The sequence below is a fragment of the Drosophila mauritiana genome, chromosome 2L (genome assembly GCF_004382145.1).
Source record: "Drosophila mauritiana strain mau12 chromosome 2L, ASM438214v1, whole genome shotgun sequence".
Taxonomy (NCBI): Eukaryota; Metazoa; Arthropoda; class Insecta; order Diptera; family Drosophilidae; genus Drosophila; species Drosophila mauritiana.
Genome location: NC_046667.1, coordinates 21850491 through 21994669, shown reverse-complemented (window position 1 = coordinate 21994669; position 144179 = coordinate 21850491). Strand labels below are relative to the sequence as shown.

Sequence of the window (144179 nt, the reverse complement as noted above, 5' to 3'; positions counted from 1 at the left end):
CTGTTAAAAAATCTTGCATTTAACAAGTTTATAAGTGTTAGTGTGGGCAAAATATCGTGAGTATGCTTTCTGAATTAAATTAAATATTCTGCCTGTTATATATACTGCGCAGATTTTGATGGGTTTTAGAAGAACTTTTAATATTTTATCTATGCTTTCTAAGTTAAACTCTGGGTTTATGATTGTTCGTCGTACTTTATTTTTAAAGGGACTCGGAGTTCGGCCCTTCTCCAAGGATCAATTGAAGTCTGAAGTCATTAAGTGGTTTTTCTGAGATATGAATATTGTCGTTTGGTTGTTCTGAAAGAAAGGTAAAATCCGCTGTGCCTTCCAATGTTTCAATGTCATTACAGTTTGTTCACGCCAGAAGGGCGCAAACAGTTGAGCGGCAGTGTAAGCGGCCAATGCTTGTACTCAAAGCTCCTCCACGGCTCGCAAGCACCGCTGCTCGCGCTCTCCTTCTCTCCTCTCGCTCTCCTCCCTTCCCGCAAGGTATTCACCACTCCGCGGTCCCGCGGTATTTCCAATGTTAGTTTTAAATGAGTCTTAATTTACAAGTGCGAGAATAAAGTGCAAAATTTGAAGTCGATCCCGGGCGTTTAATTTCTGGGGGAATCAACCGCAGCAGCCGCAACAACAATCATTTCCGCCCACTTCAGTTCATGGTCCTTCGAGCCGGATTCTTCCTGATCCTGCCAGCGCTCCTTGCGGAAAAATCAAGATAAATACGGCTTTAAATCCTATTCCGTCCGTGGTCGCCATTTTCGTTTTTCCAACGGCGTTCATTCTTTCCGTCCATCCGTATCAAGTGAAAAGTGAAAATATATAAGTACATGCGCCCAGCCACCGTGATTACTTCTTTTTTTTTAAGTGCATAAACAAGCACTTTGCCAATACCGGCCCCCTAATTCGTCTGACGGTGATCCGCTGGTATCCAAGCGCATATACGTATATATATATACATTTTGTTTTTTATAAACACTGTCCAAAATTCACTATTATCGTCCGCTGCTAAACTGCTGTTTCTTTCCTCAATAAAATATACAAACCACAAATTCAACTAAATTAAATCAAATATACATATACATATATTCAGCAAAATTGTACATACACATAAATATACATATCCATACATATACATATATTCCAATAAAATTCACATCTACATACATATGTAAGAATCACTCCATAGATTTAACCAATTTAATACACAAATAAAATATATTACCAAAAATAATAAATCGAACCCGAACTGAGAACAAATTTTATCTCTTGGCTCAAAATAAAACACAAATCTCGACATACAGAATAAAATAAAACCTGACTTTTTTCTTCCGAGATTACATTACATAGATATGTTTCTCCATACATAAATACATATTGCAAGTCCCCTATTAAACTCCAAATAATACATACATACATACACACAGTCGCGACTTACATAGACTTGCCAAGTGCAAGTTCTTTCGTCTCCTCTTTGTTCTTTATTGCCCTGACAAAAAACCGGCGCATAGCGACGAGAGAATACCCTAGAATCGAAACATAAAATAAAAATAAATAAGTCCGACGACAAAATTTAAGAAAAAAAAAACTGACCCGATTATTTAATAATTATTTAAGCCAAATAATAATTTTTTACAAGCTATTTCTGGCTCCTATTTCTGGTTCCTAAATTAAAATAATAAAATTGTCGCGATTTTTTCGTTGTGGTCCTAAATCCGGTAGCTATTTTTTTAGCTATTTTTCCAGAAATTGCAATTCATAGTTTTTTTTTATAAATTTGAGCTATTGTTTTCTAGACTCCAATATAGCTATATCTTCTTGTGGACTTCACTCTAGCTGTTGTTTTTTTTTGTGAATCCTCCTAGCTATTTTTTCACACTGAATATTAGCTATATTGTGCTTCATTTAAGCTTTTTTCCAGTTGATTGAAGATCTATTGGGGCCTTATTTCACAAAAATTGGGATTTTTTTTTCTTTCGGGCTCCAATCTCCAGATCCCAATTGCAACTTTCTCCCGAATTCCGACGGGATCCTTTGTCCATCCAGATTTGGGTGCCCTCTGTGTCTGGTTCTTTTTCAATTCCACACTTTTTGCGGCGTGCAGGCCTTCTTGACTTCCTTCTCCTAGGGCATAGCTGAGCATGCCCCTAGAGGGAGACAAGAAAAAGACACCCGCACCTGGAAAAGAACAAAAGTTCAACCCGCAATCTCCGCTATCCACTCGCGGTAAGCCAGCACCCAAGTCCGTTAGTCCCAGGGTCAAAACCGCGACTCCCACTCCGAAAGCAAAGGTTTTGCCATCGACCAGTTCGAAGACAACTCCTAGGTTGGTCATTTCCCGACCAGTGACGCGAGCGTCTAGTGAGTCTTCTCTATCGAGAAAATCCGAGAGACTGATTTCCTCCGCATCACACCCTCTACCACAAAGAAAATGGCATCCTCTGAGCAGCGCCCGCAAACGCAGCGTTGCATAAATTCATCGCCGTCAGCGATCGCGTAAGCCTTTTCGAAGCGAAGATCAACACTCCTGATCAAGCCTCTCCGTCCCTACACACGTTACAAGTCCGTCTGCAACAGGTGCGAGCCTTATGGGACAAAGTGGAAAGAGAGTACGAAACATGCTCTGACCTAATGGCCCAAGAAGGATCCCTCGACACAGTGCCTATTCTCCAGGCCAAATATGACTACTGCTACTCAGTATACGAGTCAGGTGCAGCACAAATTGACGAAACAATCGACAGAGCAACGCCTCAAGTCGCGCAAGCACCCTCACAGCCGTTAATTTCGTCCGGCTGCCGCTTACCTCCATGCGACACGGAAGTCTTCGATGGCGACTACCTCCGATGGCCCACTTTCCGGGACCTATTCACGGCAATTTGCGTAAACAACCCCAGGCTGACTCCGGTCGAGAAGCTATTCCATCTCCTTACGAAAACAAGTGGCGAAGCAAAAGCCATCGTGGCGAAATCTCCTCTCACGAATGATGGTTTTGCTTCGACGTGGGAGGCGCTGCGAGATCGGTTCCAAAACAAGCGACTTTTAGTCAACAGCCAGCTCAAGCTCCTTTTTAACTTGAGTTCAATTTCGCAAAAATGCTCTAAAAGAGCTACAATCCACGATTCAGGGGTGCTTAACAGCACTAGCGCATTCCCAGGTATCCACAGAAAACTGGGATTGTCTCTTGGTTTTCCTTTGCGCGAGCAAACTGCCCAAGCAGACCCTGTCCTTATGGGAACAGTCGCTAACTGCTAAATCCGAGATCCCAGCTTGGGAAGAAATGAATGCCTTCCTGAGCGAAAGGTATCGGACATTGGAAGCCATCGAAGATAAGAAACCGACTCAGGAAGTTCCAAAAAGGCTTCAATCCTTCGGGACAAAGGTCAGCACCAAACAGAAAGGGTGTGACTTATGTTATAAGGAGAACCATCCGGTAAGATTGTGCCCGCGTTTTCTTCAAATGTCTGTTGACTCGCGCTCCGGCTATATAAAAAAGAAGCAGCTATGTCTGAATTGTTTTGCCAGAGGTCACCAGCTACGTGACTGCACAAGCACACACAGCTGCTTTACATGTAAGGGCAGGCACCATACGCTGCTGCATCGCAGCCCCCCAAATTCCGAAAATGCGAGTTCCTCAACCTCGCCCCCTACACAGCAACCTCCGAGACCCTCTAGCAGAAATGCATCGGCAAGCACCTCAGCGGTGCAAACTTTTTTCGCGTCCGGCACTTCAGCCGTCCTACTGAGCACAGCGATGATTGACGTGTGCCATTTGGGGACGAACTACCGAGCCCGAGCCTTAATCGACTCGGGATCCGAGGCGACGTTCATTTCAGAACGCCTGTTCAACCTTGCCATTCCGCAACACCCAGACCCAAGTCTCCGGGTTAAATCATTCGGTCTCCGCGAAATCCTCGAAGCTGTGTCACTTCGGGATTCGCTCTCCTACTAAGCCAGGTCTACAGTTAGACACTGAAGCGTACGTCCTTCCGGAGCTCTCAGGCAAACTGCCCTCCTATCCGATCCCTCGGAATTCTTTGAAGGACCTGCCCGCACTCCGCTGGGCAGATCCTACCTTTTTTGAGAGCTCTCAAATTGATGTACTGATCGGGGCTGACATTCTACCATCCATAATGATGGATGGCACCCGACAAAATATTTGCGGCTCGCTCCTGGGCCTAGAAACTATTTTCGGGTGGGTGCTAACGGGGCCGATTTCCAAGGGTAAGCCGAAACGGGTCGCATCCTTCACGTGCAGGTGCACCAAATAGGCGACCCTGATTCGCTCGACACGCTTCTCAGCAAGTTCTGGGAGGTGGAGGATCTACCAGTAGGAGTTCACCGCCACGACGCCCGGAATCGACGACGCCAGGCCCATCGCTCTCGTCGCTGCTGCAACGCCACAGCGTGAACATCTTTCCCACAGCGCTGGTCAAGTTGGAGACCGGGACGAAGACCTTCGAGACCGCAGCACTCATCGATCCGTGCAGCCCCATGAGCTGCATCGACGCTTCGTTGGCGTCAGCCTTCAAGCTTCCGATGACCGATTTTGGCGACGAGTAGGTCTGTACGACGACGATTCGCTCCAGGATCGACGCGAAAACGAAGCTGGAGGTCGTGCTCAAGATCGAGCCCAGGGTGCGGATGCGCACACCTGTCCGGGCATTGAGCGACACCGTAGTGTCCAAGTACCGGGACATCATGCTGGCTGATGACGAGTTCCATCGGCCTGCTACCGTCTCCATGGTCTTAGGAGCGGATATTTATCCTAAGGTTATCCAATCCGGATTCCTGACCTTCGACGAGGGAATGCCGGTCGCTCAAAAGACCGTGTTTGGGTGGATCGTGTCCGGTGCCTGCAGCCTGCCGTAGGATGGCTATGTTGCAACCCCAGTGATTGCAAGGGGGGCGGAATGTTCAAGTTACGGGGTTTCGACTGTCACCCGCTCTCCGCTCCCTCTTATGCTCTCCACTCCCTCTTACGTTCTCCCGCCTTCACCACAGAGTCTCCGAGGAGTCTCCGCTGCGCTTGGGAGAACCCAACTCATTAGAATAAGCTTTAGTGTAAAACTAACCACGAGCAATAAAACATACGCCCGGTCGCGCCCGCGCATTTACAAAAGTCAAGTGTTCGTTTTTTCCGAGTGTTCTATTTTCAGCAAACTAGGAATTTTCCAGGACCAGCAAACCCCATCATCCCTACAGTCTATCCGGGGTTTCTGTTTTTTGATAGGCTTGCTTAGGTGGGTTTCTGTCATATTTCAAGGTTTTGCATACATTACAGTTTTGAATTATCTGTTTTATTTTTTCATTCATGTTTGGGAAATGGAACTCTCTTTTGAGTTTTAGTGTCACTTCATCCGCCCCTCTATGATTTTTCTGCTTGTTTGTCGATGCCTATCAGGTCTGTTAAAAAATCTTGCATTTAACAAGTTTATAAGTGTTAGTGTGGGCAAAATATCGTGAGTATGCTTTCTGAATTAAATTAAATATTCTGCCTGTTATATATACTGCGCAGATTTTGATGGGTTTTAGAAGAACTTTTAATATTTTATCTATGCTTTCTAAGTTAAACTCTGGGTTTATGATTGTTCGTCGTACTTTATTTTTAAAGGGACTCGGAGTTCGGCCCTTCTCCAAGGATCAATTGAAGTCTAAAGTCATTAAGTGGTTTTTCTGAGATATGAATATTGTCGTTTGGTTGTTCTGAAAGAAAGGTAAAATCCGCTGTGCCTTCCAATGTTTTAATGTCATTACAGTTTGTTCACGCCAGAAGGGCGCAAACAGTTGAGCGGCAGTGTAAGCGGCCAATGCTTGTACTCAAAGCTCCTCCACGGCTCGCAAGCACCGCTGCTCGCGCTCTCCTTCTCTCCTCTCGCTCTCCTCCCTTCCCGCAAGGTATTCACCACTCCGCGGTCCCGCGGTATTTCCAATGTTAGTTTTAAATGAGTCTTAATTTACAAGTGCGAGAATAAAGTGCAAAATTTGAAGTCGATCCCGGGCGTTTAATTTCTGGGGGAATCAACCGCAGCAGCCGCAACAACAATCATTTCCGCCCACTTCAGTTCATGGTCCTTCGAGCCGGATTCTTCCTGATCCTGCCAGCGCTCCTTGCGGAAAAATCAAGATAAATACGGCTTTAAATCCTATTCCGTCCGTGGTCGCCATTTTCGTTTTTCCAACGGCGTTCATTCTTTCCGTCCATCCGTATCAAGTGAAAAGTGAAAATATATAAGTACATGCGCCCAGCCACCGTGATTACTTCTTTTTTTTTAAGTGCATAAACAAGCACTTTGCCAATACCGGCCCCCTAATTCGTCTGACGGTGATCCGCTGGTATCCAAGCGCATATACGTATATATATATACATTTTGTTTTTTATAAACACTGTCCAAAATTCACTATTATCGTCCGCTGCTAAACTGCTGTTTCTTGCCTCAATAAAATATACAAACCACAAATTCAACTAAATTAAATCAAATATACATATACATATATTCAGCAAAATTTTATCTCTTGGCTCAAAATAAAACACAAATCTCGACATACAGAATAAAATAAAACCTGACTTTTTTCTTCCGAGATTACATTACATAGATATGTTTCTCCATACATAAATACATATTGCAAGTCCCCTATTAAACTCCAAATAATACATACATACATACACACAGTCGCGACTTACATAGACTTGCCAAGTGCAAGTTCTTTCGTCTCCTCTTTGTTCTTTATTGCCCTGACAAAAAACCGGCGCATAGCGACGAGAGAATACCCTAGAATCGAAACATAAAATAAAAATAAATAAGTCCGACGACAAAATTTAAGAAAAAAAAAACTGACCCGATTATTTAATAATTATTTAAGCCAAATAATAATTTTTTACAAGCTATTTCTGGCTCCTATTTCTGGTTCCTAAATTAAAATAATAAAATTGTCGCGATTTTTTCGTTGTGGTCCTAAATCCGGTAGCTATTTTTTTAGCTATTTTTCCAGAAATTGCCATTCATAGTTTTTTTTTATAAATTTGAGCTATTGTTTTTCTAGACTCCAATATAGCTATATCTTCTTGTGGACTTCACTCTAGCTGTTGTTTTTTTTTTTGTGAATCCTCCTAGCTATTTTTTCACACTGAATATTAGCTATATTGTGCTTCATTTAAGCTTTTTTCCAGTTGATTGAAGATCTATTGGGGCCTTATTTCACAAAAATTGGGATTTTTTTCTTTCGGGCTCCAATCTTCAGATCCCAATTGCAACTTTCTCCCGAATTCCGACGGGATCCTTTGTCCATCCAGATTTGGGTGCCCTCTGTGTCTGGTTCTTTTTCAATTCCACACTTTTTGCGGCGTGCAGGCCTTCTTGACTTCCTTCTCCTAGGGCATAGCTGAGCATGCCCCTAGAGGGAGACAAGAAAAAGACACCCGCACCTGGAAAAGAACAAAAGTTCAACCCGCAATCTCCGCTATCCACTCGCGGTAAGCCAGCACCCAAGTCCGTTAGTCCCAGGGTCAAAACCGCGACTCCCACTCCGAAAGCAAAGGTTTTGCCATCGACCAGTTCGAAGACAACTCCTATGTTGGTCATTTCCCGACCAGTGACGCGAGCGTCTAGTGAGTCTTCTCTATCGAGAAAATCCGAGAGACTGATTTCCTCCGCGTCACACCCTCTACCACAAAGAAAATGGCATCCTCTGAGCAGCCAACGCCCGCAAACGCAGCGTTGCATAAATTCATCGCCGTCAGCGATCGCGTAAGCCTTTTCGAAGCGAAGATCAACACTCCTGATCAAGCCTCTCCGTCCCTACACACGTTACAAGTCCGTCTGCAACAGGTGCGAGCCTTATGGGACAAAGTCGAAAGAGAGTACGAAACATGCTCTGACCTAATGGCCCAAGAAGGATCCCTCGACACAGTGCCTATTCTCGAGGCCAAATATGACTACTGCTACTCAGTATACGAGTCAGGTGCAGCACAAATTGGCGAAACAATCGACAGAGCAACGCCTCAAGTCGCGCAAGCACCCTCACAGCCGTTAATTTCGTCCGGCTGCCGCTTACCTCCATGCGACACGGAAGTCTTCGATGGCGACTACCTCCGATGGCCCACTTTCCGGGACCTATTCACGGCAATTTGCGTAAACAACCCCAGGCTGACTCCGGTCGAGAAGCTATTCCATCTCCTTACGAAAACAAGTGGCGAAGCAAAAGCCATCGTGGCGAAATCTCCTCTCACGAATGATGGTTTTGCTTCGACGTGGGAGGCGCTGCGAGATCGGTTCCAAAACAAGCGACTTTTAGTCAACAGCCAGCTCAAGCTCCTTTTTAACTTGAGTTCAATTTCGCAAAAATGCTCTAAACAGCACTAGCGCATTCCCAGGTATCCACAGAAAACTGGGATTGTCTCTTGGTTTTCCTTTGCGCGAGCAAACTGCCCAAGCAGACCCTGTCCTTATGGGAACAGTCGCTAACTGCCAAATCCGAGATCCCAGCTTGGGAAGAAATGAATGCCTTCCTGAGCGAAAGGTATCGGACATTGGAAGCCATCGAAGATATGAAACCGACTCAGGCAGTTCCAAAAAGGCTTCAATCCTTCGGGACAAAGGTCAGCACCAAACAGAAAGGGTGTGACTTATGTTATAAGGAGAACCATCCGGTAAGATTGTGCCCGCGTTTTTTTCAAATGTCTGTTGACTCGCGCTCCGGCTATATAAAAAAGAAGCAGCTATGTCTGAATTGTTTTGCCAGAGGTCACCAGCTACGTGACTGCACAAGCACACACAGCTGCTTTACATGTAAGGGCAGGCACCATACGCTGCTGCATCGCAGCCCCCCAAATTCCGAAAATGCGAGTTCCTCAACCTCGCCCCCTACACAGCAACCTCCGAGACCCTCTAGCAGAAATGCATCGGCAAGCACCTCAGCGGTGCAAACTTTTTTCGCGTCCGGCACTTCAGCCGTCCTACTGAGCACAGCGATGATTGACGTGTGCCATTTGGGGACGAACTACCGAGCCCGAGCCTTAATCGACTCGGGATCCGAGGCGACGTTCATTTCAGAACGCCTGTTCAACCTCATTAAGTTGCCATTCCGCAACACCCAGACCCAAGTCTCCGGGTTAAATCATTCGGTCTCCGCGAAATCCTCGAAGCTGTGTCACTTTGGACACTTCGCGTTGTATTCAACGCTTCAAGTCCGTCGTCAAATGGGACCAGCTTAAATGATATCCTTCATGCTGGTCCAGTCCTACAATCCGATCTAACGATCCAGGTCCTGAAATGGCGTTATTTTCAATACGTCTTCAGTGCAGACATTACGAAAATGTATCGTCAGATCTGGGTCGATCCAAAACATACCCCGTTTCAAAGAATTCTGTTCCGAAACAAGGAAGGAGATATCCGAGACTTTGAAAACAGTTACCTTCGGGGTCAACTGCGCCCCCTTTCTCGCCATTCGAGTCTTGCAACAGCTGGCAGAGGATATCCAAGTGCCATTTCCAAATGCCAGCCGCATCATCCAGCAGCACATGTACTTCGACGACGTTCTGGCAGGGGCGAATTCCGTAAACGAAGCCCAAAGTTCAATTCGAGAGTTGTAAGCAGCCCTAAGTGCCTCCGGGTTTCCGCTAAGAAAGTGGACCTCGAACAACAAAAGCGTCCTTAAAGACGTCCCGGCCGAACACCACCTTCATAGGGAGTTCCTCGACATCGATGCTGAAAGCACGGCCAAGACGCTCGGTATTCGGTGGAGGGCAAAGTCCGACGAATTCTATTTCGTTCCCCCCGACATAGTTGTGGAACCCTCCTATACAAAGCGAGAAGTTTTGTGCCAAATCGCTAGGTTGTTTGATCCTGCCGGGTGGCTCGCGCCGTTCATAATCCGTTCAAAAATGTTCATGCAGGAGATTTGGTTGCAAAACTTAGGCTGGGACGATAAGCTTCCCACTGAAATGAGTCAGCGGTGGCAATCGTTTTTAGACGAGTATTCCGACCTCAACCAGATCCGCGTTCCGAGATGGATCTGGTACCAGCCTGAGGTAATCATAGAGCACCACGGTTTCTGTGACGCGTCTCAGAGAGCCTATGGAGCGGCTATATACATCCGCGTCGAGATGGGGCAAAAGATCCTGACTCGCCTGCTTACAGCCAAAACACGAGTGGCCCCGGTAAAAACCGTCTCCCTTCCTCGGCTAGAGCTCTGTGGTGCCGTGCTGTTAACCGAAATGGTGACAGCAATCCTTCCGCACATGCTCTCCGCCAGTTCAGATATCCGCTGCTGGACAGATTCCACAATCGTCTTAGCCTGGCTACGAAAGCCTGCGTACAACTGGACCACATTTGTGGCCAACAGAGTTGCCAAGATCACGCAGGCGACGCCAGTCGACTGTTGGGCACAAGTTCGCTCAGAACAAAACTCCGCCGATCTAGCCAGTCGAGGCGTATCCCTACATAAATTGGCAGGAAACCATCTCTGGTGGCACGGACCAGAGTGGCTGCAAGGGCCACGAGAGCTATGGCCAGCACAAAGCGACACTCTTCCAGTGACAGAGCTAGAGCAGCGCGCGGTCAAAGTGCATTTTGTCAAGGCCCCGTCCATCGACTTTCTCGAACGTTTCTCCAAATTGGACAAGGCCCTGCGAGTTCTGGTCTATGTTCAACGCTTCCTTAAACGCTGCCGCAAAGGTTCGTTCTTACCCAATTCACGCCCTACAAGTGAAGAGATCCGAGAGGCAGAACGAACTCTGACCTCCATTGCGCAGCGCAGAGCATATGGCCAAGAGCTTCAGCATCTGACCGAGAAAAGGCCTCTTCCAGTGTCAAGTCCTTTGGTGAATTTGTTCCCGTTCATTGACCAACACGTCCTTTTAAGGGCGTGCCGCCGTCTCACTGCCTCCAAAACCCTGCAATATGATGAACGTCATCCGATTATTCTCCCCTATGACTGTAGACTGTCGCGCCTCATCGTCCAATTTACTCACCAGATTACTCTTCATGGCGGTAGTCAATTGATCGTACGCCTGATCCGATCGAAGTATTGGATTCCTAAAATCAAGAATCTGGTGAAGGCTGTGGTCAATCCGTGTAAGATTTGCACGATTTACAAGAAGAGACTCCAAACACAGCTGATGGGCGATTTCCCGACAGATAGAGTCTCCTTCTCGAGGGCGTTCACCTACACGGGTATCGACTATGCCGGCCCTTTCGAAATAAAAAATTATACAGGGAGAGCGTGTCTCATAACGAAGGGATATGTTTGTGTGTTTGTGTGCTTTTCCACGAAGGCTATCCATTTGGAACCCACTTCCGAACTAACAACCGAGAAATTTCTAGCAGCCTTTGCTCGTTTCGTAGCGAGGCGCGGTTGTCCTCAGCGGGTCCATTCGGATAATGGTAAGACCTTTGTGGGGGCGGCAACTTTGATTTCCAGGGACTTTCTCCAAGCTATCAAAGAGTCCGTGACTGATGCATATATCCATCAGGGACTCGTATGGCGGTTCATCCCACCAGGGGCTCCACATATGGGGGGTTTGTGGGAAGCAGAGGTGAAAAGCTTCAAAACCCTGTTCCTTAAATCGACGTCAGTCCGCAAATATACATTTGAGGAGCTGGCGACGCTTCTCGCTAAGATTGAGGCTTGCCTCAACTCTAGACCCCTCTCCACTATGTCCGAAGATCCCTCAGATTCGCTGGCCCTCACACCAGGCCATTTCCTTATTGGAGGGCCGTTGCTTTCCACGGCGGAACCCGAGATAAAGGGCGAAGCCAAGTCGATAATAAATCGATGGCAACACCTCAAGGCACAACATCAGCAGTTTAGTGCACGGTGGAAAGAGGAGTATCTTAAAGAACTCCATAAACGAAACAAATGGCAATTTCCGACCAGGAACCTCCAAGCCGACGATATGGTAGTTGTCAAGGAGGACAATCTAGCACCGAACGAATGGCGGCTCGGCAGAATCGTTTCTGCCTTTCCAGGAGCCGACGACCGCATTCGAGTAGTTGAGATCCGTACGTCTCGCGGCACCATAAAACGCCCTGTCCACAAAGTTATTCTGCTACCGATGGAGGACAAAGAGTCCTCCGTTCCTAGGGATTAGGGCACTTCCCCCATTCCGGGGCCCAAATAGTAGTCGGCTCATACTAAGCTTTTTCATTTCTTTTATTGGCAGACTTACTCACTTCCTCCAATAATGGCTCCTCGTCCTCGTGCCAACCAGTCGTTGGAGAGCAGACGTACTCGAGGTATTAAATCCTACCGCTGCCGAATCTGCCCTGGAATCCATCCTCTTCGGAAGTGCAAGAGGTTCCACAAACTGAGCGCTGAAAAGCGCCTTCGGGCAGTACTTATTAATAAGTACTGCTCGAACTGCCTCGCCCATCAGCACTCAGGAGGAGACTGCCGCAGCCAAAAGGGATGCAAGAAGTGTGGAGGAGACCACCACACTCTACTCCACATGCCCGAGGTCCTCCCCGCTCCGACTCCGGCAGCGCTACCAGCTCCGACGCACAGAGAGCGCCATCCCGCTGCACCTCGTCCGGTCCGGATTTCCCGCACTCCGCCACCAGCCCCAGTCGCCAACAATCGCCCGCGTCCGAAGGTCTCCGTCGCGGTGGCAACGGTCGTCCGGCGGTGGCAACGGGGCAGCAGAAGGCTGTCCCATCGACCCATCGACCGGTCGTTGGCGGCTGCGTTCCGGCTGCCCATCACCCGGCTGGGAGGCGACGAGGTCTGCTCGGTGACACTCCGGTCCCGAACAAGCAGCTTCCGACTCAACGTCGTCCTGAAGATCGAACCCAGCCTAAGGATCCGGACACCCATCCGATCTCTGAGCGACGCCGCCAGGGCCAAGTTTGACGGTGTTCGTCTCGCGGACGAGCGCTTCCACCGGCCGGCCTCCATCTTCCTCGTGTTGGGATCAGATGTATATGCCAATTTGATCCAACCGGGGTTCCTAAGAATTGAGGATGGGTTGCCCGTCGCACAGAACACGGTGTTCGGATGGACCGTTTCTGGAGCGTGCACGGAATGAAGAGGCCGATCCTGCTGTCTCGCCGGCCAGGGATACCCTTGCCTACGCAAGGGGGGGGGGAAAATGTTCACGCCAGAAGGGCGCAAACAGTTGAGCGGCAGTGTAAGCGGCCAATGCTTGTACTCAAATCTCCTCCACGGCTCGCAAGCACCGCTGCTCGCGCTATCCGTCTCTCCTCTAGCTCTCCTCCCTTCTCGCAAGGTATTCACCACTCCGCGGTCCCGCGGTATTTCCAATGTTAGTTTTAAACGAGTCTTAATTTACAAGTGCGAGAATAAAGTGCAAAATTTGAAGTCGATCCCGGGCGTTTAATTTCTGGAGGAATCAACAGCAGCAGCCGCAACAACAATCATTTCCGCCCACTTCAGTTCACAGTTAATTTCTCATTTATTCTGCTTAACGCATCTGCAACGATATTTTGCGAACCTTTTTTATAAACAATTTCAAATTCATATTATTTAGTCTCCAGCGGACAAGTTTACTGCCTGGCTCTTTAAAATTCATTAACCAAATCAGGGGTCGATGGTCCGTAACAATTTTGAATTTTTTACCAAATAGATATGGTCTACAATATTTAATTGCCAAATAATCGCTAGCATTTCTTTCTCTACTGTACTATAATTCTGCTCGGTATCATTCAAAGTTTTGCTGGGGAAGGATACAGGTTTATCGCTTCCCAAACTACCTTGAGACAGTACCGCACCCAATGCTACATTGCTAGCGTCCGTAGTCAGAATAAATTGTTTAGAAAAGTCTGGATATTGTAGGATAGGATCATTACATAGAAGAGTTTTGCATATTTCGAATGTATCGACGAAATTTTTCAATATTAACTGTCTTCTTTCCTTTCAATTGTGCTGTTAAGGGCTTAGTTATCCTTGCGAAAACACGAATAAACTTTTTGTAGTATTCTAGCAATCCTAAAAATGATTTAATATCTTTCCTTGTTTTGGGGGGTGTAAAATTTTTTATTGCTGTTAATTTGTTTGGGTTAGGTTAGATATTCGATTTCTTTTCTTAAAAATTCTGATTTTTTAACTGGCGGCTTGAGGTTTGTAGACTCTAGTTTGCAAAAAATCTTATGTAGGTCTTGCATATGCTCTTGCAGCGAAGATGAGAAAATTATAATATCGTCTAAATATATTAAACAACATTTGCCAATTAATTCCCTAAACACACTGAAATGTTTCTGGAGCGTTCGTTAACCCGAAGGGCATTCTGGCAAATTCGTAATGGCCACATTCCGCGGAAAAAGCTGTTTTTGCCATGTCTCCGCAGCCATTTCGATTTGATAATAGCCACTAGCCAAATCTAAAACGGAGAAATAAGTGGCCTTTCCTAATTTATCTAGAACATCGGTAATAACCTGCATAGGATATCTATCTTTAACTGTTTTTTCATTTAGTTTTCTGAAAGCCACCACTAATCTCTACTCTTTTTTTAAGTTTTTATCCTGCTTTTTAGGGACCAGCCAAACCGGTGCGCTCCATGGTGAATAGCTATCTCTAATAATATTCATGTCCAATAACTTTCTTATTTGGTTTTAAAATTCTATTTCGCAGTGTCCATACCCGAATGGCTTGGTGTATATGGGGATGTCATCCGTGGTTGGGATGGGTTTCAACCTAATTAAACAGGCATGTCTTGATTTCTGTAATCGTTTCAAAAAGCTTAGTAACTTACCAATTTTGAAGAGATAAAGAATGCAATTCGTACAGTAACTTATACTCGTCGCGCTTGTCGGAAAATGTATTAATCAGGGTTTGTTTGATGTCGTGCCACACAAGTGGAGTACCGGACGATAATAGCGCTTAATTTGCCTTACCCAATCTTGTTACGAATAGCTCTTAATAGCATTTTGCCATATGAAGTCATCTCCGTATCCTTTATTATTATCAATATCTCCTCAAGGTTTACTATAAATTCCTTGAGTGCCTTAAGGTTACCCTCATATACTGGAGAAACTTAATTGCATCCGGTATACTAAGGGAATTGAATATCTCTTGAGGTGTGGTTACCGAAGTTGAATCGGTTTGTGAGGGATCCCGAGTCGGATGTTATATCGTCCGTTGACAAGTCAGGGTCTAGTCTAGTCATATTTCTGGTTAATATTTGTTTTGTTTTATTTAATTGAGACATTTTCCTTAAATTGTGTGTATTGTGTAGTTTATATTTAGTAGATTTATATATAGGATATGTTTTTAATTGCTTAAATATATATTTTTGTTTTTAATACAAATTTATAAAAGACTAACTTAATATACATATTTGCAAGATAAATTTTAAGTATAATTGTTAATTATTTTATGGAAATGTAGGTGTCTGTTAAAGAAATAAAAAAATGAAAGTATAGTTGAATTGTTGTGTTTGTTTGTTTTATTTTTTTTTTAGTTTTTTTTGTAATGTTGCCTTATTGCAACCGCCTTATTGCGTTTTATTTTCTTTTGTTTTGAATGTTGCCTTATAGCAACCGCCTTAATGCGTTTTGTTTTCTTTTGTTTTCAGTATTGCCTTATTGCGTCTCCAGATAGGTTAGGTTATACATTGAATACGTGCTCAAAGCGACGTGCAAGTTTTGCATACACAACACCTACAGTCCAAGCGATCAGCAGCGCAGTCCAACATACCCCATCTTGCTCTTTTTTCTGTATGCGTACATATGTATGCACTAAGTTGTAAGTGTACTGGCATTGTCTGATGGCAGTTGCAGACAGTTTCGGTTCTAACCTTCAAACACGATCACACATGCTCGAGCGAGTACAACGTCGGTCTTAAACACATGCTTCAACACAGGCGAACTGGTTGCATCCAGCCGACCACACAAGTTCGAACGCACACTCACACAATTGCACCGTAACGAACTGCAAGCCACATGACGCCACTTATATACACATTAATTTTTTTCTTTTTTTTATTATATCCCCCTCTTTTTTTTTATCCATTTCTCTAATTTCATATATTTACGTGTGTATACGCACTATGCTTCTTGCTCCACTTAAATACATTGTACATTTGAATTACACATATACACACATATATATTTCTTTTCTTTATTTTTCATGTATACACATACGTGTACATGTATGTACATAAGTAATATGCACAATTTATATTTTAATTTCTTTGTTCGCTTACTTTTTGATTATTATACTCGTGGTTCCCTCCTTCCAATGGATGTGGAGTACGAGCGGACTGCGCCAGTTACCAAATTGCCTTAGGTCGACACGGTGGGAGGCTACGATGGGCGTCCATACACTTATCAATGTACATATGTATCCTTATATTTAATTGTATAGATGATTTATTTATGCGATAATGTGAACGATCGACTGTTCAAGTAGATGGTACAACTCACAATGATAAAGCTTTATTGAAAAGCAATTATGTATGCTTCTATGGTTACACGCTAGAGCTTTTTATCCTGTTAGTCGATGCTCACAAAGTAGAGACGAAAGCTGTTTTTAGGTTTTTTATGTATGTCACTATTGATATTCTTTGGTGCTTATGATCCCGTTCGTTGATATCCACAGAGTAGAGATGAGTTCGTGATGATGACAAGGTTGTCGCTGTTATGGTAACTCGCGCGGTCTGGCTGACTGATCTCTGATCTGTGCTTGCGCCACCCTTTATAGGCCGCAGGGATCCCGTTACTTCCCTTTTTGCGCAAGGAAAGCTCGTGTACTATTGTACCGTTAATTCACGGTGCGTCCTCTTTGTGCACGCACCGTTACCGTTCGACCTCTTCGCCCTTGGCCAGCTGGAGTCCAAGGTCCAGAGCGGTACCGTTAGTTCACGGTGCGTCTTCTTTGTGCATGCACCGTTACCGTTCGACCTCTTCGTCCTTGACCACTCCCCTAAACGAGATTTGTGGGCAGTTTTTAGGCTTGTCACATCTCCCCCTTTCTTCGGAAGTTTCGAAAAAGCTTGATGATCCCGGCGGTCCTCCGCTTGGGTGTCTCCTCGCATAGGCATATCGATATCGATTATCGCAGCGCCCCTATCCCAATTCTTCTTTTAACGTGTTTCGGTGTAGCAGCTCAATGAAAGGTACGTTTTTCGGTTTTATGCGTACCGCCATATTGACGAATTCTCCTTTCCAGCTCCACCTATACATGTGTGCCACTTCATGCTCCGGGGTGGCTGTCCCTGGCCCCGGATGCCCACTTGCGCCTGCAGCAGCCCCCCGTCGTTTGCTGGCCCGCGATGCGGATGACACCCGCACCGCAATTTTTTTTTAAGTGTTGTGCCAGTGTCCGTTTATGAAAACCCGGACGTACCTTGTTTCTTGCCTTTCGGCGTTTTATTCGGACCTTTAGGCGATAGTGCTGCCCACCAAGCTCGAACAGCTTGGCCCAGTGCACCTTTCGCTTCCGCGCCCACCTCGGCCACCCGGAGCGGCCAGTCTTCCACCGGCACTTCCCTCCACCGCTGATCGGCCAGCGACGCCTGCCTGCGGGGGCATGGCCGCGGCGGCAGTTGCCGCGCCTCCGGGCACGACGTATGCCGCGGCAGCTTTGGTGGCGGCGGCGCCTCACCTGGCGCGGGCAAGCTTCACTCCCTCTTCTCCGGGTTCGCTTCTCCCGGGCTCTCCTCCGGCCTCTTACCTTTTGCTCGGGCGCGTGGCCGCGGATCGCGTAACTCATGGCCCGCCGGCTTCCAGCCGATCGCTTTTGCCTCCTCCCAAACACGCGTCCTCGGCTTCCATCGGTGCGGGCCACGTCCACGTCACCGATTGTTGGTGCCACAGGCGCCCTCGCATCTCGATCGTGCGGACCGCCTTGCCGACGTGTGCCTGCGGAATCTCCCATGCCTGTTGTCTATCACACCATGGCCACTCCCTATCCTGGGGTGGTGGTGTCGGTGTGCGGCGGTCGCGTTGACGGAACGCTCGTCGGCCGTGACGGTGACGGCAGCGACGCCTGCGCCGGCGTCAGCCGCGGTGGTGTCGTTATCCGTCCTTTAAGTCTAGACTGCTTATATACTTTGCCTCCCTTAACTGGTCCAGGATGTAATTTATCATCTTCATTGGGTACGCGTCCTTCACGGACCTTGCGTTTATCTGCCGGAAATCCACGCACAACCTCCATTGCCCTGTTTTCTTTCTCACCATCACTATCGGTGAGCTGTACGGGCTTCTAGACGGCTCGATACATCCTTTTTCTAACAGTTCGTCGACCTTGGAGTTGATCTCCACCTGCATCTTAGGGTTTTTCGGGTAGTACCGCTGCTTGACTGGTTGATCGTCATTCATTGTTATTCGGCGCACTGCCACGGTTGATGTTCCCTTTACGCTTTCTAAACTGGTCAGGATCAGCATGTTGACTTCGATCATCGATGTGACTTCTTCATATCGTCCATCTGCCATTCATACTTCTCTCCTCGTAGGTAAGACCTCTCCTGCTGTCTGCCAGCTCCTCGCTAATAAAGCTGACCGTGGCTCCAGTGTCCACCGTGGGCTTTATCTCCACTCCGTCTATGAGCACTGTGGCGGACAGTTGCCTTTCTTCCGCCTTCAGCTTGCCCATTAATTTTGAGGGGCTGCAGCTTGCGAACCCTGGTTGCCCCTCTGAGTCTGGGATCGCGTGGCGTTTCCTGATCTGTGCCAGCATTCCGCAGTGCTTGGACCGATTCTCCCGCAGGTCCTGCAAAAATTTATCGGCCGGTTCCTGCTTGTGCCGGGTTCGGCACAAAACCCCACCACACCGGGTATGATTTTCGCCTATCGTTGTTGTTCCTCAGCGGTATCGTCCTGGCACCTCCTGCATACCGCTTTCTGTTCTCCCGTTGGGAAGTCTCGCTGGTGGCGGGCCCTGTGAGTCCGTTGTAGATCAAATCGTTCCCTTGGGTGTCCAGCTCTTCGAACTCGTCGGCCAGTGCCATCAGAGTATCCAAGTGTCGGGCGTATGAACATGCGTAAGACTGGAGTGCTGCTCTCCCTTATTCTTGACAGCGTCTCCTTCTGCGACATTCCTAAGGGCCGCATCAGGGTCTGCATGTCCACCATGTAGCCCTTCAAGATCTCGCCATGTCGCTGCTTTCTCTGCCTGACCTGGTCCTCCAGCTTCGTCATGAAGCGGCAGGAAAAATTCCTGGAAGCTTTGTATGAACTCGACCCATGTCTCCCAGACCTTGTTGTTGGCAATAAACCACTTCAAGGCCCTGTCCGTTAGTACTTCTGGCATCGCTCTTGGGATCTGGTTAATGTCGAGTCCATACGTCATTGCGTCGTAACGAAAACTCCATTCTCGCGCCTGTTTTGCCACCTTTGCGTAATCCTGCGGTGCTGCCCTTGCGGTATCCCGCCTATCACGGCTGGCTTCCCGCCGCTCCCTTCTTTCGCGGCTGCCGCCTCGGCGTTTCTGTCCGATTTCTTGCCTTTCGGATCTGCTTCCGCTGGTCTCCGCCATGCTAGCGAAGACGATGCTCCTGACCAGGCTTTCTACGCCGGTGACATTCAATTCTACAGCCGGTCTCCTTCCGTATTCCTTTTCCAGAGCTTCCAGAATTGCGACTGATTCCGGCTCATCTATGGTCTGGTCGATGAACTCGGACAATGTCTTCCGCATCTCTTAGACCAAACCTTCCAGCTTGATCCCGAGTGCACTTGCTATAGCGGGAAAGTCATCATTTTTTAAGCTGTACAGCCACGACTTTCCCATCTTGCCCTATTTTCCGTTTGCCCGGACAATCACGTCCACGGGCGAGGCAACGCTCGACCTGCGGACCACCTTTGCCGACCACGGACTCCACTGACCCTTTCGAACACGCCAGGTCCTTGTCGTTTCCTTCGAAGGACCACCTGCCGGTCGATACCTGCGGGCCTGCGGGCCACTTGCTGCCCAACGCTTCCACTGTTTATTCCTTCGTTAGAATGTTCGAGACCATGTATGCTCAAAGTGTGTGTGTAAAATGTGTATGAGCTTATTTTATAATATGTGTTTATTCATGTAGGTGGACTACTGAGTTGTTGTTGTTGTGGCCCTTGATGTCGTTGTCATTCAGCGGAATCTGGACGGTGACTGGGGAATGTGTAGTGGTATCTCGCGCGGTCTAGCTGACTGATCCCTGATCTGTGCTTGCGCCGACCTTTATAGGCCGCAGGGATCCCGTTACTTCCCTTTTTGCGCACGGAACGCTCGGGTACTATTGTACCGTTAATTTACGGTGCGTCCTCTTTGTGCACGCACCATTACCGTTCGACCTCTTCGCCCTTGGCCAGCTGGAGTCCAAGGTCCAGAGCGGTACCGTTAGTTCACGGTGCGTCTTTGTGCACGCATCGTTACCGTTCGACCTCTTCGCCCTTGACTCTTCCTGCATCGCGGCTGTTGCTAGGCCACTCCCATACACGAGATTTGTGGGGAGTTTTAGGACTTCTGACAACGCACTTTTGCGTAACCAACGGAAATACTTCCAATCATGTCTGAATATTGCAGTCACAAATTGTTATTCAAAAAAGCATTCAGCAGCAACAGGAAATAATTAAATTTGTTTATTTAAAGTTGTATGATATACACTATGTATTGCTTACGTCGGGATCACCAAATGTTGAGCTTAAAAACTTCTTTAATGGTTATCCAAGAAATGAAAAGCCGATTTCGAATAATTATTGTGATTTTGTTTGTTCTTAATTGACTTAATTGTAGAGCAAAAGTAGAACGCTAAGCCAAAGGTACAAGCGCGAGAGAGGGACGCTTAGATAACGAAAGATAATCGCCCAGCTGAGGAGCTTAATTGTGTTTCTAATGTTATTATTAGTATTAGTATTATAGTATTATATTATTAAAGTATTAAGTGTTGCAATGAGTTTCAGTCTCACCAAAACTTATGTAAAAGTGGTTTAGCCAAGGCACTCCAATTATGAGTACTTTGGGATATTCCAATCTATATGCTATAAAATACCCATCGATTATATGGCATCAGTATGCATCACAAGAGTGGTCAAAAGAAGGCCAAAGCGATCAAATCCGGCACAAGACAGGTCGAGACTCCTCGAAATCCACCAGTCTCCGCGGAGAAGGAGAAGCCCAATAAGCTCTCCGAATCCAGTGAGGATCTGGCGGATGATGAGTATCTTGATGCGACCATCATCGAGATGGGGGATCAGACCCCGTTATCCTCTCAGGAGCTAGGCACGGAACTAGACCTGCTGAGTAATGAAGAAGCGATACCGGCGGATGGTGATCTGGGTATCTCCAGATCAGCAACGCCGACGATGGAGCCGATGGTCGGGAGTACAGGGATAGCTCAGGTGAAAATCCATCGCGACAAGGGGGCCTCGGCTGTACTGGCAAGGATGTTCACCAAACAACATCTTGGGCTAGCCCTGGTACAGGAACCCTGGTATAACCAGGGAATAAAAGGACTGTACGTGAAGAACGCCAAGGTAATTTGGGATCAACGGGCCTCTAGCCCTAGAGCCTGTATCCTGGCATATAGAAGTATTAATTAGAATTTCTCACGCGGGACTGTGTACCGATCGTGGTAGAAGATGTGGGAGCAGCCAAGAAGACTGTGGTGGCATCGGTATACTTTGCCGGTGACAAGGCGTGCCCACCGCCCGAAATCACTGCACTGGCAGAATACTGCAAGAGGACACACTCACCCATCTTCATCGGATGTGATGCAAATGCACATCACGTGATATGGGGCAGCAGCGACGTGAATCAAAGAGGTGAGTCACTCTTAGAATTTATCTTGAATAACAATCTAGAAATCCTAAATTTCGGCAATGTTCCGACATTTGTTAATAGGGTAAGATCTGAGGTTCTGGACATTACACTTTCCAGCAGATCAGTGGCTTCGCATATAAGCGACTGGCACGTGTCTCCTGAGGAGTCAATGTCAGATCACAGACTTATCCGTTTTAACATAGGGCTAAATCTGGAATGTAGCGATCGTAGGTGCAATCCCAGGAATACGAACTGGGAAGGGTTCAATGCCTCCTTACTGCGGAATCCAGCTACTAGGGTAACCAGGAAACTCCGTACCACTCTAGAACTGGAGGCCGCCGTAAAAGATATTAACTCGTGTCTTACTAACGCATTTAAAGAAAACTACTCCCTTGGCCAAGCCAAGAGGGAAAAAGATGCTCCATGGTGGAACGACCAATTGGAGAAGTTACGGAAAGCGACCAGGCGTCTCTTTAACAAAGCAAAAAGAAAAGGGAACTGGGATGCCTACCGGAATAAAATGACCATGTATAACCATGAGATCAGGAAAGCCAAACGAAGGAACTATAGAACCTTCTGTGAGGCAATAGTAAACACATGTGAAGGCGCAAGACTTCACAGAGCAATCTCCAAAGGAGTGCCAGAATCAGGCACTACGAAAGGAGGATAACTCCTATACTATAGGAAGTAAGGAGAAACTTGAGATACTACTGGTAACTCACTTTCCGGGAAGCAGGCTTCAAACAGATGGGAATACCCCGGTAACGGCACAAAGTAGACCGTGTGCTACTGATTGGGCCAAAGCAAAATCAATAGTAACAACGGAGAGACAAAGATGGGCAATTTGTACATTGCAGCCCTACAAATCTCCTGGTCCAGATGGAATTCAGCCAATCCTGCTACAACAAGCGCTAAATCAGCTCGCAGTGCCGATCAGGAAAATACTGATCAGCAGCCTAGCCTTAGGACACATACCTACTGCCTGGAGTATAGCAAAAGTGGTCTTCATTCCAAAAGCTGGAAAGAAAGACATCACTGATCCGAAGTCGTTCAGACGCATCAGCTTGACATCGTTTTTGCTAAAAAACGGATGTCAGCATTAGAAGCGTTCTGCTTGTAGAGCATCCGCTCCAACGGACGCAGCACGCCTACAGGGCGGGCAGATCAACTAATACTGCCCTATATCACCTGAAAATCCTTATTGAGGATTCACTTACTCATAAGGAAGTGGCGTTATGTGCCTTCTTAGACATACAGGGTGCATTCGACAATAACTCCCATGAGGCTGTCAAGGCATCCATGGCAAGAAGAGGACTAGATGCAACAACCAGCAGATGGATCAAATCACTACTGGCATCTAGGCGAACCATGGCCACTATAGGAGGACAGTCATCCACATCTACCACAAGGGGTTGCCCCCAAGGGGGTGTCCTCTCGCCTCTCTTGTGGAGCTTGATGGTAGACGAGTTGCTGGACAGACTGACCCGCAGAGGTATACTTTGCCAAGGCTATGCTGACTATATTGTATTTATAGCCAGAGGTAAATATGAGGAAACACTCTGCGATATCATTCAACTGGGCTTCAATATGACCAGCGAATGGTGCAAGGAAGTAAGCCTGTGCCTAAATCCTAACAAAACTGTTATTGTTCCTTTCACTAATAGGTACAAGCTACAGAGAATGAAGGCAATAACCTTGTCAGAATGTAGCATAGAGGCCAGCAAAGAAGTTAAGTATCTTGGGATAACCCTCGACTCCAAACTTTTCTTCAAAACGCATGTCGATAACACAATTGATAAGTGCACCAGAGCACTTTTCACGTGTACGAAAATTGCCGGAAAGTCGTGGGGAACCTCACCACGCATAATAAGATGGCTGTACCTCATGGTAGTCAGACCCATACTAACCTATGGGGTAATAGCCTGGGGTGATAGAGCACGCCTTAGCACCACTAAGGTGAAACTTCATAAGCTGCAAAGAATGGCCTGCATATGCATGACAGGAGCAATGCGTACCTGTCCCACTGCAGCCCTCGTCATTGAAATGAAACGGAAAGCCACCCTAATAAGAATTGAGGGAGCAGGTAATGACTGCAACCTTACAAGTAAGTATGCTGCAAGCCTAAAAAGGGGTATCCCTTTGCTGATGCAACCAAGGAATGAGATGCCAGCTGAGCACAGGTTCGCTCAGAACTTCAGCACTCATCTCAGTAATAAAAGCAGTTGGACAACCCTGGGGAAAGTACACCCTATGAAACCACAAACAATAAAGTGGTATACAGACGGATCCCTCACCGACGATGGAAGTGGGCTGGGGGTTGTAGGCCCCAGGTTAAAATACCACGAATCAATGGGCAGATACACCAGCATTTTTCAAGCTGAAGTCTGTGCTATTGGACGCTGTGCGGAGTTTAATCTGCAAAGGAACTACCGTGGCAAGGACATTGCTATACTGTCTGATAGTTAAGCATCCATAAAGGCGCTCAGCAAAGCTAAGATAACATCTAAACTAGTAAATGAATTGGTGACAGCCCTAGACAAACTAGGAGCTGGTCCCGGGTGGGACCCGGGACACAACAACATCCCGGGAAATGAGCTAGCGGACAACGTAGCCAGGAAAGGGGCAGAGAACCCTCTAATTGGGCCCGAACTATTCTTTGGTGTTGGTCACCACAGAGTACTGGGCTTACTTAAGTCAATAGAGGAAGAAAAACATCTGTTCTTCTAGGAACACCTACCAGGACTTAGGCAGTCTAAGATTCTCCTTCGTGAATATAACCATAAAAGATTCAAGACCGTAATGACACACGGGAAAAACACCGTGCGCATTTTTACCGGCCTTCTTACGGGGCACTGCCGACTTCGCAGTCATTTGCATAAGATTGGCATTGCAGACAGTGAACTCTGTCGCTTCTGCTGCATGGAGGAGGAGAGCTCTGCACATATTATATGTGACTTCATGGCGCTTTCCATCGGGAGGAGAAACAATTGCAGCCCTGAACCCCAATAAAATTCTGGCATTTATACAGTGCATTGGACTTCAGGGAGATCTTTGAGTCATGAAGGGGTAGTACAATAGATCAGAATGGGTCGCAGTACACATAGAAACCCACTTAATAATAATAATAAATATGGCTGTTACATTGAAGAACAAAATTTTGACATCCCAAACAAAACATAACTGTAACCCAGAGTAAAAACTTTATTGCATTTATAATTTCTTTTTTATAAGTAATTTCCACCAAGTATGATTATTCGTAAAATCCCGACGAAGAGCCGAAATGAAATTGTTTGTCAAATTCCTGACTTTTAGACAGATCGAAATTCTTTGGACGTTTGTCGGCTATAAGGAATTCGTCTTCCTCTAGCATTTCAGAGTCACCACGTTTTCTAGAATGCCCGTATTTGTTAGACCCATAGACATACTCATCCGTGTCATTGCTCTGGTAAGCCATATAATTGGAATCAATATACTTTTTTGATCTTGAAATGCAAAAAAAATATTATTTTAATACAGAGATTTGTAAAGGTTATACTCACAACTTAAGTACATAAGGATCGAAGGGAAAAAACGATTCAAGCGTCTCATCGGGCATGCATTTTTCATGACCGTAAACTGTAGCCAGTTTACGGCGAGCGTTGCGCTCCAAAACAGTATGACAATAGGCTAGCTGGTAAGTTCTTGTAACACCAGCAAATGCTGTGGCCACTGGGGCTAAACAATACCGCAGGGGATTTAAATGACACATAGCAAGGCGCGATAGTTGGAGGGATTGGAGGAAGAGCAAATCTGTAACAGAAATAAACAATACAAAAACATTTATTGTAGTGGAGAAAAAACCATATTTATGGAATTGTTTGATTATGTAATGTCAAAATTGTACTCAGGAGTAAGAATAATAGGCAAAAGGAACTTGGCCACAACGATTTTTAAAACTGCGACCATGAGTGACATCTAATCTTTGATTCAAGTACCATATTTTGTAATTTATCCCATAAATTTTGTTATACACTTTTTTATTTATTTATTTATTTAGAAGCGATGAATCCATGCAATGCAGTAACAGTAACATAACAGCGCAATTTACAGATAAATGATAAAATTAAACCTCGCACTAAGCATGTGCACTTTAATCAATCTGGTTTTTTTTTGCTTTTGTTCAAGATCAACCCGAACCGTCTAAGTTCAGCAACGTTTTTGTACTCGACACCGAAGATAAAAAAAAAACGTAATGATCAAACCGAAGCGAGATATTAATATACTCTACTTTCGATCGTACTGGTTGCAGATCTCTAGTTCAGACTAGCATATTTATACCCGTTACTCGTAGAGTAAAAGGGTATACTAGATTCGTTGAAAAGTAACAGGCAGAATAAAGCATTTCCGACTATATAAAGTAGATAAAAAAAAAAAAGGCTCTTTTAATCAAAGCCATTCTCGCTCCAACGTGGAGTTATGCCATCCAGGTGTGGGGAACTGCCGCCAAATCCCAGCTTAATAGGCTCCGTGTGGTCCAGTCGAGAGCTGCACGTCACGCATCTGGGCTCCCCTGGTACGTGACGAACATAGTCATCGAAAGAGATCTGAAAATTACCCTTCTTGGGGATCAGATTAATTTCAACAGCAGCCGTTATGCCGACAGGCTTATGGCCCACCCGAACCGACTAGCAACTATCCTAGCTGATCCCATCTCCCGCAGAAGACTGAAGAGGGTACACCCCAGCGATATAACTATAAAAGTTAGAAGGTTAGGAGATTCAGCGTACAGATTCTAGAGCGTTAGCGCGGCTGTAACGATGTTTAGAATAACTTAAATGGGCTTTTATGTGCCTCAGCTGTTCAGAGTTATTTATATGCAAGGCTTCCAGTGCTACGAGTGAAATGGACCTTAGGTCTTTTTTCACAAGAGGCACTCAGCGAGGATACAGAAGAGTACGAGGACCTGGCGTGGTTAAAAGGGACTTTTCAGTCTTTATAAGTTATCTTGTGACAGGAGTGGTGTTTGCAAAGGTGGTTCTGGGAAGAGATGAGGAACGCTATACGATTTTTTTCGAGCTAACTCAAGAGGTGGCTCCAGGCTCTTTCGAATTTTTGTGAGCGAGAGAGCGGAGAGCTCTACAGCCAGCAGCTCTCTTTTACGCATGCATTGAAAATTTGAAAAAATATACCCTTTAATTTAGATCTATAATTTAAATCTATATTATTTTTTTATCCATTGGCACCATTTACAAACTTCTTTTTTTTTCATTTCCTTAACGTTATTATTGTTTGAATATAGCTTAGAAATAGTAATAGCCGAATCTATGTACATAATATCACATAATAAATTTCAAAACTAACTGCACAATTGTGATTAAAGTATACAGCTAGCGACGTGTACAAAATTAGAGTAGACATGTAGACATCGATTCGTAGGTGCTTATGACCGCACGTCGTGTCATAAGAAATCAATTTTGCATTAAACAGGCACATATTTTTATTTATTTTATAGATATTCACTATTAAATATGTAGGCTTGTATTACTTTTATGAAATATATTTTGTAATATGTATTTTCTTTTTTTTTTTTTGGAATTTGTATGTTTTAAATTACAAAAGTAATAACAATTCCGGATCGCAACTTAATTTTATTTATAAGTTGAAGTATTGATGAATATATTAATGCTTTAAAAGGTACTGCCCACAGTACCCTGCTGAAGTTTTTCAAAGAAAATGGCCAAAACAAATATGTTTACAAACAAAATTCGTTTCTTGAATCAAAATAGATTTCGGCCCGAAAATCGTCTTCTAGCGCAATTACGCACACATACTGTTGGAAGGATCAAATTAAAAGACGTCTACGTTGGCTGAGTTATAATTTTAAACTGAATATATTGTGTATAAGCCCTAGCTTAAATAGCTAAAATGAGAATTGTAAAACTACTTATCTACAGCCAAACTCGTCGCCGGGCAATCTAGTGACTCCAGTGTGGGAGTTCTATGAATAGCACTTATCTCTAAAATATGCTACAACCGCTCACAGGAGGTTCAATTAAGTGTTTCCAAGTGTACGCATAATTTGGTGTTACAGACTGCAATTGTTATTTTTAATCTACGGTGTGAGGCAAACAATGTTATCTTGTATATAATTTCATGTTCATGTGTGAACACATACACTCTTTTTCGTTTTAAACGAGCTGAGTGAGAACAATTTAGGCCATCACTAAAAAAGTAGCTGCATAGTGGAAAACCAATGTGTGGCCGTTACGCATCTTGTTATTCTAATAGTCTTTGCTATAACTCACAAACTAATTAATGACAGCTGACAAATTTATTCAGGTGCTTTTTAGAGGTTAAGGCTTGTTAAAATTATATGGAGTTAGTTCTAGTAGCGCCACTTATATGTCAGGCCTGGGACTTATCAATTGACCTGATTACTAATAATGACCTAATAACTTGCCTCGTTTATACAACTTCGGTCTAAACAATGGGACCCACATCCACATGTTCTGAACGAGGGAGTGGAATTGCCTTTGTAGCGTATATACCTTTATTTAAAATGTACCGAGGTGCAGCTGCAGGCTGTGCAAGCTGGAAACCGAAGTTATGGTATGACTAGTTCTTTGAGTTTCAGTAGACGAGGCAAGTCGTAATGCACCTCGCACGAAGGTCATTAACATTTCTGCTTCTGCTAAGAGAAACCGAAATAAATAATGGGTCGAGTTAGATAAAAATAGTGCTAGATGTTGTTTAATCTAAAAGATAATTCTTTTTTGCTGTACATTAAATTTTCATTTTGGGTATTTATTTCTTCATTAATAGCAAAAATATAAATTTTATACCCGTTATTAATAGAGTAAAAGAGATTCGTGTAAAAGTATATAACAGTGTGAGGAGTTTTTAAAACTCCCCACAAATCTGGATGCATGGGAGCGGCCTTTGCAACAGCGAAGACGGCTGTGATGCAACAAGAGTCAAGGGCGGTCAGGTCAAACCGTAATTAGTGGACCTTCGACCCCGGCAAAACGGAGAAGCCGTGAAATAACGGTAACGCGCTGGACCTTGGACTCGAGCAGGCCAAGGGAACGGAGATCGAACGGTAACGGTGCGGACCTTGGACATGCTCAAAGAGGACGCACCTTGAACTAACGGTACATTAGTTGGACCTTGTACCCAAGCGGGCCTAGCGCAAAAGGGGAAATAACGGGATCTCTGCAGCCTATAAAGGGACGGCGCAAGAGCAGCTCGAGGCAGTCAGCCACAACAGGATAGTCGAGGAGAGTACCGGCGCGAGTCGCGCGGTCAGGAACCCAAAGGAAGCAGATCTTTGTTCTTCTAAAAATGGTAACCTGATCCCATAAACTTCCTAACTTACCATCAATAATCCTCAAACCCCGTGCAAATCCTCCCCATCAATACATCTAAACGCATGGTCGCATCGCTGAAATCAGCCAATAAAAATCGCAATAAGAAATATAAAACAAACAAAAACATTCCATTCCATTCCTAATTTTACCAATTCATTGGCCCCATTAAACTATTTTAATGCTAAATATAATTCAATGGAACATTAAATGTTATAGGAACAATTACTCCCAATTCCAAATACTAATTAAGAAGTTCAGACCACACATCATAGCCCTTTAGGAAACCAACATATCCCACACATTTTTCCTCCCTATCCCCATAAACATTAAAATGAACTGCAGCTTCTGTTCGAATTCATTCCGTGGCACAGCTTTTGAAATGAGCAAATCTATCTCCCACACACAACATCAATTTCGATCAATTCAAAAATTAACTTTACCTTAATATCTTCCTACATCTTACATAACCATTAATTCCACATTACCAACCTCCAAACCGTACTTTCCTGAAATCATTTAAAGCCAAATTTATATATTTCTCACAACACGTTCTCGCATATAGATCTTTCGCTTGTCTCTGCCGAATTAACCCCTAAAACTAAATGGGAAGTGATCGACCATCTTAATTGGTAGACCACTTTCCAATCCTTATTTCAATGTTCCCTAACTCTTCCCCACCAACCTTCATTGCCAAATCCTCTTTCAACCTTAAGAAAACAAACTGGCAATAAGATATCACACTTCAACTCAAATACCCAACTAACAGTAAGTCAACAAAGAAGCTGCAGCCATTAAAAAAATACAAGGCTATTAATACAAGATGGAACCGGGAACTTTCTTTACTAAAAAAATAAAAATAAAACAATAAATGGAAAATCCTTAAAAGAAGCATAAACACAAAAAACATATTAATGTTTAAAAAGGCCAACGCGAAGTATCGAAGAGCAATTAAAGAAGCTAAGAGAACGACTATCCACAAATTCACCTCCCAAATCGGACTCCACGAGAGGGTGGGCAAACATCTATTAAACGTCTATGCGGCCATTATCCCGGCAAGCATATACACGCCACACACAACCCTCATACGCAAACAACTACCACTACCTCTTGGAAAATAGCAATCACTTTTGGTAACCTATAGTTATAGTAATTTCCTCAGCATCTTCAGAACAAAGAAGCTGATCTTAAACACTTCATCAAACTACACGGCCTGCCAGCAGTCTGACAAATAAAAAATGACGTCTCTTTCATAGAACTTATATCCGGCCTCAATTCACTATTCTAGAACCTCACCCATATTCTGGAACCCATGCCTGGCTAAAGTGCTAGATAAAACTATACATATAGCTATACGTTTGTGGTGGTTTTATATTATATGTAGTCCAGTTATCAAGAAGATCCCTCTCTCTAAAGCGCATCCTCTCTATAATATCATTGGACTTTTCCAAAGCATTCGACAAAAGTATACACTCCCTTATCCACCAACTCCTAGAATGGAAATGAGGTCCCCGTATCATTAATTCCGTTTTAAATTTCATGACAAACAGAAAGATCATAGTTAAAAACACAACCAATTTATCTAACAGCTTTCCTCTCAAATACGGCATCCTGCCAAGTTCACTAATCTGTCATAATATTTCTAATCGCCTATATTTCTCTTAAAGCTACTCTACTCTACTCTCTTCTCTAAAGACGAGTAAGACCGCAATTCTTTATTTAGTTAATTTAAAAAAGGGATGGTGCCTCGCTCACAATTTTTAAATTTTGAATAGAAAAGGACTAGTGCAAATAGGACATTCATTGAGTGCTTAAGGTATGTAGAAGTTAAATACAAAAAAATGTTTAAGCTTACCTTTTGAACTGGCCGTCAAATCTCTTGCGCGAAATGCTATTAAATAAAACACAGCTTGGCAAACAGAATAGAAAACCAAATTGGCTTTCAGAGAGCAGTTCTGCTTATATGCATCCGAGTCATCTATGTATGCATGAGCCCACTTTGTCAACTCTTTTAGGTAGAAAATAACAGTGCTAAAAAAATGTAAATTTTACTTTAGTAGTCCTGTCTAGCGATTATTTTACACTTCCTTACCTAAGTGGCAAAAATCTTGCGCGAGATAAAAAGCTAGCCATGTATCCCACCGCAGCATGACGAATTACGGCGGATACATTCGGATTTTGGACTTTCGTCCATAAGGAATCAAGAAAAGCTTCGGAATATACCGACCGCAGACTAGTTGCATAAAATAGGATGAATTGCACATGATGCGTGTTGTGGCTGGGCAATAACACTTCGTCGAACAAATAAAGTAACATCTTAAACAATCGGTTGGCAGTCCTTCGTTGTTGTTCGCTACTATTTTCATTAAGGCGACATTTGCCATCAAAAAACTTATAAAGCAAGAAAAGGCATACATCCAAGGTTTTGCCAACAGGATGACTCACAGATTTTTCTGATTTGGATACATTTTCGGCGAATACATCGTCGATTTCAAACAAAGTGTCCGCTTCCACTTTTTCTTCCTCATCATTCATTTCTAATTCAATTTCATCTTTTGGAGCATTAACGTCTAATAATAAAATCCTGAAATACACAAAAGAAGTCCGCACATATTATTCTATCAGAGATGTCCATAGCATTTTTAAATAAAAAAAACCGAGAAAAGCCTTTTCTTTGCTATTTAAACTTTTCCGGTTCCTTTTTTGTTGTTAAAATATGCATTCATCGAAATTATTCACAAAAAAAATTTGAAAATTTAGTGAATAAGCTAGGATGTTCCAGAGTCGAAAAGTAGGATCCCTGTTCAACATCTCATAAGAAATTAAATTCGTTCGACGGTTCGACATGAATACAATCATTACTGAGTCAAGTCTATAATAAGTTTACATTCTGATCCATCAAAGCGCACAAAAAAAGTTATCATAATAACTTTTGTGATGAAAAACGCAAAAAAATACGTATTATCTCTATTATATATCTTGATAAGTATATATTTCCAACCGTGTCTACTACGTAACTACGTAATTTTTACCATTTTTCTATATGTTAGATATGTTATATGATAGAAATTCACAAGACCCTAAAATAAAGTTTTCTTTCAAATTTACAAACATCCAACAACATTTCATTACAATTTCCCCAAAATCTTATTTAGAGAATATATTTTGAACAGAGATCGGAATTTAACTAATGAGGTGTCAATCAATATTTCTTCTAAAGTTCTACATTTTTGCACTTCCTCCGCTTTATCCTTTTAGCTATATAAGTTGTATAAGTTGACGTATGCATTTTTTGGCATATTGCCCGTCGTAGTCTGGCATCAACAGCAGATTATCAATGCTTCTTTTATCGTTAATAATAGATATCAAACATTCACGAATCAGATACAAAAAACACTTTATGTGAAATAATTGAAATATATGTTTGTGCACTCTAATTCACCGTGAGTGTTTTGGAAGCTCACATAGATATAAAAGAAAGAAATTCGTTTACATCATTTTTTTTTTCGTAATTGACGTCTTTGATAAATTCCCGGAAATTAAAATCCGTGCAAATTTTTGGAAGCGGAAATTGGAAGAGTTCCCCAACCATTTTGACATAAAAACAACAAGAACTGAGTGTTGGTAAAGTATAAATTAGTGAGCGTTATATAAATAAATATATTAGTAGAGTACTTACTTTTGCAAAACTAGTTGAAAAACAAGTTCTTCGAAAATTGGCTTGTACTCTAATAACCAAAGCACGTTATACAGATACCCTGCCGTCACATGGTACGGCTTTTTGAAATAGGGGAATTTGGCGGATATGGCATCTATAATAATATCGAATGCCATTGGCACGGCAGTTAAGATACGATCCAGTACTTTATGGATGGGTTTTAACTCATTTCGCGCGTGCTCCGAAGGGCATCCGTGGACCCAATCGGATTCATCCATATCTCCAGGAATCCAGTGGACAATTAGTTTAGACACTCCAATCGGTAAATATCTATTGTGGGTCACCATTAGTTCGATACAAAATTCAGTATAAGCTTCGATTATCTCTGAACTTCTTTTCTTCCAGTTAAGGGACAGTAACGCCTCGACAACGGTTACAAATTCTGGGGTCAAATTATGAACAATTCGTTTAGCATCTTTTATGATTATCACAACCTCATCATCCTTTAAAATAGAAATCGAACGTAAACAATAATCAACAATTATGTAAATTTCACTTACGCTCAGTTCTGCTTCCCTGAGGAAGTATGTGAACTCCTTGACCAGATGGAAATTTCGTTCTTCTAGGGCAACGCGCACTGATTCTGCGAGCCCCTTCTCTTTGGGTGTGGAAAATCGAACTTTGTTGATGGCCACGGCATTTGCCTGATTTCGTTTTACGCCAGAAAACGTCTTTAAAATGGAAGTCACATCCGTCTTATTCGTGTAGAAGGACATATTAAATTAATAATAGCTTTATTCCTTATTGGACTTAATATTCGAAAGGATAATCCACATTGACGTTAAATGCGTAAAAAAAGGTTCTTAATAATGCATTTTTTTCCAAAGAGAATTTCATTTTTATTATTAAAAAACAAATCCGTATGAATTTTACTTGAAAATATACACGTTGTTTTGCGTTCCAATAATCAGTGTGGCCAAGGAATTTCGATAAATTCTTCCGAACGCCATCAGTAAATGCACTTTCTTTACTTTTTCTTTTTAATGTAAAACATTGTAAATGAAAATACTCGTTTTATTTAACTAATATACTTGCCCTTCAATTCTGTTTTCCAAGCCGAAGTTAAAAAATAGTTTTAAATAATCTTAAATTTAATATGCATACGATTTTAACATTTTCATCATTTTGACACATAGTTATTTTTATTAGGGAGGGATTAAGAGAGACATTAATATTGTTGCTTGTTTTGTATTAAAAAGCGTTCTGTCTTTGATGGTGGAACAATATTTTGCCTCCCCGTTTAATCATTTTAAGTTGTTAACGATACAGTATATATATAGTGTTTTTACATTTTCCGAAACATCGATTCGGATTATTTGCACTATTCGAAGAACCAGAAGAAGTGCTAGAATACATTTCTGTATTGGTGGCGAAAGCGAGGCAAATCGATGGAAAGCTTCGTCGGCCATGTAGTGATAAAGTGAAGATGATCAAAGTAAGATACAAAATGTACAATATTATAAGATATATTTAATATGCAACGGTTGAGACCAATCTCACTGATTTTTAATTTTCATTTGTGACCAGTTATACCAGTTTAAGAAGACGCATATAATAATAAATCCAATTGATTTCAGTTATAAGATATATTTAATATGCAACGGTTGAGACCAATCTCACTGATTTTTAATTTTCATTTGTGACCAGTTATACCAGTTTAAGAAGACGCATATAATAATAAATCCAATTGATTTCAGTTTGTAATTTTATTGTTTGTTTGCGGGTGCGGATGTCGCCGATATAGATACATAGATTTCATATTAAAGTATAACGTTATGGTTAGATGTGAACAGTGTGGGATGTATATGCTGTTAAATATTTTTAAGAGAGGCTTTTACATAATTAGTTATTCGGCATGTATATTACGATTTCGAATTTCGAATTCGTAAGAATTTTTCGATTTGTAAAACGGACGAAATGACAGGTAGAACTGAAAAGTAAATGCATTTATTCATATCAATTCAGATTATATAAGGTCAGGGAATAAATAGTTACTCAGTGGTCTATTGATCTTTATCCTCATCATTGCAAGAACATTCTGCCACTTAGTTATATTATAATCAAAGAATTTCTGACCCCATCTCAGATTTGACAAGATTTTACGACGTCAAAACTTTTCGGCTATGCAGCCACACTGTTGATGAAACGAAACGGGCAGGTAAATAAATGCTTATAAAATGAAGAAAATGAATTTATTAATTAATTAAAAGTATTGGTTGTAAATAATGGTAATTAGTTTAATTAGTTAATTGGCTAAAGTGCAGCAAAAAAAATAATTGCGAACATTGTAATTAAAACTATGAATTATGCGGCAGCTGTATTGTCTATAAAAAGCTGAAACAGCTGTTTACCGCTTAATGCATACAGAGAAATACTCCAATAGTAAAACGATAGAAAAAAATTTAGAAAACCAGAGCACCTAAAAACGAATTTAAAAAGATTTTGGCCAAATCGAGTTCGATAAAAATTACGATTACCAGATTGTTCTTAAAAGGAAGCAAATTAATACTGATTAAATCCCACGATAGTAAACACTTAAGCAGAACGGTTCTTTTATTTCGCCCCACTTGCATAAAGCCCGCAGCACTGTGAAAACAACTAACAAAATATAAAAGTACTATATTTGCCAGGACTATATCTTTCTTAAGGTTATAATTATCTTCAAAATTGTATCAATAAATTCGCTCAAATCAGCAAATTAATCCCGAGCGCATACCATATTAACGTCTCCGAATCGGACACAGCTGCTCTCAGCGATTATTAGTATCTAGATTAGTAACTATAATGTATAGTGTTTTTATATTATATAAAAATTTAACTAAATCGTTATTAATTTCAAATTTTCAGACTTGGGATTGGGGCTTAGCAAAGAAAATCCTATTGTTTAAAACATTCATCAAATTTTGCTACTCAATAAAGATTGAGCTTCATGTGTAATTTAGTGTGGACGGTACGTTATATTTATTTTCTAAACTCTTAATTGCTATGAGTGGCAACGCTATTCAAGTAGCCATCTTTCTTTCTTTTCCCAACTATACGACCGCGTGGACGTCAGTTCGAAGAGGTTTGGTCAATATTTCTTAATTATGAATTGAAAAAATCTAATAAGACTCTTTATTACAGGGGATTATAAATCAAAATGACTAACTCAAAGGGCTATCGTCGCGGCACGCGGGACATGTTTTCCCGTCCCTTCCGAAAGCATGGAGTTATTCCGTTGTCCACATACATGCGGGTTTTCAAGATCGGCGACATCGTTGATATTAAGGGGCATGGTGCTGTACAGAAGGGCTTGCCCTATAAGGCATATCATGGCAAAACCGGGCGCATATTCAATGTGACTCAGCACGCCGTTGGTGTAATAGTAAACAAACGCGTAAGAGGTAAAATCCTTGCTAAGCGTGTCAATGTGCGCATTGAGCACATCCACCACTCCAAGTGCCGCGAAGACTTTTTGCGCCGCGTGAAGGAAAATGAGCGATTGCTGAAGGAGGCGAAGGAAAAGGGACAATGGGTCAGTCTGAAGCGCCAGCCGGAACAGCCGAAGAAGGCGCACTTTGTTAAGAAACTTGAGGAACCGATTGCTCTGGCCCCGATTCCATACGAATTCATTGCCTAAAGGGATTTTATTGTTTGGAAATTGTACGGAATGAAATAATATTTGATATAATTTCAGTAAACAAAAAAAATGTGCCCAACATAAACAGACTTTGTAATTTTCATTTTGCATTTTAGTTGGTCGGTATCCAACTAAAGTTTTGATTTGCGAGAACTCGGAAATCGAGCCGATTACGTCTCCTTAGTATTGAAAGGTTTTTATGTTCAAAGTCATTTGACCACCATTTTAAGTAAAATGTCCTCAAATTGTTGATTTTAAAGGTACAATTAAAGCTTATACTCTTTATTTATAAACATTTATTTACTCAAGCTACCGTAGGTCACAGCTTGTTTCGGGCAGTTGAGAAATTGCTGCTAGACTAAGAAAGATAAAAGCAAATCCGTCATTAAGGCTGTCAAATTTTTGATTACATGTCTGCGGACTGCTGGCGTAATTTCTAAATGCGTGACGGCATTTCCAGACGACAAGTGCTGCTGTGTGTTTGGGCTTTTCTACATTTTGGATCAGGCTCTTCTTTCAGTGCCACATACATACGCCAACCATATCGAGATCTCCGTCACGCTCTCCCATGGGTTTCAAGTGCTTGTTTTGAAGCTCTGTAGTTGGTCGCCATCCATCAAAACTAAAAATGTTTAATTTGCGTGCGTTAGCAAAAATAACGTCGTCTCAAATCGAAATTTGATGATCAGCTATTTCATTAGTTTATGAAAGAATCTTTTCGTAATACTCCAGCTTTAAAATTTATAGCATGTAATACAATTAATTCTTACTGTTCCTGGACTATTTTCGTCCTCGATCCTGATGCTAATTTTGGAGCCAATAGCTTTCGGTTTTCTAAGCTCCTCGTGGTCGTTGATGTACAGATACGGTCCAAACGGGCCGTTGATAATATATTGCAACTGGGTTGGGCTTCCAAATACCATTTCTGCAATAACCCGCATAGTTTAAAGGTCATTTCATTCATGGCATTTCGTTGGTTTCTCGGAATCTTTATATTGAAGTGTAATCAAGCTCTGAAAGTCATATTATTTATGTATTCCAAACATTTTGGAAATAAATGGACAATTTATTAAATATAAATATACTCCACACAAATGTATGCGACATGGAAATAAGCTCATTATTTTGTTTTTATAAACGTTACTCGTAAAGTAAAAGGGTTTCTTGAGTCGTTAAAAAGTATGTAACAGGTACAAAGAAACGTTTCCGACCATATTAGGTATATAAATTCCTGATCTATTCGATCTCAGCAACTATAAAAGCTAGAAGGTTGAGCCATATCACCAGGCCCACTGTAACGCCTATAAACCACCCAAAACTGCCACGCCCTCACTTTCGAAAACTGTTTTAATATTTTTTATTAGATTTGTAAATTTCTATCGATTAGACAAAAAAACCTGGACCCCAACACACCGCCCAAAGCCTGTCACGTTCATACCATTAAAAACATATTGATATTTTTTCATATTATTATTAGGCTTGTAAGTTTCTTTCGATTTGATAAAATACTTTTTGTCTGTTTGTAATTGTTGCCAATAAGTTTATCTAGGTTCTGCTCTATCATGATCAGGTCATCGTGATCTAAAGTATTCGCGTTGTACTTATAACCTGACCCTAACCCATTTAAGGAGATCGGTTTTCGGCTTTTAGGAAATGACGTAATTGTTTGGGATAGAAGGGAATATCTCATGGTGGAGGATGGCGTCAATTGACTACCTTAAGGCTATTTATGGTATGTTCATGTAAAATTTCTTAAGCGGTTTGGACTTGGTTAAGGTATAATTAACGTGGGCGTGTGAGCTTGAGATATCGCGTTATTTCTAAAAGTGTTTTACCTGATGGGTAACAAATCCCTTCAGTACCAAAATTGCTAGCAAGAATTTTGCTCGCGAGTGTTCGAAAAAAACAAAAGCAGATCTCCACAGGCTTCTAGCATAGTTTCGAACACAGAAGTCAAGCCGAATTCTGCCGTGTCTCTGCCGCGCTGCCTATGCTCGCAGTTCAAATTTGTTGTTTTTTTTCGAAGTAGTACAGAGCACTGACATAAAATGATAGTGAGAGGAGACAAAATCAGAGTAATGAAAAAACAAGAGAGAATGCTATAGCCGAGTTTCCCGACTATTAGGTACCCGTTACTCAGCCAGTGTGAATGCGAACGCGAAATTACATTATGTTTCTGGGATATCGATAGAAATTGGGACATAAAACGAGTAAAAAGGTAAAAATTGTTCAAAAGTGTGGGCGTGGCAGCTTTTAGAGTATGCGTAAGAATGGGCGTGGCAACATGGGTCAACTTGCGCTGCGTCTATATCTATAGAATATGTATGCTGAATCTCAATTTTATATCTGTTATAGTTCCTGTGATCTCGACGTTCATATGGGCGGACAGACCGACGGACAGGGCCAGATCGACTCGGCTATTGATCCTGATAAAGAATATATATACTTTATGGTCGGAAACGCTTCCTTCTGCGTGTCACATACTTTTGAACGAATATAGTATACCCTTTTACTCTACGATTAACTAGGTATAGACCTCTAAATGACGCTATAAAACTTTGTGGGATATGTATAAATTTTTAAGTTTATATATTGGATATTGGATCTGTTAATTTAATATTATGAATGAAATATATAATAAAAATATATAATAATATTCTTCACGCAAAGTTCAAGCATAATAGTAAGCATAATATAATAAGTAAAAATTAAACTTTTCAATGACTTCACGCAAAGTACAAGCACCTTTAAAAACAACACTCTGGCACTCTTCGTAACCACCAAACGCTAAGAGTTACGCAAAGTTAAGCATAAAGAAAAAAAATGTTGGCCACAGTGAAGACGTGAAGGCTCTAAACGAAAATGGATTCTCGCTTTTGGCCAACGATAAAATAATAATAAATTCGGAAAATCAACGGACAGGTCCATGAAATTTAAAGTCGCCACCTATACATTTGGGAGAAGAACTCAAAGAAATTTGACAGGCGACTCACATGAAACAGACACATTGAAACTAAGAAAACACTCCTAATGATAAGGGCTAATGGCCCTTAACCCAGGTCAGGGTTTCAGGGATTCAAATCAAACCAGCTTACAACGTAGCGATTATTCAGGTTAACTTATTTAAAATTCAGCACGCTTATTGTTAGTCGACTTATAGAGAAGATTTAATAAATAAAAGCAGGGACCGAAATTATATATTTTCAGAAAGTGGAGACAAAATTGGACAATACAGTATTAGGCTGCGCCGTGTTACTGCCGTCGGCATTACTCTTAGCGACGAATGTATTTCATATGCTAAGGACATATGTATTAAAAGTATAAGTATTAAAAGCATTAAAGAGCATTTGAAATGTTAAAATAGCGTTATTCCAAAGACTCTAGAATATTCTAGTTATTCAAGTGTCTTTGGTTATTCAGTGCAAAAGTTCTGAAGCTTTCCGATCAGTTGAGACAGAGATTCATACCGATGCATCCAAGTATGGATTAAAACCAGTTTTACTTTAGAAAGATTTCGGGGATAAGTTGTGACACCCAGTGTTCTACAATGTACTTACAGGAAGTCCATTACGTAAAAGCAAACAGATCAGGGTCGAAAATGAAACAAAATTGCTTTGCTTTGGCCGACATGCGAAAGGCTCAATGTAGTGAACGACGTTCTGAATCAAGATCCCAACAAAGAGCTAGGTTTTAAAGGTGAGAATTCTAAGCTCGGAAGGAGGTTCAACCAATCCGAAAAGTACCTAGGTTTCAGAATTCAAACTATTAACTGTTTTAAATATGCCTACTTAATTCAAGACTGTTTGATATCTAAGTAAGATAATGAGAGAAATAAAACTGAAAGCAAGAAACATTTTATGCCAAAGAAAAGGTAGATAAACGACATGGTCATTATCTGAGGGCCGTAAAATGTTAAAAGAGTGGAAGAAGGCATGTATAACACACGCACACAAACAGAAAAATTAAACCAAATGCAAATAGTTGTTATGTCGGCGTATTAGTGTCCTCGCCTTCAAAAAGAACTTGGGCCAAGGCATACGATGTTCAGGATGTAAACGGTATGCTTGGTGTATGGTAAACGGTGCTACAGTCGTGATGTTTTGATTTTATTTTCTTACGACCTTTCTGTTGAAATGCTCGACACCGATATATATATATATATATATGTATATATATATACATTCTTTTTGCTTAATGCTAGCTTATAAGTTGGACCGAATATAATTCTTACATCTACCGTAAACTATACTACTACATGGTACATTGGCCCTTTTGAGTATCCATTCTAACACAACTCGGCCGTCCTGACCACCATATCCCCTGAACATGGTTTACATTGCTTGTTTGTAGTTGTATAATGATTTTTTTCTGATGCTTTCATACTATATCTATTTGATTGATTTTTATTATCAGTGTTCGTTTTTGTGTGTTCGTTTTTATTTCTTGTTGCCTATCCAATGTTTAATATTTTTAATGTTCCAGCCATCTTGGTACGGGTTACGGGATACCTGAAAACCTTCTACGCCCTTTAACGAGAGTCTGTAGTATCTTTATACTTTTGAAATCACGTATGGAGCTTTGCATTTTGGAATACATTTTTAAATTTCTATCTTCTTCAGTATTATCTAACGCCTTTAGCTTTTCTTTTAATTCGTCTACTATTTGTCCTCTTTGCTCTAAACCAAACAGCATTTTGCTTGGAGTTTGCTTGATACTGCGGTGTTGTGTATTATTTAATACGTGCTCAACTTTATCTATTACTGTGTCCCAATATATACCATTCTCCGGTTCTACCAATTTCGCTATCATTGGACCCAGACTTCTGTTGACGCACTTCTGTTGACTCTTTCAACATGTCCGTTCGCATCTAGTCGCAACCTTTATATGGTTAACATCGAACTCTAACAAGAAATCCTCAAACTCTTCGGATGTAAAACAACTTCCCCTATCTGAAATTAAGCTCTTAGGCTTCCTGTATGCTCTAAAATAGTCCTGCAGAGCTGTAATGACCTCCCTTGTATTAGTGGTCTTTGTAGCATATAAACGAACGAACTTTGTAAAACCGCCGATGACAATGACTTCGTTATCCCTTCTCAGATCTTCGCAAATGTTGTTTACGAACCTTTGAAACACCGCCGCCGCAGTTTTTAGGCCCATTGCATTCTGAGAAACTCAAATTGATTTTTTATAAACATATACATGAAAATAACCATTTCATAAATCAAGCTTCGAAAAGACTTTCTTATTGACTAGCTTGTCTAAGAGGTCATCGATAATCGGTATCGGATAATTGTCTTTAATTAACACCCTGTTTAGTTTCCTGAAGTCCTGTTTTGTTTTTGACAAAAACGATTGGTAAAGCATAATCAGATTCGCTAGGTTGTATAAATTCCATTTTAAATATTCATCTAGCAATTTTTGTAATTTTTCTTTCTCTGAGTATGCGAGTCTTTCTGTGGCGCAGCTAAATGGTTTTAAGGTGTCTAAGTAAGTAATTGCGTTAAATAATTTCTTTTAATTGATAGTTTATGGCTTGGTTATCTTTTGCGCCGCATGTAATTCATTTTCCCCCTCCCTTCGTAGTCGATGTTGAAGATTTCTCTAATGGTTTCATAACTGGACGAAACTGCAGCATACAATTTTTGATTAATTGCGAAATCCTTTGTTACACTGCCTAGAGTATCACTGTATCGATAATCGTTCTACTAACCGATTCACTGATCCACTAACTGTTTCATTAAATGTTTCACTCACTGTTTCGTTAACTTTTTCACTATCAATAGAACTGACTGTTTCACTCTTTGCTTTTCTATCTCATTCACTATTAAATGGTTTTACCGCAATCCGTCCCAAAGTATCTGGATCCAGTTTCAATTGGCACGCTTCCATGAAATCTCGTCTGAGAACTACATTATGTCTCATAGACCCGTCTGGGATCACGTATAAATAAAAATAACATTTTATTCTTTCTTTTATAATATAACATACGATTTTTCCAAATATTGTCAGTTGGCTTTTATTCAGCCCATACAAGTTTTCAGAAACGGATTGTAAATTAATTTCCTCGGATATACTGCTCAACTGTCTATGAGGCAATCTGCAAATAATGGAGTTTTACAGCTTTTGATGAAAAAAAGTTTAACATGTCTTACATAACTGTTCTTGCGTTTCGGGCATTGTCCAACGAAGTGTCCAAACGTCCGGCAGGCATAGCAGCATCCCGGCTCCCTCTTTAGCTTAAGGCACTCCTTGGCGAAGTGTGCTTTCGAATTGCAACGCAAATCCTTGTTGGTTGCACTTCCTCCGCGCATATACACTGCCGTCGTACTCCATTCTGACCTCTTTTGCCAAGGCAATTAGAGTTGGAAAACCATCGATGGTTGGCACTATCGATGGTTTCGATGGTTTTTAAGAAAACATCGATAGTATCGATAGTTAAAAAAAAAAAAAAATGGAACTATAATTTAACGTGAACCGAAGTCTATATACCCTTGCAGAATAAAAATATATAATACAGTAGCCCTTTAGAAAAATGCAGAAGGGCCTGCAAAGGAATTAAAATGCATTTTTTAAACAAAAACAAAAACGTTTTATTTGCATCAATGCAAACTATTATTTAAATTAACAAAGTATTCAAAATATTTAGTAATAACAAAATAATGTTTTTTTATATTCATAATAAGACAACAAGAGATCATTGTTTCTGGTTTTTGTTCACAAAAAGTAGCATGTCTACTACTTTTGGTTTAAGCGATGCTCTGCGGTCAGATACAATCTGACCAGCTTTACTGAAGGTTCTTTCAGATTCTGTTGAACTAGCCGGAATGCACAGGTACTTTTTACAAAGTTTGGTTATTGGCTTCAGACTCTCACTGTTTGCCTGAAAAGGGAAAAAGTCATGAATATTTAATTTAAAAAGTAAAAATGATATTCTTACCATCCAATAAGCAGGGGATCCTTATCCTCCGACTCATTAGGTCTCTCAAAATACGTCCTCAAGTGCATTATTAAGTCTGCTCTGTTTGAGTGAACTTTATTTGAAATTTTCGTTTCTAAAAAAGTAAAGAAACTGTTCTTTTTTTTTCTTGTGGAGTGTCTGGTGGTGTTGAAATATTAGGTGTGGAAGGAACTCGGGACAAACTTGAAAATATCTCCAACTCCAAAGCTTTCGCGGCTTGCTCTGAGTTCGATGTAAACAAAAAGTCATTTACTAAGTACGCGCTATTCCAACGCGTTGGAACTTCTTGTATAAGTCCATAGCGTGATTCAGAAGTTTGTGCATTTTTAAGTTTCTCTGTTGCGATTGAACTCGATTTGAAAAACGATACGATTCTCTTACACTTTGCTAGTAAGGGCACTATAGAATCTATTTTCAGGAGATCTTGTTCTAATAGATTAATAGTATGCGAGACAACAGGCAAATGTTTCATTTTCACGCACGCTTATTTCATAGACGCGTCGTTGTCTGTTACAATCGTTACTACCTTATTTAAAAGGTTCCACCCATTCAAAACGGTGCTGAGTGAGTTCGCAATATTACTAGCGGTAAGTTGGTAAGTTGCATCTACAAGTTTTTGCGTCGACAAAACTGCTAATTTAAGTTCATAGCATTCGTTAATGAAGTGGCACGTTATAGTGAGATACGCCTCATTAGCACCCGAGGTCCAACAATCAGTAGTAATGGATACATTGTCAACGTAAGTTAAATCCTCCTGCAACTTCAATTTTAAACCTTCATATTCACGTGGAAGAACAACATTCCTAGGATGGGTTTTACTGGGCAGCTTGTACCTCGGGGTTAGCTTTCGAATCAAATCGCAGAATCCCCTGTCTTCAACAATAGAAAAGGGTTGGACATCCATCGTGATCATACGCATTACTGCCTTGTCCAGCTCCGTTTTTTTGCTGACCCATTTTTATAAGTGAGGTTAGTTTTTAGGAACCGTTCCAAACTAGTGCAAGGAGCAACCTTTGCAGCCTCCAGATATTAGGGATCTGCACGTTTTAAGTGATCCAATTTTGGAGTCGTGTTATCCACAGTTGTTAATGGGTCTGAAATCAAGAACATAGTGGTTACTAAATATAAATTTAAAAAACACGTTTAAATGCATATTTTTGGCTACATGCACACTTGTATATACATACACATATGCACATTGTACGCGAACGAGTCTGATTGAGTGTTTGCATTAAAAGTACTTACTTTTCAAGTATTTATCCATATCCAACCTCTTCCAACACCACCAATCTTCTCAAATAGTAATTTCTTTTCTATAATCTGAAAAAGAACACTATAATTTCCATTCCGTATAAAATTTACCAAACTTACATGTCTCTCTCTCTGTATCAAAGTGTTAGTGACGCCAGTTCGGATTGTTGGATTGTTTTCGAAAAGCATCGATTGTTTGAAAAAACTTAAAACCATCGATAGTATCGATAGTGCCATCGATGGTTTTCCAGCTCTAGAACTAGTGGCTCCCACGCCAGCACATTTACCAGGGAAGGGATTCTGAAGACAATAATTCTTGGAGTGCCCAAAAACAAAACACCTCTTTTCTGCGGCGCGCACGCTCTGTAGTTACTCGATGCCTGTTATTTTCAGTACTTTGTCGACATTCGATCCTTATTTTTGGTTTACGAAAAACAAGTTTTGCCTTATCTTGTAGTTGATTGTCGTTTCGTCGTCTTCTTCAGAGATCGGTTCGTTTTGCCAATCCGCTTTTCTCGGGCAATATCTTTTAATGACTTCAAGACCAAGGTCAAGGTCTTTTGTTTCTGCTTTCTAAGATAATTTTCTGTGGAATTTTTGTAACGTAAGCACACGGGGATGAGTGAAGTTCAGGTTGGCCGTGTCGTTTGCGATGGAGGAGATGGCATGCACTTAAGGATATACCAAAAGGCTTTGCAAAATATGATGGATGCAGAAATTCTGTCATAAGTATATTGAAGTTGTGCATGAAGAATGTATCTGTCACTTACTCCTAATCTTAGCTGTAAAGCATGTCATGGTTTTGGGTTTTTGTTGTTTAATGTAAATGTGGGAAACGAAACAACAGGTCCTTTCCCTAATAACTTTATTGGTTTTAACAGATCAGCATAACAAATGTAAGTAAAAAGAATTTTCGATATACACACATTTTTTTTTTAATGTGCACTGTTATTTTGATTTTGTTTACATCTTTGTTCGGTAAGTATTTGTGTAATCTCCTCAGCCAATTGGGTAAATAGATTAGAGTACTTGCTGTCTGGATATTTTATTACAACAGGCACTCCACTCTCGTTGCTATCCGCTATTTGTGAGTCTAACGGAAGAGAAATTAGCTTGCGGGGTAGAGAGCTTATACGGCTGTCTTTAAAAAATTCCAATCGTTGATTACAGTTCTGACAAATGGTGTACTTCATATTCTCTACTACCCCAAATATGGGAATCTTTAGTTTTTCGTACATCCTTGCACCTTTCAAGGTCACCTGAACAGCTGCAGTATGAGGTGTTGTTACAAGGATAACCCCAGTGATGGGTGTATGCTGGGATAGTGAGAGATGCACATCTCCAGTGCCCGGTGGAGTATCTATAACCAGGACATCTAAAAGTCCCCAATCAGTACCTTTTAACAGTCGTTGTATTGCTGACATTACAAGAGGACCTCGCCAGATAACAGAGGCCTCTACAGGTGTCAGCATGCCCATAGACAAGCACTTTACATTGTAGTTTTGCGGCGGGATCATCAAATTTTTATCGTTCACACCCGGCTCACCATGGACATTCATTAAAAGTGGAATAGTTGGCCCGAAGATATCCCCGTCCAGCAATCCTACTCGTTTTCCCAGTCTTGCCAGGCTGCAGGCAAAATTAACTGTAAAAAGGACTACAATAACCGATGAATAGAAATATGTGAGTACACACACACCTGCCACGGTGCTTTTTCCTACACCACCCTTTCCAGAGGCAACGACTATAATATCTTGCACTCCAATAATCGGTTGCTTTTTAGGCAATCCCCGCGCCATTAAAGTCACCTGGGACCTAGTTAATTTCGTTGCGTAGGAGCGCCATATCGTGTTGATCAATAGAGGCTCCATTGTTATAAAACGATGCATTTATTTTGTATCTTAAAAATAAAACTCATAGTGGAAACAGCAGCGACAGTCTTATAGACGATTCTCACACATTTCCATCATTTATATTTTTCGATGCCACTTTTCGATAGTTTTCGATAGATCAATGAATATTCTTAGGAATTTAGAACTTTTCTTTGGGCGACTGATTGAGCAGCTTAAAAAAACTGGGAAAGCGAGTATTTTTACTGGACGATATATATTTGATTCCATTATTCCCCATCTAATGAATGTCTATAGCGAGGAGCTTGTTTGCGATAGGAATACCACGTTACACCAAGTAATTCAAATAAATCAGTCAAAACTCAACAGTGCACTATGGTCCAGAATTCGTTTTTTTTGGAATAAAGTCAAAATTTTTATGTCAATATATCGTCCTTTAGCAATTATTTTCTAATAGAAAATTAATCATATAAATAAAAACCAAAAACAAAATTGACCGAAAGCTTCACTAAATCGTTTTATGAGCTTTTAAAGGTGAAGTGTTAAACAGCTGATTGAGAGAATGCAATTTCCGAAAAATTATTTGCTTACATTTGCATGTGGTATGATCGTTAATACGCATCCAAAAATTATAGTAAAATATGGAAAATAAATGCCAAGGTATGATGTTTTTAACTTATGTAGGAAATATATGTATAGTTGTACTGTTTTTATGTTGTGTGACATCCAATTTATGTGTATTTTAACAGAAAATTCTAACGTGTCCCCTGTGTTTCTTGGAGTATAACTAATTTTCTGACAATTTCTGACAAAAGTCAAAAACGTCAGTTTGTACCTTTAACTATTGTCTTTCACGGTAAAGTAATATCTTTTGCCCATTTTTGCTCCTTTTCTTAAAAATTTGATTTTATATAGACAAGTTCGAGTTCAGACATAGCGAACTCCTGGACATTTGGAGGCGTAACAATAGGCAAATAAGTTATGTTTCAGATTACGTTTATTCCGCAATCAACAACAATAATCAGGAATCAAAAAACACAGAAGAGATTTACAAAAAAATAGTAAATTTTGAATTATTTTTTAAAAAAAAACTGTCCGAGTGTAACAGATAACTAGACCGACTTTTTTTCCAAACATACCAAGTGGATGGCGTCTAAGATAAGAATTCTTGTTAGTGATTTTGAAAACTCCAAGGCACCGAAGCAAATGGGTCGCCGAAACTCGTCTTAACAAAATGCAGGAGAAAGATTAAAAAGGAAACTGAAAATGCGAGTGAAGCCCGGAATAAGCTTTACAAAAGGGACCGACTATCACATGCAAGGAAAAATAGTCGGATCAATAGGATGAGTATTATTTTCCACAGAGCGATTGATTACTCGGACCCACTATTATCAACAAAGAGAGAGAGAGAAAAAATAGGAAAAACCACTTCCGAAGGCAGTAATACGTCTTTTGGAAATACAGTCTAATTTTAAACCTGATCCATGAGATTGGATTCACATTCTGATTCTCATTCGAGCTCAGATTCGGAAATTTATAATGTAGAACTAGAAGAAGAAGAGGGCGATTATTTTTAAAACAACAATATACACAACTTTAAAAAAAAAAAAAAAAAATATTTCGTTGACTCCTGAGTCATACCAGTAGTTAATATGGGAGGCAAGAGAGGGCGTGGTCGCACAGACTCCAAATTTTGTGCGCAAACTATTTGTGATTTAACAACAAAATGTACAAAGTTTCAAGTCTGTATCTCAATTTTTAGACTTTATGCCAAAAAAATCGAATTCTGGACCACAGTGCAGTGGAACAACAGTAGTAACAGCAGTAAAATAATACTCGTAAATCGGTTTATTCTGTAAAAAGTCTCTGCCTACCGCTAACTTTGAAACTGTCAAATTTTTCGGCGAACCTTGTCAAGCTTGGATAAAGAACCCTTTACGATTGTAGATCATTCATTTAAACTCATTTAATAAATATATATTAGCCACCTATATAATCCAAATATTTTTATTTATTAAAATTGTTTTATTGTGGCCCACTCTGATACAAAAAAAACATTTTTCTTGTATTTTTCGATCCTTAGACTTATCATGGCAACAATGTATTGTGGCATACTGGAATTGTAAATAATAACCTTAAGACTTCAAAACCTTTTTCAAAAATTTGCGCGCTACATGTTTCGTAATTACTATTTGTCAAGGATTCGCTTGCATTTCTTACAATTTAAAATGTAAGAAAGGATACACTTATACCAAAGACACTAGAATTCTAGTGTCTTTGCTTATACACTTTTATATACAATATTCCATTAATTCTACACATGTATATGGTTATTACCAAAGACACTAGAATAACAAGATGCATACCGCCATACAATTTTGTGGCACACGAGTTTTTTGGCGTTGCTCTAGAGGTGGCTCCAGGCTCTCTCGAGTTTTTGTTCGAGGGAGAAAGAGCGGAGAGCCCTACAGCAAACAGCTCTTTTCTACGCATACAGTGATAGCAGACAACTTTATGTGTGCACATGTATGCTCATGCATTGTAAATTTGACAAAATATGCCCTTCACCTTAGAAGTTCTTAGACTTTAAACGTATATTATTTTTGATCAATGGGCACCATTTGAAAAATTATTGTTTTGCATTTCTTTAACGTTATTATTATTTAAATATAGCTTAGAAATAGTAATACCCGAATCTATGTACATAATATACCAAAACAAATTTCAAAAATAATTTATATTAGAATATTTGTCACTAGAGAATTCAGCTTGCGACGTGTGAAAAATTAATAAGGCAATGATTGTTGAGTGTTTTTGTCCACACTTCGTACCACTTTTGCAATAAACAGTTTTCATATTTTTATTTATTTTATACATTTTTATTACTTAATAGACTCGGACTTCGGGAAACAAAATGCACCATGTGATCTTTTTTTAATATTTGTAATATACACATTAAAGTTTTTGAAAAATATTTAAAAATAATAAAAGACAAATGTGTATAAAAAAATTTATTGTTGAGCAATGCATTAAGTGTACAAATGAAAGTAGTGCTTTCCCAATGGGAGCTGGAGTCCCACAGGGCAGTGTTCTCGGACCGCTACTATATTCCTTGTACACTGCTGATATCCCTTGCCCGAGTTTCGAACACATGGCAGCACCGAACAGGACTCTTATTGCAACCTATGCAGATGACATCGCAGTTGTATATAACTCTAGGGACAGCAGAGAGGCAGCTAACGGACTACAAGAAGATATTAATGCTCTGGCAGCCTGGTGTAAACGGTGGAACCTAAAAATAAACCCACTGAAAACAACAAATCCATGCTTCACATTAAAAACGCTTATCCCGAACACCCCTCCAGGAGTTACCCTGAATCAGCCCCTGCAAGCAACATATCTAGGTATCACCCTGGATAAACGGCTCACCTTTGGGCCGCATCTCAAAAAAACAGTAAAGAAATGTGGTCACAGATCACAACAGCTGAGATGGCTCATGAATAGAAGGAGCACTCTTTCGATGAGGTGCAAAAGAGCTGTGTATGCGCACTGTATCGTACCGATATGGTTGTACGGGATTCAGATTTGAGGAATTGCAGCCAAATCGAATTATAATCGTATCCAGGTGATGCAAAATCGCGCATTACGACAAATAACCAACTGTCCCTGGTATGTAACTCTACACTCCATAAAGACCTCAATATTCACACAGTTGAGACACAAATTGGGAGACATACAAGTCGATATAGTGACAGATTACTGAGCCATAGACGTCTTCTTGCAAGACGTCTCATCCCCGCTCGACCTCTGAGACGACTCAAACGGCAAGGCTTCGCCAAGACAATTGGGCAACAGTAAAAACTCTTCATTTCCTACTTCACTTATTTTATTTTTATAGTGTTTGGTAATTCATAAGTATATTTCTCCACACAGTGATGTTAAGATGCAATATTATAATAAATACTTCACTTAATAAATATTAATAAAAAAAAGTGCTTTCTCATTAAAATTTTATGTAAATAATGAATGTTATATAGTAACGTAATTATGCCTTCCTCATAATTTACTTATACAAAAGACCTACAGCGGTGGTCCTCCGTATTGATTCTCGATATTGCGCATCCACTCAAGCCGTAACCAAAACCATAGCGACAGTAAACAGCCCACTAATCCAATACATCTAAGATTTTATCATACCATTTGTTTGAGTCTTAAGCAGCGACATTCAATCAATAAAACGCAAAGCGGATTCAATCGGAGTTTTTATTTATTTCGGCGTCGATCTTAGTTCTCCAGAGGAGTCAATGTCAGATCACAGACTTATCCGTTTTAACATAGGGCTAAATCTGGAATGTAGCGATCGTAGGTGCAATCCCAGGAATACGAACTGGGAAGAGGTGGTGCCTCCTTACTGCGGAATCCAGCTACTAGGGTAACCAGGAAACTCCGTACCACTCTAGAACTGGAGGCCGCCGTAAAAGATATTAACTCGTGTCTTACTAACGCATTTAAAGAAAACTACTCCCTTGGCCAAGCCAAGAGGGAAAAAGATGCTCCATGGTGGAACGACCAATTGGAGAAGTTACGGAAAGCGACCAGGCGTCTCTTTAACAAAGCAAAAAGAAAAGGGAACTGGGATGCCTACCGGAATAAAATGACCATGTATAACCATGAGATCAGGAAAGCCAAACGAAGGAACTATAGAACCTTCTGTGAGGCAATAGTAAACACATGTGAAGGCGCAAGACTTCACAGAGCAATCTCCAAAGGAGTGCCAGAATCAGGCGCTACGAAAGGAGGATAACTCCTATACTATGGATCAAATCACTACTGGCATCTAGGCGAACCATTGCCACTATAGGAGGACAGTCATCCACAGTATCTACCACAAGGGGTTGCCCCCAAGGGGGTGTCCTCTCGCCTCCCTTGTGGAGCTTGATGGTAGACGAGTTGCTGGACAGACTGAAGCGCAGAGGTATACTTTGCCAAGGCTATGCTGACGATATTGTATTTATAGCCAGAGGTAAATATGAGGAAACACTCTGCGATATCATTCAACTGGGCTTCAATATGACCAGCGAATGGTGCAAGGAAGTAAGCCTGTGCCTAAATCCTAGCAAAACTGTTATTGTTCCTTTCACTAATAGGTACAAGCTACAGAGAATGAAGGCAATAACCTTGTCAGAATGTAGCATAGAGGCCAGCAAAGAAGTTAAGTATCTTGGGATAACCCTCGACTCCAAACTTTTCTTCAAAACGCATGTCGATAACACAATTGATAAGAGCACTTTTCACGTGTAGGAAAATTGCTGGAAAATCGTGGGGAACCTCACCACGCATAATAAGATGGCTGTACCTCATGGTAGTCAGACCCATACTAACCTATGGAGTCTTAGCACCACTAAGGCGAAACTTCATAAGCTCCAAAGAAGGGCAGCTCACTGCGGCCCTAGAATTACTAATTACTATTAGGAAAGCCACCCTAATAAGAATTGAGAGAGCAGGAAATGACTGCAACCTTACAAGAAAGGATGCTGAAAGCCTAAAAAGGGATATCCCTTTGCTGATGCAACCAAGGGATAAGATGCCAGCTGAGCACAGGTTCGCTCAGAACTTCAGCACTCATCTCAGTAATAAAAACAGTTGGACAACCCTGGGGAAAGTACACCCTATGAAACCACAAACAATAAAGTGGTACACAGACGGATCCCTCACCGACGAGAGAAGTGGGTTGGGGGTTGCAGGCCCCAGGTTAAAATACCACGAATCAATGGGCAGATACACCAGCATATTTCAAGCTGAAGTCTGTGCTATTGGACGCTGTGCGGAGTTTAATCTGCAAAGGAACTACCGTGGCAAGGACATTGCTATACTGTCTGATAGTTAAGCATCCATAAAGGCGCTCAGCAAAGCTAAGATAACATCTAAACTAGTAAATGAATTGGTGACAGCCCTAGACAAACTAGGAGCTGGTCCCGGGTGGGACCCGGGACACAACAACATCCCGGGAAATGAGCTAGCGGACAACGTAGCCAGGAAAGGGGCAGAGAACCCTCTAATTGGGCCCGAACTATTCTTTGGTGTTGGTCACCACAGAGTACTGGGCTTACTTAAGTCAATAGAGGAAGAAAAACATCTGTTCTTCTAGGAACACCTACCAGGACTTAGGCAGTCTAAGATTCTCCTTCGTGAATATAACCACAAAAGATTCAAGACCTGACACACGGGAAAAATACCGTGCGCATTTTAACTGGACTTCTTTTGGGGCACTGCCGACTTCGCAGTCACTTCCATAAGATTGGCATTGCAGATAGTGAACTCTTTAGCTTCTGCTGCATGGAGGAGGAGAGCTCTGCACATATTATATGTGACTGCGCTTTCCATCAGGAGGAACAGACTCCTGGGAATGTATGTAGTCCCACGAGAAACAATTGCAGCCCTGAACCCCAATAAAATTCTGGCATTTATACAGTGCATTGGACTTCAGGGAGATCTTTGAGTCATGAAGGGGTAGTACATAAAGATCAGAATGGGTCGCAGTACACATAGAAACCCACTTAATAATAATAATAATCGTAGTGCAAATACGGATCATTTATTCGACTCAAAACAAAAACTATTTTACTATATATATTACACATAATTAATTATCAACATAAATATAAATATGTATTTAAACGGTAGTTAGTTCGAGGGTCGATTTTATCAAACGAATTTAAAAATCTTTAAAATTATAATAGTCATATTGCTACGAAATTACACCACAAAATAAATTTCGAAAATGATTTTATATTAGAATACTTGTTGTCGCGGATCGAATATTGTTATCGATAGGCTAGTTAGTATTTTGGAGAAGTCCGAATGTGGAAGGATTTGTAAGCCCATATGTGTCTGGGCACATTGTTTTTCGCCATTGTAAATTGCCGGGAAAATTTAGCTTTTCATTGTCGTGTAAGAGTTGGAGGACACACTGCGGTGAGCTAATAAGTTAAGTTAGTTGCAATTGTAAAACATTGAATTCTTCCAGAATAAAACGTGTTCTACTACCACGGATTAGTCTGCCCTTTCTTTCGGGAACCAATGCGTGGGGTAGCCGTTTAAGGCAACTCCATGTGACGCACGACGACAACCTTTTATTCGCAGTCCTAAGGCGACTGCAGGGGCAACTTGCGCTGGAATGACGGTTTAGACGGCCAGCTAGAGAGTTGCCGGAGCTGGAGTGACGGTTTAGACGGCCAGCCGGGATTTGTGTGAGCGCAGCCAGCGCTACGTACGAACGAGTCGCAGCCAGCGACAAGGAGACGCAAGAAGCGTCATTTGTGGAGACCGCAGCCAGCGGTCAGAAGGCGCAAGGAGCGCCAAGCATCCGTGGCCGCAGCCAGCGGCACGAGGCGTCAGAGACGCCATTTTGGACGCGCAGAGGCGCCGCCATTTTGGAGCTGGGGAAGATGCAGCATTCCCCCAGGAAGAGTGCCCGCCTGAACGGAGGGGAAGCCACCCCTATAACAACAGTGAGTCAGCAGCCAGCCAGTAGTGGAGCAGGAACTCGGACGCGGGTGAACATCACGGCGGCGTCGATTCCTTGCCCGGCCACTACGGTGACTACATTAGCTTCCCAATCTAGAAGTACTGCTGTCACAGCTGCGAGTTCAGTACCGGAGGTGAACCAGCCCCTCGTGTTGGAACTCATGGAGAGGATCGCAGCGTTGGAGAGGGAGCTGGAGAAGGCTAGATCCCTGGAAAGTGTGAGCACCGCCAATTGCGCGCCAATCGCAGTTGGCCCAAGCGCAGTTGGCGCCAACAGTGGAGCGTCGGGGCGGCCGCCATTTTGGAGCGGCCAGCCAATACCCACATCTAACGGAGAGGCCTTACATAACGGGGTCGGGTCGGTGCCATACAACGGTGACGGTGCGAGCGGTGCGGCCTGCACGCTGCCGCCATCTTCGAGTGGACCGCCATTGCTAACGACTAGCAACTATTTTGTGGAGCCACTGTGTGCAACAGGCACTGCGCAGCCAGCGCATGGACTCGTGCTACCGGGCGTGAGCATCCACAATGCGGCAACAGCATCGCCACTTGTCGGATCCTACGCCGCGACGACGCCGAGTGGAATCCAGGGAGCATATGGGCCAAAGAAGCTTCCGGACTTGCCTATATTTGGAGGGCAGCCCGAGGAGTGGCCGATCTTCAGCTGTGCGTTCGTGGAGACGACCCGAGCGTACAACTGCACGGACCTGGAGAACAACCAGAGGTTGTTGAAGGCGCTGAAGGATGAAGCGCGCGAGGCAGTGAAGGCGCTATTGATTCATCCAGGGAATGTCAGCGCCGTGATGGAGCAGCTGCGCTTCAAGTTCGGCCAACCGGAGCAGCTTATACGCAGCCAGCTCAACAACGTGCGAGAGGTGCAGCCAATTTCGGAGCGCAATTTGGCGAAGATCATTCCCTTCGCAACCCGAGTGAGTAACCTCGCGGCCTTCTTGCAGTCAGCGAAGGCGGAGCAACACCTGGGGAACCCAACCCTCATGGAGGAGCTTGTGGCCAAGCTGCCAACGAGCAAGCGAGTGGACTGGTCCAGGCATGCTGCAACGATTGCGCCCTTTCCCACTGTAGTCCACTTCAGCGCGTGGCTACAGGAGTACGCAAACGTGGTGTGCACGGTTTTGGACGTCGAGGGAAAGGAGCCGAGGCGTCGACTTCTACATGCAAGCGTCGACCATAATGAATGCGATCAACAGGATGATCGGCATGGAGGTTGTCCCATCTGTGGAGGACAGCATGGAATATTGAACTGCAGAAAATTTATTGGAGCTTCGCCACAGGAAAGGTGGAGCAATGTGAAGAGGCATCGGCTCTGCTTCAATTGCCTGCGAAGCGGGCACACGGCTAGATCCTGCTATACGCAAGGTGAGTGCCAGATTAATGGATGCCGAAGGGAGCATCACCGTCTGCTACATGGTGCGGACGAGGAGCGAAGGCCGCTGCAGCGAGGTGGCTTCAGACGCCACGAAGGGAACCAGCAGCCAGCAGTTTCCGGCAGCCCGGCCAGGAGGCCTTCGCTACGAGATGGTCACAGGGACCAGGAGAGGAACCGGCAGCCAGCCGTTCCCAGCAACAGTCTGGAGAGAGGAGCTCCGCGTGAAGCGGGAGCGCCCATGCAGAGGAATTTGAGCTGCGTTGACGCCGAAGGAGGCCGTCTACTGTTCCGTATACTGCCGGTTACGCTGTACGGAGCGGGGCGAAAGGTGGATACGTATGCGCTCCTAGATGAGGGATCCTCCGTCACTATGATCGATGACGAAATACGAAGGGATCTTGGAGTGCAAGGAGAGCGTCGGCAAATATCCAATGGTTTGGAGGTAAGGCAACCAGAGAGCCTACCAACGTGGTGAGTCTGAAGATAAGTGGAGTTGGAAAGCCCACTGTATTGAGAAACGTTTATGCCGTTTCGAGTTTGAGTTTGCCGATGCAGACATTGAGCCGACGAGATGTCCAGGGCGTGCACAGGGATGCACGTCTGCCGATGAAGCCTTACAGCAACGTGGTGCCGAAGCTGCTCATCGGCCTGGATCACGGACATCTGGGGTTGCCACTTAGGACGAGGCGGTTCGCTCGAGAGGGACCGTATGCGGCCGCAACCGAGCTGGGCTGGGTTGTGTTTGGGCCTGTAAGTGGGCAACCGACCACGCCGTCACCGAGGTCCTGCCTACTTGCCGTGTTAGTGGATGACGCGATGGAGAAGATGGTGGAGGACTATTTCGACATGGAGAACTTTGGAGTGAAGACCGCGCCGCCGGTCGCAGCCAGCGACGATGTTCGGGCCCAAAGGATACTCGAAGACACCACGGTGAAAGTGGGGCGTCGCTACCAGACGGGATTACTCTGGAAGGACGACCACATTGTGCTGCCACCGAGCTATGAGATGGCGTACAGGAGGCTGGTCAACGTCGAGAAGAAGATGAAGCGCAACAAGCCGTTGGCGCAGGAATACGATCGGATTATAAAGGATTACGTGTCTAAAGGATACGCGAGTAGGCTGCAGCCGGAGGAGGTCGCGGTAAGGAGCGATCGCCTATGGTATTTGCCACATTTTGGTGTCGAAAACCCAAACAAGCCCGGCAAGGTACGGCTTGTGTTTGATGCTGCAGCCAAAGTTGGAGGAACCTCGCTAAACTCGGAGCTGGACAAAGGGCCTCAGCACTATAAGCCTTTGCCAGCTGTGCTCTTTCATTTCAGAGAGGGAGCCGTCGGAGTCTGCGGTGACATCAAGGAGATGTTCCACCAAGTGCTGATCCGACCCGAGGATAGATGTTCCCAACGATTCCTCTGGAGAGATGGCGACGACGAGAGAGATCCGGATGTCTATGAGATGAACGTAATGACGTTTGGAGCAGCCTGCTCGCCGAGCGCTGCGCATTACGTGAAGACTATGAATGCCCTGAAGTATCGGGATTCGGATCCGAGAGCGGTCAAGGCCATCACCGACTACCATTATGTCGATGACTATGTGGACAGTTTCGCTACAGAGAGCGAGGCTATCAGCGTATCTACCCGAGTGAAGGAGATACACAAGGATGCTGGATTCGAATTATGCCAGTTTTCACCCAGCTCACCCACCGTGGAGACGGCTTTAGGACCTGGTCGAGTCAAGAGCGTCGGATGGGGTGAGGCTGAAGAGAAGATCCTCGGAATGCGTTGGCAAGTAGCAACAGATGACTTCAGATTCAACGTGGAGTATCATCGAGTGCCAAGCAGCGTCCTGAGTGGAGATCGAGTCCTTACGAAGAGGGAATATTTGAGCCTGGTGATGTCAACGTTTGATCCCCTGGGATTCCTGTGCTGCCTCATGGTTACAGCGAAGCTGCTGCTGCGAGAGATTTGGAGGCAGAAGATCCAGTGGGACGAACCACTACCGGAGGAGTTAAGCAAAGCCTTTGCGATTTGGCGCAAAGAGATGGACGCCGTGGGACAGTTCCGATGTCCGCGCCATTATTTTGGGCGTGGAGCAGTCCGGGCCGTAGAGTTGCACGTCTTCGTGGATGCTAGTCAGGCAGCATTCGCGGCGGTGGCCTATTGGAGGGTCACATATGAGGACGACGACGTGCAGGTGAGCTTCGTGAGTGCGAAGACGAAGTGTGCCCCAATGAGAACGATGACGATCCCACGGCTGGAGCTACAGGCAGCAGTTCTTGGAACCAGGCTGATGAACACTGTCAAGGAGGAGCACAGTGTGGTCATCACGGACCTGGTGTTATGGACGGTCTCTAAGACGGTGCTGAGATGGATCGGCAGCACCCACCGCCGGTGGGCAACCGAGTGGCGGAGATTTTGGAGTCGTCGAAGGTTTCCCAATGGAGATGGGTGCCTACAGCCGACAATGCGGCTGATGATGCGACGCGGTCGCAGAAAGGAGTCGACCTTAGCCAGGAATCAAGGTGGCTAAGAGGACCTGCATTTTTGAGGCAGCCAGCAGTCAGCTGGCCGGGGCCTGAGGAAAGAACTGAGTGTGTTCCAGATGCCCCTGATGAAGAAGAGATGCCCAGTGAGTTTGCATTAGTTGCGGCAGACGATTTTGTTATTTCGTTTCAGAGATTCTCGAGCTTCAGTCGCCTGGTGAGGACCACAGCCTGGGTCCTACGGTTTGCGCGCTGGTGCCGCAAACAGCGAAACGAGCTCGAGAAATACGGCCTTACTGCAGCAGAATGTAAGGCCGCGGAGAACCTGTTGGTCAGACAGGCACAATTGGAGTCGTTCCCCGACGAGATGAGGTCGGCGGAAACTGGACAGGACGTCGGTAGATCGAGCGACATTCGAGGGTTGGTGCCCTACCTAGACGAGGACGGGATTCTGCGAGCTTACGGCAGAATTGATGCCGCACTGTGCATGCCGTACAGTGCGAGGAGGCCCGTATTACTGTCACACAGGCACAGTCTGACAGCTGATTGTGAGAGACTTCCACGCCAGGATGAAGCATCAAAATGTGGATGCTACGATTGCGGAGATCCGGACAAAGTTCTGGGTCACAAAGATGAGGCGTGTGATGCGGAGAGTCATCTCATCGTTTAATTGCCCAGCGAACCCGTCTGAGGGCGGAGTTTGGGAGCGCATGATGCAATGCGTCAAGAGAGTACTGCGTCATACCCTGAAGGAAGTTGCGCCGAAGGACCATGTATTGGAGAGTTTCCTGATTGAGGCGGAGAATATTGTAAACTCGCGTCCGCTAACCCACTTGCCTGTGGATGCGGACCAGGAGGCGCCGTTGACGCCAAACGATCTACTCAAGGGAGTAGCCAATCTGCCGGATACGCCTGGATTGGATGCGGAGCTGCCCAAGGAGGGTTCTACGAGGAAGCAGTGGAGGATTGCTCGCCTGCTACGAGACCGTTTCTGGAGGAGGTGGGTCATGGAGTACCTGCCTACGCTTGTGCGCCGCGAGAAGTGGTGCCGCCGAACGGAGCCCATCCACCAGGGTGATATGGTCTTCGTCTGCGATCCTGCCTTGGCCCGACGAGAGTGGCGCAAGGGCATCGTGAAGGAGATCTACAGCGGAGCTGATGGAGTCGTCAGACGCGCTAAGGTGCGCGTGAACGACAACGGCCTATCTAGGACAATGATGCGACCCGTCTCTAAACTTGCAGTTTTGGATTTGAGTGAAGCGGTTCTTCACGGGGTCGGGGATGTCGCGGATCGAATATTGTTATCGATAGGCTAGTTAGTATTTTGGAGAAGTCCGAATGTGGAAGGATTTGTAAGCCCATATGTGTCTGGGCACATTGTTTTTCGCCATTGTAAATTGCCGGGAAAATTTAGCTTTTCATTGTCGTGTAAGAGTTGGAGGACACACTGCGGTGAGCTAATAAGTTAAGTTAGTTGCAATTGTAAAACATTGAATTCTTTCAGAATAAAACGTGTTCTACTACCACGGATTAGTCTGCCATTTCTTTCGGGAATGCGTGGGATAGCCGTTTAAGGCAACTCCATGTGACGCACGACGACACTTGTCATTAGGGCATTCAGCTTGCGACGTGAGAAAAATTAATAGAGCAGTGATTGTTGAGTGCTTGTGTCCGCACTTCGTGCCTCCAGATATGACTTTTGCAATAAACAGTTTTCATATTTTTATTTATTTTTATTAATTTGTATTTTCTACTACATATTATTTTTATGAAATATTTATTTCTCAATGAAATGTCTTCTTTTGTATTTGCTTTAATTATTTAGTATATTTATTAAGTCATTTGACTTAATATGATGTATGTAAATGAACCATTTTTATTATTTAAAATGCGCATTAGATTCAGTTATTTTTCAGTTTCAGTTTTTTTTTTATATTCCAATTTGATATTTTAAAAAGCGCGCAATATCATATTGCTACGAAATTTGCCAAAACTCCAAACGTGTAAATTCGTTTCTTCGTCAGAATTGATTTCGGCCCGAAAATCGTCTTCTAGCACAACACGCACACATATACGCGTTCTCGTCTCTTGTTTTTACTCACACAAGCAAGAAAATTCTATTTTTAGAGTGTAACTCTCAGCGTAAGCGAGCGGATAGAGAGCAATTTCGTCCGTCACTAAAAAAGTGGCTGCATAGTTCCAAACCAATGTATGGCCGTTACGCATCTTGTTATGCTAGTGTCTTTGATTGTACTCTATGTAAATATGTACTCTGGCCGCCACGCCAGTAGGTATCACAAGGGGATCAACGCGCCACCAACGGTGGTACGCGCCTATTATTTAAAATGCGCATTATATTTAGCTTTCAGTTTAATTTGGTCTATTCCAATTTGATATTTTTAAAAAGCGCGCACTTTTGGGTGGGAAGAAAAGCGTGCCAAATTTTTTGTTTTTCCTTTTAATTTCCCCTAGCCCGTTTGCTTAAATTTGACTATACGCAGAGCTCCTCGATTTTTTGATCTTTTCGCATATAATCGAGCTTATATTCAACTTTTTTTATTTTATTTATTTATTTATATTTATTTATATTTTATTTTAGAAGCGATGAATCCATACAATGCAGTAACAGTAACATAACAGCGCAATTAACAGATAAATAATAAAACCAAACCTCGCGCACTAAGCATGTGAGGACTTACAACTATGTCTCATATTTCGAGGGGGTACTTTATATTCAACTAAAATCGTTTTGTTGCAATAGTGAAGTACGGAAATATAGTTCGAGTGGCGATTTTAACAAACGAATTTAAAAAACTTTAAAATTATAATAGTCAGGGCGTGAATTTTTAATTATTATTTTATATCATCATATTGCTACGAAATTGGCCACAACTCCAAATATGTAAATTCGTTTCTTCGATCACAATTGATTTCGGCCCGAAAATCGTCTTCTAGCACAACACGCTCGTATATACGCGTTCTCGTCTCTTGTTTTTACTCACACAAGCAAGAAAATTCTATTTTTAGATTTCTTACGCTCCCAGCGTAAGCGAGCGGAAAGAGAGCAAATTTGGCCTTCACCAAATAAGTGGCTGCATAGTGCCAAACCAATGTATGGCCGTTACGCATCTTGTTATTCTAGTGTCTTTGGTCTAAATAACTGTTCGATAAGACGCCTTTCTCAAAACAACATCTCCTTCGAAATATATAAGTTTTCACAATTATAAACAAATTCATTTTATATTTTAGTTACAATTCTATTTCTACAGAAATGTGTGTAGACAAAACATGGTTTCGGTTTGTACCCAAATATGCATGATTGTAAAAATATGAGCAATCAGCTAATTTCGTGTTTCTTATTTTCCTTTAAATATTTAATGCAACTAAATGCATTACAGTAAAAAAATTACAGTAAAAAAAAAGAAGCCATATATTTAATTCTTCTAATAAAATTGTTTGTTCTTAAAGAAGTGGTCCCTGTTCTGTGAGACCTGTAAGGGTATTCTAGTTTAAGGTAAAATTGAGGAGAAGCCTCAGTGTCTTAAAAATATGTTAGTGTATTTTGGGAGATCATTGCTCTTGGATGCCCTTGGCGCTGCTTCAGAGACAGCACGCAAAACTGCTTACATAGGCAAGGCTTTAAGATGTTTAAGTCGATAAGTGCCGTTGCCAAAGAATTACTTATTAGAACGCATACAGCGCTAAAATGGAATGTATGGAAAAGCAATTAAGTGCTCTATAGTTTGTGGTTCTGCCATATGATTGAATTGGCAGGTTTGGGTTGGACAAAGGTTACAATTATAAATTTCAGTATTGAACAATTATCTTTAATGTTAGACGATTGTATTTTTGTTTTATGTAAACAAATTTTGTGCTTACATAATTTTTATAAGCTAAACTAGTAAAAAGAAGTGCGAAACTTAGTGCTCTTAACAATACTTACCTTTTAACCCTCTTTCTTACAGTCTAAAATAAAATCGATTTTTAGCCATGTGCACTCTTAATAGCTTTTTAAGCTGTCCGAGTTGTCAGTTCCGTACATCTAAATGCTCCTTTGAGACGTTTGACATTTGATATATAGAAGTTGATGCCATAATTGGACACCTAATAATTCTCAAAAAGAGTATATAAAACAGGAGCAATAGCCCTGCTCCGCTGATTCAAGATGCATACGTTTCTGGCATTGGGCCTGCTGTCCTACCTTTTGGGATTGCTAAACAGCACAAGGCTGACTTTTATTGCTAACGATGAGTCAGACACTGCAATAGGTTTGTACACAAGTTATTCTCATTTTTTGTAAGCAAAAAGTTTTCATAGCCTTTGTCTTCTAGCGCTCACCCAAATTATAAGAGGCTTGCAACAACCTTCTCTTGCTATATTGGCGCTACCAAGCCTCGCTCTTTCTGACGGAGTTTGTCAGAAAGAGCGCAGCGTTTATCTTGACGATTTTCTGCAGCGTCTTCATCGCAGTAACTACAAGTCGGTGGTATTCAGCCAGACGGAGCTCTTTTTTCAACACATTGAGGAAAACCTTCAAGGTGCAAACGAGTGCGTCAGCCTGATTTTGGACGAGCCCAACCAGCTGTTGAATAGCCTCCACGATCGTCATCTTGGACATCGCTTAAGCCTATTTATTTTCTATTGGGGAGCACGCTGGCCACCCAGCTCCCGTGTAATTCGTTTCAGAGAGCCGCTTCGAGCGGTAGTCGTAACTCGTCCTCGCAAGAAGGCCTTCCGCATCTACTACAACCAGGCTAGGCCTTGTAGCGACAGTCAGTTACAGTTGGTTAATTGGTACGACGGCGATAACCTTGGTCTGCAACAAATTCCCCTTCTTCCGACTGCATTATCCGTGTACGCCGACTTTAAAGGTCGTACCTTTCGGGTGCCTGTATTTCATGTAACGCTTTTTGGCTTGATACAACAATGCAGGTCCTAATCTATGCTATATTTGATTGCAGTCTCCGCCGTGGTTTTGGGTAACGTATTGCAATAACAGCTTCGAAGAGGACGAGGAGTTGAACAGCCTAGACAGCATAGAGAAAAGAAAGGTTCGGGTCACGGGTGGTCGCGATCACCGCCTACTCATGCTGCTATCTAAGCATATGAACTTTCGGTTTAAGTATATCGAAGCACCCGGTCGAACCCAGGGCTCAATGAGGTCAGAAGATGGCAAGGATTCGAACGACAGTTTCACAGGAGGCATTGGATTGCTGCAAAGTGGAGTAAGTGGTTCTGAACCTATTCTTAAACAGTTAAATTAAGATATTTTGGCTCAACAGCAAGCAGAATTTTTTTTGGGAGATGTCGGTCTAAGCTGGGAACGGCGGAAGGCCATCGAGTTTTCTTTTTTCACACTGGCTGATTCAGGAGCGTTTGCTACACACGCTCCCAGACGCCTTAATGAGGCCCTCGCCATTATGCGCCCGTTTAAGCAAGACATCTGGCCCCATCTAATCCTCACGATAATTTTCTCCGGACCTATTTTTTATGGCATTATTGCCCTGCCTTATATTTGGCGTCGACCATGGGTAAACTCAGATGTGGAACATCTCGGAGATTTATGTATCCACATGACGTATTTAAAAGAGATAACCCCACGCTTATTAAAGCTCAAACCCAGAACTGTGCTGTCTGCCCATCAGATGCCCCACCAACTTTTTCAGAAGTGCATATGGTTCACTTTACGTCTGTTTTTAAAACAATGTAAGTAATAATTATTTTTAAGATAATATTTCTTAGGTAATCAATTGAATTAATCTATCAGCTTTGTTCCGAGCTTTAACTCTACAGTTATAGCTCTCGTTACTCAGGCAGTGGGTGTGTACCTAAAGGCTTGTACCTAAAATGGCAAACTTGAACTCTTGAAAGGCTAAACTATAAACTAAACTAGCAAATACTATTACTTTAAAAAGTTAAATTCGAACCAAGCGAGAATGTCTCTTTTTTGTAATGAGGGGTTCCCACAGTGGATAAATTGGTTTAGCACCAAATGATTATGTATTCATTTTCTAAATTTATTGAACAAAATATATCACTTTATACTTTACCACCAGAAAAGAAAAGGCAATTCAACAAATGAAAGCTACAAATGTCGCTCTGAAGGGTATTGTGATTGTTCATAATCGCCACTGAAAGGTTAACTTTATAATTAAAATTATTAATTGAAAGAACTTATATTTATCTTTAATTCCGTTAATATCTATAAATGCATAAGGCATCTCCCTCTTTGTGTTTTACGAGTCTGATTCTATAATAAAACTGTTTATTATTTTAATCTTTTAATTCTTTTTTATCATCTTCAGTTTATGTTGTAAATAAATGTTTATAAGAGATTCCTTCTAAGTTAATTAATCCTCGTTGTTGTCTCTGTGACGAAACTAATACCTTGATTTCATATTTTAAATGAAGTAGTGGTAAGGCATTATCGGAAACGTTCTTTAACTGGTTTTCGTGCTATTTTAAATTTTGAGATGCTTCAAATATTTTCTTTTGATTAATTTTCATCATATGATGTTGATAGTTTAGAGGTATTTCCCTGTGTTCAAAAGTAAATAACCGTTATTTCAAGTTATGGGAATAATACTAATTTGTTATTCTCTCGTCAATGATATTTTCGCCAACTTCACTATTGCTTTTAATTATAAGAGCAGAATTGTCAGATTTCCTGCATTGACGTGATAGAATTTCTTCCTTCGCGATTTACAGCCTAATGATCCCTATAAGTGCTAGTGCCTTTCGCCTTTTTGTTCTAAAGGTCCTGTATTTCAAAATGGATTTATTAGATAGCTTCTGTTTCATATCATTATAGCCGTTACTAGTAGAGTAAGAGGGTATACTAGATTCGTTAAAAGTATGTAACAGGCAGAAGGAAACGTTTAAATTATATATAAATTAAATTACGTATAAATTATATATATATTCTTTATCAGGATCAATAGCCGAGTCGATCTAGCCATGTCCGTCTGTCCGTATGAACGTAGAGATCTCAGGAAATATAAAAGCTTCAACCTTCTAGTTCAGAATACAGATTCTAGATACAAAGACGCAGCGCAAGTTGGTTGACTCATGTTGTCACACCGACTCTATTTTTTTTTTCACATTTCTATAAGTCTTGTAAATTTCTATCGATTTTCCAAAAACTTTTTGACACGCCCACTCTAACGCCCTAAAACCGAACAAAACTTCCACTCCCACATTTTGATAAAATATTATTATATCAAGATTTTACGTTACCTTATTCCAGCCATACTCCTACGCGGTATCAAATTCGAATTTAATATTTTGTGCCTATGTAAAAATATTTTTGATGTACTTATCCGCAACGGGACTTATTTTGCACCAGCAATGATTGAGAACAGGTATCTTCGAACAGGTATCCTGATCATCCCTCCAGACAGGGTGGTGGATTCTGTGCGGAAGCCTTGTGCAAGTCTCTACCCAAGCTATTCTCTAAATTGTCGGCTATCCCTAAGCTTTTTGAAAATGTTATCACTCCTTATTTGCAGCAATTATATCGCCATGTTATAAACATTATAACGGTAACTTCCTTTGATATACAGGGTTTCAAAAGTAATCTTCAAACAGAATTCATCTACGCTGACGTAGTAATTTGACTCATTGATTGCATTTGACTTTGTTAATTATTCTCTTCTAGTAAGGAAACTTGACTTATTATTCTTCACTGTTGAACTTCTAAATTGGATATTGAGGTATCTGAATGGCAGTACCCAACGGGCCCTCTTCAAAAGTTATCTTTATTGTATTCTCCGGGTCACATGCGGTGTTCCACAAGGGAGCCACCTTGGTCCGCTTATTTTTAGCTTATTTGTTAATGACCTTCCTTAGTAATAAATCATTCGCGTGTACTTATTCGACTATTGTCAAAAGGTCAGTGCTTGGTTTTTTAAAAAGGTGTTCAAAGGAATTTGATGATCCTGACACGGACAAAACATTATTTATTTCGCTAGTCCGTCCGATTCCTGAGTATGGATCACCTGTTTGGAGATCCGTAGTTAACTCGGACCGCATTGAATCGGTCCAAAAGAGCTTCTCACTGTTCGCCTTGCGGCGCCCAAGTGGGGATGCAAACCTTATGTTACCTCCGTATTCCAGTAAACTAATTTTAATTAGTTCCCTTCCCTAGCTAATCGTAAACCTATGCTTGCAACAGCCTTCACTTGTAAGCTTATTCGTGGTGAAGTTGATAGTCCCGACTTGGTAAGGTAGATGGTAAAGTAGCCAAGTATATTCACCAGAAACCACATACTCCCAATCTTAAATCATTGTAGACCTAACTATGTGGTCAGATTGAGACGCCAGACAACTGGCGGTAGCACCAAACCGAACCCGTCGGATCGTCTAGCTTCAAATCGAATGGTCGTGTTTTTTTCTGCGCTCCGAATTTATTTTTGCGTTTGGTAAATCCAGCTGGGTTTTTTTTTTATAAATACTTGTATAATATTTTCTAAACATAATTATAATTATATTTTAAACATACATAATTATTTCATTTCCGTTAGCTTCGCGACTGAATCTATCTTGATTTGTATATTTGTCTCGTGAGTTGTGAGTTTAAGCAAACTAACTAAATTTTTTGCTTTTCTGCCGTTGTGTTTTGTTATGTCTCTATTTCTTGCGTTGTTCGCTCTGCTTTTTTGTGTTGTTTTTGTATGCACATAAACTGCACATAAAACTGTGCACCCACTCTCTCGCTCTCCCACAAAAAATCTAAAGATCTAAGCGTGTAAACTGCTCTCTTGCGGTACTTTTAACAGCTCGCTTGCAAGTTTTCCGCCAAAATAATCTCTGCTTGTACATACTCTGCCCGGTAATACCAAATCCATAGCTTGCGATCAGTTTGACACCTGTTATGTTTTTATGCGTCCTAAAAACCTCCTCTTGCATAAGAATAATTCGACTGGCGGTATGATTCATCAAATTTTGGAGAGATACTTGGGCAAAGGTCTCTGTCACATGAACTCCCACAGGTCTACACGCTAATTTAGCTTCTCTGACTTTATTATACGATGGATAAATGTCGCTAAATTGTGTTTTGTTCAAAGCTCTCATGTCGTTGTATTGGGCTTTGGTTAGAGAGCTGTCAATCAAATTGGTGTGAGCTGTACTGGCTCTGAGAATATAAATTTCTTTCTAGTTTCAGTGGATGCAGTTGAAGTTGAAATGGTTTGCTTTAATTCAAAAGCAGTATCGCCCATTTTTTAATTTTTGGCTGAAATTAATGCTGCATGGACAAGAAGACTTGTATTATTTTCTTCAATCTTAGATAGACCCGTTGCTATTATTCTTTTGAGCCGTGATCATGCATCATTGTAAGAGAGTCGAGGTTGTCCCATTAGACAGTCTTAAGCGACTTGGTGGTTAACTTGGTCCATGGAAGCCAACTGGAATGTTCTTTTAATGCTTCAGTTGTACCAAAGTCACTAGAATAACTATTACTATTTCTAAGCTTTATTTAAATAATAATAACGTTAAGGCAATGCAAAACAAGAATTTTTCGCATGGTGCCATTTGATAAAGAATAATATAGATTTAAAGTCAACGAACTTCTAATATGAAGGGCATATTTTGTCAAATTTACAATGCATGAGCATACATGTGCACACATACAGTTGTCTGCTATCACTGTATGCGTAGAAAAGAGCTGTTTGCTGTAGGGCTCTCCGCTCTTTCTCCCTCGAACAAAAACTCGAGAGAGCCTGGAGCCACCTCCACAGCCACGGACAAAAAATCGCGTGCCAAAAAATCGTATGGCGTTACGCATCTTGTTATTCTAGTGTCTTTGGTAAAAGGGTATACTAGATTCGTTGAAAAGTATAAAACAAAAAGAAGGAAGCGTTTCCGACTATATAAAATATATATATTCTTGATCAGGATCAATAGCCGAGTCGATCTCGCCATGTCTGTCTGTCCGCATGAACGTCGAAATCTCAGGAACTATAAAAGCTAGAAGGTTAATATTCAGCATAAAGATTCTAGAGACAAAGCAAGTTTGTTGACCCAAACATCCACGCCCACACTTTCGATAAATGTGTTGATATTTCTTAACATTTTTATTAGTCTTCTAAATTTCTATCAATTTGCAAATAAAAAATATTTTGCCACGCACCTCCAACGCCGTAAAACCGCACAAAACTCCCACGCCCACATTTTGAAATTTTTTAAAATATTTTCTTATTTTATTCTCCAATATCTATCGATATCCCATGAAAATTAAGAAATTTCGAATTCGCATTCACAATAGCTGAGTAACGGGGAAATCGAATATAGCATTGGCTTCAGTTGGCCGTCATTTTTCTGCATCTAAACTCCGGCTAATCCAACGGCACTTGCATCTTCAGCATCTATGCAGCAGCTAGTTACATACTTCAAAATAATCTTCTTGTGGCTGCTCCCGTTTGAATGGTTTTGTTTTTATGCAAATAATGAATGTTATATGTATATGTATATTACACATAATTAATTATCAATATAAATATAAATATGTAAAGGGTAGCTAACTCGAGCGGCGATCTTAACAAACGAATTTAAAAAACATTAAAATTATAATAGTCAGGGCGTGAATTATTAATTTTAATTTTTTTCATCATTATGTCAAAACTCCTAATATGTAAATTCGTTTCTTCGATCACAATTGATTTCGGCCCGAAAATCGTCTTCTAGCACAACACGCTCGTATATACGCGTTCTCGTCTCTTGTTTTTACTCACACAAGCAAGAAAATTCTATTTTTAGATTTCTTACACTCTCAGCGTAAGCGAGCGGATAGAGAGCAATTTTGGCCTTCACCAAAAAAGTGGCTGCATAGTGCCAAACCCATGCACTATGGGGCATTTGGCCTGTTTTTTTTACAAAAATTAATAACTCCTAAACTATGGGAGATATTTGGATGAATTTTTTTTTATGTGTTACATATGCCCCCAGGAATATTTTGGAAAAGTGGGCGTGCCCCCAACTCCGCCCCAATTTTTTATTTATTTTTTTTTTTTAATATTATATTTTTAAAGTTAATTTTTTATTTCAATATTGTATACAAATTCATAATCGTCTTCGTCTTTACAATCAATAGAGTCTGAAGAATCGGTGTCAGGTTCAAATTCGCAAGCTAACATTTGAAATTCAAATTTTGAATGACTTCTGGTGGAAGAGATAGTCGCTTATGTTTTCGAACGCGCCTCTTTATATTTATTGATGATATTATGGGATATTATTTATATTTGCCTTGGCTGGGTTCAAAAAAGAATTTTAAGTATGTCTGCAAGATCCAGGCCGCGCTTTCGTGCAGATAGCATTGCAGCTTGACCCAAAAGACGTTCGTTGTGGTTCTGCGCCCATACGAGTTCATCTACTTGCTGTCTTCGGCCACTCAAACTTTTAAAATAATATGACGTTTTCGGGCATCCAGCTAATTTCCTTTCCTTTTTATTTTTCTCTTTTACCTTCAGGACTAGGTGATCTTCTAACCACTTTGAAAAAACTTTCATATATTTTTCGATTGCATTTTCTCCAATTTCGCAAAAGATTGACTGAAAACATTCGTTATTATTACTATTCGTTAATCATTCATTAAAGTCTAGCTTGCTATCAGAAAAATGCCCACTAATAAAAGTGCAAAAAGAATTTTCCTTTTGACGAACACCCTTTTGCTTGCGCCACACTTCCAGCAGGGCAGCATTGGCAATCGAGATGTTGTTCCCTAAAAAATGAAATTTCTCAAAAACCCGCAAAAAACGCACATAGAGACTACCTGATATGAGTTAGGAATTGAACACTCTACAACATGGATATAAACACATACTGAACAAATTTGAACAAATTTTTATAGCTCTATTCAAAGTTGAAATTTTTTTCTAACAGCTACATGTTGACACCACTTGCTAAATGTACAAATTGTTAGAAATAGACGCACACAATAAACAATATATTAATATATATACATAATACAAACCTGAATATTGATTATCTATTTCAAATTTTACTCTTTTACGATCTTCTTTTAAAATTTTAACACTTTGAAAGTTAAGCTAAATTTTGCGCGTTTTGCAGCCACCTGGTATATGCTCGCAACAGCCGACTTTAACAGCTGTTATTATAACAGTACACTGTTAAAATTACTTTTGCCGGCTAAAACATAATAGTCTAACGTATTTCCAATGTATTAATACTAAAATACTTCAATTTTGCATACTTGTGAAAAACACATTTTTGCAAAAAAAACAGGTCAAATGCCCCATAGTGCCATGTACGGCCGTTACGCATCATGTTATTCTAGTGTGTTTGCTCAGATATTATTGCATATACGGGTACGAATTTCCGGAAATATCCAATGAGACCCAAAAAATGGCGCACTTCGGTGATATTATTTGGCTTTTCAAAGTCTGCCATGACATTAGTTTTGACTTCTTCGGGACTGATTCCATCAGGGTGTATTTGATGACATAGAAATGTGATTGACAACAACAACTCACATTTCTCTAGATTCAAAGTCAATCCGCAATCTCGCAACACTTACAGAATATTCTCTAGTTTTTCATACATCTCATCAAAAGTTTAGCTGTCATATCATCGATGTAATCCACCATTTCCCCTTTCTTTACACGCTTCCGTAATAAACTGATCAAATTTCGCGTTCGCACTAGCTAAGTAACGGGTATCTTATAGTCGGGGAACACGACTATAGTTACTCTCTAGTTATGTATTCTTTATACACGACACGGCCTAAGACAACGGAATCCAGAACATTTGGAAAGCCAATTACAAATAATTACAAATCAAGTAACGGGTAGAACAACGAAACTGATTTTTTTTAACTTTATTCCAGCTCCATCTGATTTTGATCTAACTAAATTCTATGTTGTCAAAATACAGGTGTATTCCGAGTCAGAACATTTAATTTTTAAAAATTAATTTTTTGACAGTTCCTTTGCCATCTACATAATATAGTCAGCCGAAATAATTTTACAAATTTAACAGACGCCAAGCTTTCAGGTGTATCTTGAATATTGGGATTTATTGTTTTAATATAAACATTATTGTTCTTAACTCTTACCCTTCTAATTTAAGTTTTTTCTCCAGCGCTATCTAGAAGTAGCAAATGTTGTTATGCTGATATCTATCGATATCCTAGAAAATGATGAAATTTCGCGTTTCTGCGAATCTGATCTGAATCTGCGGGTATCTGATAGTCGGGAACCATAGCATTCTCCCTTGTTTTATAATATATTTATTTACTCGTTTTTGTGTTCTTTCCTATATCTTCTTGCGAATCGAATTGTTCGATACAGGGTGCCGGCCGCCGTACGGTTGGACGGTTGGTGTGGCCGTGGGACTCGCGCACAAAAAATTCATCTGCAAAAAATGTTCTGGTATTTGCGGTCATTTCGGTGACATCTGCGGCGATGATATACCGAAGCCTGAGTTCTAGCAAAAATAACTATAAATTTCTCTGAATGGTCGAGCAAAGTTTCATTTATGGTCCGTCACGAAGCACCGTAAGCTTAGTCAAGCACCTGGTACCATGACGTCAAAGTATAGACGTCCAGTGTCTCATTCCACTTGGTTTTGGTTTGTTGATCACACTTTTTAAGATGACGTAGATGACCAACCCTAAGATCGAGGACTGAATGGGGAAGATGCATTGTCAATGAAGCTCTGTAACTGCTGGGTATTGGATGGGCCAGCTGCTTGCGGCTTTAAAATTGACGCTACCGACTTCCCGAATATTAGTGCTGGCTTAACATATGAGACTTAAATTTTTCCCATTGTCCGCCTTTTTTTTCCAGAGACTGGAAAGGCTCTTATAGCCTTATATAGCGGAACGAGCAAAACTAAGTGGAAAAAGAACTCAAAATAGGTAACGGTTTTTTAGAAATTTGGGGATTCCGATTTCGGCGACAATTGTTTGCTTTCAAAATGCTTATCGGCTAAGCTCCTTTGGTAGATCCGTCGAGGTTTTTTTAAAAACACGTGACCCACTTGCTTACTGCATTTTTTCACATTACCGAGAAGAGTCCGAGGACCAGTGTGCAGGTTGCACTCATTGCTTGAGTTATGATGGCCTTAGTAACTATGTTACCCTGCGACTGGATGATTGGTTGACGGACATTGAAATCTATTAAAAAGTTCTACAGCTGATGAAGTCCAACTTAGTCGATATCGAATGAAAGCGAGACAAGATTTTATAGGCAAGACTTTTCGACGACGTTTTAGCACTGTTGTTTCTGTTAAGACTGTGGGTAGCAAATCAGCTACCGGGCTATAGAAATTACCGTCCATTCCATAGCGGGTCAATGTTTGAGCTGCACCGAAACAGCTTGCTACAAAGACTTTGTAGATTCGTGGCTCGTCCCAAATCCAAGATCTTAAAATCGCTTCAGGTATAGAATTTTCCTTCGGATATGTTAAGTTAAGCTACTTCCGATAAGGAAAGATAAAAGTTAAGGTCCGGAAAACTAAAGTTTTAGTACTTTCAGGGTTTTTAAGGGTACTGGAATTGTCCACTAGAAACGACATTTACACACGCTCCATAAGCATCAATGCATCGAAAAGCTCATGAATCTTCAGTTCAGAAAGAGACAATCGAGGAAACGTTTACTAATCTGTCTAAAACTACTGAATCTATTATAAATCTTGTGCCAAATGAAAGCTTTTATTCCATGAAAACGTATTCCTGTTCAACTACTGGAGAAAAAAGAAAAATCTTGAACAATTGCAGATCAAACTGGAAGTCGGCCAGGCCCTGCTATTGATTGGGTTAAAAATTAGAACACCGGACGAGTGCTAAAATTTTCTAAAATCGAGTCAAACTTTGAGTAAAATTCATTACCAACAACTGAATTATAGTAGTTATTTCTGGACAAGAGTGCGGAAGTCGACTGCATTATGTTAATGGCCTCTTCCTTGGAGCAGGCTCAGATATCAAATCATAAACATGAAAGTCACTTCGAGGAGTCACTTCTCTCATAGCTCGGTAGAGGCTAGGTTGCGTGCTATACATAACAGTACCCAACTTAAAAATGCAGCGGTTGTCTTGAGGATAATCCTTTCCGGACACAGATGAACCGTGTGATTGCGACTGGATACGTCGAAAATCAAAGTAGAATCTGGAATACCAGATTGAATGGACCAGCCATTCAAATCATTGATTAAAGATTATGCAGAAGAAGTTGACGCTGATCCATCAAAAACGATGCGAAACTGTCCTTTTCTTTTTCATGACTCAGTGAGGAGGCAAAAAAAAAGAGAGGAACTAGGTTACTCTGCCGGAACGGCGGTTTTTGTCAAAAACCAAGAACCTTTAAAGAGCTTGTACTCCCTTAAAAGATCTAATCTGAATTAATCTGAATAATCAATCGAACAGAATAACCCCTAACAGGCAAACGAGTGATGCCTTGCATCAGTAGCTTGTACGATAGCCTCGGCGCAACATTCGACCTTTCAAAACTTCTAAGGCAGCACCTTAAAACGATCGATATTAACGGCGATTAGCTTATTTGATGTGTATTACTTCCAATGCTATAGCATATCTATCATCCGAAATTGCGAAAGAGTGAATGGATTCCATCGTTTTTGGTGCTAGGATGGGAAAAAGGGTAGTGGGTGAATGTTTTTACCAGGCGCGCTTTGAAATCTCCCCCGACCTGAGTTGTAGCAAGAGAAGACGGTATAGTCGAGTGACTCGATACTCGTTACTCAGCTATTGGGATTGCACCCTATAAACTTCAAAAATACTATTTAATAAACAATAAAAACAACAATAAAAATTAAAAAAAAAAAATCGAAAAATTTTTCAAAAGTGTGCGCTTGGCATTTTTGGGCAGATTGTGGCCGTTGCCGTGATCGTGACAACATCGCGAATAAAAATTACGAAACTTATGCTGCGTAAATGTCTTAAGAATCTGCATAATTAGACTAAACTTTCTAGCTTTTATAGTTCCTGAGATCTCGACGTTCATACAGACGAACGGACAGACAGTCGGACATGTCCAGATCGACTCGGCTATTGGTCCTGATCAAGAAGATGTATACTTATATGGTGCCTCCGATGTTGGCATGTTAAAAATTAATCAATTTAAAAACTGCTGTTGACTGCTAGACTCGACAGAGATATTTGAACAAATTTTGTATCGTAATATATTGGGAGTATCAGCTAAGAAGAACGTATTCAAACTGTAAGTTACTTTTAAACATTTTATGATTTTTACAGCATGCAATGAACTACATAACGGATACCGAGCCAAGTTTTTGACCATAGTGTATTGGATAGCAGCGACCTATGTATTGGCCGATGTATATTCAGCTCAACTGACCAGCCAGTTTGCACGACCTGCTCGCGAGCCACCAATCAATACTCTTCAGCGCCTGCAAGCAGCGATGATTCACGACGGTTACCGGCTATATGTGGAGAAGGAAAGTAGTTCGTTGGAGATGTTGGAGAATGGGACAGAACTGTTTCGTCAGCTTTATGCTCTGATGAGGCAGCAGGTGATCAAGGACCCTCAAGGATTTTTTATTGACTCTGTGGAAGCTGGAATTAAACTAATTGCAGAGGGCGGTGAGGACAAGGCAGTACTGGGAGGGCGTGAAACACTATTTTTTAACGTTCAGCAATACGGATCAAGCAACTTTCAGCTCAGTCAAAAACTTTACACTCGTTATTCGGCTGTGGCCGTACAAATCGGATGCCCCTTTCTAGGTAGCCTCAATAATGTGTAAGTAAATGAATGTCAAATAATATGTCTGAAAGTATTTCGTAATAACGTCGTCGTAAAGTGATAATTTTTTGCTTTATCGTAACGAAAATCATACGGCTTTTTGCTAACATACAGTCCTCTACCACATTATGCGCTAACCAAATCGAAGAACGCTTAATACTACCCAAAAACTCAATGTTATCCAAAAGAATGTGACTATTTTTTAAACCCGTTACTAGTTGAAAAGTATGTAACAGGCAGAAGGAACCGTTTCCCACCATATAAAGTACATTTACATATTGCTTATGCCCGCCTTAATGTAAGAGGATCGGAGCTTTCGAAAGAAGAGCTAAGCTCTGCTCAAGAACGTAGGGCAATCTTAAGAGATCTAATGTGTAATTATCAGTCGATATTTCGAGATAAGAAGAGTCGGTCATCGCCACGCACAAACATACGGATTCGCCTCATCTAGTGCAGACCGCATTAATTCTATTATAATTTGTATACTCACACAAATAAATATTGTGTAAAACATTAACCGAAATTGGCGCCCAACTAAACCTTAAACCTACGATATCAAAAGGAGGCAACTAAATCTAAAACCCACGATATTAAAAGGAGAAACACAACAGCTGGATCGCACCTACTCAAGCGGAGATTACAATAAAAAATTATAAAAAAGCACTAGATATTGCAAAACATCACACAAGTTTTAAGTATAATTATTAAAAAAATAAAATAAAAAATTTTTCATACACACGTGAAGGTTATAAATAACGCATTTATGAGTGACAGTGATAAAGAGATAGACGACTTAATATCAAGTTGGAATAGAATATTTAAAGGGACTAGACAATTAGAAACCGCAAGCGAAAAAAACGTGAAATCAGAAAACAAAACTAGTGAAATGGAGTTATCAGCAATTCAACTGAAAGCTTTAGTAGAAAGTGCCGTTGTAGTTGCCCTTGCTAGTCAAAAATAATTATTTAACAAAGAATTACAAACGATTATTGAGCGCATAGAAAAATGTAAAGCTAACACCCCAGAAGTTGAAACTTACTTCTTCTTACTTTTTTTTTTTTAATATTATTAAGAGTTGAAACCATACATTCTAAATATCATCTTAACAACACATATCAAAAACAAATCTTAAAGAACCAAACATCTCACGAGGATTACAAGCAGGTTGTGGGAGGGCTGGACAATTAACGAATCGTCTTGCTGAATCCCAGTCTTTTAAGTCGCTTAAGCGGCCTAGCTGGTAGCAGTCTCCTTGCAAGTATAACAAGTCGATCGTTGTATCTGCTGGAATGTCAACAAGTCTGTTCTTCGCCAGTGGGTAGATTGAGATCACGGTGAAGTGTGGAGCCACGCACGTACCAAGGACAGTTAGTTATCTGCCGCAGGGTTCGGTTTTGCATTACTTTTATCCGCTTATAGTTAGATTTGGCAGCAATCCCTCAGATCTGCACTCCGCTGCATACTTTGGCCACACCTTTTGGTTATTGTTTTTAGGTGAGGTCCAAAAGTAAGGCGCTTATCTAAAATTATGCCGAGGTATTTCGCTTGAGCTGGCTGTTCCAATGTCTTACCTTCAACTTGTATTGCTGGAGTATTCATTACAAGCCTTTTAAGTGTGAAACACGGATTCATTGTTAAGAGTTTGAAGATATCCTTGCAACCCAATTGCAGCTTAAATACGGCATTTGGATCTTTAAAGAACCGCAATGTCATCGGCGTAAGTCGCAATGATAGCCTTGAAGGGTATTGCATATTCTCGTAAGTAGGTCTATGTAAGTCAGCAGTATATAAGGAATAGAGCAGCGGGCCAAGGACGCTGCCCTGCGGAACTCCATCTAAAATTTGGCAGGGAGCAGAGTAGGTATCCCTGTATCTGACCACAAACTTCCGTCCATCCAGATATGACCGCAGAAGGCCAACGTAAGGTGCTGGCAACAGACTTTTTATTTTGAATAAAAGTCCAACATGCCAGATCCTATCGAATGCTTGCTGCATATCGATAAAGACTGCATTGCAATATTCAAGGTCATTAAACGCCTGCAGTATAGGTTGTACCAGTCTGTGAACCTGTTCTACGGTGCTATGACCCCCTCCGAAGCCGAACTGATGTTCCGGCATGATGTTAGTTTGGCTTATGACTCAACTGATACGCTTGGCAATAAGCCTCTCCCACACCTTAGAAATTGAGGGCAGCAGACTTATTGGCCGGTATGATCCGGGTCCTCTTCTGGTCTGGCCTGTCTTATGAATCATATAGATAGCTGCTATCTTCCACTGTCTTGGGAAAAACTGGACGCGTAGCATAGCGTTGAAGATCGAGCATAAGTAGATAATTGCTCGAATTGGTAGATCTTTGAGTGTCGCATTGCAAATCCTGTCGATGCCAGTAGCCTTGTTCTTTGGTAAGGATTTTATGACATCTACTACCTCCTCTACCCTAGCTGGCGTATTGGGTAAAGCCATTTGCAGCGGTGTCTGATGGCTGTCATTAATTTCATTGAAGATGTTGAGCAAATGCGTCACTGTCCAGCGACGTCAACTTTTGCTCAAAAAATTCGTTTCTTAGTGGTTTTAGCTGATTTGCTGTCCGGTAATATCTAATTGAATGGAGCTGTCTAAAAGCTGTTTAAATGCTGTAATGTTGGTACGCTTGGTAACTAGCCGAGGAGACGGACGCGTGGTAAGTCCAGTCGTTTGTATTGTGATTAGCGCTTATGCTTGTACGAGAGTCCGGTATACCGTGATGCAATACAAAATCAATGCAGGAGGGCGTATGACTTTACACATGTGGGTACCTTGTTGGTGATCCTGTAGAAAAAATATTAGCCCCACAGCTAGTCACCACCTACAAAGTACCTTTGTTTGCAAGCACGGAGTAGATTATTGAAATTTCTTTCTTTTATTCTGTTTCTTGGAGGGCAGTAAATAGCACTGAACTCCGTGTAACCAAGGCCAGTTGCGACCTTAACTGATGACATCTGAGTGGTTTGCGTTTCAGCATAATCTCATTTAAGATAAGAATATCTACGCTGTTGACTTGCGCGAAGACCTCAATTTCTCTGGCTTTGCAAGAAATGCCATTGACATTCCAGATAAGAAACTTAAGGTGGTTCATTGCGAGGCCAAAACGTTGTCATGAGACTGGTGATTAGCTCCAGCCCATTGTTTTATATTATTAGCTGTGGCTGCTGTTGTTGCCAGTGCTGAAATTGTTGTTGTTGTTGCTCCAGAAGGGATTGTATATGAAGAAATCTGTGCTGTTGATTACTGTCTTCTCGTTGTTGCAGTGAATTTTGCGTCTGTATAATATCTAGAAGGCGCTGAGCAACTCTAACGTTGCCTGGCCTAGAATTTTCTTTTGCTACTGCAGCGTAGGACACCCCTGTATTGCCATTGGCCCTGTATGACGGTTGCTGTTGTATTATACATATGTTGTTTCTTTTGAGGCAGTTGCTGTGGCCGCTGCTGTTACAATTGCGGTTGCTGAAAATTGTGCCGCAATGCCGATTTTCCAGCCTTAATGCTACGGCCCATTTGCAAGGTAGGAAACTGTTGCGGCTCTCTACCATTTGTAGTCGGATAAGAATTGTCTACATGGGACATTGCAGAGGAGCGATTCGACCTGGTTGTATTTTTCACGCTCTTGGTGGTTCCCATTGACCGGCGAAGATAGTTTTGGTACCATTCACAAGCTTTATAGCTGGCCATGTGGTCTCCTTCGCAGTGGATGCAGGTAGGATGCGCTTCAGGGGAGCGTCCAAATTGTGTAGTGTCATGATCTTCTCCACACCTGGCGCAATTTGGGTGCCGCCGGCAGTATTTGGCTGTGTGCTCATAATGTTGGGAGCTATGACATTGTGCGATTTCCGTTGCTTTTCGCATCCTTTCAATCTTCACCATCTGGCGGCAAAGATACTTAATCTTATAAATTTAGTTTTTGCGCAGGGCTTAATATTAGTGAACAAAATATTGAGTTTTTCCTTAGTATCCTTAGATGTAGGATTATGAATATGAAGATCATCGTATCCAACTGCCTTCAAGCTATCTATAATATCTTTGTTTATATCTTCATATGTATCTTCAAAGTGTAGAGGTCTACATAACAACCTCTACTATTTGAATTTGGTATGTATGATATTCAATACCCACTTCTTCAAAATGGTTAACAATTGCCGTGTAGGTATCGCTAGCCTTGGCAAAGATTCTGGTCGTTTCACCTTGATTGGCCTGGTTCGTAACGTTGTCCAGATTGGCGACCTCTTTTATGAATACAAAAAGGTCATTTGCAACTATTTTTGGTTTTTGGCCCTTAAGCTGTAAGTCTCCGTTAGTTGCACCGTCTTCAAAATTGTGGACAGGGACAGAGACACTAAATACTAGACAATGATTTCGGATTCTTTTTTCTTTTAATCATTCGTTGCTTTTGGGAATCCATCAATCTATTGACAGCAGCGCTGGTCGTTGGCCCTTCAGTGTCAGTGGAAGATGTTGGTTTACGGCCAACATGGCTATCAACACGTCTGCCGGGGCCAGAGCTGCTGGGTATTACAGTGGGATTACTAGCCGCACTATTAAATGTTAGAGTCGTAGTGGTCGTGCTATTGCTGATGTGATTTTCAGTGCACAAAAGTCATTGAGTTTCTAGTCGGCACTCAGCCCTTATATCCGAAGGTGTTTTGCCAATCGTTAGGAACATTTTCTTATTTCTAAGCTGAGAGTCAATGAAAAATTGTATCATTATTTTATTAATTATGTATAATATATTTTTTTATATCACTGATTTAGTTTAGCTATCCTGATTTTGCTCTTGATGCGAGCAAGCAAGACAAAGTACGATGAGCTTAAGAGATAAGCAAACTTTTAATGCCCCTCTTCGCGGATGCACGCGGGGTGAGGGGCCCAATGGGCAGAGAATGCAAGCTTATCGCACCTCTTCCACTGTTGTTTGTTGTTGTCCAAATGCCGTCTCTGCAAGGCAGAGTCCAATGTTTAGAATGCGTGCTGTTTTCCACAGCATGCAACGGTAAAAGCAAAATAGATAAGATTTTTTCTCCACGAATGCAGATTTGCGACTCAGTGTGTAATGAATCTCTAGACATAGTATGGTCGCTGTCAGACTTTGAGGGCGAAAGCGAAACCTACATATGTGTCGTGGAGAAAATCGTCTTATGTTGCTTTTAAAGTTCATGAATCATACGGGGGGAGTTCAAAATATTATCATGCCCTTGGTATTATCCGAAACAAAATTAAAAACTCAGCAAACAACGTGAATGCTTCGTTTAGCACGCCGTTGAACTTTAAGGCAATAATTAATCGCCTTGTCTTTACATACGCTGACAAAGGGCCCATCTACCTAATTGAGCAAGAGTTGTCGACGGTTAAACAGGGTGATATGGCACTTACGGAATTTAATAATGAGGTCGAGAATGAATTGACTCTGCTTACAAATAAGACTATAATGACGTGCGATAAACCCTTGGCGATGTCACTCAATGAAAAGTATAGGTCTGACGCGTTAAGTGTATTTATAACAGGCACAAAGAAGTCATTGAGTGATATCCTATTTTCCATAGGAGTCAAGGACTTACCAACAGCCCTTGCTTAAGCACAGGAGGTTGAGTCATATAACGAGCGTTATCAATTCGCTCTGAACTAATCAAAAAATTTTCAGGACAAAAAAAAAAACTAATAGGGATAGAAGCACTAATGTGCAAGGCAAAAACCCATATTTTAATAAGCGCCCAGTTTTGACAGCCAAGCAGGTCAAATACCAGTCCAGGCACCGACTCAGCTGTTTGATACTTACGATATCTATGCGTTTGATATCTATGCGAACCATTTGATCAAACTAACTTAGGCAGGCACAAATTTTGACCAGGGTAACTTACCCCAACATTAAAATGTTTGGCCAATTCGACAATTTGTACAGGCTCAAATTGACTATTAACATATAACCCAAAAGACCAAATAGTGGCATTGCCAGGTTTACATGACCGAAACATTAAAGAGAGAATAATTTAGCCCAAGAAGAAGATCTAGAGGACTCAGATGAAAATGATTATGAACAAGGGGCAACAGCAGCTGTTAAGCATATTGACCAAGAACTTACAAATTATGACAATGTGCATGTTTTAGCCACAGGTCCTTGCTACCGTTTATAGAAAGAAAGATACCAGACACCGGTTATTCAAAATACTATATACAGGACTCAAGAACTTAAGTACGTAACGCCAGTACAAATAGACGACTTTCCGGCATACAAAAAAGATGGTGACCGACATTTATAACAAAGAGCAACAAAAGAAATCGTAGCCATTGAACAGAGCGCACAGGGCAGAGCAAGTAAATGTTAAACATATTCTACATGATTATTTTTTTCCAAAAATGTCGCAGCTGGCAGGCAGTATAGTATTTCAAAAAGCCAAATAGATACGTCATCCGCAAAAACAAGTCCTTGGGAGAACGCCTCTTCCTTCACGAATCGGCGAGACATTACACTTTGATATTTTCTCTACGGTCAGGAGATATTTCTTGACATTTATAGATAAATTCTCAAATTTTGCAGAACCCATAGGTTCTAGAACGATAGCCGACATAGAGCTTGAAATAATACAGTTAATGAACCTCTATCCAAACTCAAAGACAAGATTTTGCGACAATGAGCCCTCTATTAACTCTGAGTCAAACCGGTCACTCTTATCAAGTCAGTTCAATGTTCAAGTGGAAAATTCACCACCCTAACATAGTACCTTAAATAGACAAGTGGAAAGGTTCCACAGTGTGCTAGAAACAGCACGATGCCTAAAACTAGATAAAGGCATAGTTGATACGGTAAATCCCATACATCAAGCAACCGTGGAATACAACAAAACAGTACATTCAGTCAATAATAAACAGTCGATCGACGACTGGCGGCTGGCCTCATGAATATGCTTGGTGGAATTTGTGACGCAACCATGCCACGAAAGAAGAAGGCACTGCGCAAACCACCCGTGTATTGGTGGAGTGCTGTTATTAAAAGAGTGGCGTTGGGTAAACCTGACATCTTCAGGATCATGGCTAGGGGGCAGGAAGGAATAATGCGCAATAGTGACACTGGACGTAAAGAACGCCTTCAACACCGCCAGATGGCACACAGGTGACCTCCAAAGAGTCCCTAAAGTACCTGGGTGTAATGATAGACCACAGACTATCGTTCAAGGATCACGCGAATTACACCAGCAAGAAGGCAGCAGTCACACCCTCTTCACTGGCCAGACTACTGCCCAACGTCGGTGGCCCTAGATATCCGGCCAGGAAACTGCTGGTGGGGGTAGCAATGGCTTCGCTGCTTTACGCTGCACCAATCTGGAGCATTGCCACTAGCAGGGTTCATACCTGAAAGGAGCGCGCTCGGTACTACGGTCCATGGCCCTCAGGGTTATTAAAGGTTTCAGGACCATATCCGAAGACGCGGCGCTAGCACTGGCAGGCCTGCCGCCAATTGATCTGGAGATCAAGGCTTTCAGCCTAATGCGGGGTGGCGCTTCTACTACCATCTAACCCAGTTCCTCACGGACCACGGCTGCTTTTGGGCCTATCTACTCTGGTTCCGCCACGTAGAGTCAGCCCAAAGAATCAGCTGAACATGTGCTAATGCACTGCTCCAGGTTTACGGAGGAGAGGTAGCAGATAAACACGCTGGCAGGTACCCCGTTCAGCCCTAGTGGCCTGTTCTCGGCTATGTTGGCGAACAGCGAGGCATGGGAGCTGGGTCACAGACTAATCATTAATATGATGAAGCGAGTCCGATCAGACGGGATGGCCAACAATGTGGGTGGCTAAGCCCAAACAGTCGTCCCGTGTGGTGGCGGGCGAAGAATACTACCTCAGCGTTCCCAGCTTGTTGTAAAAGGCGACTAAAGGGAGGAGCCCTCATTGACTACACTGAAGGAAGAAGTGCGACTTGACCTCACATCCTGCTCATCTAAGTCATACCCGGTGAGCAAGCAAGGACTGAAGAGCACGCGGAGGTGTTTGCTTTAGTACGTAGGCATAATCCCAATAGAGCTTATGAATCCTGCATGCCACCTACGGACGGTAGGTGGTATCTTTAGAAGATTTTAACTTTCCTACCGTAAGTCGAATGATAAAAAAAAAACAGCAAATCGACATAATTCTTGCAACGCCCCCAAAATTTGCAGATTAAATCTCAGAAATAATTGACAGAGCACAAGAAATACAATTAAAAAGTATTATTAAATTATTATTATTATTAAGTGAGTTTCTATGTGTACTGCGACCCATTCTGATCTATTGTACTATTGTACTATGTACTATTGTACTATTGTCTATTGTACTGTTCCTCCTGATGGAAAGCGCCATGCAGTCACATATAATATGTGCGGAGCTCTCCTCCTCCATGCAGCATAAGCGACAGAGTTCACTGTCTGCAAGCCAATCTTATGCAAATGACTGCGATGTCGGCAGTGCCCCGTAAGAAGGCCAGTTAAAATGCGTACGTTGTTCTTCCCGTGTGTCATTAAGGTCTTCCCATACCCAAGTACATTCCAAGTACTCCCCTTACATTAATGTTCTCCCCCATAAAATTTAATTATTGTCCACTAGGACAGATTTTAAATAATAAATAAAAAGCTATACAAAAAAAAAAAAAAAATTAAGGTCTTGAATCTTTTATGGTTATATTCACGAAGGAGAATCTTAGACTGCCTAAGTCCTGGTAGGTGTTCGTCCTCTTAAGTCCTCGTCCTTAAGTAAGCCCAGTACTCTGTGGTGACCAACACCACAAAATGGTTCGGGCCCAATTAGAGGGTTCTCTGCCCTTTTCCAGACTTCAGCTTGAAAAATACTTGAAATTTTAACCTGGGGCCTACAACCCCCAGCCCACTTCCATCGTCGGTGAGGGATCCGTCTGTATACCACTTTATTGTTTGTGGTTTCATAGGGTGTACTTTCCCCAGGGTTGTCCAACTGCTTTTATTACTGAGATGAGTGCTGAAGTTCTGAGCGAACCTGTGCTCAGCTGGCATCTCATTCCTTGGTTGCATCATCAAAGGGATACCCCTTTTTAGGCTTTCAGCATACTTACTTGTAAGGTTGCAGTCATTTCCTGCTCCCTCAATTCTTATTAGGGTGGCTTTCCGTTTCATTTCAATGACGAGGGCTGCAGTGGGACAGGTACGCATTGCTCCTGTCATGCATATGCAGGCCATTCTTTGCAGCTTATGAAGTTTCACCTTAGTGGCGCTAAGGCGTGCTCTATCACCCCAGGCTATTACCCCATAGGTTAGTATGGGTCTGACTACCATGACGTACAGCCATATTATTATGCGTGGTGAGGTTCCCCACGACTTTCCAGCAATTTTCCTACACGTGAAAAGTGCTCTGGTGCACTTATCAATTGTGTTATCGACATGAGTTTTGAAGCTACGTTTGGAGTCGAGGGTTATCCAAGATACTTAACTTCTTTACTGGCCTCTATGTGACATTCTGACAGGGTTATTGCCTTCATTCTCTGTAGCTTGTACATATTTGTGAAAGGAACAATAACAGTTTTGCTAGGATTTAGGCTCAGGCCTAATTCCTTGCACCATTCGCTGGTCATATTGACCTCTCAATATGACCTCATATTTACCTCTGGCTATAATGACAATATCGTCATCATAGCCTTTGCAAAGTATACCTCTGCGGGTCATTCTGTCCAGCAACTCGTCTACCAGCAAGTCATATTGAGGCCCAGTTGAATGATATCGCAGAGTGTTTCCTCATATTTACCTCTGGCTATAATGACAATATCGTCAGCATAGCCTTTGCAAAGTATACCTCTGCGGGTCAGTCTGTCCAGCAAGTCATATTGAGGCCCAGTTGAATGATATCGCAGAGTGTTTCCTCATATTTACCTCTGGCTATAATGACAATATCGTCAGCATAGCCTTGGCAAAATATACCTCGGCGGGTCAGTCTGTCCAGCAACTCGTCTACCATCAAGCTCCACAAGAGAGGCGAGAGGACACCCCCTTGGGGGCAACCCCTTGTGGTAGATACTGTGGATGACTGTCCTCCTATAGTGGCCATGGTTTGCCTAGATGCCAGTACTGATTTGATCCATCTGCTGGTTGTTGCATCTAGTCCTCTTCTTGCCATGGATGCGTTGACCGCCTCATGGGAGTTATTGTCGAATGCATCCTGTATGTCTAAGAAGGCACATAACGCCATTTCCTTATGAGTAAGTGAATCCTCAATAAAGCTCTTCAGGTGATATAGGGCAGTATCAGTTGATCTGCCCGCCCTGTAGGCGTGCTGCGTCCGTTGGAGCGGATGCTCTACAAGCAGAGTGTTTCTAATGCTGACATCCACCAGCTTTTCCAACGTTTTTAGCAAAAACGATGTCAAGCATGATGGGTAGCACACGGTCTACTATGTGCCGTTACCGGGGTATTCCCATCAGTTTGAAGCGTGCTTCCCGTAAAGTGAGTTGCCAATTAATAAATCAAGATATGACAGAACTTGCCAGGTCGGGGACACTGTCTATGTAAAGCAAACCCAACGACTCGGAAATAAACTTAACTTAACTTATCATCATTACTAACACAAAAGATTCGTGTCTAACAATACGCACCTGACAAAGTGGATAAAATGAAATTAGTTTTCGCGGTAATAAACTTATGGACAAGTCCAGAATACTGGCACATATCGCAAATAGTGACCCCCCAAGTCACTAACAGTGAAATAATAGTGAAACTAAATCATTTTCATTCAAAAATACAAAGTTAATTTACACGAATTGGGGCTCCGCTGCCCAGCTGCCACGCGATCGCACAAACAGCTGTTTGCGAGCTTAAAGCTTTTCTATCCCAGTGTTCAAGTTTTGGCTAGAACCCTGGTGATTTGGTGCTTCAGTATGAACTCTTTAAATGAATCCGCTGCGGCTGATGAATCATTGGATACTGCTGTTCTCTCGAGCCCCCAATGTGCTGCCCCGCAGCGCTTTCAAAAAATAAAGCGAAAGTCTCGTGCTTCTCCGGAGACTGAAAGGAAGAAACCCAAATCAAGCATCGGCAAACAAGGGGAAAACCCTTCGTCTACAGAACCTAGATATGGCGGCAATTCAAACCGATTTGGTTTACTTGCGCATCTCACAGCCGACAAACAAGTAGGCAATGAAATTGACGATCTGTATGACCAGCCCAGTACCAGTCATCATGCTGCTATTGCTGCCGCTAAGCGGGATGCAGACTCCGCTGGTACCACTCAACAAGGCGCAGTCCAAACCACCTCCTATAGTAATGGAGGGAGTATGCCTGCGTATGCCTGATGATGCAGAGCATCGAAAGTATATTGGACCTAGAAAAGGTTGAGGCTAGGGCGTCAATGAGCGGTGTCCTAAGGCTTTACGCGGCTGACGCTAATACATTTCGCACCATAGTGAACTGGCTCTAGAGCGAAGAGTATGAGTTCCACTGCTACCAGCTTAAAGAGGACAGGCCTTACAGGGTATGCGTGAAAGGCCTGCACCACAGTACGCTACATCACCAAATCAAGGATGAGCTGGAAAAGATCGGGCATAAGGTTCTCGATATACATAAACCGCTAAGGCGAAACGAACCAGGTACCTCAAAAGCGTCGCCAGTCAACATGTTCTTCCTGAACATTGCTGCTGCGACAAACAATAAGGAGATCCTGGCGGTAAAGGCACTATGTCATATGAGAGTACTTATTGAGCCTCTCCGCAAGCGTAACGCTATTGCCCAGTGCCATTGTTGTCAGCAGTTTGGCCACACAGCCAAATACTGCCGTAAGGCCCACATTTGTGTGAAATGTGCCGGTGAACACCCAGCCAGGGACTGTACTAGGCCATGCATCGAGCTGTGCACTTGCTACAACTGTGGCGGTCAGCATCCTGCAAACTATAAAGGTTGCAGCAAGCTACAAGCGTTCCTGCAGCGATCCAGACCCAGAAGTGGAGTGGCTGGAAGAACCGAGGTAAGCGAGCGACCAACTTCACGGGGCTTAGCTGGAGGTAAGAAGATCCCCTCTTCTCGAGGCGGAATATCTTATGCAGATGTGGCTAGAGGGTCCGTTCACCACAAGCAACTACTGAGCCTGACGCACCAACAACAGAAGCAACAGCAACAGCAATGATGGAAGTCCCAGTCGTCAAAGGAGCCACAGCCGGACAAGGACGTCTAGGGGTACACTTCAGCGCTCGACGGATGCTAGCCGCAGCATTGAAGCCATCCTGCAGACGCTAAATGAAAACATTAATTCTTTGCGCTCGATTCAAGAGAAGCAGATGGTATTAATGATGATGATGATGAAGCACAGAAACAACAGTCACAGCAGCAGGGGCAGATTATCAATCTGCTCACTGCTCTCCAAGCGCGTCAAGCGCCAAAATGATGCCGCTACGCATCCTAGTGTGGAACGCCGACGGCGTCTATAAGCTTTGGAGTGGTCTACTGCCCACCGAGATTTGCATGGACTACGGACGAGTTAAGGGACATTTTGGAAGAGTTCCAGACGAAGTTCATTGTTGAAGGCGATTGGAACGCGTCCCACTGGCTCTGGGGTGCGGGAAGGAGCAACCAAAGAGGCATTGCATTAGCGAATCTCGTCCTATATTCGGAGGTGGACTCGCTAGCAACAGGAGGACCAACAAGATACCCTTACGGCAGTAGAGGCTCACCAGGGTACATCGATTTTGCACTGACAAAGGCTGTGCTGGGCATCCACGCTAACATAAGTGCGGTTGTTGAGCTTAGCTCCGACCACCTGCCTCTGGTAATTACGCTGGATGCGGGGGCAATATCCTACCCTAAGATGGAGCGGCTTATCACTAGGCGTACTAACCTGGAGGTATTCCAATCGCAACTGGAGTCCACACTGCCCCTCAACACTGCCTCAAACTCTGGACAGGACGTTGATGATGCTATCGAACTGCTCACCAACAATATCAAGTCAGCAGCTAGATTGGCAACTCGCAGAATATGTCGGCAGCCCGCGGCAGATCGAATCCCAATACCCAGGCAGATCCTGCTGATTATAGTTGAGAAGAGGCGCTTACGCACTAGGTGGATGAGGTCTCGTCACCCGTTGGACAAGACGGAATGCGCTGAGTAGGCTCCGATGCGTGTTGGTGCTGCACCAAGCCGCATGGTTCGAAGAAAGGCTTTCCAATACTGGAGTCGAAAGCGAAGCGACGCATTCGCTGTGGAAGGCCACGCGCGCAATCAAAAGGCGTTGCACGAGGAAGGCGCCTCTAGTCGATAGCAACGGGACATGGTGTCGGACCGACTTGGGACAAGCGGAGGTATTCGCTGCGCACCTCGCCTAGCGATTTCAACCATTCAAGCTTGCCAGCCTGCAACAGGTTGAAGAAACTCAGGACCAGCTGAACCAAGCGCTTCAAATGGATATGCCAATCACGCCGTTTGAACCCTGCGAGGTAGCCGAAGTCATTGTGCGCCAGAGTAACAACAAAGCACCAGGACATGACGTCATCTGCAACGCCACATTGAAGGCCCTGCCCAGACAAGCGATCCTCTACATAACGTTGGTTTTCAACGCTATTGTGAGGTTGCAATACTTCCCTTATCAGTGGAAGCTAGGGATAATCTCCATGATCCACAAACCTGGCAAGCCGGAAAGGGAGCCCGCCTCCTACCGACCGATCAGTCTCCTCCCTTCAATTTCGAAGGTATTTGAGAGACTGATTGCTGTCCGGATTGTAAGGATTATGGAAGCCCAGGGGATTACCCCTGAGCACCAGTTCGGTTTCCGTGCTGGCCACTGTACTGTCGAGCAGCTCCATCGAGTCGTCGAGCAAATTCTGACTGCCTACGACAGTAAGGAATATTGTAACAGCCTCTTCTTGGACATTCGAGAAGCGTTTGATCGAGTGTGGCACAATGGACTCCAAATGAAAATCAAGCAGACGCTGCCTGCTCCATATTTTGGGTTGCTAAAATCGTACCTGGAAGGAAGGAGGTTCGCTGTGCGCTTTCATTCAGCAATTTCCACCGAGCACAACGTGGCAGCTGGTGTTCCACAAGGTAGTGTCCTCGGCCCCCTGCTCTACTGCCTGTATAGCCACGTCATGCCGCAGCCGGATGTAAGTCTTTACGGGAAATCTATGTTGGCCACATTTGCCGATGACGTGTGCGTCACCTACAGGTCCCGATGCGAGCACGACGCAGCCGATGGTATCCAGGACTTTGCATACCGGTTCTCGGAATGGGCAAGACGTTGGAACATTGGCATCAATAGCAGTAAATCCAACAACGCCTGCTTTACTTTAAGAACGCCACCGCCCGTCTACATCGAGGAAGCCCCCGTACCACAGCCGAACGCAGCAAAGTACCTTGAAATGCTTCTCGCAGACTCACATTTTCCAAGCATGTGACCGACCGACAATTTTCAAACAGATCTCAACACCAAAAGCTATTAAGTTGAGATTAAGCATTCTAGAGACAAAGACGCAGCGCAACTTTGTTGACCCATGTTGACACGCCCACTCTAACGCCCACAAAGGGCACAAAACTGCCACGGCCACACTTTTAAAAAATTGATTTAATTAAATATTTAATTTTCATTAAATTAAAAGATTTAATTAAAATCACCAGCACACAATCCCAAATACTTCAGGGCGGCCAGGGTAAGGGGCAGGGTGCCAGTGTCTGTGGACTGGTCCATATATCGCAGGACTATGATATAAGTTCCTCTGAACCAGGCCAGCAAAACATTATAGCGGCCCACCAGCAGCAATCGCAGGCATTTTTAAAAGCACATTGAAAGTCAGCAAGCCGCAGGATGGATGTGTCAAGACGTACGGTACGAAGAAAGTCTTCGAATTTTGAAACAGGTGGCAGACGATGGCAGAACACGGTAGGTGCAGGGGCCAACACCAATTAAGACGTTGGTCTGACGTTAACCAGGCGAACCCGACACTGCTTGAACAGGCGAACCCTATCCCAGCGTAACTCAGTGTGACAGGAATGTGGCGAAGACATTCGAATAACAACATGCGTAACTGCTATACATTGGTTTTGCACTATGCTGCTACTTTTTTGTTGACAGCGAAAATTTCTCTCTCACCGCTGCATCGGGGGGATACGGTAGAACGAATGATGGCAATTCAGCTCGTAGAGCATCTAATGCACCAGGGATTTTTGAGGAAGTAACTGGTATTGATCTCAAAATATAAAACTTAAGAATTATTCTTATATGTTTATCGTGTCAATTGCCCATAAACGTGATAACATTTCAAAGCTCCTGCTATAACACGGGAGAAATTATTATAAATAAATATCCTTGGGATCCTTCCTTACCTATGACCGCAAGGGTATATAAAAGTCCTCATGCACGCTAGTGATATTATAGAAAATACAATACATCCAGTGGGATATATTCAAGTTTTTTTTTTTTTTTTTTTTTGGGTGTATTAATTTAAAACTGTCCTTCGCGGACAATCATTAAATTTGATGACTAAACTTAACGGTAGAGAATTAATGGATTACATAATTTGTTGCGAAACTTTACAATAACTGTCGATATTGTATGTATGATGTATATAATAATGTATGTATATAATTTAATTTAATGTGCGTGTCTAATCCCAGAGCGGTCCAAAGGGTGGGATCGGTGCAGCCTCCTGGTGCGTTGACTGGTGTCCAGCAGGTCTTGTGCCAGGTTGTTTGGGTGGTATTGAAGCCTCTGCATGTACTGCCTGTGGCTTTTCTTAATCTCATCCTTCACCCAGGGGAAGCTGAGGACCTCGTGGATAGTGGCATTATCGTGGAAAGGGTGAGCGTTTGTGACTGTGGGGAGCGTTTTGTTTTCGAATGTCTGGATAATGTTGATGTTACTTTTCGATGCAGTGCCCCACAGTTGAATGCCATACGTCCAGATTGGCCTTATGATCGCTTTGTAGATAAGGAGCTTAGTGGAAGTCGGTAGCTTAGATTGTCTGCCCATCAGCCAGTAGAATTCACGGACTCGGTTCTCCGCCTGTTTCCGCTTCTTTAGCAGGTGTGGTCTCCATGTAAGTCTCCTGTCCAGTGTGAAGCCAAGATAATTTGGATTTGCTACCTCTGGGATTGGGATCCCGTTGAAACTGACTGGTGGGCAAGTGCCGCGCCTAGTTGCGAAGGTGGTATATATATACCGATATATTCCATCTCGTGTGCCACGTGTTCAGTAGATCTAGTTGCTCCTGCATAGTCTGGGAGGCCTCTGCTGGGGTATCTGCTGTTGTTAGGAACGCAGTATCATCGGCGTAAGTGGCTGCCATAATGTACTGGCTCGGTATCACCGGCAGGTCAGCCGTATACGCGTTGTAGAGGAGCGGACCGAGAACGCTTCCTTGGGGAACTCCTGCATGGGCTTCTTTGACGTCTGAGCGCACTTCTCCACACCTGACGGCGAATCTTCTGCCCTCCAGGAACGACTTCAAGTGATATTCAAGTGATATTATAGAAAATACAATACATCCAGTGGCATATTTTAGTGAAGAGGGTGCTGAGGCCATGATGAGGCCATCATGCGAGGAAAATCAGTCGGTGTAACAATTTAAAGGACGTATTTCACAGATCTTTGGATACATGAGATCCGATTATATCATCGGCCAACATAGCCAACCGTATTAAATTAAATGTATAAATGTAGTAACACAATACAAAAAACAGAAACTAAATATCTTTCTCCGTTTTGAAGTTCTTAATTTTGTCCACAATAAGTTACCAATCAGCCTTTAGTGCATCCCTGGCGTAAAACTGAGACCGTAAAAACCTAAAAACGGAATGCACTTATGTGTGTAAAAACCATAAGTGAGAACGTATATATGTGTGCGTTCTTGTGATAGAAGACAATTATCGGGCCGAAATCAATTTTGATCTAAGAAACGAATTTACATATTTAGAGGTTTGGCCAAATTCGATGCATTATGATCTTATAAAATATTATTTCAAAATTGATGCCCTGGCTATTATTTTATTAAAGACATTTTTTAAGGACAAATAGTTTCTTTTGAAACACTTTTAATGTTTTCGAGTTTTTATATCACTGACGACAAAATTCAACAGAGGGCTGTGAGCGGCAATCTTACAGCACTAAAATCAATTCCATCATTATTGCAACTGCTTGGTTGGTGTATTTGGTTATACAGCCCGCAGCCAGCAGTAGCTCATCATAAATTTGAGTTATTTTATTTTATCACCCTTATACATTGCTCTGGGAAGCAATAGATTTTTCATTCCCCTTTGTGATATGTTTTTCTCTCTAAATAGAGAGCGAGCACAACTGTTAAATCATTATTTTGTGAAACTTGCTCATTTGCCTTCTGCATAGCAAAGTCAGTTACAAATTAAGTGTTGATCATCACTGCAGTGATGCACTTTAACTGTTAATCAGTTCGGTACGGGCACTGCCGCCGCTCTTATTATACATTACAGCCCTGTGTGGCAAAATATATATTGAAATAAAACTGAAATATTAATTGAAACATTAACTTAACTGTGCTTATAAATTGCCACGCCACTTCTCCAAGTCAATGAAAAAGCTCATTGCCTTAACATTTGGTGACCCGGACGTGATCGGGAATATTTCTTTATCGTGAACTAAAAACAGTTTAACTAATTTCCGTGCACTATTGTGTGTACATAAGTGGATGTATTTTTCGCCCTAGCTACTTTTCGTTTATCGCAGCATTTTCGCATAGCGGCAGTTGCACCCATTTTGCTTGCTCTCGTTTCTTTTTCGGTTTCATTGCTTACGCACAAAAGCATTCACGCGTAGCGGCAGTTTAACCCGTCTCGCTCGCCCTCGTTGTCGGTTTCTTCTTTGCCTACCGCCAAATTCGTGTCGTTTTGACTCTGCACAAAGAATTGACTTTGTGCATAAACACACATATCATTGCTATTGTAAGTGCAGTTTGGTTGCCGGTGCAAACACAGTGATTGTAAAACTGTTTACCATTGTGCGTTCATTTAACATTGCCCGGTTAAAAATTCAGTGCTTTAAATATTAAAAAAATTGCTGCAGGTTTAACCACCGAATCGGTCACTTGCCTTAATGATGATGGTCTGCATTTAAAGCTGGACTTAATAAGCCCAATAGAGGCTTCGTTCAACTTGGCCCACGATTCCCTGGAGTAACTGGATCTCAGTCAAATGGGAAGCGAATTGCGTGACCAGTTCAAAGACATTGTCTTTGAAATGCGGTATGTTGTACAAACGGAACTCAGTAGCCGCTAAGTGTAAGAGATTGATTGTTCAACTATACTTCAAGATCCAGGAACTGAGTGAGCTTCTGGTTCTCTATTTCGACGATCAAATGTGCCTAGCCTGAATCTACCAACCTTTAGTGGAAATTATACTGAATACAAAGATTTTATGTCGATGTTTTCCACTGTTATCGATAAAAACCCAATACTGGTTGACATGGAGAAGCTTTAACACCTCAAGTCTTGCCTAAAAGGTCCCGCATTGGATGCAGTTGGTGCTTTAAAGGTTGCAGATGCAAATTACCCGGCTGCCCTGGAGTTGTCGGATAAGCGCTACAACAATAAGCGGCCTCTTCTGTAAAGCTGCGTGAACTGTCCGAACAAATTAATTTGCGTTTACGGGCACTTCACAAAATGGGCACCCCTAAGAAAATATCCGAGTTTATTCTCGTTTATTGTCTTCTCCAAAAGGTCGACCGTGAAACACAGCTATTATGGGAGGATGCTGCTCCCACTGAAATGCTTCCCGTCTGTCGTGAATTTGTTAAGTTTTTGGAGACAAGAAGCCAGAAATTCGAAAACATCGAACGTACCAATGTTGCGACAGTTTTCGGAAATGTGGGCAATCAAAAATTATGTGGTCACAGCATTGCAGACCCCTGTCACAATACAGAAAACTGTCGCCTCAAGATCGCTTACAGGAGGCAAAAAGGTTGGCTTTATGCCAAATTTGCCTTAAAGGTGGACATCACCTACGAAATTGTAATGCCGATCGCTGTCGTGTTTGTGGAAGTAAGCACAAGAAATTTCTACATTTTGGCTCAAGGCCTTCGTCATCTCGCTCCCAGCCTGCTCATTCTCAGCTAGCTTATGATGCTCATTCCAACGGATTGCAAGTAGTGGCACAAGAATCATCACTTGGTCAATCTTCTTCCTTAGTGGCTCAAAATCTCGGAGCAGACTTTGCGTAGTTGGCCACTGCCGTCATCAATATTAAAAAAAATCAGGATCTTGGGTTCCTTGTCGCGACTTGCTTGACTCCTGCTCCCAACTACACATAATCACCTCTCGTCTGGCACACACTGTGCAATTGCCCAAGTACAAGTCTGCAGCTACAGTTTCTGGAATTGGTGAAGCCAGATTTAGCTCAGATGAAGACATCGTTGCCAACATCGCAGCTTTGGTAGCTCCTACTATCACGGACAACCAGCACAAATTAACTGTAAATTCTGAAGGAAAATAGGAGGAAGGAATACTGAAAAATATCAGCTAATCTTCGCTTGGCCGATCCCCAATTCTTCAGGCCCCAAAAAATTGAATTGCTGTTAGACGCTAGTCTTTTCTTTGACTTCCCATTCTCCAAAATACGCGTTTCGGATGGATGGTCACTGGTGCTGGCTCCAACCCTAACAAGGCTTCATCATTGACCGTTCAATCAAATGTGTCTCAAATGCCTGATGAGGACATCCGTCTGGAGCAACTGGTGCGCAAATTTTAAGAGACAGAAACCATTGCTGAATCTGCCTCTAAGCGCACAAAGAAAGAACTCGACTGCGAGGCCCACTTCAAGTCTACATTTTTTAGGCTTCCATCTGGAGAATATTAAGTTCGACTTCATGCAAAGCCCGAAAGTGTTGGGATATTTCTATCGACACGCCCATCGCCGTTTTTTAAATCTGAAAACTAAACACGAACGCCAGCTCTAAGAGAAGTATTCAGCCTTAATTCACGAGTAGTTATCTTTAAATCATATGTCTCTGGTACCATTTGACTCCCAGAAACTATGCAAATTTTATTTGCCGCATCACTGCTTTTTAAAGGAAGACAGCACAACAACTAAGCTGCTTGTAGTCTTTTATGGCTCTGCCAAAACTTCTTCTTCTACTCCTTAAAGGAAATACTCATGGCAGGCCCCACTTTGCATCCCAAACTGTTTCACACTTTGTTACAGAGTCGAATCTTCCCTTTTGCTTTAACTGGTGACATCTGCAAGATGTACCAATGTGTACGGGTCAAGGAACCGGACAGCTATTTACAATGCATTTTGTGGCGTGACATACCATAGGAAAAAGTACAATTATTCAAGCTTGATACCGTCAGCCACGGAACAAAGCCAGCTTCATTTCTATCTGTCAAAGCCATGCAGCAGCTAGCAGAAGACGAAAAAAGTCGTTTCCAATTGGCGCTAAAATTCTTCTACGAGACTTTTATGTCGATGACCTCATCACAGGAGGTAACTCAACCGAAGAAGTCTTGGAGATCATGCGACAGACAATAGGATTACTGGATAAAGGTCATTTTAAATTAATAAAATGGTGCTCAAATGATCCTGGTACTCTGAAGCAGTTTCCCGATTCAGAAAAGAATTCCTTTCTGAAATTTGATGATGGCAGCGACAATACCAAAACTCTTGGTATCGCATGGGATTCAATCTCGGATATTCTTCTATTCTCCACATCGCCCATGAAAGCAGTTCTAAAATCCAGCAAGCGCTCTGTCCTGTCTACAATTGCTCGCTTTTACGAACCTCTTGGTCTTATCTGCTCCGTCATAACGAAGGCCAAAATCATGCTGCAGCAAATCTGGAGAGAAAAACTTCACTCGGACTAAAGCTTACCTTCGGCGCTTTATTCTGCTTGGCTAAATTTGTCTGCTGAGATCTGTCTCACCCAGAAGTTGCAGTTTCCTCGTACCCAATAGCGTAGTCGAAATGCATGGATTCAGTGATGCTAGCATTGACGCATATGGAGAATGCATCTACATAGTCTCCATGTCTCAAAGTCAACGTGAAGCCCACCTTTTCTGCGCTAAATCTCTTGTTGCCGCATTGAAGACCCTCACGGTTTTCAAATTGGAATTTTGCACGGCAGTATTACTGGCTCAACTAATGCGGGAAGTCCTGCAGCTTGGCTGACTATCTTCAAGTAGACAAATCGCACTGGTCAGAATCTAGTCTTGCTCCAAAGGTTCTCCCTGATCTAAGGAAGAAGGCCCTCATTCGTTCCATGCCGATGGCACATCTTACCGAAGACTATTATGCCCTGCTCAACAGTCGACAAGTAAAATCATCGAGCTCAATTGCAGCCCGCGCACCCATCATTGACAACTCTGGACTTATGAGAGTTGGTAGCAGACTGAAGCACTCATCGTTGGACTATCACGCACAGCATCCATTAATATTGCCACGTCAGCACCCAGTCACTCGTGCCATTACACTCGACTATTATCGTCGCAATCTGTATTCTGGACCTTGCGCACTACTCGCTTCCATTCGACTGCAGTTCTGGCCCATTGGCGGTCGCAAGACAACTGCACGTTGATGGTTACATTATGGGTGATCTTCCTGAGGACCGCGTAACAGCTTCACGTTCCTTCAAGGTCATTGAGGTCTGCACTTTTGCGGCCTATTTTATTACAAAAATCCTGTTCGGAACAAAGCACCCATCAATTGCTATACCTGCATCTTTATCTGCTTTTCTACAAGGCTGTTAACCTTGAGCTGGTTCAGGATCTCTCCACTTCTGCATTTCTTAATGCATTGCGTCGATTTATACTGACTCGTGGAAAGCCTGCACGCATATGGTCGAACAACGCCAGCAATTTTGTCGGCGCTCGGAATGAGCTGAAGGATCTTAAGCGTTTGTTCCTGAACACATCACATCAAACTGCAGTACATGAATTCTGTTTGACTGATAGCATTGAATGGCGATCCATCCCTCCTCGATCGCCGCATTTTGGAGGCGGCTGTCAAAACAGCAAAGCTTAATATTTACAGAGCTTTTAGCCCTGCCGTTTTGCTTTGGGTATTGGATATGTATGCTTTAGGCATTGGCTTTTAAAATTTTGTTTTTTGCATTAAATGTATGAGTCGAGTATCGCAGTCGCCATTAGATCTTAAAGTTAAGTTTTGTGAGCATGCACGTTTTCACTTTTGACCACAGTATGGCGGAACCAACGAAAAATCATATCAAAAGCCACCAGTCTGAAGCGCGCAATATTGCTGTTTTTATTTGCCTCACAGATCAGGGATCTCTCTACAGTTGCTCTACAGCTTTTTTTGTAAGTAGGTGGCCACTACAAATGTTGTCCGACATTGAAGGTCTTCAACCTTCGTATGCACGTAAAATACATTTTTTTAATGTTTGAATTTTTAAGACATAATTTTTTTGTTGCTATTTTTAAAGTGGATGCTGTGTATGTCGTGGTTCTTAGGCGTGGCGCGTTGTTACCGATCGAAATCTTGTTGAACAATGAACATACTCTTTATTAATAGTTGCGGCAGGCTCATTTCTCACTAAAATGATATAATGAGATATACATAGTCGGTGGATTATTTTTGGCATCATATTATCGTTTTGCTTTGGCTCGGTTTGTTCGTGTTGCTGCATCTTGTCGAAGTTTTTGCAACTCATCGTCATTTAGTGCTGTATCGTCGTTATCGTCTTGTAATGCATGAACATGCTTGTCTTGCAAGATGTCCCGCGGCGTGTGAACTGTATCAAAGTTTGTATACCCGTTACTCGTAGATTAAAAGGGTATAAGATATTCGCTGAAAAGTATGTAACAGGTAAAATAAAGATTTTCCGATCAAATAAAGTATATATTTCTGATCACGATCAATAACCGAGTCGGTCTGGCAATATCCGTTTTTCCGACTGTCCGTATGAACGTCGAGATCTCAGGAACTATAAAAGCTAGAACGTTGAGATTCAGTAGCAATTTCATTCTCCGAAGAATTCTGTACGCTGGAATAGCCACAATGACGGGCACAGATACCAGGATTAACTATCTGATTGTATTGCAATCGTATTGCAGTCTACGGCGATGAATAACCTATATAAGTTATCACGGGCGTTCTGCCATTTCTCTACTAAATTGTAAGGTCAAAAATTTACATGATATTTAAGTTTCAAAGAAATTTTGTACCAGACCTCCCTTGGAAAAGTCTAAACACCGAAGATAGAAACGACTCAAATCTTTTTAGTAGAAAGTTATTATCTGTATAATTGACTTAAAATACATTTACATGTCCGTTATAAAAATAATTGGCTCTAGACCACTTTAGCCGACAAGACTGCCTTCCCAGTCATTTGTGAGACGCTCTACTTTTGAATTGAAGGTGATGCCTTTTCTGCTGTGTAATGGTACCAGCACTATGTATCTATAGCTGATGCACAAAGTGGATCCAACGCATATTAGAAATGGAAAATCAAACCGGCCAGTCCTTAATCAAGATCCTTAATCAATTTCAAGATCCCAGCCCCCACTGGCTTGATCCATATCACAGCCCTCACTGGCTTGATCCACATCGTCTTTTTCTGCGCCTTCATCTTCTAATTCTGTGGTAATCCCCTTCTCAGGCATACTTTGCAAAAATTCATGAGAATATTTATAAGTTCGATTATTGTTTAATGCTTTGAGCTTATATCTATCTCCTGGTAGTACCTCGGCCACCACAAATGGACCTCTAAACTTAAGATCTAGTTTGGACTGGTGCCGCTCTTCATTTTTAAGTAGGACATGGTCACCAACCTCGTGTCTCACAACAGTAGCTTTGTTCTTGTCAAATTTTTCTTTATCAATTTTGGCCTTTTTTTCCATGTTACGTTTTGCTATTTCTCTAACATTTTCAATATCGACAGTATTTTCGTTGTTTACGATAGGTATAAGACCAAACGGCCTTGCTTCTTTTCCAATAAGTATTTCTATCGGGATAACTTTAGTCACTCTATTGGGCGTGCTATTAAGAGCCAGTTGAATTTCACATAAAGAATCCTGCCAAGATCCCTGGCCAGTTTCAACCGCAGTTAGCATGGATTTGAGAGTACTCATGACTCGTTCTACTTGGCCATTGGCACGACCAGCACCTGTGGCGATTAAATACAACTCTATTTTCTGAGCAGAGCAGAAATCACGGAACGCTGTACTCTCAAAAATACGTCCTTGATTAGCGATCAATCGAGAAGGGACACCAAATAACGATATTAAAGACCTTACTGACTTAATGCAACTTATAGTATATAGCTTTATGGAATGGGATAAATAAGCAAATTTGGTAAATGCGTCTATTAGCACGATTATATATTCCTTCTGATCATTTTTGCCGCTAAGTTTCCCGGTAATATCAACATGAACTGTATGCCATGGGATGTCAATCTTAGGATTGGGATGCAGTTCGGCTTGTATTTTGCCAGACGGAGGCTTTGACAACCTGCAAGTAATGCAATTGTCCACAAATTTGCGAACGTATTTGGACATTTTATCAAACCAATAAAACTCGTACATTTTTTCAAGGGTTTTCTCCCATCCAAGGTGCATAATTGACTCGTGCACATTGTTGACAACAGACCACCTAAATGGCTTTGGGATTATAGACAGACAACGAGACTTTCCGTTTCTTTGGATTTTTCTATACAGAGTCCGAGACCGTAGTTCGTAGCTTTTAGCCAAATATCCGGGCAATTCATCATTACGTAATTTAGACACAATAGAAGCCGTTTCGTCTCTTTGCTGTTCAGCCAACAACCAGCCATCAGATATTTCTGTCAAATTGATATGCTTTTCCACTATACCTGCTGAATTCCTAACACTTTCTGGATTCCGGGACAGAAAGTCAACATGGGCTATACGCTGTCCAGGTCTATACTCTATATCAAAATCAAAACATTGCATGTACGACCACCACCTATGAACCCTGGGAGTTAACTCTATTTTTGTACGAGAACCCAACAAAATAACGGCCATGCAAGTAGTGACGGAAGTGTTTTATGGCGTTGTATACGGCAAGAGTCTCCAGTTCGTACGAATGGTAACGCGATTCTGCTGATGACGTCATCTTGCTAAAATATTCGATTACTCGAGGCTTCTTTTTAATTCGGTGAAACAAAAAAGCATCAGTGTGAAGCTCGATAGCAAATTGTGGGTCAAATATAGTGAGAACAAGTTCATGTGCAAATGTCCAAAAGTTAAAATAGATATTACTTGTTGCCGTATTTGCTCGTGCTTCAATTCCCACACAAATGTTTTGCTCTTTGAAGTTAAAGCGTAAAGAGGTTTTAGCAGTTGTGAAAACTTTGGTACAAATTGGCGAAAATACGAGGCGAGTCCAATAAATTTTCTTAATTGAGTGATGGACGGCGGAAGTTGCAAATTAACAAGGGCTTAAATTTTTCTAGGGTTTGGTCGAATCTCACCTTCTCTAACTTCAAAACCCAAATACTCTATACAAGACTTAAGAAACGAGCATTTTGCAATATTAAAAGAAAATCCTGCTTGAGTAAGTGTTTGCAATACTACTCGTAGCCTCTTAAGCGCCTCTTCCTTTGTATGTGCAACTATCATTACGTCATCCATTTAGACAATTGCGTATGAGTGGGTAAGATCACCTAAGGCACGATTAATGGCTCTTTGGAACACAGCAGGGGCATTTTTGAGTCCGAATGGCATAGTCAAATATTCGATTTGGCCTGGGGTCTGGTGAAACCCGCTTGCCATGTCTATACAACTGAAAAACCTGGCACCACTCAGACCAACTAGGGGAAGCAACTAGGTCTTATAATGTTTGATTCTAACAGCTGTTGAATTATAGGCCGAACTTTTGCCTTTTTCTTTACACTCAACCTATACGGAAATCACCGAATTTCTTGTTTAGTCATTTGATACCGTGAATTCGTTTCTTCTCTTTTAATCGATAAATTAGTATAAAACTTACACAGATTCAGAATGACACCTGAACCCTACCATTTGTAATCTTTAGATGGAAATATTTATCCTATTTTTGTTACCTTAAGATAACTTTCTATATCAGATTTCCTTATATACCAAGAAGCACCAGTGATTTAGCACAGGGCTTTCGAATGTAGTATTAGTAATTTTTTCAGGTATGTTTGGCAGCAATACTGTTCACTTGGATACCATAAAATACAGTTTTTCAATCTTGGACTTGAATTCTTGTTGAACCAAGTTGACATTTCTTCCAAAAGTTATTCTTTTGTCTAGAATGACACCAAGGTATTTTTATTGGGTCTTATGCTCTAAAACTGTTCCATTAAGTGAGGCACCAGATCAGATTTTTATCCGATTCGCGAATGTAACATTTGCACATTTGTCTGCATTAATGCCGAATTAACAATTTGCTGCACAGTTCTGAAATGCGTTTCGGTACTGCTGTAGTCCGCTAGTTGCTAGATTAATCCAGCTGCTTCTTGTTAAGACTGCATTTGGTAATTGCTAGATGGGTGGGCATACTTGCGGTGAAAACGGAATACAATTTTGGTCTCAGAACAATTCCTTAATTCGTATTTTTTGGCTTAGCGGTGTTGCTAGGGCGTTGTTTGAGGTTGAATTAAAAGGTCTTTGTCCTGCTTGTAGCTTCATTAATTGTTTGATCCTCACTGGGCAGACTTTGTCACTTGAGGCATGATCACCACCACAATTGATGCACAATAAATTATTACTAATTCACAATAGAGAACTAGTGGCGTGGGATCCAGCACATTTACCACGGATGGGATTCTGAAGGCAATAATTCTTGGAGTGCCCAAACATGCTGCATCTCAGGACATTGTAACAGCTCTTTATTGCGGCGCGCGTTACAGTCCCGAGAGGGGGTATATTAACTCGCGCACGTTCTGCAGTGACTGCAGAGTATTGAAATGTCGGCTCAGCGAATCTTCAGTGTGATATTGCCCCATTTGCCATCCATTACGGCGCAAGTATATCTTGGAGGAATATTGTTTTAAGTATCCGTTCAAAAGTGATTTTAGACAGTTTCAATGTTCTCCGCCATTTTGAAGCAAGTCAAATTTTTTCCTAACACCACCACCATCTAATTCGATAACCTAGTTAATAAAAATGCTTATTATCACAACAGTTTTAACTGTTCTACACTTTTAAATAATTATTTTCTCACTCTGCTTTTTTAAAAGGTTGTTATATGGGTATGGGTAGATTAAAATTATGACCGGCCGGTTCGGCGGCTTTGGGGCGTTAGAGTGGGCGTGGCAAAGAGTTTGTTGGCAAGTCCATAGATTTTTACAGAACTAATAAAATCATGTAAAAATATCGAAAAAATTACAAGACTAATAAAATTATAAAATAAAAAAAAATGGTAAAAATATCGAAAAATGGTTCAAAAATGTGGACGTGACAATTTTGGGCGGTTTTAGGGCGTTAGATTGGGCGTGTCAAAAAGTTTTTTGGAAAATCGAGAGAACTTTACAAGACTAAGAAAATTATGGAAAAATATCGAAAATTGGCTCAAATGTGTGGGCGTTGAAGTTTTGTGCGGTTTGTGGGCGTGACAACATGGGTCAACCAACTTGCGCTTCGTCTATAGCTAGCTTCGTATAGCTAAGTGTATCAGCCTAGAAGTTCTATTTCTTTTTCTCCTTTCACCTTTTTTAGGGCAGTCAATGGCCGGCTGTCATGTGCTACAGTACCTAAGCTTAAATCAACATATTCTGCGTTTTCTTGCTCTTCTGTTCTGAGCAACAGCACAGCTCTTTTCTTTATCGCACAGATTACATTTCTTGTTCACATCCGTATGTCCTTCCTTATCTCCCGACCTACTCCCTTACTATTCCTATCCAAATATCTGTTCGCCTTTAACAAATCATTGGTTTGAGGTAACCAGCCGTCATGCCGGCTCCTTGCATCTAAGATCATGGTATTTATTTGTTTTTTTTTTTATTTTTATTTATCCTTTATTAAGGCATACGGGGTAGTTAAAAAGCCCCTTTGTCACCTTGGTCTATATTAATTCAGTCCTTGCAGGCGCGGCGGCTAACAAGAGTTAGCTTTACAAAACAATAATACAAATATAACAATTAACATTATAACAGTTATGAGATCATCATCATCTCCTGGTTTTCGTCAAGGGGGACCGTATGGTGAGGTCCTTGGGCTGTCTCCTGTGGAGCCTTCTTGGTGGGCGCTCTAGCCAGTCGTGGTACAGGCTAGAGTGCATGTTTATTGCCTAAAAGACAGTGGCTAGCTTGAGGTCTTTGTGCAGGGTTGTGTTCCTTACGTACCATTCGCAGCCGGTAATCGTCCTGGCGATTTTGTTTTGGGCAGACTGAATGCAGCGAATTTGGCTGTCGCAAGCCAAACCGCAAATCTGACAACCATACAAACAAATCGCACTGGTCAGAATCTAGTCTTGCTCCAAAGGTTCTCCCTGATCTAAGGAAGAAGGCCCTCATTCGTTCCATGCCGATGGCACATCTTACCGAAGACTATTATGCCCTGCTCAACAGTCGACAAGTAAAATCATCGAGCTCAATTGCAGCCCGCGCACCCATCATTGACAACTCTGGACTTATGAGAGTTGGTAGCAGACTGAAGCACTCATCGTTGGACTATCACGCACAGCATCCATTAATATTGCCACGTCAGCACCCAGTCACTCGTGCCATTACACTCGACTATTATCGTCGCAATCTGTATTCTGGACCTTGCGCACTACTCGCTTCCATTCGACTGCAGTTCTGGCCCATTGGCGGTCGCAAGACAACTGCACGTTGATGGTTACATTATGGGTGATCTTCCTGAGGACCGCGTAACAGCTTCACGTTCCTTCAAGGTCATTGAGGTCTGCACTTTTGCGGCCTATTTTATTACAAAAATCCTGTTCGGAACAAAGCACCCATCAATTGCTATACCTGCATCTTTATCTGCTTTTCTACAAGGCTGTTAACCTTGAGCTGGTTCAGGATCTCTCCACTTCTGCATTTCTTAATGCATTGCGTCGATTTATACTGACTCGTGGAAAGCCTGCACGCATATGGTCGAACAACGCCAGCAATTTTGTCGGCGCTCGGAATGAGCTGAAGGATCTTAAGCGTTTGTTCCTGAACACATCACATCAAACTGCAGTACATGAATTCTGTTTGACTGATAGCATTGAATGGCGATCCATCCCTCCTCGATCGCCGCATTTTGGAGGCGGCTGTCAAAACAGCAAAGCTTAATATTTACAGAGCTTTTAGCCCTGCCGTTTTGCTTTGGGTATTGGATATGTATGCTTTAGGCATTGGCTTTTAAAATTTTGTTTTTTGCATTAAATGTATGAGTCGAGTATCGCAGTCGCCATTAGATCTTAAAGTTAAGTTTTGTGAGCATGCACGTTTTCACTTTTGACCACAGTATGGCGGAACCAACGAAAAATCATATCAAAAGCCACCAGTCTGAAGCGCGCAATATTGCTGTTTTTATTTGCCTCACAGATCAGGGATCTCTCTACAGTTGCTCTACAGCTTTTTTTGTAAGTAGGTGGCCACTACAAATGTTGTCCGACATTGAAGGTCTTCAACCTTCGTATGCACGTAAAATACATTTTTTTAATGTTTGAATTTTTAAGACATAATTTTTTTGTTGCTATTTTTAAAGTGGATGCTGTGTATGTCGTGGTTCTTAGGCGTGGCGCGTTGTTACCGATCGAAATCTTGTTGAACAATGAACATACTCTTTATTAATAGTTGCGGCAGGCTCATTTCTCACTAAAATGATATAATGAGATATACATAGTCGGTGGATTATTTTTGGCATCATATTATCGTTTTGCTTTGGCTCGGTTTGTTCGTGTTGCTGCATCTTGTCGAAGTTTTTGCAACTCATCGTCATTTAGTGCTGTATCGTCGTTATCGTCTTGTAATGCATGAACATGCTTGTCTTGCAAGATGTCCCGCGGCGTGTGAACTGTATCAAAGTTTGTATACCCGTTACTCGTAGATTAAAAGGGTATAAGATATTCGCTGAAAAGTATGTAACAGGTAAAATAAAGATTTTCCGATCAAATAAAGTATATATTTCTGATCACGATCAATAACCGAGTCGGTCTGGCAATATCCGTTTTTCCGACTGTCCGTATGAACGTCGAGATCTCAGGAACTATAAAAGCTAGAACGTTGAGATTCAGTAGCAATTTCATTCTCCGAAGAATTCTGTACGCTGGAATAGCCACAATGACGGGCACAGATACCAGGATTAACTATCTGATTGTATTGCAATCGTATTGCAGTCTACGGCGATGAATAACCTATATAAGTTATCACGGGCGTTCTGCCATTTCTCTACTAAATTGTAAGGTCAAAAATTTACATGATATTTAAGTTTCAAAGAAATTTTGTACCAGACCTCCCTTGGAAAAGTCTAAACACCGAAGATAGAAACGACTCAAATCTTTTTAGTAGAAAGTTATTATCTGTATAATTGACTTAAAATACATTTACATGTCCGTTATAAAAATAATTGGCTCTAGACCACTTTAGCCGACAAGACTGCCTTCCCAGTCATTTGTGAGACGCTCTACTTTTGAATTGAAGGTGATGCCTTTTCTGCTGTGTAATGGTACCAGCACTATGTATCTATAGCTGATGCACAAAGTGGATCCAACGCATATTAGAAATGGAAAATCAAACCGGCCAGTCCTTAATCAAGATCCTTAATCAATTTCAAGATCCCAGCCCCCACTGGCTTGATCCATATCACAGCCCTCACTGGCTTGATCCACATCGTCTTTTTCTGCGCCTTCATCTTCTAATTCTGTGGTAATCCCCTTCTCAGGCATACTTTGCAAAAATTCATGAGAATATTTATAAGTTCGATTATTGTTTAATGCTTTGAGCTTATATCTATCTCCTGGTAGTACCTCGGCCACCACAAATGGACCTCTAAACTTAAGATCTAGTTTGGACTGGTGCCGCTCTTCATTTTTAAGTAGGACATGGTCACCAACCTCGTGTCTCACAACAGTAGCTTTGTTCTTGTCAAATTTTTCTTTATCAATTTTGGCCTTTTTTTCCATGTTACGTTTTGCTATTTCTCTAACATTTTCAATATCGACAGTATTTTCGTTGTTTACGATAGGTATAAGACCAAACGGCCTTGCTTCTTTTCCAATAAGTATTTCTATCGGGATAACTTTAGTCACTCTATTGGGCGTGCTATTAAGAGCCAGTTGAATTTCACATAAAGAATCCTGCCAAGATCCCTGGCCAGTTTCAACCGCAGTTAGCATGGATTTGAGAGTACTCATGACTCGTTCTACTTGGCCATTGGCACGACCAGCACCTGTGGCGATTAAATACAACTCTATTTTCTGAGCAGAGCAGAAATCACGGAACGCTGTACTCTCAAAACTACGTCCTTGATTAGCGATCAATCGAGAAGGGACACCAAATAACGATATTAAAGACCTTACTGACTTAATGCAACTTATAGTATATAGCTTTATGGAATGGGATAAATAAGCAAATTTGGTAAATGCGTCTATTAGCACGATTATATATTCCTTCTGATCATTTTTGCCGCTAAGTTTCCCGGTAATATCAACATGAACTGTATGCCATGGGATGTCAATCTTAGGATTGGGATGCAGTTCGGCTTGTATTTTGCCAGACGGAGGCTTTGACAACCTGCAAGTAATGCAATTGTCCACAAATTTGCGAACGTATTTGGACATTTTATCAAACCAATAAAACTCGTACATTTTTTCAAGGGTTTTCTCCCATCCAAGGTGCATAATTGACTCGTGCACATTGTTGACAACAGACCACCTAAATGGCTTTGGGATTATAGACAGACAACGAGACTTTCCGTTTCTTTGGATTTTTCTATACAGAGTCCGAGACCGTAGTTCGTAGCTTTTAGCCAAATATCCGGGCAATTCATCATTACGTAATTTAGACACAATAGAAGCCGTTTCGTCTCTTTGCTGTTCAGCCAACAACCAGCCATCAGATATTTCTGTCAAATTGATATGCTTTTCCACTATACCTGCTGAATTCCTAACACTTTCTGGATTCCGGGACAGAAAGTCAACATGGGCCATACGCTGTCCAGGTCTATACTCTATATCAAAATCAAAACATTGCATGTACGACCACCACCTATGAACCCTGGGAGTTAACTCTATTTTTGTACGAGAACCCAACAAAATAACGGCCATGCAAGTAGTGACGGAAGTGTTTTATGGCGTTGTATACGGCAAGAGTCTCCAGTTCGTACGAATGGTAACGCGATTCTGCTGATGACGTCATCTTGCTAAAATATTCGATTACTCGAGGCTTCTTTTTAATTCGGTGAAACAAAAAAGCATCAGTGTGAAGCTCGATAGCAAATTGTGGGTCAAATATAGTGAGAACAAGTTCATGTGCAAATGTCCAAAAGTTAAAATAGATATTACTTGTTGCCGTATTTGCTCGTGCTTCAATTCCCACACAAATGTTTTGCTCTTTGAAGTTAAAGCGTAAAGAGGTTTTAGCAGTTGTGAAAACTTTGGTACAAATTGGCGAAAATACGAGGCGAGTCCAATAAATTTTCTTAATTGAGTGATGGACGACGGCATTTTTGAGTCCGAATGGCATAGTCAAATATTCGATTTGGCCTGGGGTCTGGTGAAACCCGCTTGCCATGTCTATACAACTGAAAAACCTGGCACCACTCAGACCAACTAGGGGAAGCAACTAGGTCTTATAATGTTTGATTCTAACAGCTGTTGAATTATAGGCCGAACTTTTGCCTTTTTCTTTACACTCAACCTATACGGAAATCACCGAATTTCTTGTTTAGTCATTTGATACCGTGAATTCGTTTCTTCTCTTTTAATCGATAAATTAGTATAAAACTTACACAGATTCAGAATGACACCTGAACCCTACCATTTGTAATCTTTAGATGGAAATATTTATCCTATTTTTGTTACCTTAAGATAACTTTCTATATCAGATTTCCTTATATACCAAGAAGCACCAGTGATTTAGCACAGGGCTTTCGAATGTAGTATTAGTAATTTTTTCAGGTATGTTTGGCAGCAATACTGTTCACTTGGATACCATAAAATACAGTTTTTCAATCTTGGACTTGAATTCTTGTTGAACCAAGTTGACATTTCTTCCAAAAGTTATTCTTTTGTCTAGAATGACACCAAGGTATTTTTATTGGGTCTTATGCTCTAAAACTGTTCCATTAAGTGAGGCACCAGATCAGATTTTTATCCGATTCGCGAATGTAACATTTGCACATTTGTCTGCATTAATGCCGAATTAACAATTTGCTGCACAGTTCTGAAATGCGTTTCGGTACTGCTGTAGTCCGCTAGTTGCTAGATTAATCCAGCTGCTTCTTGTTAAGACTGCATTTGGTAATTGCTAGATGGGTGGGCATACTTGCGGTGAAAACGGAATACAATTTTGGTCTCAGAACAATTCCTTAATTCGTATTTTTTGGCTTAGCGGTGTTGCTAGGGCGTTGTTTGAGGTTGAATTAAAAGGTCTTTGTCCTGCTTGTAGCTTCATTAATTGTTTGATCCTCACTGGGCAGACTTTGTCACTTGAGGCATGATCACCACCACAATTGATGCACAATAAATTATTACTAATTCACAATAGAGAACTAGTGGCGTGGGATCCAGCACATTTACCACGGATGGGATTCTGAAGGCAATAATTCTTGGAGTGCCCAAACATGCTGCATCTCAGGACATTGTAACAGCTCTTTATTGCGGCGCGCGTTACAGTCCCGAGAGGGGGTATATTAACTCGCGCACGTTCTGCAGTGACTGCAGAGTATTGAAATGTCGGCTCAGCGAATCTTCAGTGTGATATTGCCCCATTTGCCATCCATTACGGCGCAAGTATATCTTGGAGGAATATTGTTTTAAGTATCCGTTCAAAAGTGATTTTAGACAGTTTCAATGTTCTCCGCCATTTTGAAGCAAGTCAAATTTTTTCCTAACACCACCACCATCTAATTCGATAACCTAGTTAATAAAAATGCTTATTATCACAACAGTTTTAACTGTTCTACACTTTTAAATAATTATTTTCTCACTCTGCTTTTTTAAAAGGTTGTTATATGGGTATGGGTAGATTAAAATTATGACCGGCCGGTTCGGCGGCTTTGGGGCGTTAGAGTGGGCGTGGCAAAGAGTTTGTTGGCAAGTCCATAGATTTTTACAGAACTAATAAAATCATGTAAAAATATCGAAAAAATTACAAGACTAATAAAATTATAAAATAAAAAAAAATGGTAAAAATATCGAAAAATGGTTCAAAAATGTGGACGTGACAATTTTGGGCGGTTTTAGGGCGTTAGATTGGGCGTGTCAAAAAGTTTTTTGGAAAATCGAGAGAACTTTACAAGACTAAGAAAATTATGGAAAAATATCGAAAATTGGCTCAAATGTGTGGGCGTTGAAGTTTTGTGCGGTTTGTGGGCGTGACAACATGGGTCAACCAACTTGCGCTTCGTCTATAGCTAGCTTCGTATAGCTAAGTGTATCAGCCTAGAAGTTCTATTTCTTTTTCTCCTTTCACCTTTTTTAGGGCAGTCAATGGCCGGCTGTCATGTGCTACAGTACCTAAACTTAAATCAACATATTCTGCGTTTTCTTGCTCTTCTGTTCTGAGCAACAGCACAGCTCTTTTCTTTATCGCACAGATTACATTTCTTGTTCACATCCGTATGTCCTTCCTTATCTCCCGACCTACTCCCTTACTATTCCTATCCAAATATCTGTTCGCCTTTAACAAATCATTGGTTTGAGGTAACCAGCCGTCATGCCGGCTCCTTGCATCTAAGATCATGGTATTTATTTGTTTTTTTTTTTATTTTTATTTATCCTTTATTAAGGCATACGGGGTAGTTAAAAAGCCCCTTTGTCACCTTGGTCTATATTAATTCAGTCCTTGCAGGCGCGGCGGCTAACAAGAGTTAGCTTTACAAAACAATAATACAAATATAACAATTAACATTATAACAGTTATGAGATCATCATCATCTCCTGGTTTTCGTCAAGGGGGACCGTATGGTGAGGTCCTTGGGCTGTCTCCTGTGGAGCCTTCTTGGTGGGCGCTCTAGCCAGTCGTGGTACAGGCTAGAGTGCATGTTTATTGCCTAAAAGACAGTGGCTAGCTTGAGGTCTTTGTGCAGGGTTGTGTTCCTTACGTACCATTCGCAGCCGGTAATCGTCCTGGCGATTTTGTTTTGGGCAGACTGAATGCAGCGAATTTGGCTGTCGCAAGCCAAACCGCAAATCTGACAACCATACTTCCATATTGGCGCTATAATTTGCTTGTCATTTAGATTCCTTGAATCTTCTAAACGGAAGCATCGACCTCTCCCCATTGTTACTTGTCAGCTTGGTGATCCCCCGGTCCCTTCAAAAGATATATTAGTGTTAATGGTGTTGGTCCAAGCCCAACGCAATCCTGGACCCAACGCAATGCAATATGGTGTCAGCCTCCTACTTTAGGGCAAGCCACAATAATTCCACCTGTAGGTATTATACCCCTCAATCCTGAGCTACTTCTTGGTCTGGCTCCTATCATCCGCCGGCCGCTTTTGGCCATTGTTTATATGGTCCATATATGGACCTGGCTTATGCCGTCGGCCACACCTACAACGATGTCAACTCGGTACCCAATGTGAATGTAGAGAATTTTGACTGTATCTTATCCGTTATTCTTAGGATCTTCATCATCCTATTTCACACTGGACAGCTCTAGACTGCGAATACACTTTTTCTGATTAATATAAATGTTCAATAAAAGGATCCATTATCCATTGTGATGAACTATGTAGTTCGTGCGGCTAGTTGAAATTTACATAACGTAATCGCCCGGTGTCCAGTAAGTACACTTTGTAGTTTGTACTTTTAATGGACTTTATTCTTCCTCGTGGTTCTTGGAATGATTTGTCCGATCCCGGCTTACTGACGGTACTGCCGCTGCCAGTCGGTATTGGTGCCGAGGAGGTGGAATGTTGGGCTTAGAACTAAGCGTCTCACATTTACCGCGTTCTGCTTTCAATGCAAACTGTATTTCAAATCGGTGACTTCGTCCCAAACGTCTCGTCGCAGAGACCCTGCCTCTTACTGACTTTCGTAGGCGTATCTCCCTTGTTATTTACATGCCTTACGTTGTGGGTCATCATTTTACATTGAGCATTTGTGGGGAGTATGATGGTTTTAAGCATATCTCACGTTCGCTCGATATTTAAACAGCTCCGCAGGGAAGCCAGATTGTAAGCTGATTTTTCCAAAAATTTAAATGCCAAGCAGCACATATGAATTCCAAGCCAATCCAAAACTATTAACTAAATTTATCCATCATTTTCACTGTACCTTGCAAGATAGCTGAATGACCTCAATAACCTTCAGCCATTTTATCACACGGTCGTAAACAATTAGGATGCTCGTTAATCTTTACCTCAAATAACACATATTTTCATGGTAAAGATATGTGTTTTCATGCTAAAACAGTAATAAATAAGTGGAATAGGGTTAAAGTATACTTTAAATAAATGTGTTAAAAATGCTTTTGTTATCTTCTGCGACAAACACCTTTTTGAATACCAAAAACACATATTGTAAACAGTAAATAAAATTAGAGTGCTTGTACCAACTGACAAGCGATCTAAACATACAGCAATTATTCCACTACATTATACATTATAGTTAAGTTATTTTTACACATAAGTTTGGATACGAAAACGCCATACTGTATAGAACCGCGGGGAAATTATAGTTAATTATATAGTTAATATTAGTCCATAAAATTATTGTTTAAAAAAAAGCAGGTGATTAACAAATTTCACCATTTTTGTAGCTTGATGCAGTTGTTTGAGAGCGGAATCCTAGATAAGATGACCGCTGCCGAATACGCGAAGCAGTACCAGGAAGTAGAAGCCACGAGAATATACAAGGGCAGCGTGCAGGCGAAGAACAGTGAGGCTTACAGTCGAACCGAAAGCTATGACAGCACTGTTATAAGTCCGCTTAATCTACGAATGCTGCAGGGTGCTTTTATCGCTCTCGGAGTTGGTGCATTGGCTGCAGGTACTGATCTATATTATTAAATGATTCCAAAACTCTATAGGTATTTCTTCTGTGTAGGTTTAATTTTGCTACTAGAGATAGTATTTATTAAACTGGATCAAGCGCGATTGTGGATGCTATGCTCACAACTGCAATGGATTAGGCATGATAGGGGAGTGTAAGTCAATGCATTTAATTAGCATAAGCCGCTTTAAATAATAAATGTGGAAACCTAAAATTCGAGAGACAAATACAGCTATTGAAAGAGTTTTTATTTTTCTCTTGATACAAGACAATAGTCGAGCTTCCCGACTATTAGATGCCTGTCACTCATAATTTCTATTCTATAATTTTCTGTGATATCTATCGATATTGGGGAATAAATAAGAAGCAAAGCCAGTTTTAGAAGATTGCCTACTCAAACGTTAAAAAACCGGAAATCGTTCCTAGCCAACCGTAGAATGGTGCTTGGAGCGGCCATTATTTGTGTTGAAAACTGTTTTTTAAAGCTGGTTTCCGAGTATTAAACAACCGGAACACCCGTCATGTGACCTAATTTTTGTCCAAAGCATAGGGAAACTACGTTCTGAAAGATATTAGCTACGAAAAGAGGTTATTAGCAACGAAAGCCTATGCAAAGTACAACTGGAGCAACACCAATTGAAGCTGCAGGAGTGCTGGCTTATGGGCTACAATTGAGAACTGTGCATAATCGCTTGTTTATCGCTTCGTTTATGGTATTCATGCGCCAGGCTTGCGCGCAACTGGCTGTAAGCGAAGCTCGTAGCGACCGAAATCTTTAGTACATTGACGAAATAGTGAGTGCATAGTGAATTATAGCAGCTGCCGTAAGTGTTCGCAAACGGCGTGCTTGACACATCGCTTATAATGGTTTTAATTTAGCGAAAGGGTCATTTAGAAACGTAAACCAAACGTCTTAAGTGGAATTCGACCACGATCGGATTCACGCAGAGTCCATACCGAGACCTAACCTTAATAGTTCTGTGCGTTCATGCCTGTGGGAAAAAGAAGATCACCTCAACAACAGTATGTTTCAACTGTAAATTTCGGTCTGATCTAAGCTAGGAGTTTGAGGAGGCAGTAGCCGAGGCTTCCTTATTATTTCAGCGAGACTTAAAGGAAGATTGGCAGGAACAGCCTAACCAAAAAATTCAAACTTTGTAAACTTTTCCTAAGGGAGATTATATAATCTCCTACAGCACGGATGTTAGGTTCTTACACAGGGAAGTCAAAGCACAGTGTGGCACAATACATTTGTAATCTTATTTATGGTGAAAATAATAGTCCCGACTTGTTTGGCCGGCTCAACTTTTCTGTGAACAAAAGGGAATGGCTTTATCAACACTTCGTTGCTGACTGACCATTAAAGCTTTGGCCAATCCCAATTTATTAAACAAAATATATATCACTGACAGAATTTTAACCAATCCAAATCTTCTGATCAAAGCTGGCGTCCCTGTCACCGATAAAAGCAATAGTTATAAGAATATACATTTATTTTAAAGAACTGGCGCACAACTAATAGTATCGGGAGTCATATCTCATAAATTCAAATCTGAGCAGCTGTTGGAACAGTGTTAAAAGGCGCCCATGCAAAACCACAAACCAAAATAATAGCAAAACGTTAAGACATTTTAAATTTTGCGAAATCGTCAACGGGTTAAGCCAACGCTCGGCCTGGGACCTCCCTTGCCGACCACTGACTTCACTGTGCCTTTCAAACACGCCAAGTCCATGTCGGCTCATCCAATGGACCACCTGCCAGCTAGAATGGATTTAGGATTTTATGGGGTAGGATGTATCGCCCACTGGTTAAGGCAACGCTCGGCCTGGGACCACCTTTGCTGACCACTGATTCCACTGACCCTCTCAGCCCCGCCAGGTCCTTGTTTCTCCACTGCAAGGATCGATCTTCACCTCGTATTATTTGTCCTTCTGTGTCCTGCGCGTTTCTCACTGCCAACACTTTCACAGTTCGCTCTTCACTGACTTCTCCGCGCGTTCTAACTCACTTTCTCCTTCGCTTTCGGACGTTCTACCCTACTCCGCCTTCAGATTCTATTCCGACTCTCCGACTGCGCGGCCGCGTCCTGACCGCGCGACTCGCACCGAGTATCTTCGCGTACGTATGGCTCGTCGCGTATTATGACTGACTGCCTCGAGCTGCGCTTGCGCCGTCCATTTATAGGCCTCGGGGATCCCGTTATTTTCCCATTTCGGACGGCCCGCTAATTTCCCGATAGTTCACGTCGCGTCCTCTTTGTGCATGTCGAAAGTCTTCACCGTTACCTTTCGACCTCCGTGCCCTTGGCCTTCTCTAGTCCGGGGTCCAGCGCGGTACCGTTAGTTCACGGTCTCTCCGCTTTACCGGGGTCCAAGGTCCAGCGCGGTACCGTTTGACCTTGCCGCCCTTGAATCTTATTGCATCGCAACCGTCTTCGCTGTTGCTAAGCCGCTCCCCTGCACCCAGATTTGTGGGGAGTTTTAAGACTTCGCACAGGAGTACTGTGCCATCATCACGCTAGACGTCAAGAATGCATTGAATACAGCGAGATGGCCCAATATCCTCGCCGCAATGCGCAACTTGGGCATCCCCGGTTACATACGAGGCGTAATTGGCAACTACTTCAGCGACCTTGTGTTATGGTATGTCACAGGAGCTGGTCCATGAAGTCACCAAGTCTCCGCAGGTGTAAGGACCAGATAACCAACCGGAACGATAGATGAGGAGTATTCCCGTGTGATGGCGGGGCAAGAACCCTACGACAGTACGCTTAGCTGGTCGTAAAAAGGCGACTTAAGAGACAAGGAAGGTGCGTCCCGCTGCTGTATATCGCAAAAGAAGATGGAGTGCAACTTGCCATCTCTTCCTGCTCACCGATGAAATACTTTGACTGGCAGTCCCGGTGAGCTTGACTAGGACAGAAGAGATAGCGGAAGTTTTTTAGTACGTTTAGTACGTAGGCATAATTCCCTATCTGAGGGTTATGTATCGTGCATGCCATATACGGACGGTAGATGGTATCTTTAGACGATTTTATTTTCCTATAAAAAATAAAAAAAAGCAGGAAGCGGTAGCTTGCGCAGAAAGAGACCGTCGAGAGAGAGGCCTGATTCGCTAGTTATCACCCTATCAGCTGGGTTACCGTACAGCGAAGTTTTGTCGCTGGTCACAAGAGGCCAGGACGCCAGGCTCAGGGCCATAGGAGAAAATGTAACCAGGATCAAGAGGACGGCCAAAGGAGTACTTTGGGTAGCTGCCCCGCCCTGGACCTAAAAAGAATGTTCAAGAAATTTCATAATTTGCTGCCTATCACGTAAGTTCCCGTTGTTTATTTACACTATGTGCTGTTCTTATTCTCTTAGTCAACCTGCCAGCACTTCAATCGATCTGCTTCCCATACATAAGCTGTTTGCTAGGTGCTTTCACTAAGAGTTTCCAGTGTTGGAAGATGAATGTGCAGCAAATTGTTTACTGGGTATTCAGTTTGTGCGCGTTGACTGGAAAAGTGCCGTTAACAGCTTGATCCAGCTACACATTGCCAGCGCGCGTAGCTAGCCTTAAAGTGTTGTACAAAGTTTGCAAAGCAAGTCAATTGTGACAAGATTTCTGGAAATAAAAACATTTTGTTGTATAAGCCCATAAAAGCAATATACCATAAGAAAATTTTTTGGTAAGTATGTATATGTATATATATGTATATATATACATCAACAAACGTGTAAAAGCGTTGAAATAAGGCAGAACCGATTATGATAAGTAAATGGTTAATGCCGTGGGTATGAGTCAATGTTTGTGTTTTGACGCTATTATTTTACTATAGCGGAATTGATTTTACAAAGTTCGTAAATATTTTATTGGTTGGCTTTTCAGCAAAAAAGCGCAAACTATGTGAAGAAAGAGGTGGAGAAAGTAACAACAATGGCGATGACGAAAAAGTTGAAAACGAAATTGAGACAGCTGTGCCTGCTCGCGACTTAGGTATTAGTATATCTAAAGGTCCTGCGGCCGCATCCACCGAAATGGCAAGACAAAGCTAATCGGAAGATTTAGCCCAGGATGATTGCAATGAAAACGATATTGGCCGATATGTTGGACGCTCATCGCTCTTATCCTATGAACAAAAAGACCGAACTGCTCAAAAAATGATGGACACCGCCCAAGACGTATGACTTTTCCATGGACGCGAAGAATTTAAAAAGAAAATTCAATTATGCGTGGTTAGAAGCGTATTCGCCATGGTTGGTATATCCAAATTCATTTCACGGAGTATTGGGTTCTTTTGTCGTCAAGCCATTTTGCAAGTTTAAAGATTTCCACGAACATAGCAAAAACACATGGAAACCCACATTCATAAGACGGCACAAGAAGCTGCTAGATTATTTCTAGAGAATGTGCCTGTGGACGCACAAATAAATAAAAACTCCCAAAACGTAATTCAGGAAAATAGAAAGATAATAACATCTATTATTTCCTGTATTGTGTTTTGCAGTTCCCACGACATGGCGTTGCGAGGCAAGCACTACGGTGAAGGAATTGTAGAGGACTTATACAAACTTAGAATAGACGCTGGAGACAATGTTTTAAAAAAGCATATGGAGCATAGAAAAGGAAATGCAAGCTATCGATCAGTTGAAATTCAAAACGAAATCATCAGCCTTTGTGGTAAAGCTCTAAAAAAACAAATTATGCAATTAGTTCAAAATGCAGACGCATATGGCGTTATAGCTGATGAAACTGCTGATGTGTCTGTATCAGAGCAATTGTCAATAGGGTTGAGGTATTTCCATGAAGGAAAAAACGAAATCCAAGAATCGTATATCGTGTTTGTGGAAATAAAAACGTTGGATGCAAAATCAATAGCTGATACTATTGACGATTTCTTAACTAAAGCAGATCTCAATCATGACAAATGCGTTGGACTGGGATTTGATGGCTACTCAAAAATGGCTGGAAAAGAGGGCGGTGTGCAGGCAATCTTACGCAAGAAATACAAGAAAGCTTTATATTTTCATTGTTCGTCGCATAAACTAAATTTAGCCTTCAACGACCTTAATGCACTGCCAGATATTCGAAACACCATTGGAACAACGAAACATTTTTTTACATTTTTCCACGAGTCTGTTCTGAGGAGGAAGATAATTCCCATAATATCCAAGCTTTGTGAAACGAGATGGAGTGAAAAATACAAAGCTATTAAACGTTTTAAGGAAAATTTCGGCGATATAATGGAAGCATTGCAAGGGTTGTCACGTGATGGCAATGCTGCAACCCGAAATTATGCCTTCTTGCTTTATAGCGCTGCTTCTACTGCTTATGTGTCTCACGATAATTGCGAAATACTCGGCGATGCTGGAGCCGGTAGTCAACGTGCTTTAATCAACGACTTTGGATGCGGTCAATGCCTCTCAGCACATTAAACGCAAAATACAACTGTTAAGAAGCCATCCAGATGATCCTGATAGTATAACGGATGAAGTATTGAGGGATGCAGCAGTCGTTGCAGAGACAATTGGGTTGGAGGAGGAAATGACATCACTTCCTCGCATATTTGGCAAGCAATGTCACAGAAATAACCATCCAGCTGAAAATAGCTGACAGTATTGGAGGAGGTCATTGATTATTCCTTACTTGGACTCAATTATTAGCTCACTCGATAATCGGTTTTCCGATGAAAATAATGTATCATTTTCTTTGTTCTATTTACATCCGGCAAAAATGCAAATAATGTCAACACACTCACTTATAATACCACTTTCCCACATTTTTAAAATTATAATTCTACTGTCTGTACCCCCCCTGGCCGACTTCCTGGCAACGCCCTTGGGTGGAAATCAAGAGTCTCCGAGTAACGCAATATGGAGGGAAGACTGCTGTAATAGCAGTTCCAGCTAATCTGGGGGATCCGCTGATACAGCGTGGCAAGCTGAGGTTTTAATCTTTTTTTTTTTTGTTTAGCTCCTTTTTTTGACATTTAAAAAAAACAATATTAAACAAAAAAACAATTGGATGGCAAATCCAGGACCCCCGCGGTTTAGCCGTGAAGCATTGCTTCGACTATTTGGATCCGCTCACTCGTGAACCCTCCTGCCTCTCTCAGCTCTCCTGAGCTCGGTTGTTACCGCTGCGGCGAAGCTGTTACAGCAGATACGTATTAGGTGTAGAGGCGGTATTCCTACGATCACCAATGCGGCATCGTTGTACACTAGACTGGCCCTTTTACAATTTTTTTTTTGTTTTCTAAACCGCCGGGCAGAATTAATTTCTACTAGGGCCCAAAACAACATACAAAAAATTTGGGTCCGATCGGATTATGTTTAATGGCCGCCAAATCGCCCCTAAGTGGGAAAATTAGGTTTATATGGAAAAATTACTCATACGTCTGACTTCTTTAAAAACGGTTTATGACTAAAACATTTTGTTTCCTGTTTATGTATAAAAAAATAATTTGTTGTATCATAATTAATTGCCTTATATATTTAAGGAGAAATCACAACAATATTTATTACATATATTTATTATCGCGCCATAATCGAGTTGCCGTATTTTTGTTTTGCGATATATCGATATGCAAAGTATCAAAATGCAACTTTGGACTAATTTCTAAACCGACGTTTTTTTGTCCGCGTTACTTTGTTGGTTGTAATTTTTGCTAAAAAGTGCTTAACAACAAAATGTCAAGTGTGCAATACCCTTTATACACAAAACCAGTGACACGCAATGTGACTGACTTGGTATATATGGTTGATATGGTTGGACGCATCGCACATTAAATTCTGGGTGCAAAATTACCTTCCAATCGGCAAGTTTTGCAGTTGTTTCTTATAATATGGGAATCGTAAAACTAAGCTCAAAGGAAAGTTCAAAATTAACAGTGAAAGCCGTGTCAATTTTCTGGCAACAAGCGCGCTTACCATTGCACGAATTTCACAAATGTAGCGACAAACTTTTAAAACTTTACGAAAAGTGGAATTCTCCTCGTAAAAATGAAAAAAACCCCAACCCACCGAGTTTTCAAAAACCATAGATGATCTATTTGATATTGCTCATGCTGATGCTCTAAATATAATGCGTATTGAAGACGATAATCAATTTTCAATCAAACAAAGAGAAAAAGGTCGCCAGGGTTGCATGATTGGTGTTTACGTTAAGTTATATCAACGAATCTCTTAAACAGTTTTGTCATTTGCAAATCAGGAACTTCTTCATTTGTCACTCGCTTTTCTTGGAGAAAACTATAGTTTTCGATGTTGCACTTCAACGTCCAACGCCAGGTTTATGGGTAAAGCAATTTACAGTCTTAAATATTTCTATTTCTCGGTCAATTTAAGTTGAGTAAGCGAGAGATGAATGCACTGCGAGATATTTGCTTATTTATTATACTTTTGTACATAGAAGTATAGTATGAATGTACAAATGCAATCAGTGCTCCAAACTTGGACTTGCAATTTGTGAAATATGCCCTTATGTACGGAGACATTGATATTGCGGTGTCTGAAAAAATAGCAAAGGCGTATTTTAGACGCTAACGACTTGCGATGCGGCTGTGACTTCATCTGTTACAAAAGCAGTTACTTTTTCGATGCATTCGGGCTATCCAGCAGTTTCCTAAAACATGATCCACTAACCTGGACAGAAAATGACGATTATATCGAGTCATTTAATTTTTGTGCTGGTTTGTTGCCAATGATACGGCTGAGCGTGGCATAAAATTGATGAAGGACTACAATTGAATTTTGAAAAAAAATGGGGAGGAAAAACAACTTATTCTTCAATTCGTTGAGAGATATCGCAAAACATATCGATCACATTGTAAAAATACCTATAAAACTGTGTTCAGAAAAATGTTTTTGTAAATATAAAGAAATACATTAGCAATAATTAAAATAACACACTTTATTAGCTTTTATAATTTTTATGTGCTTGTAACTTTTTTTTTTTTTTCGCACGAGTCCCACGGCCACACCTTCCGCCCAACCGACCGAGGGGCACTGCCGTGTATCGCACGGCTCGATTCGCGAGAAGATAGACGCGTTATAGAAAAGAGAACAGACACGAGGAAATGAATAATGTTAAATAATAAATAAATATTAGTTTTTTTTTTTTTTTTTTTTATTAATATTTATTAAGTGAAGAATCCGTACATCATAATATTGTATCTTAACATCACAGTGTGGAGAAGTATTCTTATCAATTACCAAACACTATAAAATAAAATAAGTGGAGTAGGAACATAAATGAAGAGTTTTTACTGCTGCCCAATTGTCTTGGCGAAGCCTTGCCGTTTAAGTCTTCTTAGAGGTCGAGCGGGGATGAGACGTCTTGCAAGAAGACTGCTATGGCTCAGTAATCTGTCACTATACCGACTTGTATGTCTCCCAATTTGTGACTCAACTGTGTGAATATTGAGGTCTTTATGGAGTGTAGAGTTACGTACATACCAGGGGCAGTTGGTTATTTGTCGTAATGCGCGATTTTGCATCACCTGGATACGATTATAATTCGATTTGGCTGCAATTCCCCAAATCTGGATCCCGTATAACCATATCGGTACGATACAGTGCGCATACACAGCTCTTTTGCACCTCATCGAAAGAGTGCTCCTTCTATTCATGAGCCATCTCAGCTGTTGTGATCTGTGGCCACATTTTTTTACTGTGTTTTTTAGATGCGGCCCAAAGGTGAGCCGTTTATCCAGGGTGATACCTAGATATGTTGCTTGCAGGGGCTGATTCAGGGTAACTCCTTCTAGCCGAATTGGAGGGGTGTTTGGGATAAGCGTTTTTAACGTGAAGCACGGGTTTGTTGTTTTCACCAGGCTGCCAGAGCATTAATATATTCTTGTAGTCCGTTAGCTGCCTCTCTGCTGTCCCTAGAGTTATATACAACTGCGATGTCATCTGCATAGGTTGCAATAAGAGTCCTGTTCGGTGCTGCCATGTGTTCGAAGGCTTGTTGCATATCTATAAAGACGGCGTTGGAGTACTCGCAGTCGTCAAAAGCCTGTAGTATGTGTTTCACCAGTCTGTGGACCTGTTCAATAGTTCCGTGTCCCTTTCGAAATCCAAATTGATGATCCGGCAAGATATTGCCTTGTCTTATAATGTCGTTTATCCGATTGGCAATAAGTCTCTCCCATAATTTAGAAAGTGAGGGTAAGAGGCTTATAGGCCGATACGACTCAGGATCATCTTCCGGCTTTCCAGGCTTGTGGATCATCAAAATAGCAGCCATTTTCCACTGTCTTGGGAACACTTGGATCCTTAAAATAGCATTAAAGATTAGTACTAAAAAAGTTAAAATTGATTGCTTTAGGAGCGGCAGAGAGTCAAGATTACAGATAATGGGATAAAGTATATTATAGTCAGAACATAATACTCTGTAAGGATCATGCAAAACATAGTTAGATCTACAATGATCGAAAAATCGGACGGACTAACAAAATAAATAAGGTTTTAATCATGTAAGGATTCCTTAGACCACCTTTTATTGACAATAGTCGAAATATGGTCAGAAAATTTTAGTTTAGAGTCCAGAAGAACACCAAGATCATCAACCCGTGTTATTCTGTCCAAATGGCACCCACTTATAGTGTAAGTCGAGCGTATTGGGTTTACACGACAAAAGGTCATAACTTTACACTTGGAGCCATTTAAGTTTAATATGCTATCACGGCACCATATTTGAAAGCTGTCTACATCGAATTGTAAGTCCAAAAGGCGCGAAATGTCCTTGTGCTAGAGGCATAATTTTACATCGTTTGCGTACATAAGTACACGCGAATGTTTTATTACTAAGGGGAGGTCTGTAAAGAAGCGGACCAAGGTGGCTCCCTTGTGGCACACCGGATGTGACTCGGAGAATACAAGAAAGAGAATTTTTTAAGAGGACTTTTTGCGTCCTGCCATTAAGATAACTTGAAATCCAATTTAGAAGATCAACAGGGAAACCTAATAAATCAAGATTCCTTACTAGAAGGTAATGATTAACAGAGTCAAATGCTTTACTAAAGTCAGTGTAGATGACATATTTTTGAAGATTATTTTTGAAACCCTGTATTACGAAAGAAGTTAGCTCCAAGAGGTTAGTGGTTGTTGATCTGCGTTTCATAAAACCGTGTTGACACGGTGATATGATTGATCTACAAAGGGGCTGCAAATGAGGAGCAATAACATTTTCAAAAAGTTTTGGGATAGCCGACAATTTAGAGATTCCTCTGTAATTGCTTGCACCCAGTTTGCTACCTTTTTTATGAAGAGGAATCACAAAGGACTCCTTCCATATATGAGGGAACTGTGAAGATTCCAGAGATAAGGTAAACAGTTTCAGTAGAGGCTTGCACAAGGCTTCCGCACAGAATCTGAGCACACAGCCAGGGATTCCATCGGGACCTGGCGAATAGACCGGTTTAACACGCTGAAGATTGTTAAGCAGTGAGCTTTCGTTTATAGTGGGGCAAAATATTAGATTCGACTTAGATACCGCATAAGAGTATGGCTGTTCGGAATGAGGTAAAGTTGAATATGTTGTTTGAAAAAACTTGGCGAATAGATCGGCTATTTCCTGATCCGATGTAACCGTAGTGTTTTCAAAAAATAGCGAGGAAGGGTAAGAACTTATTTTTCGCTTACAACGGTTTAAATAATTCCTGTAGCACAGAGCATTAAGCACGGTAAAGTTTAATCGAGCACTTACATATTTATAAATGATGGACTGAGAACCGGTATTTTTAAAATTTGTATAAAGTCTGGACTTTATATTTCTTAGGTGTGTGAACTCTTTATTAAACCAAGGAGGTTTAGAGATTGACAACACAAGAGTCAAAAAATGATTTAATTGTCGTATAAAACATATTAATAGTTGCAGGAGTAAAGATCGGACCAATTAAAGCCAGCAATAAAATTGTTTAGCCTCCTTAAATTTGCCTTGCGAAAACAGTGAATTCGCTTTGTTGATTTCTCTGAATTTACTTTTAATACCGTACCTATGTCGATTGCATCCTCGAAAGTAGCATAATATAGATCTTCAGGTTGAGTAAGAGGTGCTAGCCTGGACAGAAACACACTTTCAGGACTTGTTACAAGACATAGAACCAACAGTCGACCAAGAGAGTTTCGAATATAATTAACTTGCGACAAACAATAAGTCGAGCAAGCCGTTAATAAATTCATGTTGTGCTAAAGGGAGAAGGATATTCGAATTTTCTTCTGGGGACCACGTTGTGCCACGTATATTAAAATCACCTAGAACCAGCAATTGGTCCCTGTCAGGTAGTTTATTTAAGATAGATTGGAGAGCGGACTGATGATTCTGATATTCTGAGAATTCAGAAGATGGTGGGATATACGAGCACGTAATATAAACTGAGCTGTCGGAAAAGAAGAAGATGAAGAGGCGGATGGTGCACGGATCTGGCCACGTGAGGGAAGTTTAATTTCCACGGGCCCCTTTTTCCTATTTTTGATCTTAGCTTCGAACTCTTTTACCACCATACTATCCGGCCAAAAATCACCCAAACATATGGTCGAAAAAAGCTCGTTTGGGACAGTTATCTTAAAAGATGATATATCCCTAGCGTAAGAGAAGATAAATGTTTCCACTTTTATATTATCGGCTTTTGTTTTGTCTTGTATATAAGACAATACATCAGATGATGTTTGATCAGGGGAAAGCCGAGAAACGAAAATTTGTTTCTTTAGTGGAGCCACCGCGAGGGGTTTTGTCCCTGCAGATTGTATTTCTGAAGTGCCAACTTGTGCCGGTAGTCCGGACTCAATGTTCCCTTGTGTAAACTAATCGGGACAAGTGTAATTGCTGGTTGAGAAACCAGTGCAGACAATTCGGAATCTTTAGCAATCCCAGGGTGGGCTCCCTCCACAGCGGATTGATCGGATTGCTCCGAATCTTTTTTAGCTGCCGATCTTAACAACATATGCGGATTTGCTGCGACTGATACCTGATCAGTTGTGGAGTCCTGTTGATCATTTGCCCGTGGTTGCGGGGCCTTATGCAGCCTCCCACCAGCGGCTTTTTTGCGCTTTGGAGATTCATCTAGTAGCTTTAGACCACTAAACTGTGAATTAAGCGCGGAAAGATCATCGGCTCGACGAAAACTATCTCTAGCTACGCCAAAACCTTTAGTTTGGCGCATAAACGATTTCATCTCGTTCGCAACCACAAGGCAAGCATCACAACAGTAATTTAGATTTTTACCCTTTGCTAGGTCATCACTTGTACGGCCATTAAAACCAGCGCACTTAGTATGCACCATTCTATCACATAGCCAACAAGTCATTTTTGGCTGCTCAGGTTTTATAACCTGGCAACAATTTTTATAAAAGCAGACAACATTTACTGTTTCCATATTTATCTATAATCAGACCACTGTGCACGAAAACACAAGATCAAAAACTTTCAAGCGAGCTGTTAAAAGAACCGCACGAGAGCAGTCTGCATGCTCAGAAATTTTAGATTTTGTGTGGGGGAGCGAAAGAGCGAGAGAGTGAAAGCGGGAGAATAGGTGCACAGTGCAGTTTATGTGCATGCAAACAACAACACCAAACAGCACTACGAACAACGCACAAAAGGGAGAGTAAACAAAACATAAAGACGAAAAATGCCAAAGACTTTGTACATTCGTTTAAACTACTGCACAAATCAAAAAGAATCACTCGGGAAGCGAACGTATCTTTAATAATTATGTTTACAATATATGATATACTAAAACTATATATATATATATTTATACTATATATATACTTAAAGATAATTATTAATCGGCTGGTTTGACAAATCCAAAGTAAAAATCGGAGCTTAAAAAAATACCTCCGTTCGCTTTTATTCTGGCTATAATCAGTTATACTAAATATTAAAAATTAACTTACAAATTATCCGATCGGCCCAAATTTGTTGTAGGTTGTTTTGGGCCCTAGTAGAAATGAATTCTGCCCGGCGGCTTGAAATTTATTTTTAAGGGCCAGTCTATTGGACACTCTGGTTTGCGTACATATCGAGAGTACACTGTACTCAGAATGCTTATCGAGGGTACACTGTACTTAGAATACTTACACAAATCAATAATATAATTGCATTCTCATTGGCAGTGATAGCATAAACAATAATGTTTAAGTGGAAGTGTTATATGATCGCCCACTCGCGGAGCGCACTGCATAAGTGCACGGTCAGCATTCCCAAGCTAGCCAAATGCCGCTATGTACATAATGTGCGCACATAGAATTCTCTCTCACCCCACCATATATACATGCAGCCGCTTCTCTGCCGGCTTCACCAGGCAGCCAAGGCGCATTTCGTAGGCTAAGAGAAATATAATATTAGCATTAAGAATCAGTTCAATTTGGACAACGAAAAGAAAGAAGTCAACAAATAAATATCAAAGGAGCTATGCTACTGAAAAACCTAATCATTCTTGTGTCTTCACCATTGAAATAAACCTGGCGGATCCTTCTTCGACATGGCGATCGTGACAGGACCTGAGACTTAAGGACTAAGGAGGACACGCCACAACCCACATAAAATTCTCATTGAATCCGTAAAATTCTCATTGGACTGGACCGGAAATGCGGATGGAAGACTAAATTCTGAATGAGTAGAGTGAGGCAATGGGAAAAAAGCGCGGCGGTGGCAAAAATAAAAAACGAGAATAGCTCACCTAAGGTGGCTATTATATTCTCAAGTGCCACCACCAACCTGGTCAACTGCTCGCAAATTACAAGCAGAGCTTGACTTTCTACAAAAAGAATTGACAAAAGCGCCAGTAAAAACACAAAGCCAAACTCTCTCACTAATGAAAACAACAAATGAAACAACTATTAAAACTATAACACCACCACTCAAAGCCAGCATACCCATCTTCAAAGAGCAATGCCCGTTGGACTGTGAGGGACCTTGGAGCCCCCATGCAAATACACTAGCAAACACTGTAAGGAAATCAACCAGCCGATGAAAGCTTGTGCAGCCAGCACCGGCACCAAATAGAGACGAAAAGTGAACCGACAGCTCTTACAAGAGCGCAATTTTTATATGTATATATATATATAGTTTAATAGTTTTTAATTGAGCCGAACAAATGATCCGTATTTAAACTAAATTCAACGCTGAAAGTTAAATAGTTTTTATTTTCCAAGTCGAACAAATGATCCGTATTTAAACTAGGATCAACTCCGAAATAAATGAAACACTGAATAAATTCGTTTTTGGTTTTATTGAATATCGGTTTAAGACTTATTGAACTTTACTGTATAACTTCAACTTAATACTGATTTCGAATGTGAGTGAGATTGAGGAGGGGCCTCTATGGGTTACAGAAATAAAGAATAGGAAAAACGGAATATCTCCCAAGGTTGTGAAGTGAAGTAATAGACGATCGACACGTAGATAACGCAGAAAATAGCTTTAAACGGTAGATCAGCAACTGATAAAATCATGTTATATTAGTTTAATCTTGGGAGATCTTCTTGGATGTTTACGTTGAGGAGAGCCTCAGAGAGAGCAGACGAAACTGCTAGGTCAGGCTTGGGAATCTGTTTACAAGAGCGGCCCAGTTTGGGTGGCGCGAATATTTAATTAACTGAGCTGGCCAGCCTGCGTGGCATATATGTTTATCGTGATGAGTTGGTGTGAATACGTCACTTCCCTTCCCTTAAAGAGAGGCCTATACTTGGGCTGGGACTGATGGATATAGTAAGGGTAGTGGAACTTCTTCCATTCCAGTTTGTGGTGGTGTGTCCTGATTTTGGTTTTTTCTTAATTTTAGTTTTGTATACATCATTATAAATGGATTAAGAGTAACATGTTTTGAATATAAGTATAATAGAATAAGTGTAATAGTAACAATAATTATTAGTATGTAAAGTGTAATGTTGTTTTGTGAAATCATTTCCACAATATCATTGTGTTTTACAATTTTTATTTTAGTTATGTTAAGTGGTGTGTATAGTGGTGTCAAATCTATCTCTGGGTTCAAAAGGTTTTCACTTAAAATGATATCATTTATTTCTACTTTACATTGTTTTATTCTTATCATTTTGTTCGCTTCTATTTTAATGTTATTGATTGGGTTTTGAAAATTTTGTTTGAGAGTGGTTTGAGTTAAATTCCAAGTTACAATAGTGTTTGGTTCTATATATTTCATTAATTCATTTGTGGGTATTGGCTTAAAATTACAGATTGGATTTAGGTGCTTAATTATATTGGTGACACATTCATTGTTTATTTCTTTATTTTCATTACTATACACTTTGTTTTTTTTTTTCAAAATATAATTGTGAATCTGTGTAGTCTAACTGGTAGCCATTTGAGTCGGGGTATGGGTTTGATTAATTTTCTTTCGTTTTTGAATTGTGTTTTGTAGTAATGCATAGCTCTGCTTCTATTAGTAATTTTGTAATGGTCAGGGTCTGTTTGTTCTAAGTTTTTGGTTGGTTTATATGGGTTGTCCAATTTGGCTTTTTGTAATGGTCCTTTTCTGTATCTTGTGTCGATATCGTGGTCTTCTCTACCTTTGTTTAATTTGTCTATTTTAGTTTTCTTTAGTTCCTGCGTGTTCAAGGTAGGTTGTCCTGCGTATAAAAATATGTGAGCGGGCGTTTGTCCCGTGGTGTCATGTTTTATTTTGTGATTGAAAGTATAAAGTATAGTTTATATTTTACTCAGGACTTTTTCAGTATTTTTCATAGTATTGATTATTCTTATTTTTTCGTTAATGGTCTTATGAAAACGTTCTATATCTGCTACACCTGTTTTTGAGGTATTTAGCTGTAGTTCTACTCCTTCTGTTTCTAACCATTCTTTTAATGCTAGACTTGAAAATGCACCATCTCTGTCTGCTTTTAATATGACTAGCTTCAGTAAAGAACGCTTCCTCTATAGTAATCCTGGATAGGGCATCTGCTACATGATTTTCTTTGCCTTTGACGTATTTAATATCGAAGTCGTATTCTGCTAGTCTGAATTTCCACCTTGTTAATTCAGCGTTGGGCTCCTTCATCTTGTGCAACCAGCACAACGGTTGGTGATCACTTGCTATTTCAAAATGTCGTCCTAGCAAATAGTGTCTAAACGTTTTCGTTGCCCAAACAATAGCTAGTAGTTCTTTTTCAATCGTGCTGTAGTTTGTTTCATGGTCGTTAAGTTTTCTGCTAATATAACTTATGGGGTGACCATCTTGAGAAAGTACTGCTCCTAGAGCTACATTACTAGCGTCTGTTGTGAGTACAATTTTTTTTTTGAAGTCTGGTGATCGAAGTATGGGATCGTTAGAAATAAGGAGTTTTAACCTTTTGAATGCCTCAATATATTCCGGGTTTTTACTATCTACTTTTTTGTCCTTCTTAAGACATGTTTTTAGGGGTTTTGCAATCTGTGCGAAATGGGGTATGAACTTTCTATAAAAACCTGTGAGTCCTAAAAATGATTTTATCTCCTTCGGCTTAATAGGAAGGGGGTTATTTTCTATTGCTCGTAGTTTTTCCGGGTTAGGTCTTATACCTTCTGGAGAAACCATATGTCCTAAGAAATATGTGTCGTGTTTTAAAAACTCGCATTTATCTAATTGGAGTTTTAGATTAGCATTAGATAATGCTTGAAAGACTGCTCTAAGGGATTGAAGATGTTCCTCTAAGGAAGCTGAAAATACAATAATGTCGTCTAAGTATACCATACAGATTTTATTTAATAGTGGACGAAGTACATCGTTCATAAATCGTTGGAAGGTAGCTGGGGCGTTTTTCAGTCCAAATGACATACGGGTATACTCGTAATGCCCTGTCTTAGTTGTGAAGGCTGTTTTGGGGATAGACTCGGGGTCCCTTTCTATTTGGTGAAACCCTTTGATTAAGTCAATTGTAGTAAAATAGTTGCATCCTCCTAGCTTGCTTAAGATTTCGTCCATATTTGGTATTGGGTATTTGTCTGCTATTGTTATTTCATTGAGGTTACGGTTGTCTTTGGCTATTCTGTATTTCTTCTGTCCGGAGGTGTCTGTTTTCTTGGGTACTACTACAATGGGGCTACAATAAGGGGAATTGCTTTCTCGGATTATTCCCTGATCTAACATTTCTTTTATTTGGTTTTCTACTTCCGTATGTAGTCCGGGTGCGTATCCGTAAGGCTTTCTGTATACTGGGTCATTATTGAATGTTCTAATAGTGTGTTTTACGTTATTAGTGAATGTGAGCTGGTCTCCCTTCTTATATTGAAGGTCCTGGAATTCTTTTAGGAGGGTTGTCAATTTTGCTTTTTCTTCGGAATTTAAGTGGTCTAGCCTAAAGAAATTATTCTGTGTATCTTGAATATGTATTTCTTCTGAAGGAAGGAAGGCATCGATCATTTCGTGCACGTGTCCGTATATTGTAACTGTACGGGGTCCGTAATTTACTAATGTAGTTCCCTCGTCAAGTAATTGTCGTCCTAAAATCAAGTCGTATTTAGTTGAAAAAGGATATATCAAAAAAAGTATGGTTTAGGGAAAAGATTATTTTTGGGTAACGTTACTTTCTTTTGTGCAATGAACTGGCCATTACTTGAGTTTATTTTCTTTGCTATCTCTTGGATTGGTAATTTGAAAAAATTTTGAGTGGCCATATTTACTGTTGAGCCTGTGTCTATTAAGCATTTTAAATTGAGTCCTTTGTGTTTAATAATTATGAATTGGCTTGTTCCGAGGCTTGGGGCCGAAAATTCTCAGCCGTTTCAGCTTCTGTTATTAATTCCATAGGAGGTTCAGTTGGCTCTTCTCGTGCCTCTGCCATCTCTTGTATGCCAACCGGATGTTGTTGTGGGGGGTCGTAAGGCATATAATAAATCGGGATGTTGTTGGGGGGCGGCCCGTAAGGCATGTAAAGATCAAAAGGATATTGGGGATGATTCCCGTAATGCATGTAAGGATTGAACTGTTGATGGGTTTGGTCTAATTCTTCTTGGTAATGAGCCTCATCAAAACTCATACGTAATTGTCCACTGTCAGACGGTCGTTGTCTCTTTAGTGCTGGTCTAGTGTTCTGGTTTAGTGTTCTCTTGTATTTAGTGCGTTTGAATAACTAAGTCCTGGTCGGTTCTGGTCAAATGTAGTCCGGAAGTCCTCCAATAGTAGATGATTTGGTCTCTGGGGCTTGTAGTTTAGGATCAGATGAGTCCTGAGTTCCGTCCAGGTGGTGAGGTTCGTAACTCCTAGTGTGCGGATGACATCTCCCGCGATGTTGCGCTCAATGTGTCCGAAGATGGTGAGCTTCTGCCGTTCGTCGGTCGTTTGATGAAACGTATGAAGCCGCCAGGATGAAATCGATGCGGCTGATGAACGTATACAGGGTCTGTGGGTCCCCGTTAAAGTGTTCGACTCCATTTATTTGTCGTTCAACTTGAATCATTTTCGAGTCGGACAGCATTATTGGGCTTGGTGCTGCTACTGTCATTTTTTTTTATTAGAGTACAAAATTGTTGGTTTCTTTTTTTTTGTTTTTAAATGTTTATATTTGCTGATGTTTCGTGAGTAGCAGTTATTTCATAATTTTATTATTGTTATTTTTATTTTTGTATTGTATAGTTTTAGTTTATTTTTAATTTATTCAAACTTTATATCTTCAGTTTTTTTTTTTTTCATTTAAATTTTATTCACTCTTATTGATTTTTCACTTACATATGTTACATTTGAAATCTATAACTCTCCTCTCTTGAAAACACGTTAAGATTTATTTCTTTTGTTATTTTCCGTTGAGCTTAGATAGAGTTTATTTAGATATATATTTTCTTTGAGTGTATATAGTTTTGTTTTATATGCACTTATTTAATAGTTCGTATTAAAGATTTTTTTTTTTTTTTTTTTTCAACTGATTGATTTGGGTTTACTTCCTTATGATTTGTTTCACTTAGATTTTAATTTTTCACATATTTGGTAATTCCTTAATATATTTAGTTTTAGGTTTTTTTTTTATTTTTTTAATTTCCAGCAATTCACTTGTTCGGAGTAACAAAAAAAGGTTCTGGATTTATAGCTCCGGTAAATGTTGGAAGTTCACTGTTGTTTAAACAGATGTGTCTCACTGATCGTTTAAGTGTAGTCGTATTAATGGCCAACACTTCACTTTCACAGTAACACTACGTAAGTTCTTTGACGGATAACACAGATTACAGGAATTAAAAATTTTAGATTTTCGCATCAAGCAATCTTTGAGTTATCCTACCGACTGCGCCAGTTAAATAGTTTTTAATTGAGCCGAACAAATGATCCGTATTTAAACTAAGATCAACGCTGAAAGTTAAATAGTTTTTATTTTCCAAGTCGAACAAATGATCCGTATTTAAACTAGGATCAACTCCGAAATAAATGAAACACTGAATAAATTGAAAAGGTTCGTGTCTAACAATACGCACCTGACAAAGTGGATAAAGTGAAATTAGTTTTCGCGGTAATAAACTTATGGACAAGTCCAGAATACTGGCACATATAGCAAATAGTGACCCCCCAAGTGACTTGGTGAAACCCCCCAAGTGAAATAATAGTGAAACGAAAATATTTTCATTCAAAAATACAAAGTTAAGTTACTCGAACTGGGGCTCCGCTGCCCAGCTGCCACGCGATCGCACAAACAGCTGTTTGCGAGCTTAAAGCTTTCTATCCCAGGGTTCAAGTTTTGGCTAGAACCCTGGTGATTTGGTGCACACTTCAATGTGAACTCTTTAAATGAAACCGCTGCGGCTGATGAATCGTTGGATACTGCGTTTCTCCCGAGCCCCAATGTGCTGCCCCGCAGCGCTTTCAAAAAATAAAGCGAAAGTCTCGTGCTTCTCCGGAGACTGAAAGGAAGAAACCCAAATCAAGCATCGGCAAACAAGGGGAAAACCCTTCGTCTACAGAACCTAGATATGGCGGCAATTCAAACCGATTTGGTTTACTTGCGCATCTCACAGCCGACAAACAAGTAGGCAATGAAATTGACGATCTGTATGACCAGCCCAGTACCAGTCATCATGCTGCTATTGCTGCCGCTAAGCGGGATGCAGCCTCCGCTGGTACCAGTAGTTCAGTCAAAAAGGCGCAGTCCAAACCACCTCCTATAGTAATGGAGGGAGTATGCCTGCGTATGCCTGATGATGCAGAGCATTGAAAGTATAGTGGACCTAGAAAAGGTTGAGGCTAGGGCGTCAATGAGCGGTGTCCTAAGGCTTTACGCGGCTGACGCTAATACATTTCGCACCATAGTGAACTGGCTCGAGAGCGAAGAGTATGAGTTCCACTGCTACCAGCTTAAAGAGGACAGGCCTTACAGGGTATGCGTGAAAGGCCTGCACCACAGTACGCTACATCACCAAATCAAGGATGAGCTGGAAAAGATCGGGCACAAGGTTCTCGATATTCATACACCGCTTAGGCGAAACGAACCGGGTACCTCAAAAGCGTCGCCAGTCAACATGTTCTTCCTAAATATTGCTGCTGCGGCAAACAATAAGGAGATCCTGGCGGTAAAGGCACTATGTCATATGAGAGTAGTTATTGAGCCTCTCCGCAAGCGTAACGCTATTGTCCAGTGCCATCGTTGTCAGCAGTTTGGCCACACAGCCAAATACTGCCGTAAGGCCCACATTTGTGTGAAATGTGCCGGCGAACACCCAGCCAAGGACTGTACCACACCACGCATCGAGCTGTGCACTTGCTACAACTGTGGCGGTCAGCATCCTGCAAACTATAAAGGTTGCAGCAAGCTACAAGCGTTCCTGCAGCGATCCAGACCCAGAAGTGGAGTGGCTGGAAGAACAGAAGTAAGCGAGCGACCAACTTCACGGGGCTCAGCTGGAGGTAAGGAGATCCCCTCTTCTCGAGGCGGAATATCTTATGCAGATGTGGCTAGAGGGTCCATTCACCACAAGCAACCACTGAGCCTGACGCACCAACAACAGAAGCAACAGCAACAGCCCAATGATGGAAGTCCCAGTCGTCAAAGGAGCCGCAGCCGGACAAGGGCGTCTAGGGGTACACTTCAGCGCTTGACGGATGCTAGCAGCAGCATTGAAGCCATCCTACAGACGCTTAATGAAAACATTAATTCTTTGCGCTCGATTCAAGAGAAGCAGATGGAATTAATGATGATGATGATGAAGCAACAGCAACAACAGTCACAGCAGCAGGGGCAGATTATCAATCTGCTCACTGCTCTCCAAGAGCGTCAAGCGCCATAATGATGCCGCTGCGCATCCTAGTGTGGAACGCCGACGGCGTATCCACGAAGTTGCCTGAAGTAGAGTGCTTCGTGCGACGTCACGAAATCGATGTATTACTGCTCAGCGAGACACACTGCAAGGGGGCAGAGACGCCTAATCTATTCGGATTTGTAGCCTACACTGCCAATGATCCGAGTGGTGGCAACGCCAAAGGCGGAACAGCTATCTTAATCAAATCTAGCCTTGCCCACTTTCCGCTAACACCAATAGCCACTGCCAAGGTGCAACTTGCGCCGGCGGTTATTGAAACGGCACTTGGTCCTATAAGCTTTGGAGCGGTCTACTGCCAACCGAGATTTGCATGGACTACGGACGAGTTTAAGGACATTTTGGAAGAGTTCCAGACGAAGTTCATTGTTGCAGGCGATTGGAACGCGTCCCACTGGCTCTGGGGTGCGGGAAGGAGCAACCAAAGAGGCATTGCATTAGCGAATCTCGTCCTAAATTCGGAGATGGACTCCCTAGCAACAGGAGGACCAACAAGATACCCGTACGGCAGTAGAGGCTCACCAGGATACATCGATTTTGCACTGACAAAGGGTGTGCTGGGCATCCACGCTAGCATAAGTGCGGTGGTTGAGCTTAGCTCCGACCACTTGCCTCTGGTAATTACGCTGGATGCGGGGGCAATATCCTACCCTAAGATGGAGCGGCTTATCACTAGGCGTACTAACCTGGAGGTATTCCAATCGCAACTGGAGTCCACACTGCCCCTCAACACTGCCTTAAACTCTGGACAGGACGTTGATGATGCTATCGAACTGCTCACCAACAATATCAAGTCAGCAGCTAGATTGGCAACTCGCAGAATATCTCGGCAGCCCGCGGCAGATAGAATCCCAATACCCAGGGAGATCCTGCTGCTTATAGCTGAGAAGAGGCGCTTACGCACTAGGTGGATGAGGTCTCGGCACCCGTTGGACAAAATGGAATGGAATCGAGCGCTGAGTAGGCTCCGATGCGCGTTGGTGCTGCACAATGCCGCATGGTTCGACGAAAGGCTTGCCAATACTGGAGTCGAAAGCGAAGCGACGCATTCGCTGTGGAAGGCCACGCGCGCAATCAAAAGGCATTGCACGAGGAAGGCGCCTCTAGTTGATAGCAATGGTGTCGGACCGACTTGGGACAAGCGGAGGTATTCGCTGCGCACTTCGCCGAGCGATTTCAACCTTTCAAGCTTGCCAGCCTGCAACAGGTTGAAGAAACTCAGGACCAGCTGAACCAAGCGCTTCAAATGGATATGCCAATCACGCCGTTTGAACCCTGCGAGGTAGCCGAAGTCATTGTGCGCCAGAGTAACAACAAAGCACCTGGACATGACGTCATCTGCAACGTCACATTGAAGGCCCTGCCCAGACAAGCGATCCTCTACATAACGTTGGTTTTCAACGCTATTGTGAGGTTGCAATACTTCCCTTATCAGTGGAAGCTAGGGATAATCTCCATGATCCACAAACCTGGCAAGCCGGAAAGGGAGCCCGCCTCCTACCGACCGATCAGTCTCCTCCCTTCAATTTCGAAGGTGTTTGAGAGACTGATTGCTGTCCGGATTGTAAGGATTATGGAAGCCCAGGGGATTACCCCTGAGCACCAGTTCGGTTTCCGTGCTGGCCACTGTACTGTCGAGCAGCTCCATCGAGTCGTCGAGCAAATTCTGACTGCCTACGACAGTAAGGAATATTGTAACAGCCTCTTCTTGGACATTCGAGAAGCGTTTGATCGAGTGTGGCACATTGGACTCCAACTGAAAATCAAGCAGACGCTGCCTGCTCCATATTTTGGGTTGCTAAAATCGTACCTGGAAGGAAGGAGGTTCGCTGTGCGCTTTCATTCAGCAATTTCCACCGAGCACAACGTGGCAGCTGGTGTTCCACAAGGTAGTGTCCTCGGCCCCCTGCTCTACTGCCTGTATAGCCACGACATGCCGCAGCCGGATGTAAGCCTTTACGGGAAATCTATTTTGGCCACATTTGCCGATGACGTGTGCGTCACCTACAGGTCCCGATGCGAGCACGACGCAGCCGATGGTATCCAGGACTTTGCATACCGGTTCTCGGAATGGGCAAGACGTTGGAACATTGGCATCAATAGCAGTAAATCCAACAACGTCTGCTTTACTTTAAAGCGGAGAACGCCACCGCCCGTCTACATCGAGGAAGCCCCCGTACCACAGCCGAACGCAGCAAAGTACCTTGGAGTGCTTCTGGATCGCAGACTCACATTTTCCAAGCATGTGACCGACATCAGAACGCGCCTACGTGCTAAGGTGGAGAAGCACTACTGGCTACTTTGTTCGCGCAGTAAATTGTCGCTATCCAACAAGCTGACAATTTACAAACAGATCTTAGCACCAAACTGGAAGTATGGGTGCCAAATCTGGGGCTTGGCATGCGACAGCCAAATCAAAAGAATCCAGGCTATTCAAAATAAGGTAGCAAGGCTTATCACCGGCTGCGAGTGGTTTGTCCGAAACACCACTCTGCACAGAGACCTGAAACTAGCAACGGTATTTGACGAAATAAACCAGCACTCGAGCAGATACCATGACAGGCTGGAGCGCCACAGAAATCGGCTGGCCAGCGCTCTAAATAGATCTCGCCCACCAAGGAGGCTCAATAGAAGGCAACCGATGGATCTCATTACCCGATCTCCTTTGACAAGGGTCCGCAGAAGCTGACGCTTATCTTAAATCCTATTTGTTATATGTGATTGTTATGTAATTCTAGTTAAATTACTGTAAATTTGAAAAAGCTAACTATAGTTAGCCGGCGAGCCCAAAATGGGCTGAATTAATAGATAAGAAGGACACAAAGGGGCTTCAAGACTTCCCCGTATGCCTGAATAAATAAATTAATTAAAAAAAAAAAAAAAAAAAAAACTGAATAAATTTGTTTTTGGTTTTATTGAATATCGGTTTAAGACTTATTGAACTTTACTGTATAACTTCAACTTAATACTGATTTCGAATGTGAGTGAGATTGAGGAGGGGCCTCTATGGGTTACAGAAATAAAGAATAGGAAAAACGGAATATCTCCCAAGGTTGTGAAGTGAAGTAATAGACGATCGACACGTAGATAACGCAGAAAATAGCTTTAAACGGTAGATCAGCAACTGATAAAATCATGTTATATTAGTTTAATCTTGGGAGATCTTCTTGGATGTTTACGTTGAGGAGAGCCTCAGAGAGAGCAGACGAAACTGCTAGGTCAGGCTTGGGAATCTGTTTACAAGAGCGGCCCAGTTTGGGTGGCGCGAATATTCAATTAACTGAGCTGGCCAGCCTGCGTGGCATATATGTTTATCGTGATGAGTTGGCGTGAATACGTCACTATATATATAGCACTTCGTGGGAAAATTTTATTGCGATTGCATTGCCATGCATTTTTTTTCTATCTATAAGAAAAATTTTAACATTGAGCGGAAACACATCTGCCCGATGAGCCGTATATCCCATAAAGCTATACAAAAACAATAGGCAGGAACATATGTAAAAAAAACCAAGAAACATTTTTAAATAAAGAATTAATTAATAGAAATACAAATCACAACGAAATTTTTAACGTAAATGTCAATAGTGACAAACAGAATATATAAAGAAGAAATTTATGAAAAAAATTAAGAAATCTTAAAACCCAATATGGGCAAATGTAAGAAACAAAGTGGAGATCGAGTCAAACAATTTAGGCTATATAACAATACTTCTTTTAGCAATTTTTATACTAATGATAATACAGGCACTTACAAAAGTGTATAAGCTCCAAAATAAATACTTACAAAAAAAATATAATAGCAGGGCCAATGACCTAGAAACAATTTAATATTTAAATAATGATGTCATTAATAAAAGGGAAATAATAATAAAATCGAAAATTTTTCCTAATACTTAAAAATGTTTCAAATAAATTATGGATTGGCAAAACTTAATAGGGGTCTTGAATGAAATAAAAGAAAAATTTAATAAGTCATATAAATGTTTGTCTCAGAATAGGACAATCCAAAAACAAACTCTCAGTAAGCATACAACCATTCGTGTAGAATCTTTAATCAGGCAAGATCCCTTATACATAAACAAAGAGGGAAACTAGACAAAAACAGTGGACAACAGTGTTTGATTAAACTTAGATATAACCTAATACATATCAAAGAAAGGTACGATTTAAACCAACAATTCTAAATTCCCATTTGACTCTAAGTGAAGAAGCAATAGAATCTCTCAATGATTCTGACTCTGAACTAGAAGTCAAAGAAGAAGACCTGGACGATCTGAAAATACTAACAATATTTCAATTGCCTGAAGATTCAGAGAATAGAGAAAATCAGAAATTAAGCAAAATGACGGACAATTCAGCCGCCATTAGGGCCTACATAAGGGAAGTGTCGAGCGCAGTACCGGAGTTTGATGAACAAAAGATCCATCTTCACAGGTTTATTATGGCCATCATATTAGTATGGTAGACCTTGCAAATGGACCATTTGAGGACATTTCAGTCCAAGTAATAAAATCAAAATTGATTGGCACTACTCTGAACCTGGTACTGAGCGAATCTACAATTGAAGCAATAATTAATAAAATGCAAACTTCAATTGTTGGGGAGACATCCCAAAACATCAAGGCAAAATTATCCACTGTACAACAAAGAGGCAAAACAGCTACACAGTTCACAACCGAAGTTGATAATTTACGTAGGCTCTTAGAAGCCTCGTATATCGATGAAGGTTTACAAAGTGAGCAAGCTGTTATGATCAAAAAAACCGAACACGAAAGTGTTTGAAGCAGGTACGTGCACAGCTATGGATGCTGCCATAGGTGCGTACAGCGTACTAGCACTAGAGTAACTGGAAATGTGAATCATGTAATGTATTCAAAGAGAGGTTACTCTAACAGAGACTAAGGTTATAGAGGTAATGGTCGCGGCAGAGGCCATTACAATAACCGATACAATAACAATAATTACAATTACGGCAATGCTGGCAACCAAAATAAAGGTAATTATTATAGAGGCCGTGGCAACCGTGGCAAATAGAGGAAGCCATAACAATCAAAATCGAAACTATAACTATAATAATGATAATGCTAGAGATAGAGTAAACCAAAATAGTTCGGGAAACTCGCAGCATCCCTCAGATTTGCAGTAAATTAAGCTTATGTACATTCAATCAATAAATATATTCATTGCATTTGACCATGTGGCAACAGGAAAGAGATTAACTTTCGTAGTTGACATAGGTGCTGATATTTCAATACTAAAAGAAGAAGCCGACTACTTCAATAATATACAAGATGACAGTATAATAAACATTCAAGGCATAAGCCAAGACATAGATTATTGAATCTGAGGGCTTAACCTCAATAGAGCTACAAACAGATAAATACATAATTCCTCACAATTTTCATATTGTTAATCAACAATTTCCTATACCATGTGACGGTATAATTGACATTGATTTTATAAAATATTTAACTGCCAATTAGACTTCAAAGCAAAAGAAGATTGGTTTATAATAAGGCCCAATCACTTAAAATTTCAAATTTAAGTTACAATAACATACAACTTCGGTAATAATATAATATTATTACCAGCGCAATCACAAGTTGTCCGAAAAATCAATATAACTTCAATTGAAGAGATACAAATATATTGATCCTAAACCAAGAAATAGAAACAGGTATTTATGTAGCGAATTTCAACATTAAACGATGTATATGTCCGAATATTAAATACGCATCATACTGATAAACTAGTAGATGCAAACAACTTAAAATATTTTCAAACTATAATGTGGTTCAACAAAATAAAGAAACAAGAGAAAAAACTGAAATGACTCAATTGACAAAAAATTTCCCAACACAATTCATAACTCAACTGAAATAGCTTTATAGTAGATATACAGATATAATTGGTCTATCAACAGAACCAATATCTGCTTGAAATGCAGGTCGGAATATATAAAATCAGTCATCTCAAAATGGCACCGTGGAAAAATATTTTTGAATAATTAATAATAATAATAATAAATAATAATAATTAATAATAATAATAATTAATTAATAATTTTAAACAAAATGGCAAAAATATATTTACAAAATTAAAATTAACCCGGTGACCTTAAAAACAATAAAAAAGAAAAAGAAGCAATTTTGTCTACACTACATGGTGATCCATTACAAGGAGGTCATATATGCATTGTAAAATCCTTGGCCAAGGTCAAGAGATGGCTTCATTACTTCGTCTATTGTTTTAATACAACCCCTTCTATGGTACATAATTATAGTCCATATGAACTTGGTTTTGGTAGAACAAACCATTTACCCAGAAATTTCAATAATATAACTAGCATAGAACCGATATACAATATATTGTACTATTATGCTAAGGAAAGTAAATATAGATTAGAAGTAGAATATAAACGTGATAGAACTATGCTTGAAAAGCATAAAAGAGAAAATAATGAAAATTATGATTTACAAACAAGAAATATAGAAATAACAGGAGATAAAGTTTTATTAAGAAATGGAGTAGGTCATAAATTAGATTTTAAATATACGGGACCCTATAAGGTAAGAAATATAGAAGATAGATATATATATCAAATCAGATATAACAATATCAAACAATAAGAATAAAAAACAAATATTACATAAAGATCCATTTAAAATTTGTTATTCATAAATGACGCATGATTTAATACAAAAAAAAAAATATGTATATAGTAACATATCTACACCCACAACTCCCCAATCACAACCACAGCTTTAGCTTTCATTTACGCACAGCAAAGTGCAAAAGTCCGAAGTCCAAAGTCTAGACTCTGGGGCGAGCCAATGTCCACGTCCCCTAAACATTCGATCACTTGGCGAGCCAACTGAAATAACAAAAACTTCCGCCCACACAATCGTCTCAGGATTCTCAAATTACTCCTATTTTTCGGGGCTCCTCTCTTAACGGGAGAATAGACACCTCTCTTTCCGGGAGAATAGACGTTGATAACTTTATTCTCTTAAACTTCGCTCTTAAGCTATCCCAATCCGCCTATATAAACCCAAACATGTCCCCATACATTAGTTCAGTTCTGAGTACGTTATCAATCGCGATAACACTGCTAAGCCCACTTCAACCTCGAAGTCCATTATCCTACCTAGTGATAATCCAAAGGCTCTAGTTCTTCCTTTACTGGAAATAATAAAACGTTTAATAATAAATAAAATAACCTCCTGTGTTCTTTTTTTTATTAAACACTCGGTCTGAATGCGTAAATATATATATATTTTAGTGTGCTCTCCGTGACAGCTCGACGACGACTGACTCTACATTTATTCGGCACGTGTGTATATACTATTTACATTCGCGACTCTTATAATTAGTTCTTACATTCTTATATTGCAACAGGGCTTATACTACTATACTTATATAAATTAGAATAAGACTGTTATTTATTAATTGTATTTATTTGTTTTTATTCATTGTACGTGACAATTGGAGAACAAAATTAAAACTGGAACTTAGGGCAAGCTCCGCCGGACCACGAAGCCGCCGCTGCCGCTGGAAAGTCGGCTGAATGTTGCGTCAGCGTCTGCAACGGGCGGTCAGGCAGCTTGCGTGTGCGGGTTTCTGGTTTCGGCTGCAACTCCGTCGCGACCGCATCCGGCGTAGCAGCGTTGTCAGTAAACTTAAGCTTGCGCGTGTTAACTCCTCCCCTACTAGTTTGAAACGCGTCCTCGGGTTTCTTCCTTCCCCTTCTGCACTGGTACAATTTCCAGGTGCCCAGGAGGAGTAGGAATAGGGCGATCAGTGCTAAGCCGCCATACGATCGTGAAGATAATCCTGTTCTAAGATCCCCGATATGTCGGAGATTCTTCATGGTTAGGTCATGTAGAAATGGGAGGCTCAGATGTTCTCTGAAAAGGGTGACATTGACCACGGCTGACGTGGATACGGCAGGTTTCTTCTTCAGGATGCCTCGGTGGTTCACGTAACGGGTGCCATTTAGTGAGACGTAATCGTCGTAAGTCGCGAGGAATGTTCCCGCGATTATCTGTTTGTGTCCAGTGCTGTCCACTACATTCATAGTCGCGTTGTTTATTACTGCAATACCCTCTCCGATTACTATCACGGGCGCCAGGTGACCGGGGCGTGTGGCACAGTGAGCGACAGTTCCAGATACCAGTTGTTGAGCGCATGAAGTATCTTTTAGTCTTCTGCAGAAAGTGGTGCTCACAGTAGCAGCGCAGTCACGTACAGCGAAGGTCTTTGTTCCGCAGTCGGCCACCGTATTACCCTCTTCTAGATCTAATATTATGTTATTATGTTGGACAGGAAGGATATCTATTTTTTTACAGCTTAACAGAGGTTTGGGATATTTGATCAGAAAGTACAATAATTCAGAATTTTGAAAAGCTTTTATATGGGAGACCTCTAAAAGGTCGGTTATACTAGTATTGGTGAGTTGTTCATTTAATAATTCTTTAATGTCGATGCTGTCTAGTATAAGGGGGCTGATTAAATTTATTTTTGCAAGTGTAACAGTGAGGATTAAGTCCTCAAGGTTTGTAATTATCATTCTATTCTTTGCCAAAATAGTTGCATAAAAATGTTCGACCTCTGCATCTGGTTTCAAAATTGCATTGAGGGCCCTGGAAACGTCATTGAGTCTTGCTTGGAATTTAGTGTTGATCTCTATCTGCTTGCTTTCGGATTCTATTAACTGATTTTGTTTGAATTTTATTTGTTCCCAGTCATCAAAATCTGGGGTTCCTGCAATTGCCTTAAGGGCACTACCTATCATGTTAATGCTACGTGCTTGTCGGTGATGAACGGTCAGGGTAGTTATTAAGGTGGCTATGTGCTGTACGTCCGTTTTCAGTACCTGTCTCATATGGTCTTTGGGTAGTTTGTCTATTAATTTCCATGTCTCGTCGATGTAAATTTCGAACGATGTCAAGTTCGTCGTGTGTCCTAAATAAGTGTACGAGTCCCAGATTGTTACATCTCCGTCAACTATAGGTATGTAGTCCGCGTGGGAGTAGTCGTTGAGTCTCAATGTCGCTTCGGTCAAGGTCATGGTTGCTATTATTAAACTGAAAAGATATAACCTAAATAAAAATGTAATTAGTTAGAAATAGTTGTTATGATTTTTCAAATGTCAAGAGCCTATTTAAGATTGTCCTTATGGACCACCCTCCCTTTAATAAGAACCGTCGTACCTAGATCTGCTTCCACTATACCCTCTGTGAATAGGGGTGATAGTTTATTTCCTAGTCTCTTATTGTTTTTTATCCAAACCTGATCGCCTACCAAATACGACTTATAGACCCTTTTTTTATTCATTTGGTCAAGTGTCTTTTGCTGTGCTGATGCAATTTTTTCTTTGATCTGCTCTGTACTACCTTTGGAGGCTGCGTGAATTACGTCTATGGGTCTCTCGTTTGTCACCGAATGAATTGACCTGTTGTACTTTATAGTTGCAAAGAGAATGTTTTCGACAGTGTCCTCTACTTGTGTTTCCAACTTATAAGAGCGTGCTATATCCCCAAGAGTGCCATGGAACCGCTCGACTTGTCCATTAGAGAGACTATGCAAGGGTGGGGCGTTTGAAATCACGATGCCAAAGTTATTGCTGAGCATTGATTTAATAGTTTCTGAGTTCAAGGATTTCTCGTTGTCGCAGTAAATTGCCTTTGTTTCGGGGAACATGTTCAAAAGTTGCAAAAGTGGAGCTTTTATATCCACAATTGCGCGAGACCGTATAGGCTGTACTACCGCAAACTTGGAAAACTTATCGATGCAGGTTAGAAAATATTTACCAGCAGTGGAGTAAACATCTATATGCAACATTTCTCCGGCAAACGACGGTATCGGGGTTTTTCCTAATTCCTGCTTTCTTGGGTGCCGATCATGTTTGCTCATAGTACAAATTCTACAGTTTGCAGCTATTTCTGAAGTTAAGTGACCCATTTTTGGAAAAAAGTAGTCCCTAAGTATTTGTTTCGCATTTTCTTGGGCTGCTCTGTGCGCGCGATTATGTTCGGCCGTCGCAATTTCCCTCTGTTCCATTGGGTTTACAATGTCTGTTACCAAGTTCTTGCAATATCTAAAGGTGGTGGAAGGGAATGCCATAACCAGTCCGTGCTGGATAAAAGCCAGTATGGGTAGCTCGCAATGAATTGCGTTGACTACGTCAGCATTTACTGCATCTTTAATGCTTTGCAATAATGTGCTGCGATCAGAAAAATGTAGTATGTGACGAGTTTTTGCCTTAAACAAAATAAGCGTCTTCTGTTGGGGAATAGTTCCTTCTCTCAAAATAATTTGGTTCCGGAAACAATTCACCGGTTTGTCCGTGGCTTCAATGGTATACGTGAGGGATTCTTCGCTGTGGATGGTGGCGACATCCGAGTCTACTGAGTCCTCTAGTGCGTTGACATTTTGGCGAGACAGAGCGTCTGCTACCAAGTTCTCTTTTCCGGGTTTATAAATTATGTTTGCGTTGTGCTCATCAATGAAGGCTTTCCAACGCTTTATTTTGGCATTCGGGTTTTTGTCCGATACCGAAAAGGTTAATGGCTGGTGGTCTGTATGAATGTTAAGATTCTTGACACCATACAGGTAATTTCTGAGGTTCTTAAGTGCCCATACAATGGCGAGAAGCTCACGCTCATTTGTGGCAAAATTTACCTCGTTACCTCGCAGTGTTCGCGAGATCATTGTTATCGGGCGGCCGTCTTGAGACAGTACCGCTCCCAGTCCGCAGCCAGACGCGTCTGTTGTGAGGTCAAAAGGCTTCTTGTAATTTGGGTAGGACAACATTACATCTTCGGAGGCCAGTATATTTTTTAGCCTATCGAAGGCTTCATTCTGCTCTGGTGACAACTCGATTATCACCTTTCTTGAGTAGTTGGCACTTACTTTGCCATTTTCGCCTTTCAAGATATCTGTTAGGGGCTTTGCGATGTTGGCGAAGCCCGTTATGAAGCAGCTATAATAGCGTGCTAAACCTAAAAATGACCTTAGAGCGAATAGGGTTTTTGGTGGGGGAAAGTCCTTAATAGCCTTAATTTTATCGGGCGAAGACTGAATCCCGCCTCTGCACACTGTAAATCCCAAGTATTCCACGTTTTTTTTAAAAAACTTGGATTTTTCTTGAGACACCCGCATGCCTGCGTCCCTTAGATTTTCCAAGACCCACTCAATGTCTCTGACGTGGTCTTCTTTGGACTTGGAGAAAATTATTACGTCGTCGACGTAAACATAACATATCTTACCAATTTGTTCGCGGAGCACATCATCGATGGCTCGTTGAAAAATACTTGGGGCATTTTTCAGCCCGAAGGGGAG

At 41.5% G+C, this 144179-nt stretch overlaps 5 protein-coding genes across 5 annotated transcripts; 2 read left to right on the top strand and 3 right to left on the bottom strand.

Annotated features, from left to right (window-relative positions):
- Positions 1–24876: 24876 nt before the first annotated feature.
- Positions 24877–33635, bottom strand: LOC117145595 (RNA polymerase I-specific transcription initiation factor RRN3). The gene is made up of 6 exons (XM_033311313.1): positions 33255–33635; positions 32716–33197; positions 31129–31620; positions 30892–31067; positions 25233–25482; positions 24877–25175 (listed from the first exon to the last, which is right to left on the bottom strand). Exons 1-6 carry the CDS (start codon positions 33468–33470, stop codon positions 24944–24946), a joined length of 1848 nt encoding a protein of 615 aa, XP_033167204.1. The 5' UTR covers positions 33471–33635; the 3' UTR covers positions 24877–24943.
- A 2094-nt stretch (positions 33636–35729) lies between these two features.
- On the top strand, positions 35730–36460 carry LOC117138265 (60S ribosomal protein L21). Its single transcript, XM_033300269.1, has 2 exons — positions 35730–35818; positions 35878–36460. The coding sequence occupies exon 2, from the start codon at positions 35894–35896 to the stop codon at positions 36371–36373; it is 480 nt and encodes a 159-aa protein (XP_033156160.1). The 5' UTR covers positions 35730–35818; positions 35878–35893; the 3' UTR covers positions 36374–36460.
- A 222-nt stretch (positions 36461–36682) lies between these two features.
- Positions 36683–42277, bottom strand: LOC117138326. Its single transcript, XM_033300403.1, has 3 exons — positions 42212–42277; positions 37144–37298; positions 36683–36995 (listed from the first exon to the last, which is right to left on the bottom strand). Exons 1-3 carry the CDS (start codon positions 42260–42262, stop codon positions 36890–36892), a joined length of 312 nt encoding a protein of 103 aa, XP_033156294.1. The 5' UTR covers positions 42263–42277; the 3' UTR covers positions 36683–36889.
- Positions 42278–42375: 98 nt separating this feature from the next.
- LOC117138194 (iron-sulfur protein NUBPL) lies at positions 42376–46484 on the bottom strand. Its single transcript, XM_033300147.1, has 7 exons — positions 46282–46484; positions 44703–46227; positions 44577–44651; positions 43311–44425; positions 43113–43253; positions 42526–42714; positions 42376–42470 (listed from the first exon to the last, which is right to left on the bottom strand). Exons 1-2 carry the CDS (start codon positions 46469–46471, stop codon positions 45518–45520), a joined length of 900 nt encoding a protein of 299 aa, XP_033156038.1. The 5' UTR covers positions 46472–46484; the 3' UTR covers positions 42376–42470; positions 42526–42714; positions 43113–43253; positions 43311–44425; positions 44577–44651; positions 44703–45517.
- Positions 46249–111774, top strand: LOC117138113 (ionotropic receptor 40a). The gene is made up of 8 exons (XM_033300016.1): positions 46249–46265; positions 61791–62093; positions 62157–62725; positions 62787–63050; positions 63108–63531; positions 74051–74555; positions 111384–111613; positions 111671–111774. Exons 2-8 carry the CDS (start codon positions 61991–61993, stop codon positions 111772–111774), a joined length of 2199 nt encoding a protein of 732 aa, XP_033155907.1. The 5' UTR covers positions 46249–46265; positions 61791–61990.
- The last annotated feature ends 32405 nt before the right edge of the window (positions 111775–144179 follow it).

What these genes read in the sequence shown, in the direction of transcription:
- LOC117145595 (XM_033311313.1), bottom strand. Translation starts at nt 33,470, where the DNA reads ATGTCCTTCTACACGAATAAGACGGATGTGACTTCCATTTTAAAGACG. An exon ending in TCAGGGAAGCAGAACTGAGC is followed by an intron (nt 33,198 to 33,254) that starts GTAAGTGAAATT and finishes TCTATTTTAAAG; the next exon opens with GATGATGAGGTTGTGATAAT. An exon ending in TTTCAACTAGTTTTGCAAAA is followed by an intron (nt 31,621 to 32,715) that starts GTAAGTACTCTA and finishes TGTGTATTTCAG; the next exon opens with GATTTTATTATTAGACGTTA.
- LOC117138265 (XM_033300269.1), top strand. Translation starts at nt 35,894, where the DNA reads ATGACTAACTCAAAGGGCTATCGTCGCGGCACGCGGGACATGTTTTCC.
- LOC117138326 (XM_033300403.1), bottom strand. Translation starts at nt 42,262, where the DNA reads ATGGAAGCGTGCCAATTGAAACTGGATCCAGATACTTTGGGACGGATT. An exon ending in ATACTTTGGGACGGATTGCG is followed by an intron (nt 37,299 to 42,211) that starts GTAAAACCATTT and finishes GGGTTATTGCAG; the next exon opens with AAATGGTATTTGGAAGCCCA. An exon ending in ACGAAAATAGTCCAGGAACA is followed by an intron (nt 36,996 to 37,143) that starts GTAAGAATTAAT and finishes AAACATTTTTAG; the next exon opens with TTTTGATGGATGGCGACCAA.
- LOC117138194 (XM_033300147.1), bottom strand. Translation starts at nt 46,471, where the DNA reads ATGCATCGTTTTATAACAATGGAGCCTCTATTGATCAACACGATATGG. An exon ending in AGGAAAAAGCACCGTGGCAG is followed by an intron (nt 46,228 to 46,281) that starts GTGTGTGTGTAC and finishes TCCTTTTTACAG; the next exon opens with TTAATTTTGCCTGCAGCCTG.
- LOC117138113 (XM_033300016.1), top strand. Translation starts at nt 61,991, where the DNA reads ATGCATACGTTTCTGGCATTGGGCCTGCTGTCCTACCTTTTGGGATTG. An exon ending in TTGGATTGCTGCAAAGTGGA is followed by an intron (nt 63,051 to 63,107) that starts GTAAGTGGTTCT and finishes TTGGCTCAACAG; the next exon opens with CAAGCAGAATTTTTTTTGGG. An exon ending in AGTTGGTGCATTGGCTGCAG is followed by an intron (nt 111,614 to 111,670) that starts GTACTGATCTAT and finishes TCTTCTGTGTAG; the next exon opens with GTTTAATTTTGCTACTAGAG.